This window comes from Bos indicus, chromosome X (genome assembly GCF_029378745.1).
Source record: "Bos indicus isolate NIAB-ARS_2022 breed Sahiwal x Tharparkar chromosome X, NIAB-ARS_B.indTharparkar_mat_pri_1.0, whole genome shotgun sequence".
NCBI classification, from domain to species: Eukaryota; Metazoa; Chordata; class Mammalia; order Artiodactyla; family Bovidae; genus Bos; species Bos indicus.
The window spans coordinates 107799672-107943850 of NC_091789.1; the positions used below are offsets into that span (position 1 = coordinate 107799672).

At 41.2% G+C, this 144179-nt stretch overlaps 1 protein-coding gene across 1 annotated transcript; it reads right to left on the reverse strand.

Annotated features, from left to right (window-relative positions):
• Positions 1 to 3290: 3290 nt before the first annotated feature.
• On the reverse strand, positions 3291 to 87212 carry MAOA (monoamine oxidase A). Its single transcript, XM_019956047.2, has 15 exons — positions 87062 to 87212; positions 69386 to 69480; positions 57195 to 57332; positions 34688 to 34792; positions 33416 to 33507; positions 29910 to 30051; positions 23702 to 23851; positions 22926 to 23085; positions 21952 to 22048; positions 16975 to 17028; positions 10774 to 10831; positions 9474 to 9571; positions 7242 to 7353; positions 6934 to 6996; positions 3291 to 6747 (listed from the first exon to the last, which is right to left on the reverse strand). The coding sequence occupies exons 1-15, from the start codon at positions 87132 to 87134 to the stop codon at positions 6601 to 6603; spliced, it is 1584 nt and encodes a 527-aa protein (XP_019811606.2). The 5' UTR covers positions 87135 to 87212; the 3' UTR covers positions 3291 to 6600.
• Positions 87213 to 144179: the final 56967 nt, after the last annotated feature.

A 144179-nucleotide genomic window follows, 5' to 3' on the forward strand; every position in this document is an offset into this window, starting at 1 on the left:
CACACACATAAATTTTTATTTTTTGGCTGTGTTGGGTCTTTGTTGCTGCACAGGCTTTCTCTAGTTGCCGTGAATAGGGGCTACTCTGTAGTTGTGGTGCTTGGGCTTCTCATTGTGGTAGCTTCTTGTTGCGGGGCACAGGCTCTAGACACATGGGTTCAGTAGTTGCGGCTCCCAGGGTCTAGAGCACAGGTTCAGTAGTTGATGCACGGGCTTAGCTGCTCTGCAGCATGTAGGATCCTCCCGGATCAGGGATGGAACCTGAGTCTCCTGCATTGGCAGGCGATTCTTCACCACTGAGCCATCAGGGAAGCCCCAGCCCTGTGTAGGGTTCTTACTGATGTGTCCCATAGTGATAATGCTTATAGAGGTTTGAGGACAGATCCTCAAAACCTCCCCTTAAATCTCATATCCTTCTGGAAACTCCCCCTAGTATCTCGTGAATGTGCTGGTGTCTGCAGTGCTATGCGCTCCATAAGGTAGGCTCTACCTGTCTTATTTGCTGAATACCAGGGAACAGAGCCTTAAGCTCTAACAGAGAAGAGATTCTTACTAGATACCCAGCATCTTCCTTTGTTTGGATCCTGTTCCTCCAACATATCAGCCAGTTTCTCCAGGCTAAGGGATGTGTCTTGCAGTTTTACCACCATGTCAGTGTAAAGTGGATAGTGTGGTTTTAAAAAGTTAATCCATTCAATATTGATATGCTGCTTACTAGAACTGTATCATAGAAAAAAAAAGAATTATAGTCAGCAGAAATTAAATGCTGACTGAAGAGCTATGACTTCTATCTTACAGAGAGGGTGCAGTTTTCCCAATAAATTTTGGCACTGCTCTTATCAATCATGACATGGACACAGCAGAAGATAAGAAGTGCCTTGGGATGGGCCACTGGAAGTGTTATTTCATGAGGGGGATTTTTGATCTAGGAGAGCTTTTTTTCTGTCTTTTCCGCCCCTCTCTTTTTGCCCTTAATCAGGCCTTTTTTGCCCATTCCTGAGAGTTTTACCAATTGGTTGCTGGTCTTGGTTCTCAGAACATCAAAGGCATCTGAGAAGAGTTTGGCATTCATGTGATGTAAAACCAAACCTAGCATTTATTTGAGACTTGAGAACAATCTGGACCTCTGAGAAAAGCCTTCATATGTTTTGGTTGGCTAGGAATCTTTTAAAGGAATTTTGATATAAATGTTCTTCTGAGGGGCAGATTCTTCCCAGGTCAGCTACAGTCCATCAGATCAGATCAGTCGCTCAGTCGTGTCCGACTCTTTGTGACCCCATGAATCGAAGCATGCCAGGCCTCCCTGTCCATCACCAACTCCCGGAGTTCACTCAGACTCACATCCATCGAGTCGGTGATGCCATCCAGCCATCTCATCCTCTGTCGTCCCCTTCTCCTCTTGCCCCCAATCCCTCCCAGCATCAGAGTCTTTTCCAATGAGTCAACTCTTCGCATGAGGTGGCCAAAGTACTGGAGTTTCAGCTTTAGCATCATTCCTTCCAAAGAAATCCCAGGGCTGATCTCCTTCAGAATGGACTGGTTGGATCTCCTTGCAGTCCAAGGGACTCTCAAGAGTCTTCTCCAACACCACAGTTCAAAAGCATCAACTCTTCGGCACTCAACCTTCTTCACAGTCCAACTCTCACATCCATACATGACCACAGGAAAAACCATAGCCTTGACTAGACGGACCTTTGTTGGCAAAGTAATGTCTCTGCTTTTGAATATGCTATCTAGGTTGGTCATAACTTTCCTTCCAAGGAGTAAGCGTCTTTTAATTTCATGGCTGCAGTCACCATCTGTAGTGATTTTGGAGCCCAGAAAAATAAAGTCTGACACTGTTTCTACTGTTTCCCCATCTATTTCCCATGAAGTGATGGGACCGGATGCCATGATCTTCGTTTTCTGAATGCTACAGTCCATACTACTCCCTAATGTCTCATGCCTGCTGCTGTTCATTTTAAGCTGCCTGACTCCTGAAGACATGGGATTTTGGACTCTTGCTTGTAAGTGCACATCCCTCCTCCACTTTAATCTATTAGTAACTTGTAGAGGGGGGTTCCTTTGTTGAGACAGAGTTTGAATCACTTCCAGGGTAACTTCCAGTTTTATTTTTCTTCCACATAAACAGTGCAGAATGCCATCTTTAAAGGCAATTTCCTTACCTAACAGGGATAGGTTCACATAGACAGCTCCATTCTATCTGTAAAACCAAAGCTCAAGTCCACAATGTCTTTTACCTGACAAAGGGCAACTCTGTTTTTGGATGGTGTAGAGTATCCATACTGTGAGTACCCCTGCCTGGACTCCCTTGGCTGCTGGGAATCTAGGCTGAGCTCGGTTCACAACAGCAGTTCCTCATCCAACATAACAACCCTTCCCAGCTCTGTTCTGCTTTTCAGTTGCTTATTAGTGTCCAACTCTCTGTGACCCCATGGACCACAGCCTGTCTGTGGGATTCTCCAGGCAAGACTACAGGAGTTGGTAGCCATTTCCTTCACCAGGGGATCTTCCTGACCCAGGGACTGAACCTGCGTCTCTTGCTTAGCAGGTGGATTCTTTACCGCTGAGTCACCTGGGAAGACTCCAGAGGGAAGCCAGTGAAGGGATACAGAAGCCAGACCCCCTTGCCTCAATGGGGGATGATTCTCAAGGGCCCTTTCAGCTCCCTCTTAAGATCTGCTGAGGCCCTGGCTGCAACTGCTTTGTGGGTCAACTCCTGCCCAATCCTGCCTTTCTCACCCCCTTATGTGTATTTCCTGAGAGTCATCCCCAATTAACTTTCTGCCCTGACTCTACATCTCAGAGTCTGTTTCTAGAAAACCTAACTTAAGTCAAGGAGTGAACTGAGATACAGAAAGGCTGAGTGACTCGTCCTGCCATATAGATAGGCAAGCACAGAATTCTGGCAACAAATGCATAAATGACATAATGCTGACACAAAAAGAATCCTTGAGAACCATCAAGGTCAACCCACCCTTTTCCAGATGGGGAGACTGAGGCAGAGAACCAAGGCATTTGTTCAAGGAATCATAAGCTAATTAAGTGAAAAAGCTCTGATCAAACTCCACATCTTTTGTGGCCCAGTTGGGCAGATAATATTCTTGTGTTTAATCAGCTTCCAGGAAACCTTGAAAAAATCCAACTCAAACTGAACTTTGAGAATTTGGAGTCCATACCAGGTGGCTTTTTAAGCTCATCCTTCATGGACAACACTTCACTGTAACCTCCTGCTATAAGAAGCCATTTAACGTTCAAGCCATCACCTAAATAGAGGAGCCAGGTCTGAATCAGAGGTGATAGTGCACTTTATTAACAAACAAAACAATACCAGACAGGCAAAACCGTACTGCAGTGTCAATACATACATGTGTACTCCCACGTATAGCACTGGGGCACATTTCAGACAGAACAGTAGGCACCAAGTTCACAGACTAAACATGGTTCACAATCCTTCAATACTGCGTCTTCAGGCTGATATACATCCTTATTTAAAAGCTGTGAAAAGAAGGTTAACTTTTCAAATCTCATTCTTAACCTTACTATTGAGTGAGGCTGACAGCCTTCCGAACTGTGAAGCAGGTGACTGAACAGGGCCAGGCTTGATCAGCTGCTTAAACTGACTTGAGAGCAGGTGGAAGAGAAGACCTGTTGCATCTCGGGATTGGATCACCTCATGTATGTGGGAAAGTTCTCAGCTGCCATTTCACCCATAGGCACCACCTGGGCTGGCATTCATTTTTAATAATCTGTAGCTTAACAGGGTTGATCTAATTCGGATGAATTAAAGGGTTCGCTAAAAAGTTTGAGAAGAGGGTAAATCCCATATTCTGGGAATCCTTCGACATGTGAGACATGTTAACTATGTTAACAACTTGATGACTGTTAAAACTGCTGTCAGTTAAATTTGTCAGCATTTCCCCAGAGGTGTGTCAGAACCAAGTTAATCAGTAAGCAAACAGAAATAACTGAAATAGATCAGGGATGTGATTTCTCAAAGCACTTTGGTATAAAATGCAGCAAGTTCTTACATATTAGGGCATATCCAAGACAATACCAAAACTCTCAACTTAGCTAAAATGCTTTTCAATTGCAAGGTATAGACTGGCAGAAAATCCTGCTCTTTGCTCTCAGGATGTAATTTTGGATTTACAATAAGGTTAATTATGTAATAAACTTGGGTTGGTTCCTCTGGCAATCTTTAATTCCCATTCAATAAAAAAATAGACAGCAGATTAGATTAAGAGTTACTGGGAGATAATAGAAATAAGGATGTGACATGAATACCGAATATGGGAGAAGATAGAAGCAGCAGTAGACTCTTCAGCTTTGAAACAACTGTGCGGCATTTAGTACAGGGGCAAAGACGATGGTATCACTCTATTAAAAATGGTATCACTCTATTACAAATGGCATACTCTATTATAAAAGTATAAAATAATCCAGAGACAGAACGGTTGACAGGATTAATTCTAAAAAAGGAATCTGAATCTAGCTTATGTACTAAATGTGTGGAAGTGACTCCATCAAAATTTTAGTTGATTTAAATATTTTTGCACACAAAGAACAAGCTTCAGCTAGCTAGAAACTTCATTTAAAATGAAATGCCTCATTCATCAATGATGCAGAATATTACTGGGTATCTACCACCTGGGTAGCTGAGTCCACAGAATCTTCTGAATCTTCTCGACTGCTTTATTTGATCACATCTGTGTTGATTTTCATATATGTGTGTGTGTGTGTGTGTATACACTTTATGGCTGAAACTTTTGGGTTTTTTTAAAAATCTGACAGTTTTTTTTTTTTGTTTGTTTTTTTGCCACATGGGGCAGCTTGCAGGATCTTAGTTCCCCAACCAGGGATCAAACCCTGGACCTGGTGGTGAAAGCACAGAGTCTTAACCTCTGGACCGCCAGGGAACTCCCCCGACAGTTTTTAAAATGGGAAAGATAAGAGGCGAGTACTGTTCTGAACTCACATTTCTCCTAAGATAAACTTAGTCTTCATATATAAAATCATTCAATTTCATGTCTTTTATAAATCTTAATAATGAAAACAAGTGAGGTTATAACAAGAGCCCTAATTTCCTTTCTGTGCTTGATTAGTCTCATGAAATAACAATCAGAAATTTGTCATGTGCATTTCAGTACTTATTTGAGAGAAACTGGCATGGTGGTATTACTCAAAGGTAACCATGTGGAAGTGCTTCCCTGGTGGCACAGTGGTAAAGAATCTGCCCGCAATGCAGGAGACAGAGGTTTGATCCCTGGGTCAGAAATATCCCCTGGAGAAGGAAACGGCAACCCACTCCAGTATTCTTGCCTGGAAAATCCCATGGACAGAGGAGCCTAGTGGGCTACAGTTCATGGGGTCACAAAGAGTCAGACACGACTGAGCCAGTAAACAACAATAACAAACCATGTAAAAACATAGTTAACAGATCTGCCTGATTTTATTATGGCTGTAGAAAAAAAGAAAAGAAAAAAATATCTGCCACTAGGGGCCTTCAGAAGGGTCTACCCGAAGAAAGGAAAATACTGCTTCCTTGGAATTGGCAGAATGTTATCAAGGACAATGGGCCAAGTAATGTCTAGCCACCTTCCAGGAGGATGCGAAGAAGCCTACTGTAGTTGGTCTCACGAGGAGCGAAACAGGGAGCTCTCCTGGGGAACAGTCTTGCTACTATTTTGCTCATCTAGGGAGCTACATACCAGTCACAGCAAATCAATTTAAACATCCCTTGGTAAACACTGTCCTCTTTAAGAAAAAGGGGAAAAATGCAAACAAACTATCACGAAGACTAGATGTCTAGAAGTTTAGTTTAGTTTTAGTGTTAGTAGCTCAGTTGTGTCCAACTCTTTATGACCCCATGGACTGTAGCCTGCCAGGCTCCTCTGTCCATGGAATTCTCCAGGCAAGAATACTAGAGTAGATTGCCATGCTCTCCTCAAGGGGATCTTCCTGACCCAGGGATCAAACCTGGGTCTCCCTCATTGCAGGCAGATTCTTTGTGGTCTGAGCTACCAGTGTCTAGAAACTTCACAGGAATTAGAAGTGGTCAGGAGATCCCTGAGACAGCAGCCCACAAGATGTTGTGGTCTGAGGGCCTGAACTCTACCTCCACTGCTTTCCCTTATCCAAAGTGGGGGCTGCTCACCCAGGAAGTTTCGAGTCTCTGGGCCTACACTTTATCCTTTGCTAAGAACTTCGAAGGACAGTCACAGGCTGGGCTTTAATCTACTCAACCTCTACAGAGAGAAAGTTAAATGCTTCATTCCTGTGATCATCAGGTATTTTATGTTAAAGGGGAGAAAAATAGGACACAGAAACTGTTTCTCATGAGCATGTCAACTTTAACTTCTTGATGTTAAGAAATTGATCACAGGTTATTTTTCTACCAATCAACACGAGCTGGTCTACAGACAAATCACAAGATGGAGCTTGATCTTCTGGAAATTAAGGAGGTCATACACTGAGATTAAACTGAGGGGTTAAATCAGTTCACTTAAAGATGATCTGATTGCACGGCTGTTCTATGGGTCAGCAATTTGCTTTTGATGATACCGGGGAAGGATAAGCAAAAAGCATGAAGCCAAAACTTCAGGATCGGCTTAGCAGCCTGAATCTGTACATCACAAACCACAGGGCAGTTATTGATGTGGAAAACCCAACAATCTTCAGCAGGCCTGATACGGAAGGCAGGTTTCTCTCCCAGAAGCTGGGGGTGATCTCTACAGCTGGAACATCCTGGATGAATGAACATAGATCGTTAGCAAAAAAAACTCTTGCAGGAATAAGGAGTGGTAAAATATATCTGTAAAATCAGTATCTGGATCTGCCCTGGAGAGTGGCATCTACAAAGACATCAGAGGCTAGAAGTTGAGATTTTTATATGCGATTCCTGGTCTATAGAGATGGAGCTACCAAACTTACTTCAGCTTCAGGTTCTTGGATCCAGATATCTTTGGCAGACAGCTTCCCCAAAGCATTCAAAACCTGAAAGAAACAAAAAAGAAAAAGAAAAGACCTGAAAGAAAGTGGCCATGGTATTATGAGGTTCTGTACTTTCGACAGATTCAAGGCCCTGCTGGCCACAGATGAGCCTCATGAGTGGAGTGAGGGGCAGAGAAGTGGACATCTATTAATAGATAGATGATCAGTGGCACGATCTGGAAAGACCAGATGACAACTACGTCAGTGGACTCAAGAGGGAGAGCCAGCCATTCGGCTTCCTGTCTTACCTCTCTAGCTGCCCGTTCACCAGCCTCTACTGCTCCTTCCATATAACCGCTCCATTGTGTGGCAGTCTCCGTGCCAGCAAAGTAAATCCTGCCTACAGGTTGGCGAATAACCCTTCAAGGGAACAGAGAGGTCACACAGTTACCTGGGAAGGTGCTGAGGGTAAATGAGCTAATCGTGGCCCTCACCTAAAACCCCACAGAAGACAAGGAAGCCCAAATTGTTTCCAAAACTCCTATGCAACTCAGCCAAAGGTGAAAGGCTCCTCCTTGTTTCCTGGGTCTGCACCAAAGGATCTGAGCTTTCAAGCCAGAGAGAATCAGGATATGAGATCATCAATCGCTAAAGATAATGAGACCTTTTTCTAGCTAGCTAGAATTAAAATGTAAGAACATACATTAAGTCCACACTCAGATTCATTTGCTGCATGTTCCCTATTTGCAGTCCATTCTGCTACCTACAGTAAGGGGTGTGTTCTTCATGAGATCTCATCTGACTGCCGGGAAGAACAATGGTGGTGAGTGGGAAGACAGGAAGAGGAACTCATTTCTAGCAAAGGAGAGATCCAAAGGATTATGTGTCTATCTTCTTCAAAAACAACCTCTGGGAGTTTGGGGTTAGTAGATGCAAACTGTTACATATAGAATGGATGGACAACAAGGCCCTATTGTATAGCTCAGGGAGCTATACTCAATGTCCTGGGATAAACCATACTGGAAACAAACATAAAAAAGAATATGTAAAATGCATAACTGAGTCACTTTCCTGTATGGAAGAAATTAACACAACACAGTAAATCAACTACAATTAAAAACAAACAAACAAACAAACAAACCTCTGTACAATTAGCTTCTATGGATGTATCCAGAGACTGGCTGAGGGTAGTGAAATGGGCTTTCTCTTACAGAGAGGTCTTGGTGAAAAGAACCACGGAAAGGCTGGGCTGAATGAGCCACTGTCCCCTCCTACCTTGTTGGCTTTGATTCTTACAGCCACTTGCATGAAATCTCCTAAACCGTGTACCTCCACCCCAAAGGACTTCACCTCAACCTGCCGTCACGCCTTTTTCCAACTCAGGAATCCTTGGCTTCATCTATCCCTGATCCTAGTCCCATCTCCTAGACTTCTACTTTGATTCCAGAACCACTCCAGTTCATCAATACTGTTATCACTAACAAAGGCTATTCATTCTCGGCTTGAGATTTGACAGAAATAGCCAACACTAACTGCCCTTTGGAAAAGGAATTGTAAAAAGCACCCAAGATCTAAATAGGGTTCCCCATGAACCGTTTAATCTTGCATCAGATATTGATGACTTTCACTGAAATACTACACATGTCTATTGAACTCAAATCATTGCGTAATTAATAATTCAATTAAGAAAAACAAATGAAAAGCTCATATAAGGAAAGGATTATTAACAAACCCTTATTCCTTCTCTGTGGACACACATGACCTTGAGTTAACATTTTAGGTCTGTTTCTCTAGAAACCTGATGAAGGCATGAGGCCATATATGTTACCAGGCAACTGCTGCTTATGGTAAAAATGGTTGTCCTCCACCCCCTCACTGGTAACTTGTATCTAGGCTGGGAAAACTCATAAATTGCAAATATCTGGAAAGAGTCTAAATATCTGGGAAATGTTTGGGCTTTCTTGAGCATGCTGCCTCTTGTAACTGGGCATATCCTTTGTGGAGATCCTAGATACTGCCTATGAGGCTGTTTTAAGACACAAAGGCTCCTGTGAGCTAAGGGGTTTCTAAGCTAAGGTGAATTTTCCCATCTTGTGCGCATGTCAACTGCTCACACCTTAGCCGTACACAGTGAGATGCTTCCCCATGATGTCTGATGCTGCTCTGCTGGCAAGACATCTTTAGCCCATGTCCTTTTCTGTAGATTGGTGCCCAGGAGCCTAGGGTAGTCGTGCAAGACTAAATGTTTAGTTGAGCTCAAGAAGGCTCCTTGGAGGACACTGCAGCTTGCAGGATTCTCACGTGTACCAGTGACTCCTGAATTCCTCACCAGTGCTCTGCAATTGTTCTATGTGCTGCCAGGCACTGTTCTACATATGGACATACTTCTTTTCCTATGGACACCTAGAGAATACAAACTATCTGGGACATTACATATAGGAATGCTGATTCCTGTTTCTAAAATCCCCACTGAGCTTGGCTTATCTAGCTTTAAGCTTGGCACACGTCTTGTATCCATTGGTACAGTGTTTGGGTAGTACCTTCCGTATTGAGTCATGATCCCCGGGGGGAAGTAGGCAGTGTAGCAGCCTCCGGAGTACTGCTCCTGACACCAGTTCTTCTCTTCATAGTGCACTGGCTGCAGTTCAGGGGGAGAAAATTTCAAAGGGAAGACAAAGCTGAAATGCTGCCAGTCAACAATTAAGGCTCTTATGTGCTTTACTGTAACAAAACGTTTAAAGTTTATTTTCTTAAAGTAGTCCTGTTTTTCTAACTTAAGGGGAAACATGACAGTACCAAGTAATGGCCTTTTGTGAGGTACCAACAGACAAAACACATACACTTTGACTTTCTCAACCTCTTGCCTAGGAGAGACAGGAAGTATCCCAATATCTGGAAAAGAGGGTATCTCTATGTGGATTTTGAAGTCTTTAAGACTCTATCAACAATCAGGTTCTGGAAGGGTTTGCTCAAATCTCTGCATTCTTTAAATAACAGACCTTACTTCCCTATCTACCAGGGCATTACTGCTAAAAAAGGGGTGGGGGGTAGAAGGGAGAAAGTAGAAGGAAAGCATAGTGTCTAAGAAAAAGGCTTTTTTCAGAACCACTTCTCTCAGCTGGAAATGTGAATGATGGGAATACTATTAAAAAGAGGACACTTAAAGATGAAAAATATTTCCCAAGGGACGTGAGAGGACCTTCTCTGATTTCCCTAACACATTCTGCAAGTTTAGTCTTCCAACAGTTCAGAGAAAATCCCCTGGAAGAGCCCCCCGCTCTCTGCTAGGGTCTTTAAAAATAATTTCATCCTCTTAATTGCTTTCAGTGGTAGATTGAGAGCACCGAAATTCCTAAATGAAGTATAAATTGAGTCTGCAGATGGAAAAACAAATTAGTATGACTTTGACCTGGGCAGAGAGTCCAGATTCAGTCTATCTTATCAAGTATATACTACTGTGTCTGCATCAACAAATAATGATATAGCTGGGATTTTATTTGGCAGTGATCAGTTGACGCTGACAAGAGGGCAGGGCCTCTGTTCCAGGGACTGATCTCAGTCACCCTGGAGATAATACCTGCAGCTTCTGCCTCTCATTACTCCTGGCTGCCAGTTATCCAGCGAGCATTTAAACAGTCCAAGGAACTGCTGCATCAGAAATTGCATGCACCGACAGCAGCATTTTAATGGCCCTTTGTGACTGCTGAAGTTAATCCTCCAGTAAGCATATCCCTTTATACTCTCTTCATAAGACTGTCAGGAAACCAGAATCTGCTTTGCTTTACCACTCAGAGCAAACAGAGCAGAACCTGCTAGGGATTAAAGATGGGGATTTCTTACATGTAAAGCTTCTTGAGATCCTAGCACTTTGGCGTACAGTTCACAGATTTTTCTTTTCCTATAAAAAAAAAAGAACCAAAGAATGTGAAGGAAGTAATGACTGATGAGTATGGAATAAACACAGTGAGTTCCAGGGTTCTTGCAATGAACCAGATTTATTAAGTGAAAAATTAAAATCAATGGCCTTCAGTCACTACACTGAATGACCAGTTCCTTGAATCTCTGCCCTCAAATTAACCCTCTTTTTCCTGACACAGTTATGTGCTTTGAAGATTCAACCAACTGTTCTCTTTTACATTTTTGCCTCTTCCACTACCTACTACCATATCTTTTCAAGATTAAAATGGAGAAAATGAGATTGAATTAAATTCAGTTTTAGGAATTGATTCTAAGTTACTATTTGGAAATATGCAAAATTCTAAATCCCTTTTATAAGTCTATAGTAAGTATGATGTGTCTTTTAACTATCCTATGTTTATGTTTTAAATATCTACCAACATATAAAGCTCATTTAATCTTTTAAATATAACATAACACATGCTATACTAGGAGAGGCCTATGGTCATTCCAGGGTAGTAATCTGTCACTTGTCAGAATGGTCTGTGGACACAGTACTGGGTCCTAAGGGCATGGAGGAGCAGTGGGCATGATGTGTTATGTGATATTACCTTAAAACAGTCTCTGACCACCCTCATAATTCATTGTGCAAATGACCAGCACAGAACATGGCACATACTGTATCTTAAAAATCAGTAGTTTTATTCATCTAAGCACTTCTTTTAAAAAAAGATTACCATTAATTTATTTTTATTTGGCCATGCCATTTGACCTGCAGGATCTTAGTTCCCCAACCAGGGACTGAACCAGAAGTTAAAGCATTGAGTCCTAACCACTGGACTGCCAGAGAATTCCCTATCTAAGCACTTCTTGAAACAGATACATTTTAAACTCACAATCACTCTTGGTAAAGTTTAAAAGCTCTAATTTACTAAAATTACCCATTTTAGAAATGAATAGGTCTGTTTTAGAAATTGTTTAAACAGGTTAACACTGATCCAGTTATACACGTTAGGTATTTATCTTTTTTAGTCTTTATATAGGTTAAATATTGAAAGTGCTTCAAGATACTTTCTTATACACTAATAAATGACTGGAAAAAATTGCTAAAAATGTCATAAAGGGTTTAATTCAAATCTGTAAGATAAGCATTAAAAGCTAAAGAGACAAATGGTAAAAAAAAAATATTGGGGGGAAGGAAGGAGGTAAGGGAAGGTTATAGTTATTAGAAATAAATTTTAAAAGATGCCAATTTCATGTTGCCAGTTACAATAGAAAACAAGTGTTCCCAATTTCACAGGTGTTCCCAATGTCTCTGAATAATGTTGGACAAAGTGTAACTTTATACATTTACCTGAAGGCTCACACTTACATGATTTATACAACTCCTAGAGTTTCCATCCCGTGGCTATAGTAGTAAATCAAGAGAAGGAGGCGGAATGATAGATGCTGTTTACCAATACCACTTTACCATGGAAGGTTTTAAGGGAGAGACAAATGCCACTTCTGAGGTGATGTCACACATCATGAGATAGCTATTTAAGTTCCAGTACAGGCAGGCAAGATTCACTGTCCTTCAAGGAGCTGTTCATACTACAGCTCAATAATGACAAAGGAAAGGCAGAACTGGAAGAAGTCTCAAGACTACTGTGTACCTGTCTGTCTCTCTCTGTGTAATCCAAGCCATTCATTTCAGACATGAAGAGACTGAGGCTCAGTGTGCTCAAGAGACTAGCTCAACATCACTCAGCTCATTAATGGCAGGGTCAAGGGTATACTCTCCTGAGCATCCCACCTGTAGTAAGTGCTCAATAAAAATTTACTGAATCAAAATCCATCCTCAGTCCAGTGTGGTACCCTCTTTTCTACTCTATGATATGACCAATTCTTACCTACTTCACAAGAGTGTTACAAGAAATAATTCTGATATTTTGAGTCAATAAGAAAACAAAAATATTGACAATTGTTATCCTGAAAACTTAACAATGCTTCATTTACTTTAGGTACATGTAATAACATCTTTGTTAAAACAGAGTGAACTCTAAAATGTAATCAAACTACTCTATAGTTAACTTTTCATTCAAGAACAGTAAACCAGTTATCATAGAAATTTGTCATTATTGACTGTATTTCACATTATTAAATGAGTCAATGATGAGTTCTAATGAACACATAGGAAATTATCTTCTCTATCCCTTCCTCCCATTAATATAAAAATTTTTAGAAAAGTTATATAAGATAAGGATGGTACAACAATGCACTGGTTGCTTAGCTAGGCTCTAAAAATAACAGAACATACTTTAAATGATGTACAAAAGAAGTCATTGTGCAAGTTGGATATACGTACTGGTTTCTAAACCTGGCTGCTCATCATAATTACTCAAAAGGCTTGTTAAAATATGCAAATACTCAGGCCCCACCCCTAACCTACCAAATCAAAATCTATCAGCCTCAGAAAAAATATATTTTCCAAACATCCTTTGGGAAATGTTGACGTAGTTTGTTCTGGGAACTATTACTTGAGTCAATGACATTCAGAATTCCAAGTGGTTTTGCCTTATAAAAACTTTTGAGAAGTTTAGCCACTATGTGGAATCAAAACCAAATGTCTACATCCAGGCTGGTATTTATTTTACTATTAATAAGGAGGGAAGGCAGGAAATCCAAAAGAAAATGTCAAGCTTAGTATGACATAATGAAAAAAAATACACATTAGATGCTATTCGTGACTTTGTCACAAGCTGGCTATGGAGCCTTGAACAAATCATTCCCCATCGCCAGACCCCCAACTTCTTCCTCTATTGAGTGAGTAGGCAGACACTAAAATAGTTCCCCTTTCCTGACATCAAATCTCATGGTTGCTCAAATAAACAAACCCATGTGCAATTGTGGGAACGTCTGCGGCCTTTCCCTAACTTGCAAAGTCATCAAAGTAACTCTCAAAGCAAGGTCTGCTAGTTGATTTGCTGCTTCATTTTTAAATCAAATGCAGAGAGAAGTATATATTTGCACGCACACCCTCTTCAAAAGCTAACAAAGGATTTAGGGTTATCCCTGTCGTAATGAAAGGGTTTGCATAACTCAATGAAGCTATGAGCCATATCATGCAGGGCCACCCAAGATGGAAGGGTCATAGTGAAGAGTTTTGAGACAATGTGGTCCACTGGAGGAGGGAATGGCAAACCACTCCAGTATTTTGACTGTGAGAACCCCATGAATATTATGAAAAGGCAGAAAGATATGACACCAGAAGATGAGCACCCCCAGGTTGGAAGGTGTCTAATATGCTACTGGGGAAGAGTAGAGGGCAGTTACTAGTATCTCCAGAAAGAATGAAAGAAGAAGCTGGGACAAAGCAGAAATGATGCTCAGTTGTGGATGTATCTGGTGGTGAAACTAAAGTCCAATGCTGTAAAGAACAATATTGCACAGGAACCTGGAATGTTAGGTCCATGAATCAAGGTAAATTGGATGTGGTCAAGCAGGAGATGGCAAGAGTGAACATCAACATCTTAGGAATCAGTGAACTAAAATGGACAGGAATGGGCGAATTTAATTCAGATGACCATCATATCAACTACTGTGGGCAAGAATCCCTTCAAAGAAATGGAGTAGCCCTCATAGTCAACAAAAGAGTCTGAAATGCAGTACTTGAGTGCAATCTCAAAAACGACAGAATGATCTTAGTTCGTTTCCAAGGCAAACCATTCAACATCACAGTAATCTAATCACAGTAAGTCTATGACCCAAGCAGTAATGCTGAAAGAGGAATAGTTCCATGAAGACCTACATGACCTTCTAGAACTAACACCAAAAAAGATGTCCTTTTCATCATGTGGGGGTTGGAATGCAAAAGTAGGAAGTCAAGAGATACCTGGAGTAACAGGCCTTTGGAGTACAAAATGAAGCAGGGCAAAGGCTAACAGTTTTGTCAAGAGAACACACTGGTTATAGAAAACACCCTTTTCCACCAATACAAGAGATGACTCTATGCATGGATATCACCAGATGTAATCAGATTGATTATATTCTTTGCAGCCAGAGATGGAGAAGCTCTATACAGTCAGCAAAAACAAGACCAGATCTGACTATGGCTCAGATCACGAGCTCTATAAGGGGCAAAATTCAGACTTAAATTGAATAAACTAGGAAAAACCACAAGGCCATTCAGGTATGATCTAAATCAAATCCCTTATGATTATACAATGGAGGTTATGAATAGATTCAAGGGATTAGATCTGGTAGAGAAAGTGCCTGAACAACTATGGAGAGAAGTTTGTTAACATTGGACAGGAGGCAGTAACCAAAGGCACCCCCAAGAAAAATAAATGCAAGAAGGCAAAGTGGTTGTCTCTGGAGGCTTTACAAATAGCTGAGGAAAAAGAAAAGTGAAAGGCAAGTGAGAAAGGGAAAGATATACCCAACTGAATGCAGAGTTCCAGAGAATAACAAGGAGAGATAAGGTCTTCTTAAACGAACAATGCAAAAATAGAGGAAAACAACAGAATGGGAAAGACTAGGTATCTCTTCAAGAAAACTGGAGACACCAAGGGAACATTTCATGCAAGGATGGGCATGATAAAGGACAGAAATGGTAAGGACCTAACTGAAGCAGAAGAGATTAAGAATAGGTGGTAAGAATACACAGAAGAATTATACAAAAAAGGCCTTAATGGCCCAGATAACCATGATGATGTGGTCACTCAACTAGAGCCAGACATCCTGGAGTGTGAAGTCAAGTGGGCCTTAGGAAGCATTGCTATGAACAAAGCTAGTGGAGGTGATGGAATTCCAGCTGAGCTATTTCAAATCCTAAAAGATGATGCTGTGAAAGTGCTGCACTCAATATGCCAGCAAATTTGGAAAACAGCAGTGACCACAGGCCTGGAAAAAGTCATTTTTCATTGCAATCCTAAAGAAGGGTAATGCCAAAGAATGTTCAAACTACCATACAATTACACTCATTTCACTTGCTACTAAGGTTATGCTCAAAATCCTTCAAGCTAGTCTTCAGCAGTACATGAACTGAGAATTTCCAGATGTACAAGCTGGATTTAGAAAAGGCAGGGCAAATTGCCAACATCTGCTAGATCATAGAGAAAGCAAGGGAATTCCAGAAGAACATCTGCTTCATTGACTCCACTAAAGCCTTTGACTGTGTGGATCACAACAAACTGTGGAAAATTCTTAAAGAGATGGGAATATCAGACCACCTTACCTGTCTCCTGAGAAACCTGTGTGTAGGACAAGAAGCAACAGTTAGAACCAGACATGGAACAATGGACTGGTTCCAAATTGGGAAAGGAGTATGATAAGGCTGTGTACTGTCACCCTGTTTATTTAACTTATATGCAGAGTACATCATGCGAAATGCTGGACTGGATGAATCCCAAGCTGGAACCAAAACTGCCAGGAGAAACATCAACAATCTGAGATATGCAGATGATACCACTCTAATGGCAGAAAATGAAGAGGAACTAAAGAGCCTCTTGGTGAGGGTGAAAGAGGAGAGTGAAACAGCTGACTTGAAACTCAACATTCAAAAAACTAAGACCATGGCATTTGGTCCCACCACTTCATGACAAATAGAAGGGGAAAAAGTGGAAGTAGTGACAGATTTTATTTTCTTGGACTCCAAAATCACTGTGGATGGTGACTGCAGCCATGAAATTAAAAGACGCTTGCACCTTGGAAGGGAAGTCATGACAAACCTAGATGGTATTTTAAAAAGCAGAGACATCACCTTGCTGACAAACATGCAATAGGTTTGAACACCTATGTATGGATCTGCTTTTCAGAAAAAGTACATGTTGGAGAACCTTGGAGATGGAATAAAGGTCATTGGGACTTGGCCTCTTAAGCTTTTTTCAGAGCTACCATTTTTAAATGATTTTTCTCCATCCATCTTACTGAGAAACCCTACCTCTCAACCCCTGTAAAACAAACAGAGGTGTAAAACTAAATTAATATATGCACGTGGGAGGCATGAGTCAAAAGGGGGCTAGCAAAATACAAAAAGGTTGATTTGTTGGGATTTTGAGATTAACAGATTATTGCATTTTTCATAATGTTATTATACTGTTGTTAGTGCATCAAGCACAATAAAAAGCTAACCTTTTACGTGTTTCAGATGTAAATTCTTACCTTATATCTTTATGCAGTTTAGCGAGGCGGTCAGCTTTTCGAGCGAGGATGAAGCTGGGGAGAGAAATTACGTTTGAATGATTAGGTGACGGTGGTTTATCTTAAGAGTTGTCTCTTCTTTTTAAAGTGTTCTTGCCTATATCTACAGTAATACCCTAAATACAAGCAAGTTCCATTCCAAGAACGCATCTGTAAATCCAATTTTTTCATAAGTCCAACATAGTTAGCCTAGGTACCCAACTAACACAATTGATTATATAGTACTATACTCTACTACTAATAATAAATCTAATAATAATAATAAGTAAGTAAGTGTTAGTCGCTCAGATGTGCCCAACTCTTTGCGACCCCATGGACTGCAGCCCACCAGGGTCCTCTGTCCATGAGATTTTCCAGGCAAGGATACTGGAGTGGGTTGCCATTTCCTTCTCCAGGAGATCTTCCCAACCCAGGGATTGAACCTGGGTCTCTCGCAATGCAGGCAGATTCTTTACCAACTGAGCTACAAGGGAAGCAGGCTTATAATATTTTTCACACAAATAATATATAAAAAACAAACACAGAAAAAAACACTTTTAGTCTTACAGTACAGTACCTAGAAAAGTGCAGGCGTATAGTACAACAGCTGGCATATGGGGCTGGCACCCACGTTTGTATCTTTGAAAGTTCACAACTTGAAGGTTTGTACGTAGGGGACTTACTGTACTCAGCACTAATACTACTCTCCCAACACTCTCCCATTATTTCCATATACTAGAGCAAATGCCAAGCTGTCCTCATCTGCTTCTGGGTCCAAAACCCCTGCCAGGGGTGGGCTCCTAAACAATATATCACTACCTACTCAATATTTTATAGCCAAAGTTCAGTACAGTTCTTGGCATACAGTAGGAAATTGACTATGTAGATGAATTAATGTTGCATTAAATGATGAGCCTGGTAATGACTGTTGCCATCTGTCAAGTTACTTGATAAAAGCTGGAAAAACAAATATCAAAAAGTGCTTGTTGGGAATTCCCGGGTGGTCCAGAAGTTAGGACTTCGAGCTTCCACTGCAGGGGGCACGGGTTCAATTCTTGGTCAGGGATTTAAGATCCCACATGCCAAAGGCATGGCCAAAAAAATAAATAAATGAAGTGCCTGAAGTGGATGCCATGGTGGGCCACCCAGATTCCTCTTCAGGACCAAACACTCATTACCCTCAGCTCACAGCCAAACCCCTCCCTAGCAATTATACTCTGCAGCAGAGAACTGCCTGGTGAAAGGTCCCATCCCTTCTCAGAATGAATGCCAGAGTGCGATGGGTACCAAAGCCTACCACACAATGCAGACACCCAGTGCAGATACCTCTGAAAGGCAATCCTTACTTCGAGGCCTCTGTTGGGACAACACTGGAGCCCAACCGTTCCCTCTGCCCAATCCTGATTCCTTCCCTCCCCCACAGGTAGTATGTGTCCATGTGCTCAGTCACTTCAGTCGTATCTGACTCTGTGAGACCCTATGAACTGTAGCCTGTCAGGCTCCTCTGTCCATGGAATTCTCCAGGCAAGAATACTGGAGTGGGTTGACATTCCCTTCTCCAGGGGATCTTCCCAACCCAGGAATAGAACCTGCATCTCTTGCATCTCCTGCATTGACAGGCTGGTTCTTTACCACTAGCGCCACCTGGGAAGCCCAGGCAGCACTCCACAGAGCAATTCCTGATGAACCTCCTAAACCCAAATCTCCACCTCCAAGTTGACTTCCTGGGAAACCAGCCTAGTACAGTTCTCAAATTCAGTGACTCAGTAAAACTCAGTTATGATCTGTCTGCTTCCCTTTGATCAAGTAGATTCTACTTATTATGCTATTATTAATTGCTTGTATATTTTAAAGAATGGAATTGTAACAAGAAATCCTTAGCTATACTATGATTAGAAAGCTTGCCAAAAAATCCAAATGAGCCAAAGGACAATGGAGTGATTTCTCCATTTAAGAAAAGTTTTAAAATTGTATTTTTTTGTTATTTTTCTAGACAAAGACAAATAGATCAGGACTGAAAATGCAAGGGATGAAGACAGAAATTTTGTCCTCTCCCTCAATTCCCTCTCCCCCAATTAAACTGTTCCTCAATTTGATTGGCCATTCCTTTAGAGTTGTTATTTGAGACCATTCTGGGAAGCAAAGATATAAAATGCATTTGTGTTTACCCAGAGAACAGTATTTCAGAGGAAGCTGTGGAATCTTTAAGAAATTTGAACCATTGAACTCTGGGAGATATAGTCATGATTTTGCTTGATTTAACTAACACTTTATGTTGTGGCTTGCTGGTAAGGTGAAAGTGAAAGGGAAGTCAGTGGTGTCCGACTCTTTGAGACCCCATGGACTGTAGCCTATCAGGCTTCTCAGTCCATGGGATTTTCCAGGCAATAGTAATGGAGTGAATTGCCATTTCCTTCTCCAGGGGATCTTCCCGACCCAGGCATTGAACCCAGGTCTCCCACATTGTACACAGACGCTTAACAGCTGGTAAGGTGCTAGGTGCTAAGTCACTTCAGTCATGTCTGACTCTTTGTAACCTGGTGGACTGTAGCTCACCTGGCTCCTCTGGAAAGAACACGAGTGGGTTGCATACCCTCCTCCAGGGGATCTTCCCGACCCAGGGATCAAACCCACATCTCTTGCATTGGCAGGCAGGTTCTTTACCACTGCACCACCTGGGAAGCCGTAGTACTAATGATTTTAGTTAAATTTTAGGTGTATGCAACAATTGTATGTGGTATTTCAGTGAAAATCACCAACAGCTGATAGAAGATTAAATGATCTATCTGAAAGCCTTTTAGATCCTGGGTGCTTTTCACAGTTCCTTTTCTAAAGGGCAGTGAGTGTTGGTTCTGTCTGTCAAATCTCAAGTCCTAAATGAAATAACCTCTTTGATCTAACTGTAAGAATGGACAATTATCATCCAACTTTCTTTGGTGTTTTATTGGGGAAATTACACACCCTGGCTTTGGGGTGGGAACATTTCACAGCTCTAAAGTACAAGGTCCTTTCTAGTTTCCAAAGGCAAGTAGTTATCACACACAGTGCTGGGCAATTACAGCATCCCTATCTTCAAGGCTTTCATTGCCTAGAGCAAAGAGCAGGGCAGAGGCAATATAGCTTCAATGCAAGAACAGGGTGGAAGCAATTTTCCAGATAAAACAGATTAGAATATCACTTTCTCAGTGTGTTAGTCGCTCAGTTGTGCCCAACTCTTTGGGACCCCATGGACTGTAGGAGCTGCATAAATAAACCCATTACCATCTAGAAGGCTTCTGCAATCCATGTCCTTGTTGCTGTGCTGTGCTTAGTCACTCAGTCGTGTCCAACTCCTTGCAACCCGTGGACTGTAGCCTGCCAGGCTTCGCTGTCTTTGGGGATTCTCCAGGCAAGAATACTGGAGTGGGTTGCCATGCCCTCTTCCAGGGGATCTTCCCTACCCAGGGATCGAACCCAGGTCTCCCGCACTGCAAGTGGAGACTTTTTACCGTCTGAGCCACCAGGGAAGCCCATATCCTTGTGAATAAAGCTAAAGAAAGCCCAGAACAGCGGATGCCACAGTATTTCATTCCCAGGGCAAGAAAAACATCAATATTCTTTCATCTTCAGTCAGATAGGTCTTGACCAGTAGTCTCTAGAAACCTCTGTCTCAACTTCTTGCTTTTCTTTGGCACATAAAAAGGGACAGCAAACCCCCCAATCTATGTATTTTCTTGCCCAGTGGGGTCGGAGATGAATAGGGTACAATGTTCCTATAATCTTTACATTGTGAGCACCTGCCCTTGCCAGGGAAGCTGGTGCTCTTTCTTACATCTGACAGTGAGAGAAGCAGTTACAAAATGTTTTGCTGAAAAAAAAAAAAAAGTTTTGCTGGCAGTCCAGTAGTAGAGTCTGCTTTCTAAGTCCCTAGGGTCCTGGGTGTGCTCCTTTGGATTTTGTAATTTCCCTTCAATGACACAATGCACATGAGCTTAACTCTCCTGGGGCACAGGGGGAAACCAATGGTCTCCAAAAGTCACTTGACTGCTAGAGAAGCTGTGCTCTTTTATTGCAATGTGCTAGAATAAATAACCCTTTTGTTGGCATTGCTTTGAGGAGGACTAAAAGGTATGACAACTGGGAGGCTACAGCACTCCTTGGAAATTTCTTTGTGGGAGCTCCGATTCCCTCTCTGGACCCCTAGTCTCCAGAGGGAAGAGTAGCTGTGTGAGGCAGGAGAGGAAAAGAGTTCCTCTTCCAGACACAGAACCTCGCCCTGGCACCATTCCTCATGGAAGACAGCCATGGAGTGACTTACTGGAAAAAGTGCCCTACATTCAAGGCCTGGCTGGCTCTCCTTCAAACTGCACTTCATTGGTCATTCATCTTATCTCCCAGGGTAACTGTGAACAAAATTTTCTTTTCTTTTGGCCATGCCACATGGCTTGTGGGATCTTAGTTTCCCGACCAGAGATTGGACCTGGGCCCTTGGCATTGAGCTATTGGAGTCCTAACCGCTGGACCAGCAGGGAATTCCAACAATTAAAATATTAACATTTGCTATGTAGTGCTGTCTAGAATGGAGAGAGGACTAGAGCCCAGAAAACATAACTTTGGAAGGTTGTACAGGACAAAATAGTTCTCGTTCCAGAATGGCTATAAACATTCTGTAGGCAAAGTGGTCTGCCATGCCATCTGTCTAGCTGTATTTTTCACTCTTGTCCTCCACATGTAAGTTTCATGGGGGAAAGTAATCAATGGACACAGGTTCAAAGTGGTGTTCACTTTAGTAAAGTTTCCCAGTGTTCTCGTGCCACTTACTCTATGACTCTAATATTACCAAACATGAAAACATGATATATTGTCTATAGGGTTACTTAGTGTTGCTTGAGCTTGAGTGCAAAACAACACGCTCTGCTAGTTCCCACACCAAGACACCAACATAGTTTGCAAAATGCAGAACATCCAGGTCTCACTTACCCCATGATAGCAGGCAGTGATCCATCTGGCTTGGTATCATCCAGTGTTATTGAAATTGGAGCTTCCTCATCTTCGATGATCATACAGCCACAGTAATCTTAACCAGAAGAAAAATAATAGGAGATTGAGAAACTTCGTCAGGGATTTAGGAAGGACATTTTAAAGTATATATATATAACTATTTTGCTAAAAGGAAGGCAAAACTTAAACTATTGGTCTTTGCCCTGATCCCAGAAGTTCTTTTCCATTAAATACACTCACTGATTAAACAAGGATGTTTGGTGACCCAGACATATTAGAAAATGACCCATCTCGATGACCTTTACATAAAGGTCAGGTATGATCAATGCATGAGTAAAATTGTAAGATGGCCTTGGAGTTGTGGAATACACAAGAAACAGTAGGGTGTGTTAGAAGGAATCGCCTCTGGGAAACCAGGGAAGAAGGGTCAAGAAGGAATCCTTTTAGGATGAGATGAAGGCTTAGCAACAACCAACACCACATCCGCCCAGACCTTGCCTCATGCCAACACCCGAACAGGAAGTCTCATTGTTACCATTTTATACAGAGGCTGAGGCTGAGAGGTGAAGTGCCACCTGAGGCAACACAGCTAGTAAGCAAGTGGGGCCCAGGAATGTGTGACTTCAAAGCAGCGCTCTTTCACAGTGGTCCTTTGTCTTACTCCGCTCATGAAGAGGAAGTGGTGAGACATATGCCAGGGGCCTGGACAATGTGGCCCTGCAACTGGAGGGCCTGCTGCCTTGCCTCTCACTGCCAGCAAGCACTCTTGGGGCCATTTTGTGTTGCTGGGGACTATGAAGAGATGGACAGACTAAGATCTCTGATCCTTTCTCTACCAACTGGAAACACATCTTTTTCTGTTCAATATGTTCCTACTGAACTGAACTGTATGTTCCTAAAAAAGAGTGCAGTCTTCTCTTAACACAATTTAAACATGAATAAACACAACCTACCCTTTTTCTTCCAAAAGGCCTCCTTGTAATACATCATGCACTTAATGACAGCCCCCATTGGAAGACGCTGTATCAGCTGGTTTCGCTCTGATGGAAGCTCTGGTCTAAAGTGTATCTTGGCAGTCAAAGTTGGTGGGATGGCACTAATGACATACCGGCACTGAAACAAACAGACACAAAATACCATCTCAAACGTGAGTCACAGTCTTTGCAGGGGACATGAAACATCACATTTATCATTTTGAGGGACACTAAGCAGTCACAATGTACAGTATGAGACCACTGTGAGGCAACAACACAGAACAAGGCACATCAACTAAGGCTAATAATTGGAAGACTGAGTCAGAAATATGCCAGCATCAATCATGCCACCGCTTGGACTATATTTGGTTAGAAGCTGCAGAAGACAGAAACATGTTAGTCGCTCAGTCGTGACTGACTCTTTGTGAGCCTGCCAGGCTTCTCTGTCCATGGAATTCTCCAGGTAAGAATATTGGAGTGGGTGGCCATTCCCTTCTCCAGGGGATCCTCCCCACCCAGGGATCGAACCCAGGTCTCTTGCATTGCAGGCAGATTCTTCACCATCTGAGCCACCAGGCTATTAGAGACCTACTTAATATAAGCTCTTTAAATTTTATTTATTTATGGGCCACACCGTGAGGCAGGCAGGATCTTAGTTCTCTAACCAGGGGATGGAACTTGTGTCCCCAGGTCCTAACCATGGGACTGTCAGGGAATTCCCATAATACACATTTCTTTTGACAAAACTGAATTACCTCATAAAGTTCACGATTCAGGGTCTCTACGGTGATGTTTTCACTTGACTGGTCAACATAGGTGACAGGGCTCCTCAGTTTCACCCTGTCCCCTAGGAGTTGCATTATCCGTTCGCTTACTTGACCAGATCCACCTACAAACTTCCGTTCCTACAGGAAAAGGCAGGCAGGGATGGAAATGTGACAAATGCCCCAGGAAGGAAAGCCATATTTACCACTGATTAGAAACCTGTGGAAAAATCACAGGCCATACCTCCACTCTCTACACTGTTAACTGTTAGAAGAACTCATTAGGACAGGGGCAGTCTACCAAGACACCTCAGTCACCATGCTCTATGCAGCTTCATGTGACAAAAAGCTGTTACCAGTTTATGGAATCACAGAATCAGTGGGAAGGGATGAATTGGGAGATTGGGATTGACATTATATATATAAAATAGATAACTAATAAGAACCTACTGTGTAGCACAGGGAACTCTACTCAATACTCTGTTAAAGGTCTATATGGGGAAACAATCTATTAAAAAAAGAGTGGATACATGTGCATGTATAACTGATTCACTTTGCTGTATACCTGAAACTAACATGACATTGGAAATCAACTATATCCCAATAAAAATTTAAAATCAAATCACAGAATCAGAAGGAAGGTTTCCCTAGACCACTGGCACCTTGACCAAATGCAAATATCAGCAAGCTTCAAATGCTCAAGAGTGCAGTGCATGGAGGGTGTCTGGCGACAGGGAGGATGCTGCGCTTCTCCCAGGGGGAGGCAGTTTCCTTTTTTTTTAAAAAAAGTTGATTATTTTTTTCTAGTTTCACTGAGATGCGGATGCAGTTTCTTAACTCCCCTCAGTTTTTTAAAGTCCCAGGCCAGGACTGTCTAGGCGCAACAGGCTCATGGTGCTCTCAAGGATCACCTGGTCATCACCAAAAGATGTTCTAAGAATCTAAATCTCAGCTGTTGAGAACTTTTTGCCAAAAGGCCTGGAAGTTTCCCTGGGAGGACAGAAGAATGAAGGCTCAGCATCTGCCTATTCCTCCAGACACTGTGGACTAGCTTCCTTGAGCAACTCTATAAGACCGTGAGTGCTGCATCCTAGTGCCATCTGCTACGCTCACCATGGAGATGCTTCCGGCTTAATCTAAGGTCGGTCCTTAATACAGTGCATTTTGTAAGAACCAGGGGAATATTTTTAGCCTGCTAGAGATTGATGATTCTTTGAATGATTAGAAATACAAGTAGGCAGACTGAAGCACAGCCCACCATTGTACAATTAGGTACCTTAATCATGTTCCTCCAGAAAGCCTATGCCAGCAACCTCACAATAATTTTTACACTTGGATAACTGGCTATTGTCTTAATGACACCACTATAGCTCCTTATAAAAACATTCCCAAAGTAGTTTAGTTTCATGATCCGTCCATCCTCACAAAACCAGAACCATTTCATTTATAATTTGACCTCTGTTTTCCAAGAGTTACTCTAAATGTTAGTATAGTGGAAAGACCAGGAACTCTTTTCCATCTTCATGTCTAGTATTTGTTGAACTAAACTATTAAAGGATAAATAACCATTAAACTATTAAAGGATAAATCTAAGTTCTTTGTAAAGGTATTGTGATAATGGTTTTACATTCATAATCTGAACTATGCCCTCCAAAAGGTCATGTGGAGTCTGCCCAGAAGTATCTTGGCTCCTCTGAATGAGGGATATAACACAGAACTGTAAAGAAATTATCTTTCAATTAAAAAATAAATTAACTAAATACATATATATATATATATATATATATATGAAAAAGAAGTGAAGCCGCTCAGTTGTGCCAACTCTTTGTGACCCCATGGATTGTAGCCTACAAGGCTCCTCTGTCCATGGAATTTTCCAGGCAAGAGTACTGGAGTGGGTTGCCATTTCCTTCTTTTTTATATATATATATATATATATATAAATTGAGTCAAGATATTTCCAAAGACAAATATAGATTAAAAGGAGTAATATGGGATTTCTAGATGTAAAGGCACTTAAAAAATGCGACTGCCTTATGTTTGCTAAAGCTGAAGGTCAAACTGGCAACCATAAGAACAACTTAGGGACTTCTGATGGTCTCCCAAGGAGAGGAATAATTCACTAAGTAGACAATGACTCTACACCTCATACTATGAAACAGAGCATAAGTTAGAACTAAATTGCTCTCAATTAAACCTTATTCCATTGAGGCATAACATTCTTAGAAAAGAGATACCCATTTTCTTTCACTAAGGGAGAGTCTTGAAATAAAGACTCACAGAGTTTGGAAAACCCGGGAATTAAAATTCTGGCTTTACTACTGGCTTGTTGTGTATCCAACCAGGGAGCCAGATGAGTTACATTCATTAGTAATGGCTGTGGTATCAGTTCAGTTCAGTCGCTCAGTTGTGTCCGACTCTTTGCAACTCCATGGACTGCAGCACATCAGGCCTCCCTGTCCATCACCAACTCCCGGAGTTTACTCAAATTCATGTCCATCAAGTCAGTGATGCCATTCAACCATCTCATCCTCTATTGTTCCCTTCTCCTCCTGCCTTCAATCTTTCCCAGCACAAGGGTCTTTTCAAATGAATCAGTTCTTCGCATCAGGTGGCCAAAGTATTAGAGTTTCAGCTTCAGCATCAGTCCTTCTAATGAATATTCAGGACTGATATCCTTTAGGATTGACTGGTTTGATCTCGTTGCACTCCCTGGGACTCTCAAAAGTCTTATCCAACACCACAGTTCAAAAGCATCAATTCACTGGGGCATCAGAGTCTTGCTGATCTTAATCTGCTTCTTGTTGGTTCAATATTTCTTATGAAGAAGAGCTTGAAGTATAGAGCTTGAATTATTTAAAATACTAAGTCATTCTACGTTTCCATTTTATTAATGGGATGTTGCAATCAGTTGTAAACTAATAAACTTATATAGTGATTTGCACAAAGACTCCATGAACAAAAACTGCACAGTTAAGTACAAAAAGTATCTAATTTGGAGACTTAAATGTTTTCCATAGTCATAGTAATGGCCTTTACATAAAGACTAATAGGAATTCTACATATATTAATTCTTTGATAAAATCTAGACTCAAATCAGTGTACTCTCCATTATACACTTACTTGAATCAGTCCTATTAGGTTGGTAATAGATTTTTTTTTATATACCCAAATTTGATTTAAAAGTAAACGCTAGTTATTAAGCTCTATTAAAAAGAAATCCAGAAGCGCATTTTATCTGCACAAATCAGTTACAAAGTTCAAAAGTGTTTCTTATGCTTTAAGACTCAGTTTTTAACTTTGTAAACCACATCTGAAAGACTTGGCACTTCTGCATTATTGTGTTTCATTTCTTTCTCTTTTTTTTTCTATTTTGATTAAGAGGATAGTAGAAAAAGATTTTCTGGCATTTTTATTCACTTGGTTAATTTGTATAAGCTTCTGATTGCCAGTTGCTCAGATAACAAGTGACAAGGCAGAATTCTTGAAAGCATTAAAGTTCCTTAAACCTAAGGCTAAATCTTGAATATATTGTTGAATTCTTTACTATGCTGATAGCTGGCAGATTGACAGCTGCACATTTGGCATGCTTTGATTTTTGGTTCTGGGGGTATTTTGGGACTTTATTTTTCATTGCAGATTTATTTGGCAATGTACAGTAAAATTTGTAAACTTGCTTCAAGTTTATGAATAAAGAACCACTTTTTTAAAAAAAGCATCGATTCATTGGTGCTCAGCTTTCTTTATAGTCCAACTCTCACATCCATACATGACTACTGGAAAAACCATAGCCTTAACTAGATGGACCTTTGTTGGAAAGTAATGTCTCTGCTTTTTAATATGCTGTCCAAGTTGGTCATAACTTTTCTTCCAAGGAGCAAGCGTCTTTCAATTTCATGACTGCAGTCACCATCTGCAGTGATTTTAGAGCCCCAAAAGATAAAGCGTGCCACTGTTTCCACTGTTTCCCCATCTATTTGCCATGAAGTGATGGGACTGGATGCCATGATCTTACTTTTCTGAATGTTGAGCTTTAAGCCAATTTTTTCACTCTCCTCTTTCACTTTCATTAAGAGCTCTTTACTTATAACTTCACTTTCTGCCATAAGGGTGGTGTCATCTGCATATCTGAGGTTATTGATATTTCTCCTGGCAATCTTGACTCCAGCTTGTGCTTCAGCCAGACCAGCATTTCTCATGATGTACTCTGCATATAAGTTCAATAAGCAAGGTAACAATATACAACCTTGACATACTCCTTTCCTGATTTGTAACCAGTCTGTTGTTCCATGTCCAGTTCTAACTGTTGCTTCCTGACCTGCATACAGATTTCTCAAGAGGCAGGTCAGGTGGTCTGGTATTCCCATCTCTTTCAGAATTTTCCATAGTTTGTTGTGATCTACACAGTCAAAGGCTTTGGCATAGTTAATAAAGCAGAAGTAGATGTTTTTCCGCAACTCTCTTGCTTTTTCGGTGATCCAACAGATACTGGCAGTTTGATCTCTGGCTCCTCTGACTTTTCTAAATCCATATTGACCATCTGAAAGTTCACTGTTCATGTACTGTTGAAGCCTGGCTTGGAGAAATTTGAGCATTACTTTACTAGCGTGTGAGATGAGTGCAATTGTGTGGTAGTTTGAGCATTCTTTGGCACTGCCTTTCTTTGGGATTGGAATGAAAACAGACCTTTTCCAGTCCTGTGGCCACTACTGAATTTTCCAAATTTGCTGGCATATTAAGTGCAACACTTTCACAGCATCATATTTTAGGATTTGAAATAGCTCAACTGGAATTCCATCACCTCCACTAGCTTTGTTTGTAGTGATGCTTCCTAAGGCCCACTCGACTTCACACTCCAGGGTGTCTGGCTCTAGGTCAGTGGTCACACCATCGTGATTATCTGGGTCATTAAGATCTTTTTTTGTATAGTTCTTCTATGTATTCTTGCCACCTCTTCTTAATATCTTCTACTTCTGTTAGGTCCATACCATTTCTGTCCTTTACTGTACCCATCTTTTCATGAGATGTTCCCTTGGTAACTCTAATTTTCTTGAAGAGATTTCTAGTCTTTCCCATTCTATTGTTTTCCTCTATTTCTTTGCATTGATCTCCGAGGTCGGCTTTCTTATCTCTCCTTGCTATTCTTTGGAACTCTGCATTCAAATGGGTATATCTTTTCTTTTCTCCTTTGCCTTTTGCTTCTCTTCTTTACACAGCTATTTGTAAGGCCTCCTCAGACAACCATTTTGCCTTTTTGCATTTCTTTTTCTTGGGGATGGGCTTGATCCCTGCCTCCTGTATAATGTCACAAACCTCCATCTGTAGTTCCTCAGGCACTCTGTCTATCAGATCTAATCCCTTGAATCTACTTGTTACTTCCACTGTAAAATCATAAGGGATTTGATTTAGGATGTGTTATGGAAGCAGGGCAAATGCTGCTGCTGCTAAGTCGCTTCAGTTGTGTCTGACTCTGTGTGACCCCATAGACCGCAGCCCACCAGGCTCCTCCGTCCCTGGGATTCCCCAGGCAAGAACACTGGAGTGGGTTGCCATTTACTTCTCCAATATGTGAAAATGAAGTTGCTCAGTCGCGTCCGACTTATAGCGACCCCATGGACTGCAGCCTACCAGGCTCCTCCATCCATGGGATTTTTTAGGCAAGAGCACTGGAGTGGCTTGCCATTGCCTTCTCCGAGGGCAAATGCTAGTAGGCAGCAAAATTTATCCCCCAAATGTCGAATTTACTATTGAAAGAGTAACCAGAAATCACTTGTATTAGAAGAATAGTCAGTTCCATTCTATAACAGGTAACATAAAATAATAACTCTGAGACACAGAATGGGACCAAAAGTCTCATGCCTGGAACAGAGATGACTTTAATGACAATTTTACAAGAACTAGATTTTTTTGCAAATTAGTTGATTTTAATAAGTGAGCTCCTCCTACATATTCTAATTTCACCTACTTCCAAAAGGAAGGAACTGAATTCCTCAAACCAAATTCAAAATGAAACATTCTTTAGTTGTGAACTTACTTTTGGAAATGAGAAAATTTTGTTTTCAGGAAACTTTTTTTTGAAATTGTTTCAAATTTAGAAATATGTTTCATGTTTCAAAATATAGAAGCAATTATTAAGATACTGCACTGGCTGAGGACAAAATCAGACATGAAGTTTAGTGTAAGAATGGACACTTCATACCTGGCCACCGTTGGTAATGGAGAATATCCGAGTTGTGCCCCCACATTGTTTCACGTACCACAAGAACCACAGGGCAGACACCTCATGGGGTTCAGAGGTCACATTGATATTCACAAAGAGAGATGCAAACTGCCGAGCAGTCCTGGTCATAGAACAAGAGTCAGGAGTAAACACATACATGCTTCACATGACATTATCTTTAGAAACATAATTTAGTATAGTTAGAAACCATTTCTATGCCTTTAAAAAATACTCATGGACTCAATCTCTGACAGAATGCAGATTTTTAACTCTCGGGGAAAATAATTTTTTCCTGACTTGTTGGAAATTATGGGTTAGCTCCAAACATGCTAATCCCAGTGCAGTCTAAAAGGTTAATATGCTTGTCAGGTTCATTGACGATACTGTTTTCACTTATTTGAACAAACCTCCTCTCCTCAACACCTCCACTGCCCCCACCCTGGTCCAGGCAACCACTGACCCTAACCTGGGTTAAAACAGTGATGGCTGCTCCTGGGTATCCCTACCTAGTCATATGACTACATCCCCTCATGTTCCTTCTCTACATTACAGCCAATTAAGTCTTTCCACAGTCCAAAACTAAAACAAACAAACAAAAAATAAACACTCTGCTTGGTGGTGGTGGTTTAGTCACTAAGTCGTGCCCAACTCTTGCGACACCATGGACGGTAGCCTGCCAGGCTCCTCTGTTCATGGGATTCTCCAGGCAAGAATACTGGAGTGGGCTGCCATTTCCTTCTCCAACCCTTCAATGATGTTAATGGCAAAAGGCAAAAAGTCTTGTATATGGTCAATAATGTGTCTTGCACCATCAGCCTCTCAAGTTCTGTAAACTCCCATTACATCATTTCCTCATGGCATCTTTATGGTCTAGGCATACATACTGTTCACTCATTGTTAAAAGATGTCAATCTCCCCATCTTGGGGGCCTTCATAAGCTGCTCCCTGTTCTCTATACTGGGCATGGGGGTGGGCATTTCCCACACTATACAACCTTCACATCTTCCACCATTATTTGTGGTCGATTACTGGAAAATACCATGCCTCAACCATTCATCCTTCCATCCATCCCATCCACTATGACTTATTCCTGAAAGAAACCATCCCTCCCCCTTTACTATTTTTCTCAATTACTATGGCTCGCTACTGCAACATCACCCCTCCTCACCAACCATATCTCCTGTCTCCTCCATCCACTATGGATCATTCCTGAAAGATACCATCCATTGCATCACCCACTTTTCCATCTCATTCCATCACTGTGGTTCACCTGTGAGATACCAACACCCCACACCATCCACTGTTTCTATTTCCAATTCATTGTGATTTATTCCTGGAATATATATCCTCCCCATACCCTGATCTCCACTCATCCACTGGGCTCATTCGTGGAAGACACATCATTCCCCAACACCATCCATCAGTCCTATATCCCCCATCAACTGACTCATTCCTTTAAGATACTTGGACAAAAACATCCTCCTCACCATCCATCCTTCCTGACAGCTTTCCACCATTAATTGCAGGTCATTATTGGAAGATTCCATCCTGCCACATCATCCACCTTTCTCCATCTACCCCTATCCACGGTGTCTCATTTCAGAAAGATGTCACCATTCATATCATCCATCCTTCCTTTCTCCACCATCCACTGCTGCTCATTCCTTGTTGATACCATCCCCTCGTACCATCCTCTTTTCCTCCCATCACTGTGGCTCACTCCTAGAAGATACATCCCACCAATCCATCCATCCATACTATCTCCCCCCATCCACTGTAGCTCATTTCTGGAAGATACCATCCCCTCATACCATACTCTTCCTGTCATCCATAAACTGACTTATTCTTGGAATATACCATCTCCCCACGTCATCCACTCTTCCTGTCTCCTCCATCAACTGACTTGTCCTTGGAAGATACCATCTACACATACTATCCCTCTTTCGTCTCTCCCCCATCCACTGTAATTCATTCCTGAAAAATACCAACATCTCACATAATATATCTTTTATATCCTCCACCAATTGGTGCATTTCTCAAGATACTATCTCCACAACCACACAACCTCCCCACTTTCCTCCATCCACTGTGGCTTATCCTGGAAGACACCATCCCACCATATCATCCATCCTTCCTGTCTCTACCCATGCACTATGGCTCATTCTTGGCACATACCTGCCTCCCACACCATCCATCTTTCCTGTTTCCCCTGTCAACAGAGGCTCATACCCAGAAGATACCATTCTTACACCATCCACTATTTCCTGTCCCGTGCACACAATATGGTTTATTCCTGAACATAGTAACCCCACATACCATCCACTCTTCCTTTCTCTCTCATCAACTGGGTCATTCTTAAAAGACACCATGTTCACGCACCATTTTTCATGTCTCCTTCCATCCCCTGTGGTTAATTCCTAAAAGATACCATCCCCTCACAGCATCCATTTTCTTGTCTCCCTCATCTACTGGCTCATTCCTGGAATATACCATCTCCTCACACCATCCCCTCTTCCTAACTTCCCCATCCCGTTACTCATCCTGCAAGATACCATTTACTCACACTAAACACCCTTCCTGTCTTCCCCCACCCACTATGGCGCCTTCAATGAAGATTCTTAATTCCCACAGCATCCACCCTTCCTGTCTCCCCCATCTATTATGGCTCATTCATGGAAGATGCCATTCTCTCATATCATCTATCTTTCCTCTTTCCCTCATCCATTAGGCACATTCCTGGAAGATAGCTTGCCCTCACACCATCCATCCTTCCCTGTCCCTTACCACCCTCTGTGGCTCATTCTTAGTTGATGTAGTTACAACTCCTTTATTTCAACAAGGAATCTCTCCTTCACCCTCAAGAGAGGTCAGGTTCCTCCATTTCAATCTCTCTTAGAATTATGTAACATGTGTATAATTACAGTCTCTCCTGCTAAAAATATATCAGCTCCATGAGGTTAGGGGCCACACATCATAAGTTCACCACCATTCCTCAGTGCTTCTTCGTATGGTGCCTTCACACAGCAGCCCCAAAATGCTGACAGAATGATCTGTAACTCAGTTAGTAACACAGATTCTCATTGAAAACATAATTTAGAGTTTTCATTAATATAGACTAGCTTCCCTCTAGTTCTTCTATATTTATATGAAATTACTTTAACACCTTTCCAAATTGCTTTTGCAGCTGACCTCTGTACTATCTGAAAACACAATTACTTCTTTTATGGTGAAGTGCACAATTCTTTCATTAAAAAAAAAAAAGTTCAACTTCCTTCACATACTTTTCTTCTTATGTTTTAGATTCACTTTATGTTGAATCCTGCTCTGAGTGTCTCAAGGGCCCTTAAAGTCACTATTAATGGAAAGGTCATTAAGTTTCCCCTTAACTTTTCCTATAACTTATGAAAAAAAACTCTGAAGTTCAAGATAGGATAGGGATGATATGAAGGGAAGATAAAAAATACATTTTAAATAGTCAAGATTACTTTGTCCAGCAGATTTTTTCGATGAGATCTTTCATAGTCATCTTATCCCATTCCACTGCATGTGGGGCCTCCCATGGTGCATCAGCTGGAATCTGCAAAGAAAGGAAGGCCGACATTTAGGTCTGATGGTTACTGCCCACTGGCCTGCCAAGAGGCCCTCAGGAGAAACTCTGAAAACTGGTTTCTCTATGTTGGATGTGTGATGTGCATAGAATCCTATGTGCATATAGACAGTGGTGTATACATACACTACATATGTACACTACATACCCAGTGGTGGGTTTGGGATGGATAGCTCTTTGGATTCTATGCCCTAATGCTGTTGCCAAAATAATACCTAAATATATGGCACCCCACTCCAGTACTCTTGCCTAGAAAATCCCATGGATGGAGGAGCCTGGTAGGCTGCAGTCCATGGCCGCTAAGAGTCGGACACGACTGAACGACTTCACTTTCACTTTTCACTTTCATGCATTGGAGGAGGAAATGGCAACCCACTCCAGTGTTCTTGCCTGGAGAATCCCAGGGACGGCAGGGCCTGGTGGGCTGCCGTCTCTGGGGTCACACAGAGTCGGACACGACTGAAGCGACTTAGCAGCATATGCATTAATATAAATTAATATGTAATTATGATGGTCATCATCATAATTATTATTGAAAGGTAATGGAAGAGGGTATGGTAACCCACTCCAGTATTCTTACCTGGAGAATCCCATGGACAGAGGAGCTTGGTGGGCTACCGTCCCGTCAATAGGGTCACAAAGAGTCAGACATGACTGGAGAGACTTAGCATGCACACATGCGCCCACAACAGCCATTTTCAATTTCCAAATTAAGTTTGAGAGATGGATGTTATAGTTATTGAGTTACTGATACTCAGTGAAAAAACACTTTGAGGAAACAAATCTTCCTCCCCCTTTATTATCTCAGGTGGCATAATATATGGATAAGATCACTCTAAATAGGATTCCCAATAAAAATATGTCATATAAAAACTCAGTGGCATAGAGTTGAAAACACACAGGTACACACATTAGTATCAGAGACATGTGGGTTTGAATCCTGGTTCCCTTGTTGTATGATCTTGGGGAAATTATGTAACCCCTTGGCACTGAATTTCTCCTCGCTAAAGCAGAAATACTACCAATGTGGCAGAGTTATTGGGTACATTGGAAATGATATACATCAATGTTCCCTGCACTGTGGAAGGATATTAAACATTTGCTATTGATTTCAGTCACAGGTTAAGGGCAAGCTGAATGCACACTTTACCTCTTTTCCCATGTTATCCATGGTCCGCCACAGGTTGTTGTAATCCAGATAAGCAATGGGATTCCATACTGGAGGGAAGGCACCCCGAAATGGATAAGTTTTTCCCTAAAAGCAAAGGATATTATGTTAAATTAGGATGACATTCTAAAAATCCCAACCAGTCAACCTCAGAGCCATTTTCAAAGAAACAGGATCCTCTATTGTGTCAAAAAGCAATGATGGACAGCACCTATACAAGACTCAAATTACAGTTAGATTGTCAAGAATTCCCTAGTGTCATTTTAGCTGGTTTTGACTGATTTTTTTTTTTTTTTTTTGGCTGCTTGGCTTGTGGGATCTCAGTTTCCTGACCACGGGTTGAACCTGGGCCCTGTCAATGAAAACCTAGAATCCTAACAACTTAGCCACCATTTACTTCATTTCAGTTGTGTGACAGGCACTGTGCTACTATGAGGGAAGGGTGAATCCTCAGGAAAAGAGAGCAGGTCTAGATTCTTCCTAAGCCTTTCTTTTCTTTTTTTTTTTTTGGTCACACCATACAGCTTATGGGATCTTAGTTCCCTGCCATGGATTGAACCCATGCCCTTTGCATTGGAAGCACCAGGGAATTCCCTTTATTTCCTAATTGAATTCCTTTTTCTTTAAAACATCTTGTAAATCTTCATAAGGTCAAAACACTGTCTATTAATACATTTTGCACACAATTTCAATTTTATTGAATAGAAACATATTCAGTATTTGTAGAAAGCCTACTGTGTGTACTGTGTGCACTGACCAATATTCAGAGCTGGATTTTTAAAAAGGGCTAAAGTAAGACTCCTGACCATCAAGGCAGGGACACAAGACAGAAGAGCATTAGCATTCATGGGCGCACACTCACACACACTCTCCAACTGAGTAAGACTACATGGCAGCCATTAAGTGACAAAGAAGTAATTTTCTTTCCAGAGTAGCAAATTCAAATAACCTTGGCAGATTATGTGATCTGATTTCTTATCTGAAAATGCTGTGTAGTAGTGCTGCAAGACAACTTTTTAAGACTCCAAATCCTTTATCATCATCACTACCACCATCACCACCATTATTACTAATAGTCATTAAGATCTTTTTCCATGCCTGGCACTGCCCTAAGCTCTTTCTATGCATTGTCTCCTGTAATGCTCACCCCAACCCTCTGGAGGAAAGAACTATTAATATTCCCATTTTACAAATGAGGAAACCGAAGCTTAGTGATATTAGCTAGAAAACGGTTTGGACAGAAATTTCCTGCTCCCACAGCCTTTTCTCATAAACAATAAGCTTTCCGGCCTCTTATATGATTGATGGAATGTTGAGATAGTTTTGTCCAAGAGACATCTTAAACTTCCTGACTAAAAGAAAGAGAACTCTGAAATGTGAACCTTATAAATCTCCCACACATCTTTTATGTTTCTAAGGAATAAAAAAGGAGACTAAGAAGCTCAAGGGTAACAGGGTCAACTTTGGAAAATGTGCAAGAATGTTCTGAGAGAAACTGGCAGACACAAAAATAACTCTGCACAGGAGAGAAACTGGGTTAAATAATAGTTCACCAGCAGCCTTCAGAACAGTTGGCTCTTGTTGCAATTCTTCCCTTAATTGAAACTGTAAAAAAATCTATATTTTATACTCAAGTAATAGTCTCATACCAAACTGATATTTGCTTTGAAAAAAACTGTTTAAGAAAATCCTTCAGTTCATTTCAGTTCAGTTGCTCAGTCATGTCTGACTCTTTGTGACCCCATGAGCTGCAGCACGCCAGGCCTCCCTGTCCAACATCAACTCCGGGAGTTTACCCAAACTCATGTCCATCGAGTCAGTGATGCCATCCAGCCATCTCATCCTCTGTCATCCCCTTCTCCTCCTGCCCCCAATCCCTCCCAGCATCAGGGTCTTTTCAAATGAGTCAACTCTTTGCATGAGGTGGCCAAAGTATTGAAGTTTCAGCTTTAGCATCAGTCCTTCCAATGAACACCCAGGACTGATCTCCTTTAGGATGGACTGGTTGGATCTCCTTGCAGTCCAAGGGACTTTAAAGAGTCTTCTCCAACACCACAGTTCAAAAGTATCAATTCTTCGGCGCTCAGTTTTCTTTATAGTCCAACTCTCACATCCATATGTGACTATTGGAAAAGCAATAGCCTAGACTAGATGGACCTTTGTTGGCAAAGTAATGTCTCTGCTTTTTAATATGCTGTCTAGGTTGGTCATAACTTTCCTTCCAAGGAGTAAGTGTCTTTTAATTTCATGGCTGCAATCACCATCTGCAGTGATTTTGGAGCCCCCCAGAATAAAGTCTCTCACTGTTTCCACTGTTTCCCCATCTATTTGCCATGAACTGATGGGACCAGATGCCATGAACTTAGTTTTATGAATCTTGAACTTTTTAAAGCCAACCTTTTCACTCTCCTCTTTCACTTTCATCAAGAGGCTCTTTAGTTCCTCTTCACTTTCTGCCCTAAGGGTGGTGTCATCTGCATATTTGAGGTTATTGATATTTTTCCCGGCAATCTTGATTCCAGCTTGGGCTTCTTCCAGTCCAGCATTTCTCATGATGTACTCTGCATATAAGTTAAGTAAGCAGGGAGACAATATATAGTACTCCTTTTCCTATTTGGAACCAGTCTGTTGTTCCATGTCCAGTTCTAACTGTTGCTTTCTGACCTGTATACAGATTTCTCAAGAGGCAGGTCAGGTGGTCTGGTATTCCCATCTCTTTCAGAATTTCCCACAGTTTGTTGTGATCCACACAGTCAAAGGCTTTGGCATAGTCAATAAAGCAGAAATAGATGTTTTTCTGGAACTCTCTTGCATTTTCGAAGATGCAGCAGATGTTGGCAATTTGATCTCTGGTTCCTCTGCCTTTTCTCAATCCAGCTTAAACATCTGGAAGTTCATGGTTCACGTATTGCTGAAGTCTGGCTTGGAGGATTTTGAGCATTACGTTACTAGCATGTGAGATGAATGCAATTGTGTGGTAGTTTGAGCATTCTTTGGCATTTCCTTTCTTTGGGATTGGAATGAAAACTGACCTTTTCCAGTCCTGTGGCCACTGCTGAGTTTTCCAAATTTGCTGGCATATTGAGTTCAGCACTTTCACAGCATCATCTTTTAGGATTTGAAATAGCTCAACTGGAATTCCATCACCTCCACTAGCTTTGTTTGTAGTGATGCTTCCTAAGGCCCACTTGACATCACATTCCAGGATTTTTAGCTCTAGGTGAATGATCACACCATCGTGATTATCTGGGTCATGAAGCTCTTTTTTGTACAGTTCTTCTGTGTATTCTTGCCACCTCTTCTTAATATCTTGTGCTTCTGTTAGGTCCATACCATTTCTGTCCTTTATCGAGCCCATCTTTGCATGAAGTGTTCCCTTGGTATCTCTAATTTTCTTGAAGAGATCTCTAGTCTCTCCCATTCTATTGTTTTCCTCTATTTCTTTGCATTGATCACTGATGAAGGCTTTCTTATCTCTTCTTGCTATTCTTTGAAAACTCTGCATTCAAATGGGTATATCTTTCCTTTTCTCCTTTGCTTTTCGCTTCTCTTCTTTTCACAGCTATTTGTAAGGCCTCCTCAGACAGCCATTTTGTTTTTTTGCATTTCTTTTTCCTAGGGATGGTTTTGATCCATCTCCTGGACAGTGTCACGAACCTCCATCCATAGTTCTTCAGGCACTCTGTCTACCAGATCTAGTCCCTTAAATCTATTTCTCACTTCCACTGTATAATCATAAGGGATTTGATTTAGGTCATACCTGAATGGTCTAGTGGTTTTCCCTACTTTCTTCAATTTAAGTCTAAATTTGGCAATAAGGCGTTCGTGATCTGAGCCACAGTCAGCTCCTGGTTGTGTTTTTGTTGACTGTATAGAGCTTCTCCATCTTCGGCTGCAAAGGATATAATCAATCTGATTTAGGTCTTGACCATCTGGTGATGTCCATGTGTAGAGTATTCTCTTGTGTTGTTGGAAAAGGGTGTTTGCTATGACCAGTGTATTCTCTTGGCATAACTCTATTAGCCTTTGCCTTGCTTCACTCTGTACTCCAAGGCCAAATTTGCCTGTTACTCCCAGTGTTTCCTGACTTTCTACTTTTGCATTCCAGTCCCCTATAATGAAAAGCACATCTTTTTTGGGTGTTAGTTCTAAAAGGTCTTGTAAAAAAAAAAATAAAATAAAAAAAATAAAAGGTCTTGTAGGTCTTCATAGAACCGTTCAACTTCAGCTTCTTCAGTGTTACTGGTCAGGGCATAGACTTGGATTACCGTGATATTGAATGGTTTGCCTTGGAAACAAACAGAAATCATTCTGTCGTTTTTGAGACTGCATCTAAGTACTGCGTTTCGGACTCTTTTGTTGACTATGATGGCTACTCCATTTCTTCTAAGGGATTCCTGCCCACAGTAGTAGATAAAATGGTCATCTGAGTTAAATTCACCCATTCCAGTCCATTTTAGTTCGCTGATTCCATTTGCCTTGATTCATGAACCTAACATTCCAGATTCCTATGCAATATTGCTCTTTACAGCATCGGAGCTTACTTCTATCACCAGTCACATCCACAGTCGGGTGTTGTTTTTGCTTTGGCTCCATCCTTTCATTCTTTCTTAAGTCATTTCTCCACTGATCTCCTGTATCATATTGGGCACATACCAACCTGGGGAGTTCATCTTTCAGTGTCCTATCTTTTTGCCTTTTCATACTGTTCATGGGGTTCTTAAGGCAAGAATACTGAAGTGGTTTGCCATTCCCTTCTCCAGTGAACCACATTCTGTCAGACCTCTCCACCATGATCCCTCTGTCTTGGGTGGCCCCACATGGCATGGCCTAGTTTCCTTGAAAATCCTTAAATATGCTTAATCATAGGGGGACATTAAGTATGATAAATAAATATGATAAGTATGATACCAACCAGAATAGTATTTTACCCAAGGTCCTAAAGACCCTGTAGTGTGAGCTTTGAACAACAAAGAGAGGTGGCAGGAGAGGTGAAACATTCAGCTAGTGAGAAGTGTCTAGCCTGCCCATCTTTTTTAGAAATGGGAGTCATGGAATATTTTAAAAGGAGATCTTAGAGGCCCGCCATGATGTTAATTTTTATCCTGCTGATAGAGGTACTAAGTTTATAAAAGGTGTTCATGAGTTTCTCTCTTAGCAGTGTTTGGCTTCTTTGTTCTTATTTCACAGAAAATCTCAGTGTGCTAAAGATATGCATTTATGTGGAAACAGTCACATACCTCTTCCTTTCTCACCAGTCCCTGAAGGCTTATTTCCTCCATGGCCTGCTTCTAAACTAGACAATTCAAGACTACTTTCTGCCTGGGTAAATCCCTGAAATAGGGCAGTGGGAGAGCCTGGAGATGGCTCTTAGCTGGGTGAAAATTGTTTGGGAATGCACCTTCACATTATCTTAAATGTGATTCTATGCATGTGTGCATGCTAAGTCACTTCAGTCATGTCTGACTCTTTGCGACCCCATGGACTGTAGCCCTCCAGGCTCCTCTGTCCATGGGGATTTGCCAGGCAAGAATACTGGAATGAGATGCCGTATCCTCCTCCAAGGGATCTTCCCAACCCAGGGATTGAATTCCCATCTCTTACATCTCCTGCATTGGCAGGTGATTCTATAGTTTTCTCCCCAAAGTGTCAGCTGTTTCTCAATCCTAAACCACTTCTCAGCAAGAAATGCCTTTATAACCTAAGAATGTGAGGCAGGATCTCCTAGAATACTACATTTTCCAAAGAGCATGGATAAAGTAAAAATTAAAAAAAAAAATCTTGGGTAAAAGTAAAGTTAATTTTGTGCCTATACTCTGAAATCTTTCTACCCTTTCTAAGTGGCTTGTAATCTCTGTGCCTTTGACACAGCCAGAGTTGTTGATGTCAAGTAGAACGCAATGTCCCTGGAATTGTGCCCCAAATACTTACGTCTCCTTGAGAAACCACATCTTCACTCTACCAATGTTCATAATAAAGGGAGACTGTTGCCAGGAGAGGATAGTTTGTTGTTGCTTTTTTTTTTTTAAGTTTTTGGATGCTTGCCCAATTAAGGCAAGGGGAAGGCGTTCTTAACACTTCAATGTTACTGAGCAAGCTATTTAATGCTATTAAATTTTTACTATGAAATATGCTATATATGATAAAAAATTGATAGTTTAAAGAGAAATAATAGAAATGAACAACCACATGTACCCCATCCAATTTGAGAAGCGTGATATCACCAGAAATTTAGACATACACCATGTTTCTCCCCAATCACATCCAGCCTCCTCTGCACAAGAGGGAGCCACTGTAGTGAATTTTGTGTCTAACATTCCTTTTCTTCCATCTCCTTCATATACATACCTGCATGATACATTGTTTGGTTTTGTCTATTTTTGAGCTTTAGATAGACAGACTAAGACACACATGAATGTCCATTCTGGAGCAGTGAAAATGAATAAACCATGAACAACACAAATCAACATGGATTTAACTTTAAAATATATCAGTGAGGGAATTCCCAGGTGATCCATTGGTTAGGACTTGGAGCTCTCAGTGCCAGGGCCCCGATTTGATCCCTAGCTGGGGAACTAAGATCCCACAAGTCATTGCAGCATGGCCATAAACAATTAAAAAAATATGCTGGTGAAAGAAGAAAGTCAAAGAATACATAGAGTTTGAGTCCATTTACATAAAGTTCAAAAATAAGAAAGGAGGACAGTTGATGCCTCCCACATCATTCTTTATTGTTGAAAGAAAAGTGAAAATGAAAGTTGCTCAGTAGTGTCCGACTATTCACAACTGCATGGACTACACAGTCCGTGGAATTCTCTAGGCCAGAATACTGGAATGGGTAGCCTTTCCCTTTTCCAGGGGATCTTCCCAACTCAGGGATTGAACCCAGGTCTCCCACACTGCAAGCTGATTCTTTACCAGCTGAGCCACTAGGGAAGCCCAAGAATACCGGAGTGAGTAGCCTATCCCTTCTCCAGGGGATCTTCCTGACCCAGGAATCAAACCAGGGTCTCCTGCATTGCAGGCGGATTCTTTACCAACTGAGCTATCAGGGAAGCCCACCAGCTTTATTGTTGGTCCCGTAAAATAAGCCAGAAAGTAGCATTTACCAATTGGCATGGTGGTGAGTTTCAGCTCTGTACTTTTAATATTTAGTTGAACAGAAGGGAATCAGTGTTATTAAAGAGTATCATAGGCCACTGAAGGAAGCTGACAAATATTTTTCTTTGATCATCTTGAAAATAAGCAGATATGTTCTGGATTGATTTAGGAACATGTCTGTGCAAGCCATATGAATTCCCTGGCACCTTTCTAGTCTCACTGTTTTGTGATTGGCCTGTATGAGAAATCTTTTGGTGGTTTAATTTTCTATAGTTCATAATGCTTTAAATAAAGAAATTATCTAAAAAGAGACCCATTAAATAGGATCGTGTTGTATTTTAAGTTTAAAAAATCATTTTTTACCTCTTCCAATATGCAGGTAGCCAAACTCTTTTTAAACATTATACATAGTGCTACTTTACCTAGAAAAAGCCATCATAATTTACAAGGAAACATCTATCCTATCTTTTTTTTTCCCCCTTTTTTTTGGCTATGGTTTAAGGTTTATGGGATCTTAATTCCCCAGGGACCAGGGACTGAACCCAGGCCTTCCCCAGTGAAAGTGTGGAATCCTATCCACCAGACTGCCAGGGAATTTCCATATCTTATCTTAATGTATTGGTTCTCCCAAGTGGCCATCTGGTTCATAAGACCCTCTCTTCTCTGATCTACTGACTCTCCCAGGGTCCAATCCTCAGCCTTCCTTGGCCCACCCATTTCCCTGGGGAACTCATTCATCATCTGGATTTGTTGTTATTTTATTTGCACAGCATTATGGCTTGCAATTTTCATGCCTCTTCTCCCTCTACCTCTTATACAACTTCAAGGGCTAGCAGCATATTCTTAAGTTCATGACCTCATTTTCACCTTATGCTCAGCCCCCTCTTTCAGGATTTGTACAGCTAACACAATGGGCACTTGAGTTGTGCAATCTCATCCCTTGAAAAAGAGAATCATTAAACTCAGGTATAAATTACACCATAACATTAAGAATAAAAGGTTTCAGATGCATAGTTATGCCATCTTTCCCAAGGGACTCTAGGTATATACAAACATTACAAATAAAGCAATTAATATAGAAATAATACGAGTTCTTCTGGAGGTTCTTGGGTAAGTAAAGATAACTGACAGGGCGTTGAAAAAAATATTTTTCCTCTTTCACAAATGCTATTAACTCAAGAGAACTAGGTAGTTAGAAAAAAGATGAAAATATTACAGTGTGAAGATAAGTGGCTGTTTTTCTTTCACAGTTTTACTAAGATATCAGTCACATACTCTATAATCCATCCATTCGAAGTGCACAATTCAATGCTTTTTAGTATATTCAGAGTTGTGAAACCATCACCACAGCTAATTTTAGAACACTTTCATCAGCCCAAGAAGAAACCTTTATTCATTAAAAGTCACTCTCAATTTTCTCCCACTCCATTTTGAAGAACTGTCAAAGTATTTCGCAAAGCAGCTGCCACCAACTTACATTCCCACCAGCAATATATGAAGATTCCAATATCTCCATATCCTTGCCAACACTTGTTATTGTCTGTCTCTCTGATTATAGTCACCCTGGTGGATGCAAAGTGGTATCTCATTGTGGTTTGGACTTACACTTCCTTAATGACTAACGATAGCCAAAATCAAATCTGTCTTGGTGAGTGGAAGGTCATATTGTTGAGACCATACATTGTCTCCATCCTTGATGCCATGGATGCCATTTTGTATGTGGGCTCACTGAGCAAGTGGTAGAGGGAAGAGATGATATAATGGCTTTGTACTCTGTCAACTTGTTCAGGCCGAACTGGATTTCTGAGTTTTCTTTCCTATGTATTTCTGGTTAGGATAGGTCACAAGAAAGATTCTTATGGGAAATCTAAAGAGTAAAAGTGAAGCAGCCACTCCTTTTGGGGGTCACACACATTGCTGCTGATTTTCATGGCATGAGGGCCTGCAACTATTCCACCCTTCTGGGATCCTCCTTCAGCTTCTCCAACTCTTAGGCCAGGTATATGTATTTAGCTCTATGATGAAGAATCCTGGCTTCTGCAAGACACCCACAGTGTCAAGATCAGAGGCAACAAAGGCTAATCTGGACTCCAGCTCACACTTGTGGGTTCCAGCTTGTTCTTGCTTTTCCCCATCATACATCTATCTTCCCTTCCTAACTGCCTGCCCTTCAAACTCCAGCATCAGATGCAAAGACTTATTTCCCCACAGTTGCTGCTGCTGCTGCTAAGTTGCTTCAGTCGTGTCCGACTCTGTGCGACCCCATAGACGGAAGCCCACCAGGCTCCCCTGCCCCTGGGATTCTCCAGGCAAGAACATTGGAGTGGGTTGCCATTTCCTTCTCCAATGCACGACAGTGAAAAGTGAAAAGGAAGTTGCTCAGTCGTGTCCGACTCTTCACGACCCCATGGACTGCAGCCTACCAGGCTCCTCCGTCCATGGGATTTTCCAGGCCAGAGTACTGGAGTGGGGTGCCATTGCCTTCTCCGTCCCCACAGTTAGGTAAGGCCAAGTCCCTATAATAAATCCTTTAGTCATTTTGCTTATCTCACTGAACCTTGACTGATGAGGCTGATATCCTAAGGACTGATCATCTTATACTTGATTATTGAAGCTTACTCTGCAACAGATGTTCAGTGGTCAACATCCACCATGGGACATAAGGGCAACCCCAGCCAATGAGGAACACGGACAAATTCTCTCAGCTTCTCTGTTCTTTTTTTTTTTTAAGCTTCTCTGCTCTTGGTGGGGCAATTCTTTGGCATAGTCCACACAATTTCTCAGGTAAAACTAAGGGGAACTGAGCCTCAGTTGCCCACAGCTGTAACAACTCATTAACCCTTTATTGGCATTTATTTCCTTCCCTTTTATAACCCAACCTACACTTCAGGTTCTATCTATGGAGGCTGGTAAAGTGCTATATTGAGATCTTTTGTATATTTTGAGTGATACACACTCCAGTAGAAAGTGTAAAGGGGAAATGTGTCTTATACCAAAGTCTACATAAGTTGATTATTAGTGTTTGGTGTGTCTAGTACTTGAGTGGGATAGCTGAGACATTAAGAGGACAGGTAGACAGACCCTTCTGAGAATGTTTTCTTTGGGGACCTCAAGTTTTTAGAGAAAGGTGCTCTTCACTGTTAACAGATTTGATCTAGAAAGATCAGTATCACTATCTCTAGTCTGACTCCTGGGGCTTTGGTCCCTGTTAAGGAGTGCTTCTCAACCAGGATTGACTATGCTCCCCAGATTATATGTGGCAATGTCTGGAGACAGTTTTAATTGTCATTATTGGTTGGGGGTTGCTGCTTGATAGCCTACAATGCACAGGACAGCCCCATTACAACAAAGAGTTATCCAGTTCCAAAAGTCAGTAGTGCCCTCGTTGAGAAACCCTGCTGTAGAGTAATATACATGTGAATGAATATCATAAACTTTTCCGGAATCCAACCCTTTCCATTTGCAGGATTCCTGGATTTATAGCAGAAGTTGCTCAGAATAACTCAGGGTACAGATTACAGGGATCCTGCCATCAGGCCTATTAATCAAGGGTGTGTGGGCAGGCAATCTATATTTTGAACAAATCCCACAGGTAATTCTAATATTCACTAAAACTTAGATCTTATCACATTATAGTGTTTGTGTAAAATTCTTCTTATTCATTTAGCCATGCATGCATGCATGCTAAGTTGCTTCAACTGTGACCAACTCTTTGCAACCCTATGGACTGTAGCCCACCAGACTCCTCTATCCATGGGATTCTCCAGGCAAGAATACTGGAGTGGGTTGCCATGCTGTCCTCCAGGGGATCTTCCCGACCCAGGGATCGAACCCAGGTCTTCTGCATTGCAGGCGGATTCTTTACCATCTGAGCCACCAGGGAAGTCCCATAACGCTCTTACACTCTTAATAGTATAGTGTAAATATAACTCTTATATATGTAATGAGAAACAAAGTTGTGTGGCTCACTTTATTGTGATATTTTTGCCTCATTGCAGTGGTTCTAGAACCGAAGCTATAGTATCTCTGAAGTATGCCTGTGGTGTGTGTGTGTGTGTGTCTAATTTGTTTAAACCCAGCTGGTACCTGGTAGTGGCAGAACCAGAGTTCATGTCTCCATGCTTTCAGTTCAGACTCCCCTGGCCCCCAACTCTGTGTCTCAGTCTCCATGTCTGAAAGATTGGACCTGCAAAGCCACTGAGATGGATCCCCCACTGAGAACCTATTAGGATGTACTTCCACCCCTGGAGGTTGTAGGCATGAGTGAATACTGATCTGAGAGGGACATGGTCCCAAAGATCTCACCTAGCTGCCTGGATCAGAAACCACTTTAGCTTCCTCTGAATGCACTAGAGCACTTTGTTCATTTGTTCAAAGCCCTTTGCCATTCCTTACAATGTTAAACTGAGTTAAGTACATGTCTTACCATCTGGACTAGTCTCAACACACCTGAGAAGAAGGATTATGCCTCATTTCCTACATTGCCTTGTATTATAAATACCAAGGTTCTAAGAAATGCTTGTTAAATGAAGGAATAAGAGGAAGACTGGAAATCTTGCTTTTTTATATCCCATCTCCTATCACACTTAGTTCCCCTAGTCCCCAGAAAGGATCCACTCTCTTTTTATGCAAATGACCCCCTCTTTTCCCAACTCAGACAAGAGCTTCAAATGAATGCCAATTTGGCACTGATTTTTCCTTATCAATTCACAGGCATAGCTTTTTAAAAATAAGCATAATCAATATTACCATTGGTAGTAATTACCAAAACTAGTAAATTACCATCCAAGTTATTAGAATTCACTATGTGTAAGGTGCTAAAGAGAAGAGAAAGATGAAAGACTCACTTTCTTAGGGAACCTAAATCTCTAAACACATATATATTAACATTTCTCACTCTGATCTTTCTGGATGCTATATGAAAATGAGTTCCATGGCCATAAATCTGGAGAATGCTGACTTATAGTTAAACAGCTTAAAAAAAAAAAAACTGCTAGCCCTCATAATACTTCTAATTTCCTAATGGATATCTTGGCTCTCAAAGACAGGCTTAGAATATGGAGAATTTCCAAAATTTATCCAACCAACAAACTCTCTCTTTTGCAAAGCATTTTTGGAAATAAAATTGCTTGGAAAATATTCCCTTAGGCATGCTTTCTTCATATGTTGGCTGTCACTGGTAGGGGCCTGAGATAACACAGGAAAACACAAACTAGAAAGAAAACCCAAAATAAACAATATTTATTTTCCAAATGCTACAAATGAGAATAAATTCTTATGCATACCTCTGCTGGACAAAAGGCACATAGTTCCACAACACTGAGTCAAACAGGAGAAGTCAGATGAAGTTGTTAGGGGAACCACTGACTGAAACCTCCTGCCCTGGTCAGGCCTGACACATTCAGGAGGCATCGGTCCTGGTAAGGAATGAGAAACTAAGAAGCTACCAACAACTGGAAGAATTGGGAAAGGTCAAAAGGAAGAAAGAGACTCTAGTCCATATGTCCTACCAACCTCCCAGAATCCTCCTCACTGGAATCCATCTTGGCTGAGCAATGTGTGTGCCACCAGGAAGGACCTTGAGCCAGAATGATTGGCCAGGGACAACCCAGAAACTAATCCCATCACCATAAAACCCAAGATTTCGAGCCATGTGGCAGAGAGGTTCTCCTGGATTCCCTGCCATTCTCTGCCTGGGCGCCCCTTCCCAATAGTCTCTCTCTTTGTCAGCATGTGTGTCCTCGGGCAATTCATTTCCAAGTGTGAGACAGGAGCCCATTCTCGGGCCCTGGAAGTGGTCCTCCTTCCTGCAACAAATTCACTTGTACATCTAGCTAAAACTGCAAGGGCTCTGTGTTGAGTCTCAGGTCTGGGTCTCTGCTCCCCTGGGAACAGGGCAGTATAGACAGAAAGTACAGCAGAGCAGGTTGAGAGGGTCAAGGGCAAAGCGGAACTTCTTGCCAGATAGGCTGTTAACTGAGAGCTTTCACTTTGTGTATCCCAGTGACCAGGCAGAGGCAGCCCTGTCCCTGTACTGGGTGGAGTTTCGTCTGTGATGGCTCCTGCACTCAGGCTGGTAGAGATGTGATGACGGCTTGCAGTGGGAGGGAGGGTGGACCAGAAACCATCAGATTCCTAGCACAATCTCTCCAACATCTGGACATCAGAAAAGTATTTTTAAAAATTCTACCAACCGGGGGAAAGTCACAGATATTCAGGACTTCTCGGGTGGGTGCCCAGACAATTATGTGGACTAGTGAGTGACTGCACCCACGGCTTGGAGAAGGAAATGGCAACCCACTCCAGTACTCCTGTCTGGAGAATCCCAGGGACAGAGGAGCCTGGTAGGCTGCCGTCTATGGGGTCCCAGAGTTGGACACGACTGAAGGGACTTAGCAACAGCAGCACCCACGGCTATGCCCCAGGGTCTACTTTATCACCTTCTGCTGGTCAGGAAGTGTGAGCTGATGGTGATTTCCTACCATGTCTCTAAAGCCTGATATTTTTTTCAGAGCCGTTTATCTGCTGGATATGACTGTGGAAACTAGGCCACTGGGTACTTTGGCAAACACACAAAATTAAATCTCAGCCTGAGGTTCACTGTGTATCATCTGAGTCTGACAAATTACATGAGAGCCATGGGAATGAAAGCAAATGTACTAATAGTTTGGTAATTGTTCTCTTAGTTTGAAAAACCTGACATAAGCAAAGTCTTTGAAATGAAGAGGACTCAGCTCAACAGCTTTTGCGAGCAAAGTATTCATTACATTTAACAATAATTAGCACTCAAATTTTCTGCGATCCCACCTAGAATTTTCTTCTTCCAGTTGCACCAAATCCAATCACAAGGCAAAAAATACAATAAAGTACTATGAAAACAATACTGGACCATTCAAATATAAAGTATCAACATTATTTTCATTATTTGGTTTTTTTCAGTTTCAAGTTCTCTGTTTACTAAGAGTAATTATCAACTAGGCTTTCACATCTGCCTATCTGTCTGTCTGTCTCTCTCATTCACTTCTTGTAGGACCTGGAACCAAATACTTACATTCCTATAACTGAACAAGACGCTATGGGGCCTTCCTGAGACGGGCCTTCCCCCATATTCTCTGCTTTAGCTCCTCTCTGAAGTACCTAGATAATAGTACTTGATGAACATTTCCTGAGTTGTTTTACAGATGCTATAAACTTCCCCCTTTCTTAGAGTGGGAAATGGCAATCCGCTACAGTATTCTTGCCTGGAAAATTCCATGGACAGAGGAGTCTGGCGGGCTACAGTCCATGGGGTTGGAAAGAATCAGACACAACTTAGTGACACACCCTCTCCAACAATGGAAGATGTTAACTACTTGAGCACCAGAAGCATATAGCCCCAGGCCTTCTGTAGCCTAAGGACTAATAATGTTAACCCCTGTGACACCACCTTGCTACTTCACCATCAGCCAGAGAACTGTGCACAAACTGGTCACAGACCCTGTGACTCCCCCTCCCTCACCTGGCTTTTAAAAGTGCTTTGCCAAAACCCTTCAGGGAGCTCAGGGCTTTTTAGGGCACGAGCCCACCCAGGTCATTACATGGCCTTGCAATAACCCTTTCTCTGCTCCAAACTCTGACCTTTCAGTTTGTTTGGCCTCATTGTACATGTGGCACACAAACTGACACTAACGTTCTTACAACTTTCTCCTATCTCTAAAGTGAGGATAACTGTCACTTACTGAGATCCACTAGGTTTTCAAAAGGTATTCGTTCACTGAGTTTGCTATACAAGTGAAAAGGCTTGGAGCCCACACCTGAGACAGAGGGCTACTGATCCTGTTAAGCGGCAAGACAGGGCAATGACAGAAAAGACTTTCTGGCTGGGCCAGTGGGACAAGTGAACTTTCCCTTTTTCGGGAGGCTCAGACTGGACAAGATTAAAAAAAAGTTAAAAAATTCAGGACCCTGGGGTTGCAAAGAGTTGGACACGCCTGAGCAACTGAGCTGAACTGAATGATTAAGTCTTCTGGTTGGGATACTTGGGTGTGTGCTCTGGGGTGGGAATAGGGGCTACTCAGGGAGGAAGTAGAAAGCAAGGAGTGGGGAGGCAGGGGGAGATCTCTAGCTGGAAACTACATTCTGTCCTGAAAGGTCAGAACCTCCCAGAGTTGGGTAATCATGGAGACTAGAACAGTCTCTCTTGAGGAAGCTGCTTTTGTAATGTTTCATTCTATTCACAAGTTCTTTTTTGCCATTAACCAAAATGCCAGAGTCCCACTTGAAGAGGTAATTGAAAAGTCCCACAGCCTCAGTGAGAGAAAAGCTTTGTGTGTGACCTATTGCCCTTTCTATGCTGCCAGTGAAGGCCAGTCCAAGGCGGGTGGGTGATTCTAGACTATTTCTCAATGAATGTCTAGAAAAATGATTTCTGTAGTGAATTACTTCCTATTAAAAATGAATGAAAGGAATATAAAAAGTGAATGTACTTAATGTCACTAAATTACATACCTAAGTAGGTTAAGATGGTGACTTTTAGGTTATGTCTGCTGCTGCTGCTGCTAAGTTGCTTCAGTCGTGTCTGACTCTGTGCGACCTCATAGACGGCAGCCCACCAGGCTCCCCTGTCCCTGTGATTCTCTAGGCAAGAACACTGGAGGGGGTTGCCATTTCCTTCTCCAATGTATGAAAGTGAAAACTAAAAGTTAAGTCACTGTGTCCAACTATTAGCGACCCCATGGACTGCACCCTACCTACCAGGCTCCTCCGTCCATGGAATTTTCCAGGCAAGAGTACTGGAGTGGGTTGCCACTGCCTTGTCTATTTTATCACAATTTTTTTTAATTAATAAAAAGGAAAAATCTAATAATTAATTGGACTTTGCTGTATATTGAGAAAATGGTTAACGCTGACCTAACTTTCTAAACAGCACAAGGCTTTAAGGGTAATTTGTCATTAAGCTTTCCTATGATCCACAAGAAGTATATGAAGCCTTTTAAAATACAGAAGAAAAAAAGAATGGAAACTACTAGCAACTATTTCTTACAAGCTATTTCTATATTTCTTTATACTGAATACTTGATAGAACAGAGTGAAAATATGTGAATATTTTTAGTCTTTCTGCTTTTAAAATCCTATGTATAATTGAATTTAGAGAAAAACATCCCTTTTGTATTACTTCATTTCTATGATCAAAACAATTTCTTATCATGAACACAAGCCCATTACCACTTGCCTGTCCTTACCTAATTGTCTTTTTTCATCTTCTACTCTGACTTATACAAATTACTTTAAATCCTCTTTTCTTCTTTTGTAAACCAGGCAGAGTACAATGGCATAAAATAAAATACTCTTATTGATGATACGTTGACTAATAAGTTTACATAAGTCACTTATAAAAAAGAATATATAGCCAACAATTCTAAGCCATGTCCCAGGCCTCTAGCTTTAGTATTTTATTTTATTTTTTTTAGCTTTAGTATTTTAACACAATAACAAAATCCATCCTCTTCAGCCTGCTGAGCCTAACTGGGGCAGCCTGGGGCTTTCTCAGGAGTCAAGTCGTCACCGAAGACCAGAAGGGGACCAGATCTATGGCTAAGAGTACAAGAGATGAGGCCACCCTGGTGAATGGCGCCACATGTGACTCCTAGGCATACCCACTCCACACCAACCCCTGGAATCCATAGGAGCCCTTACTGCCAAAGTGGCATCTGAGGACTCTAAAGCCTGTTGGGGTAAGATGATTCCTGTTGTATCTCGGAGCAGTTTATTAAAGGGGTTCACAAGTTAACTCTGCCCACAGAATAAGGAATGGTGTGATGTAACTCACAGAACCTGAGTTCAATACCTGGAAAGCCCCACTTTGGCTCCTAAACTCTCTAAGCCTCAATTTTCTCATGTGTAAGATGGGGTAAATAATGCACTTACCTCAAAGGATCAAGGAAGCTCAAATGAGGTAACACAGATATATGTATATTACAGATAGAAGGCAACACCAATGCGTGGAATCAGGAGGGATGAATTCAGGTGATTAAAAGAAATGAGGCAAAGACAGGACAATCGACATCCCTACAAGAGCCTAAAACTTTTGGCTCCTAGGGTTTCCTACTGAGAGGGGTGGAAAGTGAAAGCATAACTTTCTTTGAAGACAAAAGAAAAGACTTCTGTGAGTTGGTATGGAAAGGTGTTAAAAGCGGCTTAAAAATATATGTCCCCGATCCAAAAGAAACACCTTATTAGAAGCAAAGGGTCAAAGTCGCAGTTATATCTGGCAAGCATTAAGACAAACTAACAAAAAAAAAAACACATCCTCTGCTTTCAACACAGCCTACTGGCAAAAACAAAATTCACCTCTTAGCAACAACAAAGAAAATTACTTAGCATTCCAGAACACACACGTTCTGAAAAGCCTTTGATTTCAGTCGTTGGCACAGAAACATGGAGTAAATGTGTGGGAAGAACAGAACCAATACTCAGAAAGATTGCTTGGTGAACTGTTACTATCAGGAAACTAGACTGTTTCAAACAAATCTTTATCACATCATTCTCTAAAAGCAAATGTGTGGTCTATCTAGTCTGTATTTTTATTTAAGGAGGATTCAAAAAGCAGGCAGAAAGTGAGAATGCGTAAAAATATCAGTGTCTCCTTTAAAGCAGTCCCTGCAAAAAGCCTTGCTCCATCTCTGGCAGTGTTCACCCTCTTGATACCCTACCTGCATTGTTATGGTCTGGAGAAACCCATGGAAAGCAAAAGAAAAGAAAATGAAGTATTTCTTCCTCCTTTTCCAAGATGCGGCAATGCAAAACTTAACCCCAAAGTCTCCACAACTCAATGAAAGTAACTCATAAAACAACTGCAAAGATGGTGCATTTTCTTTACTAACACAAGTAATCAATCAATCAGTCCAAGAGATGTTCAAGTCCACCTGCTTCCTGTGCACATTCCAAAAGAAGAGATCCATAGAGTACATTTTAAACTAAAGTATCTAGCTGACACCACCTCAAAGCCACCTTTTAGGTTAAAGACGTGATTAATTTCCGATTTCACAAATCAGATACAGTCTCCCAAATAAAGCCATATCAAATTCACAACATATATAAAACCTGTTCACTGTAGGAATCAGTCAGGAAACTATGATATGAGAATCAGATTTACTAAACCAGAGTTAGAATAGCAACTCTATTCTCAAGATCCATGAAGAATACAGGCAGAAATGTTATTTAATATTACTTATTTACTGTTTGTTGTTTACTTATTTCCTCCCCTGAAATGGCAAGCTCTATGTGAGCAGGAACCTGAATTATGTATCCATCAGTCTATATCCAGCCTAGAACAATATCTGGTACACAGTTGATTGTCCAGTGACTACTTACTGAAACAACGAATGAATTTAGCATAACCATAAGAACCTTCTAAAAATGAAGTAGATAGGGACTTCCCTGTCAGTCCAATGGTTAAGACTCCATGCTTCCACTGCTGGGGGCCTGGGTTTGATCCCCAGTTGGGATCACAACAAACTGGAAAATTCTTCAAGAGATGGGAATACCAGACCACCTGACCTGCCTCCTGAGAAATCTGTATGCAGGTCAAGAAGCAACAGTTAGAACTGGACATAGAACAACAGACTGGTTCCAAATCGGAAAAGGAGTACATCAAGGCTTTATATTGTCACCCTGCTCATTTAACTTATATGCAGAGCATATCATTTCTATGATGAGCTGGATGGAGCACAAGCTGTAATCAAGATTGCTGGGAGAAATATCAATAACCTCAGATACACAGATGACACCACCCTTATGGCAGAAAGTGAAGAAGAACTAAAGAGCCTCTTGATGAAAGTGAAAAAGGAAAGTGAAAACGTTGGCTTAAAACTCAACATTCAGAAAACTAAGATCATGGCATCTGGTCCCATCATTTCGTGGCAAATAGATGCGGAAACAATGGAAACAATGACAGACTTATTTTTCTGGGCTCCAAAATCACTGCAGATGGTGACTGCAGCCATAAAATTAAAAGACACTTGCTCCTTGGAAGAAAAGTTATGACCAACCTAGAGAGCATATTAAAAAGCAGAGACATTACTTTGCCAACAAAGGTCCTTCTTGTCAAAGCTATGGTTTTTCCAGTAGTCATGTATGGATGTGAGAGTTGGATTATAAAGAAAGCTGAGTGCTGAAGAATTGATACTTTTGAACTGTGGTGTTGGAGAAGACTCTTGAGAGTCCCTTGGACTGCAAGGAGATCAAACCAGTCCATCCTAAAGGAAATCAGTCCTGAGTATTCATTGGAAGGACTGATGTTGAAACTGAAACTCCAATACTTTGGCCACCTGATGCGAAGAGCTGACTCATTTGAAAAGACCCTGATGCTGGGAAAGACTGAAGGCAGGAGGAGAAGGGGACAACAGAGGATGAGCTGGTTGGATGGCATCACCGACTCAATGGACATGAGCTTGAGTAAACTCCAGGATTTGGTGATGGCACACTGCAGTCCATGGGGTCGCAAAGAGTCAGACATGACTGAGCGACTGAAGTTAACTGAACTAAACTGGGGAACCAAGATCCCACTAAAGCAGGTAAACTTAGTCCTCTTGGGGAAGGGAGAGAGTGGAAAACACCACCCAGCATCTATCCCCAGTGCTTCAGAGGCTCAGGCTTGGGACCACACAATCAAAATTTGCCCCGTAAACACAATCTAGCTAAGGTCAAGAGTAGCTCTCTGGTGAATAGTGAAAATCATCCTAGAGTAGGTGGAAACTGAATGCACTACAGTCTGCTGACAGAAGAAACAATGGAGGTATTCTTGAAGGCTGCAGATTAGTAAAATTTAAGAGCTGGAGCAATCTGGATCATAAATAATATGGCTTGGTTTAACTAGACAGCCGCAATCGTCCAGTTATTTGCCCACTTCATTTCAGTGTTATTTACTGAAAAGAATATACTGTATTAGATTACAGAAGCTGAGCTTGTGAGGAGAGCTAATGTAGAGTGTCACATAAACAATTTGCATTATTGGCCCAATTCATGACCATGCTGGCAGGAAAAGTCCTTTCTTCTCCCTAGAAGCAAACATAACACTAAGAGTGGAGATAGTCTTAAATAAGTGGAATTATTTTTTGCTATACAATTAATTGGGCTTCCCTGGTGGCTCAGACGGTAAAGAATCCACCTGCAATGCGGGAGACCTGGGTTCAATCCCTGGGTCAGGAAGGTCCCCTGGAGGAGGGCATGGCAACCCACTCCAGTATTCTTGCCTGGAGAATCCCCATGGACAGAGAATCCTGGCGGGCTACAGTCCATGGGGTCGCAAAGTGTTGGACACGACTGAGTGACTAAGCACATACAGTTGATTATCATCTTATCTGGAATAGCTAAATATCTGCCTGCTCTTTCCCTAATCCGGCCTCCTCACTTTCTAGTTTCCTGGTCATTATAAAAACATCCACTACCTTGCGTATTTCTCATTGCAGAAATGATGTGATTTATCAGAAACACTAGCAGAAAGCCACTCATTCAGGTAAAATAAATTAACCTTTAACTGGTGCCCTAGTTTTTTGTTTTTTTTTTTTTTTTACCTTAACTTTGTAGTCTACCTTGGGTGAAAATAGGTGCTCCTTGGCAGGTTAAAGTATGTGAGAGGATGGTTTAATGGTAAGTGTTTATTTATTTATTGGCTGTGCCACATGGCTTGTAGAATCTTTGTTCCCCAACCAGGGATCTAACCCAGGCCATGGAAGTGAAAGTCCTGAGTCCTAACCACTGGACTGCTACGGAATTTCCTAACAGCATATCTATTCTCCACCTTTCCATTAGATGAGACCGTCTTAAATTAAAAGAACAGTCTTTAGCATCTTAAGAATATAAGTAAATCCTAAAATTCATAAAGAGCACGTATATTCAGGGGGTAGGTAGACCATTACTAGTTTTATACTTCTGTCAAGTCACTTGACCTCACTGAACCTCAGTGTTTTCCTCTATAAAGCGGAGTATAAATTTGCTCAGGTTCCAAGATAATTACCAGACTCATTTGAGTTCTAGATGGACTAGACAGTAAATTTAGATGACTGTTTAACTAGCAGTTGAGTAGTACAAAGGATTTGGTTTCTCTCCCTACATTAAATATGATAATACAGGTCAAAGTGCTCAATACATGTTATTTAACAGTTGCTATTACTCTTACCTTTGTTATTACTTACTAGTCCAGGTAAACATCATGCTGTGCAGAGAAGACAAAGTGGGAAAGCAAAGGAGTTTTTCCTTTTTGATCATGGCCTATTGAACCCAGTGTTCATAAATTTACTTTGTCTAAATTTTTTTTTATACTTTTCCATTTCTCCCTTGACCTCTGAAACCAGTTTTTCTAAAGGCTGCTGGTTTCTTTTCTCATTGGTCTGACTGCCAAACTTCCCCAAGCATCACAAACAAACCCAAAGCAGGTAATCAAAGTTTCCCAAGATTCCTGACCTCACCAACTGGGCATCAGTGTCCATATGTACATTCAAGGATCCTCAAATCTCTGCTCTGAAAGGCCCTGAAGATGGCACACCCACAAGATTGCTGGGGGTTGGGTGATGCATCTGTTGAGAAGTGATATGGTTAGTGGTGTGGGAATCCTGGCATTAGGAGTAACTGACCCCTGCTCTGGTGATACTAGTTCCAGGAAGTGGGCTGCAGTATCAGACCAGAAACTTGATTTCTCCAGGCTCTTTTTCAGACTCCATCTGCTCCATGTTTGGCTTCAGGAAGAAAGAATAACATGGGCAACAGCTGCTGTTCCTTGAGGGGATAGCAGCACTTTGAGTTTAGACAATCTCTTGTTTAAACAGTAGGAAATTGCACAACTGAGCTAGACTTCCCAATAGTCATGGCTAGGTGCAGAGAAAACGATCAAAGTGTGCAAAGAAATGTCAGGTAAGGATGAGGATGAATGACCCATTTAGAGTCTTAAGTGGCCTCAAACTGTTGTGTTCCTTGGGGCCTTAGAACTGCCTCATAGGTGCCTCAGGAGCTGCCTGGACTGTGTGTGTGTGTGTGTGTGTGTGTGTGTGTGTGTGTGTGTGTGTCTATTTCAGGTGCTTCCCTCAGCCCTAGAGGGATGGGAATAAAGGAAGCTGAGAGCCTTGCACCCCTATTCCAGCTGGACTAGAAGCAGGGTGTGGCCTTCTAGGGCCACAGTGGGTGAGGTGGAGGAGAACCAAGCTGAAGAATGCCCACTTTCAGTGACTGCAGGAGTCCACAAGGACTTTTTTTAAAAAGAAGGAAAGCAAGGCAGAATACTACTTTAAAGCTGAGAACCTACTTTTGTGCTTGCTTTGACAAAAAAAAAAAAAACTGAAAACAAAACCAAATGTTTTCCCAAATAAAATGCTTCCCCACTGAGTAAAACACTTGAGTAAAACATCAGGCTTACCTTGACATAATGAACAAGACGCTCGTTTACATTCACTTTGTAAGTTTCTAAACCCAGTTGCTTAGATAACCGTAAGATCCTATTCTGGGTCGGGCCTACATAAGCACCGCCAACATCTACGTAGTCAACATGTTCATTCTGTAGAAAGAGAAAAAGTGGCCAGAAGACTTTGGTTAGAACTCTAAGAAATATATATGTGTATATATATATATATATATATATATATATATATATATATATATATGTTGCTAAGTCTCATAAAAACAAAAAGGACCACTGAAAATAGCAATCCTTTCACCTCAAGAACTGACCCCCCAATCCCATATGACATCACTAAGCAATCCCATTTGTTTAGTTATTGATGAGGCCAATTCGCCAAGAACATGCACAAACAGTAAAGAGCACTATAGTACATCCTGCCCATCTAGGTCTTCTTCAAAGCATTTAGGTCATCTGTGCTTTTCTTTGGGATTGTTGCTGGGAGGGCCACCCAGAGATTTATGAAGCCTAATTATCACCCTGCTTATTTAACTTATATGCAGAGTACATCATGAGAAACGCTGGACTGGAAGAAACACAAGCTGGAATCAAGATTGCCGGGAGAAATATTAATAACCTCAGATATGCAGATGACACCACCCTTATGGCAGAAAGTGAAGAGGAACTAAAAAGCCTCTTGGTGAAAGTGAAAGTGGAGAGTGAAAAAGTTGGCTTAAAGCTCAACATTCAGAAAATGAAGATCATGGCATCCGGTCCCATCACTTCATGGGAAATAGATGGGGAAACAGTGGAAACAGTGTCAGACTTTATTTTTCTGGGCTCCAAAATCACTGCAGATGGTGACTGCAGCCATGAAATTAAAAGACGCTTACTCCTTGGAAGGAAAGTTATGACCAACCTAGACAGCATATTCAAAAGCAGAGACATTACTTTGCCAACAAAGGTCCATCTAGTCAAGGCTATGGTTTTTCCTGTGGTCATGTATGGATGTGAGAGTTGGACTGTGAAGAAGGCTGAGTGCCGAAGAATTGATGCTTTTGAACTGTGGTGTTGGAGAAGACTCTTGAGAATCCTTGGACTGCAAGGAGATCCAACCAGTCCATTCTGAAGGAGATCAGCCTTGGGATTTCTTTGGAGGGAATGATGCTGAAGCTGAAACTCCAGTACTTTGGCCACCTCATGCAAAGAGTTGACTCATTGGAAAAGACTCTGATGCTGGTAGGGATTGGGGGCAGGAGGAGAAGGGGACGATGGAGGATGGGATGGCTGGATGGCATCACTGACTCGATGGACGTGAGTCTGAGTGAACTCCGGGAGTTGGTGATGGACAGGGAGGTCTGGCGTGCTGCAATTCATGGGGCTGCGAAGAGTCGGACACGACTGAGCGACTAAACTGAACTGAACTGAACTGAACTTTCTGATTTCCAGCAGATAAACTCTTCAGTCAGCCCAAACTGGTGGCCTCTTGATCCTATTTTATTTATTTATTTATTGGTTAAAGCAACATGAAATTTGCCTTCCCCAGTTGTTTTTGTTTTTAATATTTATTTGGCTGAGCTCTCTAGTTGTGGCCCATGGACTTAGTTGCCCTGCACCGTGTGGGATCTTAGTTCCCAAACCAGGGATGGAATCTGAGTCTCCTGCATTGGAAGGCAGATTCTTAACCACTGGACTGCCAGGAAAGTCCTCTGCCTGATTATTTTTTATTGTGTGCCACTCATTGAACATAAGAAATGCAGAAATAATCTGAATCCTGGAAGGATTATATCTTTCTCAGAGAGGATTTATGTCTGCTTCTACCCAGCACTTGGGGATGCTAACATTACTAGATAATTCTATTGCATTTTCTGTGCCTGAGATGATTTGAAAGCAGGTTGAAATGCAACATGACCTAGTCATTTTACTGTTCTCCTTTAGTGCTAGGATGCAGTCCAACCCAAAGCACAAGGAGTTTACAAACACCTCTTTCCATAAACACACACTTTGGTGGGCCCCGCTGAAGAAGCAGAGTTGAATGGTTCTATGAAGACCTACAAGATCTTTTAGAACTAACACCCAAAAAAGATGTCCTTTTCATTATAGGGGACTGGAATGCAAAAGTAGGAAGTCAAGAAACACCGGGGGTAACAGGCAAATTTGGCCTTGGAATACGGAATGAAGCAGGGCAAAGGCTAATAGAGTTTTGCCAAGAAAATGCACTGGTCATAGCAAACACCCTCTTCCAACAACACAAGAGAAGACTCTACACATGGACATCAGCAGATGGTCAACACTGAAATCAGATTGATTATATTCTTTGCAGCCAAAGATGGAGAAGCTCTATACAGTCAGCAAAAAACAAGACCAGGAGCTGAATGTGGCTCAGATCACGAACTCCTTATTTCCAAATTCAGACTTAAATTGAAGAAAGTAGGGAAAACCACTAGACCATTTAAGTATGACCTAAATCAAATCCCTTATGATTATACAGTGGAACTGAGAAATAGATTTAAGGGACTAGATCTGATGAGTGCCTGATGAGCTACGGATGAAGGTTCGTGACATTGTACAGGAGACAGGGATCAAGACCATTCCCATGGAAAAGAAATGCAAAAATGCAAAATGGCTGTCTGGGGAGGCCTTACAAATAGTTGTGAAAAGAAGATAAGTGAAATGCAAAGGAGAAAAGGAAAGATATAAGCATCTGAATGCAGAGTTCCAAAGAATAGCAAGAAGAGATAAGAAAGCCTTCCTCAGCGATCAATGCAAAGAAATAGAGGAAAACAACAGAATGGGAAAGACTAGAGATTTCTTCAAGAAAATTAGAGATACCAAGGGAACATTTCATGCAGATGGGCTCGATAAAGGACAGAAATGGTATGGACCTAGTAGAAGCAGAAGATATTAAGAAGAGATGGCAAGAATACACAGAAGAACTGTACAAAAAAGCTCTTCACAACCAAGATAATCACAATGGTGTGATTACTGACCTAGAGCCAGACATCCTGGAATGTGATGTCAAGTGGGCCTTAGAAAGCATCACTATGAACAAAGCTAGTGGAGGTGATGGAATTCCAGTTGAGCTATTTCAAATCCTGGAAGATGATGCTGTGAAAGTGCTACATTCAATATGCCAGCAAATTTGGAAAATCAGCAGTGGCCACAGGACTGAAAAAGGTCAGTTTTCATTCCAATCCCAAAGAAAGGCAGTGCCAAAGAATCCTCAAACTACCACACAACTGCACTCATCTCACACACCAGTAAAGTAATGCTCAAAATTCTCCAAGCCAGGCTTCAGCAATATGTGAACCGTGAACTTCTAGATGTTCAAGCTGGTTTTAGAAAAGGCAGAAGAACCAGAGATCAAATTGCCAACATCCTCTGGATCATCAAAAAAGCAAGAGAGTTCCAGAAAAACATCTATTTCTGCTTTATTGACTATGCCAAAGCCTTTGACTGTGTGGATCACAATAAACTGTGGAAAATTCTGAAAGAGATGGGAATACCAGACCACCTGACCTGCCTCTTAAGAAACCTGTATGCAGGTCAGGAAGCAACAGTTAGAACTGGACATGGACCAACAGACTGGTTCCAAATAGGAAAACGAGTGCGTCAAGGCTGTATATTGTCACCCTGTTTATTTAACTTATATGCAGAGTACATCATGAGAAATGCTGGGCTGGAAGAAGCACAAGCTGGAATCAAGATTGCCGGGAGAAATATCAATAGCCTCAGATATGCAGATGACATCACCCTTATGGCAGAAAGTGAAGAGGAACTAAAAAGCCTCTTGATGAAAGTGAAAGAGGAGAGTGAAAAAGTTGGCTTAAAGCTCAACATTCAGAAAATGAAGATCATGGCATCTGGTCCCCTCACTTCATGGGAAATAGATGGGGAAACAGTGGAAACTGTCAGACTTTATTTTTTGGAGCTCCAAAATCACTGCAGATGGTGATTGCAGCCATGAAATTAAAATTTCCTTCCTTACTCCTTGGAAGGAAAGTTATGACCAACCTAGATAGCATATTCAAAAGCAGAGACATTACTTTGCCAACAAAGGTTTGTCTAGTCAAGGCTATCGTTTTTCCAGTGGTCATGTATGGATGTGAGAGTTGGACTGTGAAGAAAGCTGAGCACCAAAGAATTGATGCTTTTGAACTGTGGTGTTGGAGAAGACTCTTGAGAGTCCCTTGGACTGCAAGGAGATCCAGTCAGTCCATTCTAAAGGAGATTGGTCCTGGGTGTTCTTTGGAAGGAATGATGCTAAAGCTGAAACTCCAATACTTTGGCCACCTCATGCGAAAAGTTGACTCACTGGAAAAGACTCTGATGCTGGGAGGGATTGGGAGCAGTAGGAGAAGGGGACGACAGAGGATGAGATGGCTGGATGGCATCACTGACTCGATGGACGTGAGTCTGGGTGAACTCCAGGAGTTGGTGATGGACAGGGAGGCCTGGCGTGCTGCGATTCATGGGGTCGTGAAGAGTCGGACACGACTGAGCAACTGAACTGAACTAAACTGAACTGAACTTGCCCTTCAGTTGCCCTAGCTTTGTTAACATTTTGAAAGTACTACTCAGTCTCTCACTTGGCTTTTATAGTAATCAGCAAACTCCCACCTCCCCACCCCCAAGGGAAAAGCAAGTCAATGTTTTCTGGATGTTGGTCTAGTGATTCTTCACTACCTTGTCAGCTCTCTGGTGCTTTGAAGATGTGTGTGTGTGTGTGTGTGTGTGTGTGTGTGGTGTCTACGTGTAATTTGTCTAGTATCCTTGTATGTAGTAGGAGGGCTGGGACAATTTACCTTATCTGCTATTTCCACAAAATTGAATGCCTAGAACCTTGCCTTCCTGGGGTAATATAATCTGATATTATCTTTCTATGGCTGGATATGCTTTGCTAACCTTTTGCTTAGAATTTTTATATCTGTGTTTATAAGTGATACTGAGATTGCCCCAGGAGTCTCCTCTATTCTCCAGCCCTTGTCTGTTTTCCAGCATTACAGTATTGCTAATTTCATAAGTTAGTGATTATACTTTCTTCTGTTCTTTAGAAGGGCTCATATATATACAGAATAATCTCTTCTTTGAACAGTAGGTAGGACATGCCTGTAGAGCTATCTAGGCTTAGTGTTTTCTTTGTGGGAAAAACTTAAACTACAGATTTAGTTTATTTTGAGGCTAAAGCATTACTCATATTTTCTATTTCTAATTTTTATAAATTATATTTTCTCATAATATATACATTTCATATGTGTCAAAAATATTGCTGTAAAATTCAGGACCTCCTCTTCTCATTTACTGTTTATTGCATCAGTGGTTATATCTTCATTTTCATCCCTTTTATTTTTTTAGAGATCTCTCCTTTTCCTTTTTCTTAAAAAATCTTAGCAAACATGTCAGCTTTTAATAAGACTTAAAAAAAATCAACCTTTCTATTACTGATCATTTTTATTGAGTATTTATTTTATATATCATTGATTTATGCTCCTTTTTTTGGATTTTTTACACTCAATTTTCTATTTCTTGAACACTTAGCTTATTCATATTGAGCCTTCTATCGTTTTCTGACAGAAAAATTTAGGCTATGAATCTTCTTCTCATATGGTTTTAACTATACAACTTTATTTTAGTATTTACATTACTGTGCAGTTTTAAGTGTTTGCAAATTTCCATTACAATTTCTTCTAAATCAATGTTTCTAAAAGTTTTGCTGTGTTTTAATTTCTATAACTGGAATTCTTTTCAGCTATCTTTCTGTCATAACTGTATTGTGGTAAAAAAATGGATTATATGGTATCAATCCTTGAGGTTTACTTTATGACCTAGCACATGGTTGATCTTCAAAGATTTTTCATTTCAGAATGAAAAGAACATATAGTCTTCCGTTAAGTAATATGTTTTATATATGTCCATTAGAAAAAGATTAATTGTGCTCAGCCTTTGTTTGCTTCATTTATTATTAAGTTAGAAAAGTATGTTAAAAATCCCCTAGTCTATTGGGCATTTATGTTTGATTACTATCAATTTTTGCTTTATATTTTGAGGCTACATTATTCAGGATATACAAGTTTAGAACTGTTTGGTCTTCCAGGTCTCTTATCATTATTGTACTGATAATTAATTCAATGAAACATTTTTTTGTTTAAACCTTATTTTGTCTGGTATTAATCTAGTTAAAACAGCTTAGATTAGTATTTGTATACTATCTCTTTTTCTATCTTTCAGTTAAAGTTTTCTTTATTCTGACATTTCCTCCTTTTAACTTGAGTTTAACCCATTTATATTTTATTTCTTTTAAAATGTCTTAATTTTACTTATTATGGCTTTCCATTTATCCCACTGTTAACAGTTTCCTGCCTGATTTCTTTCCTTCTTTGGGATTAAGGGTTTTCTTTTGAAGTTTTTTCTTCTACTTGTTTGGAGATTATACACTCAGGCCTACTCTTTTACACATTTCTTTTAGTGCCTAGCTTCCTTGTATGTTCTGTCACTTTTTTTTTTGGCTCTGTTACTTTTGACTATAAGTCGTTTGTTTTCTTTAGAACCTTTTCTGTTTAAGTTATTTGTCCTAGGTGGACAGGAATTGAGTCTGTTTCTGCCAGCATCCTTGATACCTTATATATTCTAAGGTTTTTTTCATGCCACATAGTGTGAATTTAGATGGAAGCCACGGATGAAGGCAAGGTTTATTTTTATCCCTTTTTGAATGCTAAGATTTATTTTGCTTTCATGTACAGAGTATAGCACAGGGGATTCCAATTTGGAGTGTTTTCGTACCTTTGACAGAGTGAGGATTTTATCTCCTGTTCCCTGCATGCCATACATCCATCCTGGTGGAACTGCAAAGTCTTCAGGGTTCAGTAGGCATTCAAGGTGAAAGTCAAATTTTGAGCTCACTGCATTCCTAAGCTTCATGTTTTTACTTTGCTTTGGGGATTCATTAGTTCATTCAATAACTATATCTTGAGTTCCTACAAGGTTCCACATATAGATCAAGACGCTTCTGTTGTATCAGTGAACAAAATGAAGATCTCTGCTCTCAAGGAGCTTTCATTTAGTAGGAAGAGACAGAAATTGAACAAGAACCATAATAAGTAAATATCTTAGAAGTAGATAACATTTAAAAAGAAAAAACTAGAGAATGACAAGACAGATTGAAACTACAGAGGAGAGAAGGAAAGATTTCAGGTTCAAATACAAGCAACACGTAGGCCTCCAAAAAAAGGTGATCTTTTCATAAAGACTTGAAGGAGGTGAGGGAGTTATCCATTTGGCTATTTGGGACAAGAACATTCCTGGCAGAAGAGCCAGTGTAAAGATTCTAAGGCAGAAACGTGTCTGATGTGTTCACAAAACACAGACTAATCTGTCTAGAAAAGAGTGAGCAAAGGAAAGAGAACTGGAGATGAGATTAGAGAAGTCAAGGGCAGGGAGGGCACGTCATGGAACACCTCACAATGCATTGAAAGAACATCAGCTTTTACCCTGAATGAAAAGGGGAGCCTTTGGAAGGTTTCAAGCAGAGAAGTGCCAAGATCTGACTTAGGTTTGAGAGCTCATTCTGGCTGTCACTCTAATAGTAGATTTTAGGGGGCAAGGGTAAAAGCTGAGAAAGTAGTTAAGAGGCTATTGCAGTAATCTTCCCTGGTGGCTCAAACGGTAAAGAATCCACCTGCAATGCAGGAGATGTGGGTTCAATCCCTGGGTCAGGAAGATCCCCTGGAGAAGGAAATGGCAACCCACTCCAGTATTCTTGCCTGGAGAATCCCAGGGACAGAGGAGCCTGGTGGGCTACAGTCCACGGGATCCCAAAGAATTGAACACGACTGAGCGACTAACACTTTCACTTTCCCTAGAGATGATTGTGGCTGCTACCAGGTGGTAGCCCTGGAAGTGGAGGGTAAGGTTGAATTCTGGATATATTTTGAAGGCAGAGCCAAAAAAATTTCCTGACAGAATGAATGTAGGGCCTATGGGGTTAAACATGATTCCAGGTGTTTGGGGGAGTGGCCATCCTCCCTTATGGGGAAGGCTGCAGGAATAGTGTTCTTGATGAGGAACACAAGAAATTCAGTTTGGATGTGTTAGGTCTGAGATGTATGTTTAACATCCAGGAGATCTGCAATTTTCTCACTTCAAGGTAGCACAATATATTTTATTCAGCATTTTACTTATTTTAAGAGGGACAGTCAGTCATTCTGCTATAACAGCAGAAATTAAGTATTCCTCTGACTTCTGTCCCTCGCATAACCTAATCTTCCCTTTTACTAACTACTGGTGTTGTGCTCCAAACCTCCTCCAGTCTCCAACATCCTTATTAAACTGTGAAGAACAAAACTGAAGTCAGAAGTCCAATAAATTTAACTAAGACAGCAAGAGAACTCTTGGGAGTTTCTAAACAGGATGTCTTTAGAATGCTGACACTATTTAAAGTAAATAATCCTACGTGAAGCAGTAAAAAGAATGAGACGTTACAGAATCTTTCTTTACAAAGTGAAAACACTGGAAAGGAGATGCCCCAGCTTCAGCAGGAAGACAGTAGAACTGTAACACCGTGTTCTGCTATGCTGCCCTTCAGTCTTTAGGATCTCAGCTTGGATCTCATTACTCTGGGAAAGATTGAAGGCAGGAGGAGAAGGGGATGACAGAGGATGAGATGGTTGGATGGCATCATTGACTCAATGGGGACATGAGTTTGAGCAAGCTCTGGGAGATGGTGAAGGACAGGGAAGCCTGGTGTGCTGCAGTCCATGGGGCTGCAAAGAGTCGGACATGACTGAGTGACTGAACAACAACTCAGCCTTTGAAGAGGCCACCAACACAGGACCATATTAGGAAAACCAATACACCATCCCTGTGGTCCTTTGAAGAGGCCACCAACACACAACCATATTAGGAAAACTAATACACCATCCCTGTGGTAGCCCTGCATGCATTTCAACTTCATTCATTTGGTCCTGAAGAATTATGGGGGAATCATGCTAGCACAAACTGGGAAGTTTTGAATGAATAGAAGATGTAGCTGAACCACTGCCAAGGGACAATATCAAATTTGATATTTCAGTAGTTAAAGATTCAGAGTAATTTTTATGGCATCTCCTCTCCACACTCTAATTGATTATGCTAGTAGAAGCAACTGTAACAACGTTCGGTTCAGTTTCTGATTAAATACCATTTCTGTCCCTGCTTTGTAAAGCCCTTTTTACCCCTTCTATTCATTTGAATTCATTTGAAATCTTATAGATGTCAAGTCCTAGTTTCTCAGCATTTCAGAGTTAATTTCTCACATTCTGAAAGGGAATTTTAATATCATACTCAATACACAATACTTCATGTATGCCACTGATATATATAAATGATGCAGCATGAAAAAGCAGCCTGGGGCAATAACATAGATGGGGCTAAGCATGTTGGAATTCTCATTTCCCTTGCACAAAGAAACTTTTTCTAGACTCAAAGGTATAGAAAACAAACTGGTATCTACTAGAGGGAAGAGAGAAGGGAGGCGGGGCAAGTTAGGGGCATAGGAATAAGAGATACAAAGTACTGTGTATAAAATAGATAAGGAACAAGGATATATTGTGGAGCACAAGGAATTATAGCCATTATCTTATATTAACTTTTAATGGAGCATAATCTGTAAAAATACCGAATCACTATGCTATAACCTAAAACAATATAATATTATAAATGAACAATGTGTGTGTTAACCGCTCAGTCATGTCTGACTCTTTGCAACCCCATGAACTATAGCCCGCCAGGCTCCTCTGTCCATGGAATTCTCCAGGCAAGAATCCTGGAGTGGGTAGCCATTCCTTTCTCCAGGGGATCTTCTTGACCCAGGGATTGACCCCAGGTCTCCCACATTGCAGGCGGATTCTTTACCATCTGAGCCACCAGGGAAACTATACTTCAATTAAAAAAACAAAACTAAATTCTGCCAAAAGAGAACTGAAAAATCCACAATATGACTGATGCTCCTATTTGATAACAAAAAGGTTTTAGAGATAAGCAAAGTAGGGCAAAGGGACAACTTAATACCTATCTCCAAAATGAAGGAATATTCTTCAGAAAATGACAGATGAATCATATCTATTAAGATGGTACAGGCAGAATATGCAATCCTTCTTTTGCACTACAACACACTACCTTCAATTAGAACCTGAAGTTGGAGGGAGCTTCAAGCCCATTTATATCCCACTGCCCAGATGAGAAAACTGAGGTGTAAAGTGCTAATAGTATTTACCAAAGACAGGGTGTCAGGCCAGTACAATGGTCAGAGTCCCAGTCTCCTCACTCCCAGACTAATAGCCTTCTCTGAGGAGGTACTCAAATGCTTCAAATGCAGTTTATGTAGATTCACATTAATTTAAAGCAAGCGAGCCTACAGCAAAGAGCAGCACTTCTGTAGGGGCCCCTAAGGATCTTGTCAGAATGCAGAGTCAGCAGGTCTAGGACAGGGCCTGATACTCTGCATGTCTATCAAGCTCCAGGTCCCAGGCAGGTGGCTCACAGTATACTTTGAGTAGCAAGGCTGTAGGATACTCTTAGAGCTGAGCAAAGTAAAAATAGGCCTATGATACATCCTTGTACATCTGAAAAGGCAGAAAGTGACGGACAGAAGGGGAGCTTGGCTTGGTGTGACTGAAAAGAGCCGGTACAATATCCTTGTTTAGATATTGGTTGACTATTTTATACCCATGTATGTTCCTTTTCCCATGCCTGCTTCTATTATGCAGCCTGGAAATGTTAAATACTTGTTTTCCCAGGCTCCCTGGCAGCTGAGGGTAGCTGTGTGCCCCAAATCTAACCAATGAGACTAAAGCAAATGTCTCACGGGGTCTTCTGGAAAAAGAAAGGCTTTGTTGCAGATAAGACTTGGGCCGGCTCTTCACGCCCTTTCCTGCCTTGAGTGAGGGCCTGATGCTGCAAGATGCTGAAGCCATCTGCTTACCACTAGGCAAGAAGCCAACAGGAAAAGAATGGCTGGGCAGAAAGACAAAGAGATCGTAAAGATTTGCTGGCAAAGCTGAACCCCTGCACCAGCCTGGACTACCTACCACCAGACTTCTTATGTAAAAGGACTGAATGTTTGGATTGCCTAAATCATTGTTATTATCACTGCATAAGCCATTCTATTATAAGTCTGATACATCTTCTAATCAGATGCTTCCTCTCCTTCCAGTCACTTCAACAGTCTGGTTTTGTCCCTATTGTCAATCCTCAGCCTTTAATGCTCAATTTGTGTGCTCTAGCAAAGGGGCTCATTAATGACCTTCTAAAAGCCAAATACAAGGGCCTCTTAACAGCTTTCATCCTGTGTCAAATGCCCCTGGCATTTGATTCTATTCATCATCCCATCCTCTTTACTGATTTTCATGGCACTGCCCCAATCTGGTCTTCCTCCTCTGCCTCCACTGCTCCTCTCTGGCTTCTCTGCCTCTGGCCCCATGCTCAAATCTGCATGTTCTCCAACTTCCATCTTTGTCTTTATTTCTTTCCCACCCTAGATCCTTCCCTGTATACTTTCATCAGATCTCACAGATCCAACAACCTGCAACCATTTCTTTAAATAGCTATAAACACCAGTTAGCTTGCATATTCCCCAAAATGGTGATGTAAGCCTAAGTATTAAAAGGCTGTGATGTAGCAAGAACTGGGATTCTGTCTCATGTCTCACTGACCCCACCTGAGCAAAGAGTGCCTCTGTCAGCAGAGCACCTCTTGGAGAACAAGGACTACGGATAAAGTTGCACAGAAACATGCTACATTTGCCTCTGCTTTCTGTGGTCACACTTCTTTTAAGTTGTGTGTCCTTGGATAAATAAACAAGGAATCTCTATTGTGTGTGTGTGTGTGAGTGTGTGGTGAAGCTTTAGTCACTTCAAGTCCAGCTAAACCTTACCTCACCTGAGATACTATATCCTCTATTTAGGTCTCTGGTATGGAAATGATGATGCTGTATTGAAATTATTTGTCCAGGTTTGTTTTCTTCACTAGAATCCAAGCTACTGAAGGTCAGAGGCTGACACTCTTTGGTGGGTGTTTGTTGAAAAGAACAGATGCTTAATAAAGTAGTCTAGGACTACGGTCAATCAATGGCTTAACTGCATACACTCATGAGATTTCCCCCAGCTCTGGGACTTCCAATGACCCCACTTCTAGTTTGTGTGAGATTTTGTATTTATGTAGGTATCAAAATCATTTACCCTCACTGTGTATGTTCTTCCTCCAACTCTCTCCCGGGCTTCTAAAACCAAAACATTAACTTCATGTTCGGCTAAGAGTTTGGCAGCAGATAATCCTGGAAGGGGGAAAAAAAAAAAAGTTGAAGAACATATTAACATCTAAATGTGAAACACTGAAGATTTAAGCAGGTCTACATATAATATAAATGCAAAACATCATATACAATTCATTGATTGTCCTATCTAATAAATTTTGTGATTCTATCTAATCACCTCACCGTGATTACTGAGGTAATCACAGAAATTTTATAATCTAGAATATATTATGTTATGTATCATAATTTAATTTTATTATCTATCATAAGGTTGCTTAAAATGTAATAATTAAAAAAAATATATATATATGGGTTTGGTGATAATCAAATCATATGCAAAAGAATCTGTTGAACCCCTCAATCAACCCTTATCATCCCCCTCTTCTAGAAATCCTGACTGTATAAACAGAAGTGTTTTCCTGGAAACTCGCCCTACCTCACACCAGCCCACAGTATCTCTGTACTTTACTCAATTTAAACCCCCCTATAATGACCTCTGATTATTTATATCTGGATTACATGCTAGCTAGATCTTGTTTTCCCAACTAGATTAAAAATTACCAAAGGCAGGAACCACGTTTCATACTTTATGTATTTGCTCAAAGCTGTGTACAGGCTTTCACTCATAAATAAAAACGTTCATAAAAAGTAGATTTTTAAATGCAGTATAGTAAGGGAATTCTCTGGTGGTCCAGTGGTTAGGACTCATTGGTTGCACTGCCGTGGCTCAGTTTCAATCCCTGGTTGGGGAACTAAGATTCCACAAGCCAAGTGGTAAGAAACCAAATCAAACAAAATGAAAGAAACAAAAAAAACCCCAGTATAGTTAATACCAGAAAAGTAGAGGCAAATGTTGTAGATTAACGTTATATCAAGGGTGCATGAACATGACTTATCACTGATGTTAATCTCGATCACTGAGGCTGAGGTAGTGTTTGGCCAGGTTTCTCCACTGTAAAGCTACTCTTTTCTCTCCCCTCCCATGCTATACTCTTTGGAAGGAAGTCTATGTAAAGTCTGCACTTAAGAAGTAGAGAGTTATGTCCTACTTCCTCGAGGGTGGAGTGCTTAGTTGCTCAGTCGTGTCCAACTCTTCGTGACCCCATGGACTGTAGCCCGTCAGGCTCTTCTGTCCATGGGGATTCTCCAGGCATGAATACTGGAGTGGGTTGCCATGCCCTTTTCTGAGGGCATAAATTATTTGAAATTCATCTGCACAGGACATTTGTCTCTTCTCCCCCAATTATTTATTTATTTAACCATTTACTTAAATCCTTATGGATTCATAGACAGTTGCTTTGTAGTTTCGGTTATAATCCAATATTATGTTACTTATTTTGTTGCTCAAATTGTTTCAGCTTTGACCACTTAGCATTTTGTGTGTATGCATGTATTTGAGGACTTCGTTACTTTCTAGTATCACAAGATGCACCAGGCTCATCTTTCTCTGCCCGGCCCTACAATCAGCTATTTCTCCAGTGAGCACTGGTTCCTTTTATTAGAGAACAGTTTTAGAAACCAAGATCTGGGCTCTAAGCATGCCCACTGCTACTAGAGAATCATGTTTCTAAGACCTCTCAGCTCACAGAGTAAGGAAAAAAGGGCGTGTATACACATTTTTAAATCTACCTTTTTTGTACTTCAATTTCTGTCTTATACCTACTTATCTTTATACTCCTCTATTACAAAAAAAACATGAAGCAGACTACATAGATAAACATACTTCAAGGAGAAAAAAATGTCAGAATATTAGGGTGAAAGAGAAATAAGAATGACACCAGAGATAAGATTAATAAAATGATACCTAAATATGTGTACAAGTAGTTAAGAAGAGGAACTGTTCTTAGTGATTTTAAAGCCCAGTAACTTGACAGTTCATTTCTAATGGTATATATCCTAAAAACAGAAAAGAATTGCAAACATTTTAATCAGTAATCATTTTGTGGGTTTAGAATTGTTATTTTGAGGCCATTATGTATGTAATGTGAAACAAAGCAAATGAGTAATCAGGTTGCTATCACTGTGATCCAGGATTTGGGGCCTAGGAATAAGGAAATTCAGATGTAAGAACAATGAGACTAAGTAGAACTCTGGGGCAGGAAATGTATAAGATGGGTCTGGAACATCAAATCATAACAGAGAGCAAGGAGGCTAACAGAGACCACTAGGATCGTGACAAAACGGCTCAGAAACCTCTCTATAAGAACTCCCACTGGCCAAAGATGGAACAGTTTGAGTATCAAATAAAAACAACTGCAGGGAGTTCCCTGGTGGCCTAGTGTTTAGGAATCTGGGCGTTCACTGCAATGCCCCAGGTTTAATCCCTTATTGGGTAACTGAGATCCTAGCAAGCTGTGCAGCATGGCCAAAACAATAACAACAACAACCCCCCAGCTGTAATGGCTTAAATTCACTCATAATAATAATAAATAAATAAAAACTCTCATTGGTCACCTTTGGAAAATACTAAGGAATCAATTTATTAAAAAAAAAAAAAGAATTTGGCATTCATCCTATCTTCTCATTTTGCACTGAACCTCAGAGTAACCAGGTAGCTAACAAAGAGAGATTTCACTGTATAAAAGTATGCTAGCTAATAAGTGAAGACAGAAATAATTAGAATATCAACATTTTGCAACCTTTAAGGAATTAATAGATATAGTGCAATGATTGTCAACAGATGCTAACAGGACGCACACAAGAGACAGATAACCAGATATTAGCAGTCTTTTAAAGGAAGTGCATACCACCATGTATGAAGTAATTAGGAAGAAAGGAAGGAAGGAAGGGAGGGGAGAAAGGGAAAGAGCAACCAAACTAAATTCTAAGGTGATCTAGCCTCTAGCTATGACACTTAGGGGCCAGAAGGACATGTTAAATAATATCACTGGGATGCAATCAACAAAATCTAGATTGTAGGAAATCATACAGGAGTACCTGGTTTCTTTCATTTTTTAAAAAACAACTTGCCTGCTCCTGCTCTCTCTCCCCCTTTATCCTTCACCAGCTTTTCCTATAATAAACTTCTAAACATGGCTAGTTCTGTTTTGATGTCTGCTCTCAGAGGACCCAGACTGACATGGTATTTTGCTGATACAGAGAATGGTATAAAATACACATACCCAGAATCAGGGATGAGTTCGCGTCTATAAGATCTAAAATGCAGGAAGGCTAAACCATAATGTCCAGCGCTGCTCTCTGCTAATGTTTGTATGCACCTTTGACTCCTTCAAGTACAATGTACTGTTGCATTACTGACATCCATCCAAGATTTAAGTATGCAACAAATATTTGGAATCTACTCACAAAAAAAGGCATCCCGTGACAGTTTAAATAAATGTGAGCCAATGTCTGCAAACTTTGGTACAATGTGTTTTCTGGGACAGAGCCAAAGGCCTCTTCTGCTGACCATCACAAGAAAAGAAAAAGGATGAAGGTGTGATGAAAAACATATTTATGCATAAATCTTTGTTATGTTTATTTCTGTAGGATTACATCCTAGAAGGGAGATTACTAGGACAAAAGATATGAACATTTTTTAGGCTCAAAGCACTGCTCTATATTGAAAAGCAGAGAAACTCAGATGCAAAAAGTTTAATTTCTTCCCAGTTCCCCTTAATCAATCTAACCATAAACCAATTAGATTGATTAAAAACACCCATGGGTTTGCTAGAATTACTTGATTAGCTCCTCTTCTAAGGGAGGAGGAACTTGCCCTCTGCATGCTTCCTAAGGAGAAGCAGAGGTGGCTCTGAATTCCAGCAGCTGTTGGGACCTGTAGCAATCATGCCCCCAGAGGCAGCCTGACAGTTGGTTTAGTGCTTCACATCCTACAGATCAATTTCAGGTGCCTTTCCTGTTGCCTTTCAGTCTTTCTTCAGAATAGATTTTATTACCCCCATATTCCCGATAAGGAAACCAAGTGCCTGATATGCCCACAACAAAGTCTCCTAAAAAGTGAAAATTTTTATTTCTTACACCCTAACTTATAAAGCTGGAGCCTCAATAAAGTAGAATCTAATGTGTAATTCTAAACAAGCTTGATGAGTGGGGTTCAGTGACAGTAGTAAATAAACACTACTCCAGAGGCTAAAGGAGGTAGGGGAAGCAGAGCTAGCTGAGCCAGGACAAATGAGCACACCAGTAACAAAGGTCATTTTGCACTTTGGCATTTAAGGATATAAACAAAATTAAAAAGCTTGGGGGTGAGGGGAAGGTTTCTACATTACAGGAAAATGATTGGCCCTATCTCAGCAAGGGCCAAAAAAGTTTGAGCTCTTAGTTTGAGAAATAAGTAACATGTTTAAAACGTTTCAAAGAGATTCCAGAAAAAATGGTTTTCAAAAGGTCTGTTAGGGAAATTAAAATGGAAGCAGTCTTGTTCAGGCTTCAGAAGTAGGGGAGCAGGCCTCTGACCAACTTCTGATCCTGCTTGGACTACATGTCTGCCTATAAACACACCAATTGTTATCAGCAAGTCAAGCGGCACTTTATAGATAAGAAAGAGAGTAGGTCTTAGAATTCCTTAGGCCCCTGGGGACCTAGCCAGGCCCCCAGGATTTAAGGAATCTTGTGACTCACAAGATGAAATAAACAGCATTGTAAAAGTTAAAAAAAATAGAGCTGCATTTTTGCATGCAAACTGATGAAAATACCAGTTTGTGGCCTAGGGTTATAAGCAGGACCCCCAAAGCTGCAATCTAAAGTCTCGCCAGTGGGATGGAGGCACCGGCTTGGACCCTTTTCCCAACTGGGACTCCAGATTGCTGTTACTTGGAGCTGCCCAGAGCTGTTCAAGTCTAGATGCAGGTTTCAGCCCAATTTGGTGATGTATACGCTGTTATTTCTCTATATTGTTTCTATACCTTTCCTTTAAATGACTATATATTGAAATTAAGTTAAATAAACTTCTATTAAAAATTGAAATTCTTTATTCATGTATAACAAGTGGTTTCTTTTGTTACGAATCCATCAAACCCAAAATGAAAGTAAAACTTTAGGTAAAACAAGGCCTTGGAATTTTAAAGGGAAAGATTTAAGTCATTTTAAAAAATACACTTTCTGTATTGGTGTATGAAAAAAGTCGCCAGTCCAGGTTCGATGCACGGTACTGGATGCTTGGGGCTGGTGCACTGGGACGACCCAGAGGGAGGGTAGGGGAGGGAGGAGGGAGGAGGGTTCAGGATGGGGAACGCGGGTATACCTGTGGCAGATTCATTTCAATATTTGGCAAAACTAATACAATATTGTAAAGTTTAAAAATAAAATTAAAAAAAAAAAAAAAAAAGAAACGAATCGCCAGTCTGGGTTCCATGTGGGATACAGGAAGCTTGGGGCTGGTGCACTGGGATGACCCAGAGGGATGGTATGGGGAGGGAGGTGGGAGGGGGGTTCAGGATGGGGAACACCTGTATACCCGTGATGGATGCATGTTGATGTATGGCAAAACCAATACAATATTGTAAAGTAAAAAATAATAATAATAATTAAAAAAATACACTTTCTAAGATGCTGAATAAATTGGGGGTGGGGAGTGAATGTTTCAGTTTGCATATTTACTGTGAAGAAGACTCTGATAAAGAACTTCCATGGTAATTTAAAACTAGAAAATACAGAATATGAAAATACAGTCAAGATGCCATTAGAAAATTTACTTTTGAATAATAACTAATTTTGAATAAATAGCTCAGTTAAGTCATAAATAAAGCACAGGCAAACACTTGTGGTCCAAAAGGGTTTTTTCTAATATATCAACTACTGTCTGTTGATTTGAATGGGGAAAAAAAACACTAAAATAATGTCTGCTTCAAGGTATAAGTGTTCAGTTATATTTCTGAATTCTTTTCTTGTCCTTATTCTGTGTAATTACTATGCATTCTACCCTCCCCTCATCACTACAAAATTCAATAATCACCTATGGGAAAAAATCATCTCTCAAATGTCAACTCCACAGATTAGTTTAAGGGCTTTTGACATATATTTCAAAATCAATAAATAGAAGTTGGGTTTTTTTTTTTTTGATAAATGGGATAAAATTGTTAGAAAAGAAAAGATTTTTAAGTCTGAAGGTAAGTTATCAAATACAATGTAGCTAATAAAAATAAATTTTAAAATCAAATTTTTTATTTTCATATTTGTTAGAGAAAATGTCATATTAAACCTATTTCATTTTGTTCCAGAGATACACAGGTTTGCCAAAGCTAAGAGTATTGTGCATGATAGCTCTTCCTGTCATTCATTTTCTTTTTTTTTTTTTTAATGTTTCAAGTTTAGGTGACATCATTACCAATTTCCTAAAAGACTGATTACTGGACCTCCCTGTCTTTTAATGGGCTTCCTGGTGGCTAAGTGGTACCCTGTGTTTTAAAAAGACTGAGGTAAGGGTTCCTAAGATTTATCTTTCCTCAAATAACACAACACACCTACAGCCAGGTCAACACACAGGATAGAAAAGCTGTTTCATATCACTTACTTTCCTATCGCTGCTGCTGCTGCGTCACTTCAGTTTGTCCAACTCTGTGTGACCCCAGAGACGGCAGCCCACCAGTCTCCCCCGTCCCTGGGATTCTCCAGGCAAGAACACTGGAGTGGGTTGCCATTTCCTTCTCCTCATTTTCTATAGTTTAATGGCCACATGAAATCTAGGGCAATAAAAGAAGCCAGCTTCCCACCCACCTCTCCTGGCACCCCTCCCAACCTTCAAGATAGGGAAAAGGGTTTTAATAGTGGTAGGCTAGTAAATGGTTAACAACCATCCCTGGCCTCAGGCCATGGAGAGGACACTTGATTTGCAACATTTGTATCTCCATGATATATATACACTCTCATCATGGCTGATTTGGAATCACCAGTGTGATTACAAGCTACCAGTGTGATATCACTGAACGTGAAACTGGGAAGACATATGTTTGATCAGGCTCAGTCCTTTCAAGACAGTAGAAGCTGGCTCCAACACATGCTGTTAGATCTATAGATTCCTGGACTCCTGTCAGAGATGGGAAGGAAAAACAAGTCTTGCAGAGAGGCAGTCTATTGAACTTGCAAGTGTATGAGATTCATTGATATCCTAGACTCTTAAGTGTCCTAGTGTCTAGCCTGTGAACCTCCCATGGGCATGTCTGAAGAGAGAGATCTAAGGGGGGCACTGGTCAAATATTTATGCACCTGCACCAAGAGCTCTTCCTCTCCCAAATCGTGGCAAACCAAGTTCATTAGGAGGGAAAGAGCCCCAAACTCCCAAATTTCCAGTGGTCTTCTGTCACAGTGGTAGGTTTTCTGTGACAGTGGTCTTCTGTGGAGAAACTAAATGCACAGAATTTGTTAAAGCCCTATTATGTATATAAGGATCTGATCAGTTTCAAAATGCAAAAATCCCACAAAAGAGAAAACGGCAGAAGGGAATCTTTAATCACTTTGCAATTAAGTATTTTAAATAAGGATGATGAGCTTAAAACAATACAATTTCTTTTCTGGTTTCTCTCTCTTCAACCATTTGGGTTTTAGAGAAACCAAAATAAAATAGGTTAATGGATTTATTAGAGAGGCTTAAAAAAAACTCAAGTCTGCTAAAAGCACACCTCATATGAGAGTTCAGGCAATTGTTAATCCTGGTTATTAGATCAGGAAAGCCTGGGTGAGATGATGTATGCAGCCAGCATCAGTGTTGCCATAGCAACCTCAAACCAACCTCCAGCTTCTTACAGCCACTGCCCATGGAAACCGTGCTTCCATAGATTCAGCAGTGCCTCTGATGTCCTGAAATGGCTCCTCCCCATAGAAATGGAATAGGAAATGATTTAAGCCACACAGCACACCTGGAGAAGGAATTAATATCAGCAACGGAGCCTTTGAGGAAATGGCCCTTTGCTTCCTGGGCTATAAATCTGTAACTGTGGAACCCAGCTTCATACCTGCCTTCTCTACCTCCTCAGCAAGGGCCCTTTCTTTTACCTTACTTCTTCAAGTACATTCACATTAGGAAAAGATGAAATTTTTCCATTTGACTTGTGCTACCCTTTCCAGTTCAATTATTGATTTTCCTTCTACAACAAATGATTAGAATAAACCTTGAAATGTAGCATATTCCTCATGAAAAATGTCCAGTGACCCCACTTTCAGTATGGACAAGTGATCATCTCTCACAATCTGTTACCCTGCTGTATTTTTTTTCTTATCACACATCACCACCTGGTACTCTCTATACATCTGCTGCTTCCCACCACTGCAGTCATAGCCACTCTTGTCCAAACCATTGTGGCCCTTTGCCCTTGTCCAAGGAAACATAACCTCCTGCCCAGAGATCTGCCTCTTGACTAGTGTCTAATATGTGTTATACACCTTTGCATCCCTGGAATGGAGCCTGCTGTGTTGCAGGTGCTCAAACGCTTGTTGCAATGAACAGAGGAACTACATACCAAGAAAACAAAACCGTGCTCACCTGTATGAGGGCAACAGGCAAGTTTCCAAAGCTACTTAGATTATATTTATCTCAAGCAACTAAGAGATACTGACAAGGATAGAGTGCCTGGTCATTTAAACCTTTATGCCCAGGTAAGTTAAAAGATTCTTAATACTACTAGTACATTTTCTACATACATACACATGATAAAACCATTCTTGTTATCTATCTACCTACCTATCTATCTATATCTACCTGCATTTTGTGCTTCCTTTCAGAGAAATAATTATCTGCTTTTGAAAATGCCAAATCTTCTAATCCCTTTGATAAGCTAAAAAAGACAGAACTGTCTCAAATGATAAACAGATAAAAACTAGCAATTAACTTTAATTTGCCCTCAATTCGACAGACTGGTTGTCTAGACAGTCCTAATTTATTTGATTATTGTTCAGCATTCATCTTCACTTTAGATAAATGGATCTCACCCAACTTAGGGAATGCAATTACCCTTTAATTCATTATTTGCCCCATTCTTTCACTGAAACTGAAAATACACTCAGGGGCACCCCATAGTGCTGTACTCAGATTCTGCATACTAGGATGCACTGTGGTTAGGCAGCAATTTCCAAAATGTTTTACAGAATACTAGTCTTCAAGATGCTCTGGGGTAAAGTATCAATGGTCATGGAAGTTGGGACATAGGCTGTTTATCCTTCTGGGAAATGTATGGTGCATGCTAGCATACTAAAGGCTCTGATAAGTCCTGCATTGAAGAGACTCATTTAACTTAGCATTTCTCCACCTTTTGCCTAAAAAAAAAAAAATCACATCTAAAAAAATACACTTTGGGAAATCTTGGTTTCATTTCTTAAAATATTCGCAAATATTTAGTAATAAACTCACCTAAGCAGGGTCCCAAGTGAACAATGCCTAGAGCACAAGCTAAGGGTTGAAGCAAAGCTTTAGTGTAGCTATTGTTTATGTTCTGCTGGCTCTCCTAGTTCTTCCTGTTTATTTATTAAAGTGGGATTTTTCTTCAACTTTGACGTTCATCACCACCTATGAATGTGTATAGTGTACATCACATATTAAATATTTTATTAATTTTCTATTATTCAGTGAAGTGTTCTCTGACCAATGAATTCTTATATAATGGCACTTTTGGATTCTTGGATCAAATACTACAAGGAAAAAAGTACAATCAAACATCAGTTCATACTGAAGTTCTAGAAGCAATGTTTCCAAAGAAAGAAAAAAGCTAAAACCATAAATTTCGTTCAAAGCACATATTGAGCATTCAATCAATATTTACTGAATAAATAAATAAATAAATGAGTGAAGAATACATGCAGGACATGCAAGAAAAAGGTTTTTAACTTAGGCCACAGCTAACAATTAATTTAATCTGAAAAAAAAGTCACCTGAAAGGTCATTCTTGTTACATTTCAGAATTCATCCAAGATCCACAGCACTTCTGTCAAGCATTATTTCCACCATGAAACACTTCCCTGCCTGTCATTTCCTTCTCCTTTTTGTGTCACCACTGAACTAGCCTCAAACATCAAGGGCACTTCAGGATCATAGTTGTAATCCCTGCTACATAGAGGGGTCCTAAGCCTCACATGGTCACTGGATAGATAAATGGACTAACATAACTTAACTCTTCCATTTGGGTCTGAATTTTGTCAGATGTCTTCAATGACCAATGACCTTATTTGTTATTACAAATGCATATTAAATTGAAATGTATATTTAACACTGATGGCTTCAATTCAATACATAAAATCTGTAAATACCAATATTAGTATTTAAAAATCACATTGACCACCACAGCCTTCCATTTTCTTCACCAATGTTCTCTCCCCAAGTTCTTTCTTTTCAAAATAGGCAGGTTCACTGTTCTATTTGGATGAACCACAAGCTGGAATCAAGATTGCCAGGAGAAATGGCAATAACCTCAGATATGCAGATGACACCACCCTTATGGCAGAAAGTGAAGAAGATCTAAAGAGCCTCTTAATGAAAGTGAAAGAGGAGAGTGAAAAAGTTGGCTTAAACCTCAACATTCAGAAAAGTAAGATCATGGCATTCAGTCCCATCACTTCATGGCAAATAGATGGAGAAACAATGGAAACAGTGACAGACTTTATTTTCTTGGGCTCCAAAATCTCTGAAGATGGTGACTGCAGCCATGAAATTAAAAGATGCTTGCTCTTTGGGAGAAAAGCTATGACCAACCTAGGCAGCATATTAAAAAGCAGAGACATTACTTTGCCAACAAAGGTCTGTATAGTCAAAGCTATGGTTTTTCCAGTGTTATGTATGGATGTGAGAATTGGACCATAAAGAAAGCTGTGTGCCGAAGAATTGATGCTTTTGAACTGTGGCGTTGGAGAAGACTCTTGAGAGTCCCTTGGACTGCAAGGAAATCAAACCAGCTAATCCTAAGAAAATCAGTCCTGAATATTCATTGGAAGGACTGATGCTGAAGCTGAAACTCCAATACTCTGGCCACCTGATGCAAAGAACTGACTCATTGGAAAAGACCCTAATGCTGGGAAAGACTGAAGGCAAGAGAAAAAGCGGGTATTAGAGGATAAGATGGTTGGATGGCATCACTGACTCCATGGACATGAGTTTGGGCAAGCTCTGGGAGTTGGTGATGGACAGTGTGAATGAGTATCTGGAAGAAAGACCCAAATACTGATTTAAGTTAGAGTAGGATATCAATATGAAGGATGATGAAAACCATTTCCAAAATACAACATGGAAGGAAAAAAAAAAAAAGCTTTGAAGAAGGGGTCCAAAAGAGAAAGCTGAAGACAGACCCTTGAACCAACTATATTGAAAAAGATACTGGAAGATAGATCATGCATAACTTAATCCAACCTTTAATTTTACAGATGACAGAACTGTGATTCAAAGATGTTAAGCTGCCTTAATTCATAAGGCTAGATGACAAGAGAACAAAAAACAGATCATCCAAAGGAAAACACAAATTGCTGGTAAAACTGCAAAACATTTTTCAAATAAAAGGATAAAGCAGTCCTAGTAATCAACTTGTCTCAAACACTTACAGCATTTAAAATGTAACTTGACTTCTTTTGATTCATTTTATGCAGTTCTAAACACTTGAATTTAAAATGAAAAGTAACTGATATTATGAAATCCATCTATCTCATACATGCAAGGAATTCCCTGGTGGCTCAGACGGTAAAGAGTCTGCCTGCAATGCAGGATAACCAGGTTCGACCCCCGGGTCAGGAAGATCCTCTGGAGAAGGAGATGGCAACCTACTCTAGTACCTCGCCTAGAAAATTCCATGGATGGAGGAGCCTGGCAGGCTATAGTCCATGGGGTCACAGAGTCAGACACAACTAAAGCAACTTCACTTCACTTCATACATGCAAGTGTCGTTTTCAAACCAGTGCCAATTGGATGTCTATACTCTTGCAAACCCCTGTTTGTGATATGAAACTGCAATATTATCTCAGTTTTGGGGAGTATACCTGCATTTAAATACTGGCCAGATTTATCATATATAAAATATGTGTATGTCACACCTGCACAAAGGCTGCATGACCCGATATTTGCCAATAACAGACTTCCACATTTCCTTTTCTCAACTACTGGTCTCTGTGATCCAATTATACTATAGTTATACTATACTTCTATAATTATATTATATTTAGATCTATTGTTTTATGTTTGTTTGGGTTTTTTGCTTGTTTGTTTTTCCCTTTTGGCAATGCCACAGCATGTGGGATCTTAGTTCCCCAACCAGGGATCAAACCCATGCCCCCTGCAGTGGAAGCGCAGTCTTAACCACTAAACCACCAGGGAAGTCCTTAGATCTATTGCTAAATAGCCAAGAATTATGTATAGATTCATATAAATTAGTATTGGACAAATGCTAAAACTGCCTATTAAATGTCAGATAAACCCCAAAGCTCATTCAACCATGAAGACCTCAAAAAATCAGAATCAAATAAATTTAATTCTTGTATTCTTTGTTGACCATCAAAAGTTAATAAAGTCAAAGAATTCTAGCTTAGAGAAAAAAAAAAATAGGGGCCAAGAAGTGGTCCTGAGAGGCAGAAAATGAATGCTTAAGTTGCAATAAACCACAGAGTATCTAAATAACCAAGGCACGGAAACTTAGTGACATATCTTTTACTGTAAGCTTTTCTTAATCACTACAAAACCATACAGTATGTGCTGCCAAGTTCTGGGTTAAAATGCCTAAAACACTGCTAGCAGAAATGATTCTTCATGGTGGTGTAGTTCAACAAAAAGGGAAACTGTGGTATGTTGTGGACTTGCTGGCAGGATTTAGAACATTAGTCAATCTTCTTGCGAAACGACTTTCTGTCTCCAGTGATAAGAAAGATTTCATCCTTGCTGCTCTTACACAGCACAACGTTCTGAGTGGCTAGTGCTCTCAAGTCTTTTAGTAGAGCTCAGTCTGTGGATATAAATATAGGGAGGTTCTGTTGCTTAGTCACTATTTAGAAATACCTCTCTCTACAAGACACTTGAAATTTAATCTAACAAAACAAAACATGGAAAGACTCTAATCACCCAGGACTATCCAGTGTTATGGTGAAAGTGCTTTCACTGTGTCCTGGCTAACCAAGGGGGCAGACGTGACACACTAGGGTGACCTCAGCGACTACCAGGATCACATCACTAGAGGCACAGCAGGCAACAGTTTTCCTTCCCTGGAACTCTTAGCATGCGTTTAAATTAAACATTGCTCATATGCGGCTTAGGGCTTCCCGACTCTGTACTCCTTTGGACTCTCTGGTATGTCTTTTTTCTATCCTCTTATCTCTACCTGTTAAAAATCCTACTTATCTCTCAAGGTCCTGGCATTTTGTTCAGATTCATAATATTAATATTTCTCTTATTGTACGAATGTCAATTATTTTCTCACTTGGTTACTGCTCACAAGAGGGTGGGGCACTGTGTGAGCTGGGATACTTGTTATTCCTCTTTATCTACCTCTAGCCTTGTGGTCTGGTAGGCATATGGCAGCAGCTCCCAAAATGCTTGAACGAGTTTCCAGGTCCCACAGCCACCCCTGCTCATAATGAGCTGCTTTCAGGGGTACAGCATTCTCTTTCCCTAGATGTGTTTGTTCAAAGCTATAGCCAGGAGATACTGTGGAGATGATTAAAATCTTAGGGGACTGAACTAGATTGTCTTTTAAAAACTCCTTTAGCCCAAAGACTCTGAAGTATTCACTGTTCCCTGGAGGTGGGATTTTTTTTTTCTCTCTTTCCCTTTTATTCTCTCTTCCTAAAGAGAGCTAATTCAGAAATTCCCAGGGGCAGATTTTAAAATCTTACACCACCGGATTTCTGTCATTTGCTTTATCTGTGTTGGTTCGTAAGAACTAGCATGTAAAGTCAGTGACTCAACTGCTATCCTTAAAATAACATCAAGACATAGGACAGAAAGTTCAAATGGTCAGATATAGATTACAAGCTCCACAAGAGAGAAAAGTCAAGGAGAGGCAAAAGGACCAAGCAAAAGGGCTTTAATCGGGTATTGAAGAATGGATAGAATGCAAATGTTCAGAGAGAAGCACTTCTGTGTTAAGAAAAACAAAAAACAGGGAAGGACCAGAGGAACAAAATAAACATGGTGTAGCACTGAAGACAAGACAGCAGTGTGCCTAAAGCCATGTTAGGGATGGTGGGAAATGCTACTTGTCCAACAAGGTGAGACTAGACACGTGTGGGGTGGGGAGGGGAGCTTGAGAGGCTGGCAATAGACCACTGAATGTCTTGAGCAGAACAAGCTGATGAAAGAAGTATTTTTAAAAAATCAAGTCTTAAAAAAACTTAAAAAAAAACCAAGGGATGGACATGAAGGGAGACCCCAAAGGGTGGTCATTAGGAAGATGGTTAAAACCTGGTTAGCCGAAGGGGTTAAGGGTCCTTCCTGGGGATGGCAGACATACAAGAGAGGAAAGAGCTCCAAGGAGGAGTTAGAAGAATTTGTTGACTGGCTATAGAAGATAAAACAGAAGGGGTGCCCAAAATGATGGAAAGGATAGTGGTGCCAAGAACAGAGTCGAGGAAGTGAGTAAGAGAAGCTGGGTTGGAGGACAAGGAGGCTTTGGAACACATTGAATATGAAGTAAGAATAAGACAGTCAACTCTGAAATATAAATATCCAAGAGCAGACAAGCTATGGTACAGGAGTTGGGACAAAGCAAAGGATTTAAACTAGACACTTCAGAGCTTTGTGTAGATAAAGCAAAAGGTGAGGTCCTAGAATGAAAAGAGAGGGGGAGAATGCATATGAGCGCCAAAGTGATAAATAACTTCCTGGAGGCCATTTCAAAACCAGAAGGTTGCAAGAATATGGGCCCAATGAAAGGACTAGAAAAGGAGCAATCAGTGTAGGATAAAAACTCAGGATCTGATGATGTCACAGAAAACACGAAAGAAGTTCCAGAAAGGACTTGGTGATGGATGACAGATGATGGATGAAGGGCCAGAGCATATTGAAGATACCATAACACTACTTACAAATGAGTAGGAAGGGTTGCCCCTTCTCAATTAAATACATAAAATTTAATTGGTGAGTGGGAGGAAAAAGGGATCTTGTGGCTGTAAGACATGGTCTGTTCTATGATTTTTAATGACAAAGGGGAGATACATTAAGATGTTGCTGTTCTTTGTGCAGAGATAGTTACAAAAAATGAAAGATAATTCCGTGCATATGGATTGCTTTTGAGGAATTTAGGATTTGTATGCTTTGGAGAACTATTTTGTTATAAAACAGGAATAACACAGCAGATGCAAAGTATTGGCCATATATTATAAGTATGTATATATGTGGCACACTAAAATGTGCCAGTTCTGACGAGTTTTAAGAAAGCATTTAAAACTGATATGGGGACTATTAAGTAACTCATGGGATACTCCTAAGAAAACACAAAGATGAGTGTTTCAGAGCTCAAGAACCATTGCAAAGTAACGCCTCTCACCTGCTTGGGAAACACCCCGTTCGTGTGCAGGATTTATCCTGAGCTAGACTTACATCTACTTTCATTTTAGCTGTGAAGCATCTGGCAAGACACCGCAGCCAGAAAGCAATGTTTCTGGTCACTTTTGGTGTTAAAATAAAATCATACTGATAAGAGATGATATTAAAGGAATCCCAGTGCCTTTTCCACTGTCACTGATGAAGTGGAAGTTGGGTTCTGGAATAGGAGTGTGAACTACAATGCAAGAAATACTCTCTTCTTCCTGAATGTGGAAATGAACAAAGTAATAATTCTTAGTGACCATGGAAAGATCCAGATTTTGAGGAACCTAAAGCTTACATAATTTGGTTGCCTCTTCAAGAAAAAAAAAAAAAAAGAATGCAAAATTACAAATACAAGATTCAGTATGAAACTGGTTATTTTTTTTTTTTGGATGAGAACCAGAAGGGACCTGCAGTTCTAAGGCTGTAGAACCTTACATCAGCTACATGGTAAATCCAATTCTGTTCATGACCAACTACTTCGAGTAAAGTATGGAAAGGGAGAAGAGCCAGTCATCAGGCAGAGAAAAAGTAAAAGACAAAATGCTCCTTAAGGGATACTAGAACAAGAAGACAGGCATAAAATCACAGTAAGAACCCTAAACTGTGAAATATGAATGATATGGAGATGGGGAACGGAGACGGAACTCCTAGTCAATTTACACAACACATTATCATCATCTTTATTTTCCAGTGATGAACAATCACAGTGCTTATCTAGGAGGCTTGCATACAAGAATCAGGCTTTTAGAAACACCAGTCCACTTCATTGCAGGCACTCAACAAGTGTTTGCTGAATGAATAAATAAGCTAATAAATGAATGAAGGGAAACAAGAGAAATACTTTTTCATACTCTCAACCAAGATCTGCTTTCCTAATGCTCTGACATACATGTGTGTTTTTGCTGGCCCTGACTGGAGTTGTTAGAGCAATAGCTCAAGTCGGTCTCTTCCCTGGTGGTTAAGAATGTTACCTGAAACAGGCCAAGTCAAAAGCTATCTCCAAGCAAAATTCATCTGTAAGCATGTTCAGAGTCTCTTCAAAAGGATTATAGATAAAAATGGCTACTTGGAGGCACCCTACTTACTCCCTCCCACCTCATTTCTCCCTCCTTCTAAATTAGATCCTGCAGGTATATTTCAGAAATGATTAACATCCTCCCAGGTCGTGGACAGACTAGTGTGGGGCTCTATCTAGATGTGAAACACAATTCTTAAATTTCAAACATTTTACCAAATATGACATCATAAGTGACAATTTGATGTGTCAATCATGATGAGGTTTCCAGGAAGATCCGAGGAAACTTCCTACACCACTCAGTTGGTCAGCTACAAACCCAAACTGAGACTAGAGGAACATAGGCTTGCCAGCTGCTTCGTAACAGGGCAAGATTCAGGCGGTGAAGAAAGACACAAACAGGGCATTCCCTTATCTGCCCGCAGCCCCTGCTTCACAGAGGGATTCCCTTTGAGCAATAAATGCCCTACACTTTCTGCGAGTTCTGAAAAAAAAAAGAGGGGGGGGGGGGTGGAGTAGGTTAAAACTAAGAGCCCACCTTTCTCCCCCTGCCCCCACCTTAAAAAAAAAAAAAAAAAAAGAATAGCAGGACTGGAACAACACTATTACTACCTCGATACGACAAAAATCCATAAACTGATCTTCTGTTTGGGGCAAAGGGCGTGAAATCAGTAAGGCAGAACAACCACCGCCGGAATTAGTAGTAAGGGTCTCACGTGAGAGAAAACCATTGTCACTTTCCCAGCTGGGTGAGGTGACTTCGCAGAGTTACCTCCGTTTCTAGGTTTTGTAAAATAGGGACGAATAGAGTACCCACCTCACAGGACCGCTGAGGACTGAGAAAATCCACGTAAACTACTAAATGCAACTGCACCGCAAGAGCTAATTATTTCGTAGTAGTAGTAAAAATTATTGTGCCTGCCTCCCCCAGGTCACACCACCGGCTCAATCCCATTCCCTCCTCGCAGGATCGGGGGCCCGGCAGCTGTAGCAATCTCGCATGCACAAGGGGGAGGCCCCCAGGGGGACCCCCCCCCCGGGGACCCCTCCCACCCCCGCCCCCAAACGCCACTTTCAGACTGCAAGTCCCCCACACTGGGCCGCCCAGGGTCCCTCAGGCTAGTGCTACGGTCCACACTGACCTGAGATGCCGCCTCCTATCACGACTACGTCGAACATCTGGCCCGCGTCACTCGTCTTCTGCAGACTCTCCATGCTCTGGTTGCGGTTCTCCCGGGGCGTGGGTACAGGAGTGGGTCTGGCCGAGGGCGGAGCGGACTTTTCTACCGAGTCTCGGGGGGAGCCCGAGGGCGGAGCCGATTCCTCCACCGATTCCTGGGCGGAGCCGGGCGCCGAGGGCGGAGCGACCCCTGGTACTGGTACCCCGGGGGAATCCGGGGGTGGAGCCGATCCTTCCACTAATCTTTGGGGGTAACTTTGCTCTGAGAGCTGAGTGGACTCTTGTGTGGACACTTGAGAGTTCACGGGACTAAGAGGTCCCGGTATCGAACTCCGAGGGGTGCTAAGATCTGAGGGTGGGGAGGACCCTCGAATTGACACTCGGGAGAAGTCCGAAATCGCGATAGATCCTCGCGCCAAACTCTCAGGAAAGCTGACCACCGAGGGCGGGGCAGACCCTTGTACGGACTCTCGGGACAAGGCTGAGAGCGGGGCAGATCTTTTTGCAGATAACTGCTGGAAGTCGGACATGGAGACACGGCTGGACTCTTGTCCTGATAGTGGGGGGGAGTTACTGGGTGTAGGTGGTCCTTGCACCGAACCCAAGGGGGAGCCGGATACTGAGGGCGAGGTTAATCCAAGTAGTGACACTGGGGGTGTGTTATTGGGTGGTGGAGGTGCTGGTGCCGATATTTTGATAAAGGCGGGCTTCACGGGTGAGATGGACCCCTGCACCGACCCTCTGAAGGTGTTAGTGGGTCTAGGAGTTTCTCCTATTGATATCCGGGTGGAGCCCGGTGCTGAGTGCAAGGTGGTGTGTAGGGGCAATCGGGGAGACCTTGAGGGCTGGACAGATCCTTGTACGGATACCCGGGGGGAGCTGGGGCCCGGGTTAGAGGCCGAGGCGGCCTCGTCTGTGGTGGTCGGGTGGAGGGCAGACATACGGACCCTGTCGTTCAGGCCGCGGGTGCCAAAGCCCCAGATGTCAACCCTGAGACCTGTGTCAGTTCTTAAGCCAAAACCCGGGATGAGTTGGGAGGGCGCGCTGAAGCCTCGGGTGTATCTGGCGTCCGCCGCTGTGGACGTGTTCGACAGGCGGCTGGAATGCTGGTGGGAGGTCAACCACTCTGAACTGGTGTTCCAGGAAGAGGACGAGGCTACGCCCGCGATGTTGGCAGCCTCCGGGATCTGGGCCGGGAGGTTTCCGACTCCTGGCGAGCGTTGTAACTCGCGCTCATTCCCGCCGCGGCGGCCGCTGCTGAAGGGGGCAGCCGAGTTGGGTGCGCTCATTGATCCGGAGCGGGGGGCCGGGGAGGAGGAGCGGGGCTGGGGGCGATGTTCTACTCTCTTTCGCCCCTCACTCAGGGGCGCGCGCCTCTCCCGCCCAAGCTGGCCAGGATCGGCACTCTTAGAGCCTAGCCCCGGGAGCCAGGCCCGCTATGGGGCTGAAAAACTAGGCGCTGGAGAGGCCTGGCTCCGCCTTCCCCGCCTGAACGCGCCGCGCGTGGGAGCCCTCCTGCCGTTGGTGCCTGGGAGACACCACCCAAGTAGGGGGTGTGGCCTGAAGAGAGTATGGGCGTGGCCACGTGGAGATTCAACCTGGTGCTTTTATTCTTAACGATTTAACTAAAAGGGGAGTACTGGGCGGGGGTAGTGGGGTGGTCTTAGGGAAGGAAGCAGACCTGAAAGGCTGGTCGCAGGGCTGCCCCCCCCCCCCCCACAACTCCCCGCCACCTGGTTTGGCTCTTTTGTGACATCACAGGGAGGTCTGCGCAGTCGCGGTCCCTCCCTCGAGAGGGGGCGGGGCGCAGTGGGAGGTGTCCCTAGGGGAAGATTTGGCAGTTATTGGTGGTCTATAGGGTTTTTCAAGCTGAAGTTCTTAAACTGAAGCAAGTAGGCAAAAAAGTTAAGAACTCAATATCACAGATTAAGTGGGACACACAGTTTAAAAGCGAAGGTCAATGAATGGCTAAAGTGCAGAATCAACTTAAAAAAAGAAAGCTTGTTTCCAGTTCAACTGTAAAGAATATTAAGTGCATATATTTTATTGTGCAATCAGTCTCTTGTTTTGTTAGTTTTATCCCTTAAATTTCCACCTTATCCTCCTAGAGCTGGATTTGTCATCACTAGAGCCCTCAAAAAGATGTAATTTTGACATGAATTCAGAGTAAATGTTGAGAACTCTAAGAAATTAATGAAAATCTGTTGGCACTTACAAACATTTCTCTTGCATGCCCACCTGCCCTGATACCTCCATTCGTATCAAATAGTATCTTCTTGAAGAAACTAAAATACAGATTTAATTTTTTTCTTTATCCAGTTTTAATAGCTTTTACTTTCTAGTAAAGGAGTTGAAGCATGACTAAATTGGTATCATTTTTAGACTTGGAAGCAAAGAAACAGGAAATAATAAAGAATTCAGCACTTTCTAATATGATTCTGTCCAACTTTCTCATTAGTCCCACTGCATTATTTTCATTCAAATATTTGATTTCATACTATGGGCTAGGCATGGAACAAGGTACTTGGGATACACAGGTAACACAAGACAGTTGGAGACCTTCATTGACATACAGCTTACTAGAGGATCTGTGGAGGAAATAAACCACATGCTTGGTGTGTCAATTCAAACTCTGATAAATATTATTTTGGAAAGGTCCATAGGGATAAAGTGTCAGAGTGTCTACACCATTCTGGAAGTTAACATTGCCAGGTGGGGGGGCAGTTTATGTAAAAATGTTCCAGAAAGAGAGAACAAGGAGGCCCCATAGTAGAAAGAAGCATAGTTCACTGGAGCAGCTGAAAGCCAACCCATGGAGCTTTGGCAAGGAGAGAAGTGCAGGAGGCAGAGCAGCTGAGGTCAGCTGGGCCAAAATAAGATCCTTGATCTATATTCTAAACCAGTGGAAGCCACTTTCTGGTTTTAAGCAAGGGGCACTATGACTAGACTGAATTTTGAAAAGGTCTCTCTGACTGCCGTGTGAATAATAGATTGAAGTGGACAAGAGTAGATGGATAGAGACAGGGAGACCAAGGTTTGGAGTTCTCCAAAGAAAGAGATGGTGGTGTCTTGGACTAAGATGGGTGGTGGCAGTGGAGCTGGAGACATATGGACATACTAGAGACATTTACATGTAAAATTGTGGCTAGGATTTGGAAGATCATGAAAGAACTTGTTTTTGGACATGTTGAGTTTCAAGTGCCTTTGAGACATCCAAATGAAGCATATATAATAAGAAACTGAATATAAAGCCTGAGGCTCAATGTAGGAATTTGGAGATAAAAATGTGGGAATCTTATTAAATATATAATGGATGGAATAGATGAGCAGAAATGTATTTTCTCTCTTCATTTTGCTTATTTGTACAGAATATTATGCTTACCTTTTCTAATAAAAAAAATGTAAGTTAGTTTAAGATAGATACATAAATAATTGTCACATATCCTACAAGTATCGTTTCCTCCCTTTGGGACCTTGGGCAAATTACTTAATTTCTCTCTGCCTATCTCAGCCATAGTATCTCTTAAGTTGTTGTATCTGTCAAGGTTTCTGCAGAAAACAGCAAACCTCATTTGGAGAGAGTTTCAAAAAGGAAATATTTTAAAAGATATGGGAAGGGACTTCTCCGGTAGTCCAGTGATTAAGACTCCGACTTCTGATGCAGGAGCGGGGAGGGTTCAAGCCCTGGTTGGGGAATTAAGATCCCACAGTGGGGAAAGATATACCCATTTGAATGCAGAGTTCCAAAGAATAGCAAGGAGAGATAAGGAAGCCTTTGTCAATGATCATTGCAAAGAAATAGAGAAAAACAATAGAAAGGCAAAGACTAGAGATCTCTTCAAGAAAATTAGAGATACCAAGGGGACATTTCATGCAAAGATGGGCACAATAAAGGACAGAAATGGTATTGACCTAACAGAAGCAGAAGATATTAAGAGGAGGTGGCAAGCATACACAGAAGAACTGTACAAAAAAGATCTTCATGACCCAGATAACCACATGGTGTGATCACTCACCTAGAGCCAGACATCCTGGAATGCGAAGTCAAGTGGGCCTTAGGAAGCATCACTATGAACAAAAGCTAGTGGAGATGATGGAATTCCAGTTGAGCTATTTCAAATCCTAAAAGATGATGCTGTGAAAGTGCTACATTCAATATGCCAGCAAATTTGGAAAACTCAGCAGTGGCTACAGGACTGAAAAAGGTCAGTTTTCATTCCAGTCCCAAAGAAGGGCAATGCCAAAGAATGTTCAAACTACCACACGATTGCACTCATTTCACATTCTGGCAAAGTAATGCTCAAAATCCTTCAAGCTAGGCTTCAACAGTATGTGAACTGAGAACTTCCAGATGTACAAGCTGGATTTAGAAACGGCAGAGGAACCAGGGATCAAGTTGCTAGAACCCTCTGGATCATAGAAAAACTAGAGAATTCCAGAAAAACGTCTACTTCTGCTTCATTGACTAGGCTAAAGCCTTTGACTGTGTAGATTACAACAAACTGTGGAAAATTCTTAAAGACATGGGAATACCAGACCACCTTACCTGCCTCCTGAGAAATCTATACACAGGTCAAGAAGCAATAGTTATAACTGGACATAGAACAACAGACTGGTTCCAAATTGGGAAAGGAGTATGTCAAGGCTGTTTAACTTATTTGCAGAGTGCATCATGTGAAATGCCGAGCTGGATGAAGCACAAGCTGGAATCAAGAATGCTGGGAGAAATATCAGTAACTTCAGATATGCAGATGACACCACCCTTATGGCAGAAAGCGAAGAAGAACTAAAGAGCCTCTTGATGAAAGTGAAAGAGGAGCGTGAAAAGGCTGGCTTAAAACTCAACACTCAAAAAACTAAGATCATGGCATCTAGTCCCATCACTTCATGGCAAATAAATGGGGAAACAATGGAAACAGTGAGAGACATTATTTTGGGGGCTCCAAAATCACTGCAGATAGTGACTGCAGCCATGAAATTAAAAGATGTTTGCTCCTTGGAAAAAAGCTCTAACTAACCTAGACAGCACTTTAAAAAGCAGAGACCTTACTTTGCTGACAAGGGTCCATCTAGTCAAGGCCATGGTTTTTCCAGTATTGATGTATGGGTATGAAAGTTGGACTATCAAGAAAGCTGAGTGCCGAAGAACTGATGCTTTTGAACTGTGGTGTTGGAGAAGACTCTTGAGAGTCCCTTGGACTGCAAGGAGATCAAACCAGCCAATCCTAAAGGAAATCAGTCCTGAATATTCATTGGAAGGACTTATGCTGAAGCTGAAGCTCCAATACTTTGGCCACCTGATGAGAAGAACTGACTCATTGGAAAAAACCCCTATGCTGGGAAAGATTGAAGGCAGAAGAAGGGGACAGTAGAGGATGAGATGGTTGAATAGCATCACCAACTCAATGGACATGAGTTTGGGCAAGCTCTGGGAGTTGATGATAGACAGGGAAGCCTGGCGTGCTGCAGTCCATGGGGTCGCAAAGAGTCGGGCACGTCTGAGCAACTGAACTGACTGACTGATGCCTTGCAGTGCAGCCCCAAAAAAGTAGTACAGATGACTTTATTTTAAAAATAAAAAATATGGGAAGATGGAGAAAAACCACAAGGAATTGCACAGTACCTCCAGCCTGGTGACATCACTATAAAGGGGTAGGAGTAGACAGCAGTAATCAGAACCTGGTGAAAGAGGTGTTTGGGAAGGGTTGCCTGATACCAGCTGTGATCTTTAGTTCTGAAAGGCAGTCAGCCCACAGGAAGCCCAGAGAGAGTGATCCAGGACACATAAACCCCCTACCTCTCACCCTCCAACAATCTCCTGCTGATTCTCTCCATTGACCTAAGACAACCAGAAGCTAGAAGGCAAGGAAACCTGTTGATGCAGTTCATACAGGTCAGCCTTCAAGGGATATAATAGGCTAGAGAAAAATGGTGAGTACACCTCGAAGGCCAGGAGAAGATATCCAGTACCCTTATAGTGAGATTTCAATGAGCAAATGACTAAAAATACTTGAATAATTACTCATACATGCCCACATTTTAATTTCTAAAAACTACATTAATGTCATGGACTGTAATTTACTTAATCATTACATTAAACATTTAGTACCTTCCATTTTTGTATAATACATAACATGGGGTTGAACATTTTTGTGCATAAGATATGGTATATATTTTTTAGAATTTCCTTGAGAAAGAATCCTAAAAATAGAATTATTGGGCAAGAGAATAGCAGCATCTTTAAAGCTCTTTGAAATTACCCAGTTTCTTGTCCAAAAAATTGTCCAGATTTGTACCTCATCAGCAATATCTAAGAATGGCTATCTTCTTACTACCCGAACTGTAACATTAAGCAAGTTAACTTTTTAACCACTAACTTGAAAAATCAACATGTTACTGGAATTCTAAAAATCAGTGTTTCTTTGGTTATTAATGAAACAGTTTTTTCACATATTTAATAGCCAGTTCAATTTCTTCTGTAGTGGATGATCAATGCCTGTCTTTTGAAGTTGATTCTATGAGTGCTTTATAAAATAACATTAACCACTTACTAGGTATTTTCACTGCAGGTAGCTTTTACAATTCATATTTTAGTATTGTTTATAGCATTGTTTTGGACTTCCCTGGTAGCTCAGGCAGTAAAGAGTCTGCCTGCAATGTGGGAGACCTGGATTTGATCCCTGGGTCAGGAAGATACCTTGGAGAAAGAAATGGCAACCCACTCCAGTGTTCTTGCCTGGAAAATCCCATGGACAGAGGAGCCTGGTGGGCTACAGTCCATGGGGTCATGGAGAGTCAGACACAACTGAGCGAAGGAACTAAGGATCCCACCCAGGTGGGATGGTAACTTCAAGCTGAGCACAAGATTCCTGGAACACTGCCCAGTTATCTCACCACCCACCAATCAGAACAAAGTCACACAGCCTGAAGTCCTCACCCTAAATCTGTGGTAGTATTGGTAGCTCAGCTGGTAAAGAATCTACCTGCAATACAGGAGACCTCAGTTTGATTCCTGGGTCAGGAAGATCTCCTGGAGAAGGGATAGGCTACTCACTCCAGTATTTATGGGCTTCCCTGGTGGCTCAGACAGTAAAGAATCCACCTGCAATACAGGAGACCTGGGTTCAATCCTGGGTTGGGAAGATCCCCCGGAGGAGGGCATGACAACCCCTTCCAGTATTCTTGCCTGGAGAATCCCCATGGACAGAGAAGCCTGGCAGTCTACAGTCCGTGAGGACACAGAGTCAAATACGACTGAGCGACCAAGCACACACATGGCATTTTAGATATGCAGAAAATTTAAATGTATGTGATCCTATCTATTCTCTAGTGACTTCTTTCCTTGCTTTCAAACAAATTTTATTTATTTATTTATTTGGCCACACCACTTGGCTCGTGGGATCTTAGTTCTCTACCCAGGGACTGAACCCAGGCCATGACAGTGAAAGCGCTGGTCTACACTAGGGAACTCCCTTCCATTGCATTTAAACTTAGAGACCAGAGGGGATTAAAATCTATATTTTCTTTTTTTTTGATGGTTTGATATTTTAAACATGAATTATTTAATCCTAATCTATTGGTATGGATTTTGTCATGTGCTGTAGAATGAGGTTCTAAATAACACCCCTCCACACATACACACACACAAATAGTTAATCAATCATAACAAAATTATCTGTTGAAAAATCCTTCCATTTCCCATTGATTTGTTTTATATCATATAATAAATACCAGATCTGGTTTTGAACTGTTTCTTCTGTTTTATTGACCTGCTTATTTTTGCCACATTGCCATCAACGCCACATTGATTTACTTGTTGTCACTTTTTAGTAGGTTTTACTAGAAGGAAAGATGAATCCCTTCTCAATATTCTTTCTTACAAATTATTTACTATCTTCTCACATATTCTTTCTGTTAATATATTCCTATAGAGTTAAGTGAATTTTAGAATCATTTCATCAGTTAAAAACTCTGGTGATTAATTTAATTGGGATGATGATGATACCTAAACATGGATCTAGGAAGCTTATATTTGGCATTTTCATTTAATATCTTTTTTTAGGGATTTTCTGGTGGCTAAGATGGTAAAGAATCCGCCTACAGTGTGGGAGACCCAGGTTCGATCCCTGGGTCAGAAAGATGCCCTGGAGAAGGAAATGGCAACCCACTCCAGTATTCTTGCCTGGAGAATCCCCATGGACAGAAGAGCCTGGTGGGCTACACAGTCCATGGGATTGCAAAGAGTCGGATATGACTGAGCAACGTCATTTCACTTTAATATCTTTTTAAAATATGTCTTTATTTTCAGAATACTTATAGGAAATTGTTTTATTTACCTCTGAAATTAAACAATTTTGTGAGAATAATATGACTGTATGTGTGTTATCATAAATCCTTTCAATCTGTGGATTTTAAATTTAATTAATTTCAAATTAATTAAATTTTGGGTTAAAATTAGACTCTAACTTGGATTATTGCATCTTTTTAAAGTGATTTCTTCCTAAGAAACACCTATAATTATGTTATTAGTGCATTGTCAAAACCAGGAAATGTACTTACAAAGGTTAATACATGCTCACAGCAGCGCTGAAGTTATTTCTGAATGATAAGTCACATAGACCCTTAGCAATCATACTTGATTTACATATGTATTACTATTGAAGTGCTAACACTTTAATTTTTAAAATATCATTATTAGGTAAAGTCTGAGTAAAAGATGTAGTCTAGCTGTATGTCAATGTCAATTTCCTGGTGTGGCCCTCCACGCTCCTCTCCGTTCTGCTTCCCTGCCTCCTACTCCCAACAGAGCAACACAGTGGTTCATAATTTTCTGTTAATGTGCTCCATCCGGGGCTTCATTCTCCCTCTACATGATTTTTTTGCCTGGATGTTCTATATCCATTATTGTATTTATTTATGGTTGCAATGGGTTTTTGTTGCTGCATGGGCTTTCTCTAGTTTCCGTAAGCAGGTACTCCCCTTCATTGCAGTGCAAGGGCTTCTCATTGTGGTGGCTTTTCTTGTTTTGGAGCACAGGCTCTAAGCACATGGGCTTCCGTAGCTGTGGCTCTGGGGCTCCAGAGCATTGACCTAGTAGTTGTAGTGCATGAGCTTAGTTGCTCCTCAGCTTGTAGAATATTCCCAGCCCAGGGATTGAGCCCATGTCCCCAGCATTGGCAGGCAGATTCTTATCCACTGTACCACCAGGGAAGTGCTCTGTATCCATTATTCTAGACCTAATTTCCAAATGAGGGTGCCACAGATTAAGGATTCTTTGGGTAGCAGATATTGAGTTGAAACTAGTTATGCAAAAGCTTTAGTAAAAAAGGAAAAGGGCAGAAGTGGAATTGGTCAGGAGCCAGCATGCAGCATTGCAGATCTAACTGCTTTCCGCTCAGCAGGAGCTCCAAGCAAAAAGTACCATCAGAGGAGCCCCAAGTTGGGTGGAAATGGCCAGTCTGGAGTACCAGAGCTTTGCTCAGTCATTACTGGGAGTTGCCCTGAGAAGGCTGTGCATGTGTGCTTAGTTGCTTCAGTCGTGTCTGGCTTTTTGCAACCCTATGGATTGTAGCTCACCAGGCTCTTCTGTCCATGGGATTTTCCAGGCAAGAATACTGGAGTGAGTTGCCAAGCTCTCCTCCAGGGGATCTTCCCGAACTAAGGATCAAACCCACGTCTCTTGCCTTATAGACAGATTCTTTACCATTGAGTCACCAGGGAAGCCCCCTAACAAGACTGCTTTTGCTTATTTCTTGGATTGTGCTTCCCCAAGAATATTGCCAAGCAGGCTCTAAAGTTGAGGCAGATTCTGAAGAAAATCACATCTAGAGCCCATGAGCTAACCACACTCCTCGCTTCTGGGCAGAGGGTCCCTTTTTTTCTTTTTTTTTTCCCCCTTTCTGTCAAATTTTTAAATCTTTTTTATTGATGTAGTTAATTTTCAATGTTGTGTTTGTTTCAATTGTATAGCCAAGTGATTCTGTTATATACATATTCATATACATGTACATATACGGGCTTCCCTGGTGGCTCAGACAGTACAGAATCTGCCTTCAGTGCAGGAGACTCAGGTTTGATCCCTGGGTGGGAAGATCCTCTGGTGATGGGAATGGCAACCCACTCCAGTATTCTTGTCTGGAGAATCCCATGGACAGTGGGGCCTGGTGGGTTACAATCCATAGGGTCGCAATTGGACACAACTGAGTGTTGGACACAACTGAGCAACACACACACACACACGTACATATGTATATTCTTTTTCAAATTCTTTTCTATTACAGGTTATTACAGTATGGTTCCCTGTGCTATATAGCAGTTCCTGTCTGTTATTTACAGAGGGTCCTTTCTTGAAGAGGGAAATGAGTGGCACATGTCTACGACAGCACCTGGGGCTGGCTTGCTGGGCATGTGACCTGTGCAGTCCCACAGGGCTCCATGTTCAGGAGGGTCCTGCCATTATTTTAATGCCCTGAAGTCACTGTCTTGAAACAATAATTTTATCTTTGAACTTGTGTTTTGTAAGTGAAGCTCAAGGAGACAGTGACACATGCATGGGAACGGAGGAGGTAAACACAAAATGCATGTTCTCTGTTTATCGCCTCACTTGCCTGTAGCATTAGTGATGCCCTTTTTGAACAAGGGGCTTTGTCTTTTCATTTTTCATGGGGCCATACGAATTATGAAACTGGCCCTGACAATGGCCCTCTTTGACCAGGCTCCAATCTTGAATAAATGTATGTCTTCTGATCCTACTGTATAACATCTTCTACTGCATATAGTATAAATATATTAAAATTGGCTGTTCATATATCTGTTGCCACATTACAGGTTCAGATTTTTTTTTTTAACCATACTTCACTCTTATAAAGGATAAATGCCAAGAATTTATGCATTTTTTCTGTTATTTTATCTCTGTCTCTGATTTTCTGTTAATTCCCATCTTTTATTCCATTATAAATTGTTATAAAACAAAATTCAACTGAGTAAAATTTTAAGATCTTATTGGCTTTATTCAATGATTCAAGAATCAGGCAGCACTCAATCTAGCAAAATGAAAGGAGCTCCAAGGCACTGTACAAAATGAAAGATTTTTATAGGCAGAGGAGAGCAGGAAAAAGAAAGTTACACTAGGCAAAAAATATATTGGTGATTACATAGTTACTTTCCCTTCGGAGATGACAGAGCTCTATCTTGCTAACCTAACTAGTGTTATCAGGCAATTCCTGATTGTCTGGTTTAAAATTCCATTTCTAGGAGAGCTGAAAGTGTAATTAAGCCTCAGTATGATGATGTGGGGGGCTTCCTTGGTGGCTTAGCTGGTAAAGAATCTGCCTGAAATGCAGGAGACCCCGGTTAGATTCCCAGGTTGGGAAGATCCCCTGGAGGAGAGCATGGCAACCCACTCCAGTATTCTTGCCTGGAGGATCCCCATGGACAGAGGAGCTTGGCGAGCTCAAAGAGTTGGACACGACTGAGCAACTAAGCACAGCACAGCACAGCATGATGACGTGGGGCTTAGCATAAGTGACCCCATTTGGGGCCTGTTGTCTTGTTTTTAACAAAATGAAAGAAGATCACTGTGATTATCTTCATGGAAGACACAGTTAGTTATACCCCAATATCTGTTTTCCCTTTTCTCCTTAGAAATAGAACCCACAGATTTTGCTGCTCAAAATAAAGGCTATAATTTTCCAGCCTTCCTTTGGTGACTAAGTTCTGGCAAATAGATATAATTGGAAATATCACGTGACACTCCCAAAAAGTTTTCTTAAAGGAGAGATTGTCCCCTCATTTTCCCTTCCTGTTACCTGGAATATGGACATGAAGGCTGGAATTCCCATTGCTATCCCATTCCCTGAGACTATGAGATGAAAGGAGGCTGGCAGAGTCATACGATGCAACAAGTATGTATGTTTGTAGCCTTCTTTTACATGAGAGCTATGCTTCCTTTTATTTAAGCCATTATTATTTGGAGTTTTGAGTCACAAGCAGGGAGCTTAATGCTTCCGATATAACTCATTAAATGAATGTGAAACAGTAAATTGTATCTATCTACTGTTTCCCTGCTCAAAAAGGATACTCCCAAATGTTTCTATTTAGGTCCAGCTTACCAGGGGCAAAGATTCTCCTTTCTTACCTGCCATCCCCATCTTGTGGTCAAAGGTGGGGTGGGAAAGGAGACTTATACATGTCCAGTATTTTCAAAAGGTGTTTGGAGATTATCAGTTGGCTAGGAGAGGGGGAGGGGATTCCTTTTACTCAGAACTCTGGTTGCTGTGACAGAAAATTCATTCCTCCCACTATTCAGTGCTTCTTCCACTTGGACTTCTGTTTTGCCATCTCTTTCCACTTTGCCTAAACTCTGTCTCAACTAATTTCTGGGAGAGGGAAAACTGGTATACATATTTCTGAGACTCTTCATTTGACACAAAAGTTAGAAGATTCTTTGAATATCTTTAAGATATCTTTATTTTATCTACAAAGTAGACTGGAGGAGAGTGAAATTGACCCTCTGTGTATCCGTGAATAGGGGTGGGTAGGGAAAATCATAGAACACTAACAGAATAATACTTTTCCATAAAACCCCACTGTGGGAAGGAACCACATTGATTATCATGGTGATGACCAGAGATAGGGCGTATGTGGACTGAATGAAATTCTCAGAAGAGTGTACCACATCCAAGAAGTAGAAATGTTTGTGGTTGAGTTTCTGAAACAGTGACAGGTGAAAGGTGACTTAAGCGCAGAGCAAGGCACTGAATGTAGAGCAGTAAGATAGAAACTAACTTTGTTGTCTCAGCTGCTGGCCCCTTTAAAGAGGTTCTTGTGTGCGGTGACATTGATCGGGGATAGGTAAGACTTTCCAAGCACATCAACATCCGTTCTTTCCCAGACTTCTGGTCAGCAATGATATTGAATCAAGCCCTTTAGATAATTTTTTTAATGCCGTCTCTGGCTGTCTGCATCAATAGCCCCTAGAGGGGCTGTGTCTGACATTTATAAACGTGTTTACTTTTTCCTTCAACTCAACAGTCGAAGAGTCAGAGAACCCTCTGTATTATGTTGCTCTAGGCAATTTGAAGTCCAGTTTCTTTGAACCATCCCTTTAACTTTTAATATTTCAAGACAGAATTTGAACAACAAGAATGATTCAACAACAACAATGATTAAACAACAACAACAACAACAACAAACAGGCGGTGCTTTCCTTGGAGCGGATAAAAAAATTAAGCTCAAATCCATCTCACTTTAGAGATAAGCTCCAGGCATTCCCACTGACTGGGACCGGGAAGGCAATGTCAGATGGTAAGGTAAACAAACAATTATCTCCACAATTTGATCAATAAGGGACTGGAACGACAGGCAAACAAGATGTTCCTTAAAAGCATCATCTTCTGAGGGACTTGAATTATAAACCAGATAACCGTTTTCAATTTCCCCAACTTGTTCTTTTGTATAAATACTGTTCAAAAAGCTGAGGCCGTGTGCTGGTTATTCCCCATTTCTCCCTTCTGCACATTGATTTTCCACCCTTTTCTACCCTGCTCTGACACCCACGGAATACATGGCCTGGGCACCCCTGCCCTTTAACTTCTTGTTGGGCTAGGCCATAGGAGTAGGAGTTGTCAAGAGAGTGAAGGGCATGGGAGAAAGGTCAGGGTGTTTATTCCATTAATTTCAACATCTCTGCCCCCCTTCCCCCACCCCCACACCCTCTCCCCAGTTGTATGAGGTCATGGCCCTGGTTGTCTTCCTCTAACTCCTTCATTTATTCCCCATGCCCAGTTAGGCCAAGTAATGGCTCTCCAACATGGCTAATCCCTGCAAGTTTCAGCATCTCTTATTGGTTCCCTCAATGCAGTTCATACTTTTGTAACTGTTCCCTTCTTTAAAAACCTATTTTTAAAAACCCCATCTGGGATACATGTACACGGATGGCTGAGTCCCTTCTCTGTTCATCTGAAGTATCACAGCATTGCTAATCAGCTATACCCCAATAGTAAATAAAAAGTTTTAAAAAATGCCCAAGGGAGTCCCTGAAAGGTAAACTCTAGTTACTTAAAAAAAAAAAAAAAAAACAACAGGATACAATAGTCAATGCTTAATATGGAATGTAAATTCAGCCCAGGTGGCACTAGTGGTAAAGAACCTGCCTGCCAATACAGGAGACATAAGATATGTGGGTTTGATCCCTGGGTTGGGAAGATCCCCTGGAGGAGGGCATGGCAACCCACTCCAGTATTCTTGCCTGCAGAATTCCATGGACAGAGGAGCTTGGCAGGCTACAGTCAATGGGGTCACAAAGAGTCAGACACAACTGAGCAACTAACACTTTCAATATGGAATATAATCAATCTTTATTTCTTAAAAAAACTCATTGTCTTGTATTTCTGATCAGGCTCCTGATTACCAGTCAACTGCATCAATGTGACCCTCTGAGAAGCAGGAATTTGGAGCTATGTTTACTTTCTATGTTCTATTTTTGAATGAGTCCCTTAAACTATTTCAGAAATGAAGTTGTAATCCCAGTGTATACGCATGGTTGAGTATACCATTCTAAATTTGCTGAGCTGGGAAAGAATGTTTAAAAAGAGAAAGTGTGACCTGATATCTATTATCATCACCATGATCCTTTGCATGGAGGTGAAAGTTCTTTACAACAGTTTGGATTGATAAGTATGAGCCTGAGTCAGCTTCATTATTTTCAATTGCTTCATATTCCATATTAAAAAAAAATTGGATCTAACAGCTCTTGCTACAAGTACAGAGTAACTGTGTTCATGGAGATCCTTTCAGTGTACATCTGTGGTATATTAAGATGAAAAATTTTTAAATGTCCTGAGAGGACTAAAATTTGAAATCATGATTATGACAAATTTTTTCAAAAGATGAGTTACATAAGGCCATCAGATACAGGGCAAGCTGAGAGTTATAGGTAAAAAGTTATGAACAGATACTATGCAAATAGCAGAGTTGCCAGACACTGCCCAGTCTTCTGACCACTTTTATATGGTTCAAAAAGGGGGTGGGGGTCTGGAAAACCTTGGGTATTGTCTCTGAGCATGTAGCTTGGTATATAATGGGGATTTTCTGAGGACACACTAGCAGAGCCTGTTTTGGGGGATGGACCACAGATTATGGGGGGTTCTTATCTAAGGGTTAACAAATAGAATTCAGGAAGATCTGTAATCTTGAGAAGGAAAAATCTTACATCTTCATTTTTGATGCTAAAAACTCATCCTGTGTACAACAGTGCTGAATTGAATTTTGGAGATAGAGTTCTGTGAAGTAGACAAGAATAGCTTTATTGCTTTGCCAGGCAAAGGGGAACACAGTGGGATTTTGCTCTCAAAACTGTGTGTCCCAACCCGGGAGGATTTGATGAGGAGTTTTATAGCAATGTTTCATGTATGGGGTTGCTGATAAAGATAAGGGTATGTGTAGGGCTTACACTTCTTTAATGTGGTTTCAGGTTGTCTCTTGATGAGTTTCTCAAGTTTCTTTAATCTGGCCTCAGGTAGTCCTTTCTGGAAAGAAGAATGCTGACATCTTCCATCCCTTCGGGGTGTCAATCCTGTAAAGAGCTCAGAGATATTGTTAAATGCATCCCCTGAGGTGGAACCAGGGCCCTGACTCAAGATTGTACTATTGTTTCTTGGCTTCTCCTCCCTTGTCTCTGCATTCCCTCCCTTCCCTTATTCATGTTCAGGCTCAGTCCTGTCTGACTCTTTGTAACCACATGGGCTGTAGCCCACCAGGCTCCTCTGTCCATGGAATTTTCCAGGCAAGAATACTGGAAGTGGGTGACATTTCCTCCTCCAGGGTATCTTCCCAACCCAGGGATTGAACCCACATCTCCTGAATCTCCTTCATTGGCAGACAGAATCTTTACCACTGAGCCACCTCGGAAGCCCAAGGTGTCAGTCGCTCAGTCATGTCCAACTCCTGTAGCCTGCCAGGCTCCTCTGTCCATGGGATTTCCCAAGCAATAATACTGGAGTGGGTTGCTGTTTCCTTCTCCAGGGGCTCTTCCCAAGCCAGGGATCAAACCTGGGTCCCTTGCATTGTAGGCAGATTCTTTACCATTTGAGCCACAGGAAAGCCTCTTCCCTAACAGATTAGCAACTATTTGAAAGGCTTCTGTGCCCAAGAGTCTCACAGGGTCCTGCTGGGTTACACTTTCACCAACCTCTAACTGAAATTAGCATTTTTTCAATTTCAGATGTGGGTAACAAACCCCAGTAATATTAGCAGTACCTGTGACTTTGTCACCAACAAGAATCACAAGCATTGTTATATAGTAGTTTTTGCAACAATCTTGAAAATCGTTTATACTTCTTACAGTACTTCAAACTAGTCACAAAGTCCACTGCTACACCTTCCTATTTAATGCACTAATTAAAAAATCACATGTATACTGTGTTACAAACTTCCCAGATGGCTCAGCAGGTAAAAAATCTGCCTGCAATGCAGGAGACAGAGGAGATGTGGGTTCAATCCCTGGGTTGAGGAGATCCCCTGGAGAAGGCAATGGCAACGCACTCCAGTACTCTTGCCTGGAAAATCCCATGGATGGAGGAGCCTGGTAGGCTGCAGTCAGTCCATGGGGTCGCGAAGAGTCGGACACAACTGAGTGGCTTCACTTTCACTTTTCACTTTCATGCATTGGAGAAGGAAATGGCAACCCACTCCAGTGTTCTTGCCTAGAGAATCCCAGGGACGGGGGGAGCCTGGTGGGCTGCCGTCTATGGGGTCGCACAGAGTTGGACACAACTGAAGTGACTTAGCAGCAGCAGCAGCAGCAGCAGAGTGACTAAGCGCAATACTGTACCATAAAAATTTTAATACTTTGATAACTGTGTTTTGATGTAATTGGTTTCCTTTGTAATCTTAGATCATTTGCTTTATTTAGAAAAATTGTTATCCGTACTGCCAAAAGGTCCATGCCACAAAAATCTTTACGATCATCTGCCTTAGTCAACCAGCTATAACTTAGAAAGTTACAGCTAGTCTCTATTTTAGAAAGTTTTCTAGTCTTTATTGAGTCTTAGGTCCCAATGATCACTTCAGTCATTACTTTTTCAACGATCAGAACAAATATTTCTCTTCTGCTGTGTTTAGGAGGAAGTAAATTCCTTGGATAACGCTCCCAGAAACACTGTCCCTAGGGACAGAGAAATCCATTTTCTTTTACTTTTACTGTTCCCATCAAAGGATAACAGAATATGCCATACCAAAATGTCACTTTGCCATAAAGATAATTTTGAACTGGAGGCAAATGGGAATCAACAGAAGCAAAATGAAGCCTTCCAGAGCTTTCCTTATCTATATAAAAGGAGACAGTTCTGAGAAATGAGGACTGCCATAAATCCCCTCTCCCAGGCAAGTTTTATGACCATGAAGAAGATGGAAAGTCAGCACCAAAATGGGCCTGAAAAAGTAACCTTTACCTGTCATTAGTTTCTGCCCTGTATTTACCTTCCCACAGTTTGCTACCCTCGGAAGCCTAAAACCCTGGTTCTTGGCCTTGTCAAATTTCTGCAAATTTATTGTTCTGTTCTTAAGATGTTAATACTATATAAGCCCAAGTTTTGACCACTCCTTTGAGTTACTCACCAAGTGCTTCCATGTGCACACATCATACAGATGTTAAAAATTCTGCTTGTTTTTTCTTGTTCATCTGTCTTTTGTCAGTCTAGTCTTTCCCCTCCTACACCATTTTGAAAACTTCACAATTGAGGAGCAAAGGACAAAACTACCACGTCTGATAGGTCAAAGTCATAGTTTGCTTATAAATACCTGATGTCTCAGCAAAAACAGCAAACAACCCTTTGAACACTTAGACTGAAACTTTTGTCAGCCCTATTATCTTTGGGCTACATGGGATTACCACTGCAGCAAGTTTCCAGCTGTTCCAACAGAACTGCTTGCATTTTGAACTCTTAAGAATTTAGTGTATTCATTTCTATTTGCATTGTTCAGCTTCCTAGCTGGATTGCATGCTTCCATATGACAGAGGCTGTCTGCATTTCATGCCAGTGATTGTGATAATGATAGTGAAAAGTCACTCAGTTGTGTCTGACTCTGTGACCCCATGGACTATACAGTCCATGGAACTCTCTAGGCCAGAATACTAGAGTGAGGAGCCTTTCCCTTCTCCAGGGGATCTTCCCAACCCAGGGATCGAACCCATGTCTCCTGCATTGCAGGCAGATTCTTTACCAGCTGAGTCACCAGGGAAGCCCAAGAATACTGGAGTGGGTAGCCTATCTCTTCTCCAGCAGATCTTCCCAACCCAGGAATTGAACTGGGGTCTCCTGCATTGCAGGCAAATTCTTTACCAACTGAGGTATCAGGGAAGTCCTTAAATATACTTAAATTGGTTGATGCATGCTCACCATCATCAATGAAGTTATTTCTTTCTCTTTTTTTATGTGATCTTTTTAAACAAAATATTTATTTATTTATTTATTTATTTATTTATTTATTAGCTGTGCTGGGTCTTTGTTGTGGTACATGGGTTAACTCTAGTTGTGTACACAGGTTTCTCTTGCTGTGGCACAAGGGCTTCTTGTTGTGGTATGTGGACTTGGTTGCCCCACATCATGTGGGATCTTAGTTCCCTGACCAGGTATTGAATCCATGTCCTCTGCATTGGAAGATAAATTCTTAACCATTGGACCACCAGGGAAGTCCCATCACTGAAGTAATTTCTACATAATAGTCCACACAAACCATTAGCAATCATCCTTTACTTATATACATATTACTATTGGAATGCTAACACTTTAATTTTTAAAATATTGTTATTTGGTAAATTCCAAGCAAGATCAGTAGTCTAGCTAATCATAGCGCCAATGTCAATTTCCTGTTTGGCCCCCCACTCTCCTGCCCCAATCTCCACCTCCTAGGTACCAGCAAGAGCAGCACAATGTTTTATAATGTCACTTCTTTATTTGTGCTGCTTCCTGGGCTTCATTCTCCCTCTGTATGAATTTCTGCCTGGATAATTTTTATTTGTTCTTTTAGGCTAATTTAATCATTATCTAAATGAAACTAAAGAGCCTCTTGAAAAAAGTGAAAAAGGAGAGTGAAAAATCTGGTTTAAAACTCAACATTTAAAGAGCTGAGATCTTGGCATTCACTCCCATCACTTCATGGCAAATAGATGTGGAAACAATGGAAATAGTGACAGACTTTATTTTCTTGGGCTCCAAAATCTCTGCAGATGGTGACTACAGCCGTGAAATTAAAAGACACTTGCTCCTTGGAAGAAAAGCTATGACTAACCTAGGCAGCATATTAAAAAGCAGAGACATTACTTTGCCAACAAAGGTCCGTCTAGTCAAATCTATGGTTTTTCCAGTAGTCATGTATGGATGTGAGAGTTGGATTATAGAGAAGGCTGAGCACTGAAGAATTGATGCTTTTAAACTGTGATGTTGGAGAAGACTCTTGAGAGTCCCTTGGACTGCAAGGAGATCCAACCAGTCCATCCTAAAGGAGATCAGTCCTGAATATTCATTGGAAGGACTGATGCTGAAGCTGAAACTCCATACATTTGCCACCGGTTACAAAGAACTGATTCATTGGAAAAGACCCTGATGCTGGGAATGATTGAAGGCAGGAGGAGAAGGGGATGACAGAGGATGAGATGGTTGGATGGTATCACCGACCCAATGGATATGAGTTTGAGCAAGCTCTGGGAGCTGGTGATGGACAGGGAAGCTGGGTGTGCTGCAGTCCATCGGGTCACAAAGAGTTGGACACTACTGGGTGACTGAACTGTACTGAACTGAATTATTATCTACTTATGAAGCTGTGAAAGTCAAAGTGAAGTTGCTCAGTCATGTCTGACTCTTTGTGACCCCGTGGACTATAGCCTGCCAGGTTCCTCTGTCCATGGGATTCTCCAGGCAATAATACTGGAGAAGGTTGCCATTTGTACCTATCAGTAAATGTTGTGGAGTCTCATTTGCTTCAAGGGTCTACCTTTCTAGGCAACCCAGTTTTCTTTTCCCCTAGAGCCTCTTGATGAAGGTGAAAGAGGAGAGTGAAAAAGCTGGCTTCAAACTCAACATTCAAAAAACTAAAATCATGGCATCCAGTCCCATCACTTCATGGCAAATAGATTGAAAAACAATGAAAACAGTGACAGACTTTATTTTCTTAGACTCCAAAAATCCCTGTGGATGGTGACTACAGCCATGAAATTAAAAGACGCTTGTTCCTTGGAAGAAAAGCTATGACAAACCTGCTCCTGCTGCTGCTTAGTCGCTTCAGTCATGTCCTAGACAATGTATTAAAAAGCACAGATGTCACTCTGCCAACAAAAGTCCATCTAGTCAAAGCTTTGGTTTTTCTAGTAGTCATGCATGGATGTGAGACTTGGACCATAAAGAAAGCTGAGCACTGAAGAATTGATGCTTTCGAACTGTGGTGCTGGAGAAGACTCATGAGAGTCCCTTGGACAGCAAGGAGATCAAATCAATCAATCCTAAAGGAAATCAGTCCTGAATATTCATTGGAAGGACTGATGCTGAAGCTGAAGTTCCAATACTTTGACCACCTGATGTGAAGAGCTAACTCACTGGAAAAGACCCTGATCGTGGGAAAGATTGAAGGCAGGAGCCGAAGGGAGTGACAGAGGATGAGATGGCTGGATGGCATCACTGACTCAATGGACATAAGTTTTAGCAAACTCCAGGAGATAGTGAAGGACAGGAAAGCCTGGTGTGCTGCAATCCATGGGGTCACAAAGAGTCAAACATGACTGAGTGAGTGAACAAAAACAACAACCCCAAAGTAATCAGACTTAGGGTGTGTCTTTCCCTCTTCTCATCTATTTTTTGTATTCTTCGGCTTTCTCATCATTTTCTTGTCGGTTTCACCCTTGTGTTACCCCAGAAATTGCCCTGTTCATGTCAGAACTTTTAGATGTGAACCTATTCTTTCTGTTCATGAAGGTATTTAAAAACAAGATCCAAAGCTCATTTTCGTATTGTTATCTCAAAGCCCTATGCCAAAAGGATCCAGAGATTTAAGGTTAAACAAGTTCCAAAGCAGCCTTAGAGGGAAGATATATTCAACAGGATTAATCCTTTGCTTCAAGGAAGACAGATCCAATATTCCTAACTTGTTTAGGATATCTGCTTCCGTGGCTGACACATCAAATCAGAGATAGCAGACCCCCAGGCTTCTGGCCTTCCTTTGCTATCTCTCTCTCTACTTTGCTTACCCAGATGAAGTGTAAAATCTTTCAACTGGGTTTGACTTTTAAATACTAACTGATACTTGGGGAAATTGTCCATGGGTGGAGTTTTACTAAAAGAAGAGATTCTGCAGGATGATATATGTCTTCACATGCACTTCCTAGACACCTTTCCTTGCCTACAGAATAGGCTGCAATCTGTCAGGTGAGTGCCTGCTTTGTATTCTAAGGGTTTTTAATGTTTTATATCCTTCTCTCTTGGATGGAGAAATTTTAGATTATATTTGGGTCAGGATTTTATGTGCTCAGGATTCTACTTTGCTTTCCCCGAATCTCTGATGGAGAGATTGCATTATTGTTGATATTTAAATAAAATATCTCTATCTCTCCCAGGGGTATTATTACATAGCTGAAGACCTGGTGAATAGAAAGTCACTAAGTAACTATCCCCTCTATAAGATTCTTCCAGCTCTGTTGCTTGTCCTTATGTAACTTCCCAAGCAATTCCTTGACCAGGGATGGAAACTGGGCCCCCTTCAGTGGAAGCACGGAGTCTTAACCACCGGACCACCAGGGAAGTCCCCTAAGCAATTCTTTAAAAGACAAGATGTATAAATTTTATATCCTCTTTTAAAGAAATTCATTCATCACATATTATTTTTTCTTACAACATTTTTCTGTTGAACATTATTCCTTCTATTATTTATTTATTTTTAAAGACCTCATGATATTAATATTTATTAATTTATTATTCATTTGGCTACCTCAGGTCTTAGTTACAGCATATGGGTCTTAGTTCCCCGACCAGGGATTAAACCCACGTCCACTGCATTGTAAGTGAGTGAAGTCGCTCAGTCGTGTCCTACTCTTTGCAATCCTATGTACTGTAGCCTACCAGGTTCCTCTGTCCATGGAATTTTCCAGGCAAGAATACTGAAGTGGGTTGCCATTTCCTTCTCCAGGAGATCTTCCAGACCCAGGGATCGAACCCAGGTCTCTTGCATTGTATGCAGACACTTTACTGTCTGAGACACCAGGGAAGTCCACTGCATTGGAAAGTGGATTCTTAATCCCTGGACCACCAAGGAAGTCCCCCTTTATTTTTATTTATTTATTTTTTGGCTGCACTAGATGGCTTGTGGGATCTGGGGCCATGGCAGTGAAAATGCCAAGTCCTAAGCACTGGACCACCAGGGGACTTCCAATATTTAAGGGCTTTATTGAGGTATAATTGACATACAGCAAACTGCCCAGATTTAGAGTATAATTTCATACATTTTGACTTGTGTATACACACCTGAAACCATGACCACACTTTAGAAAATGAACATATTCATCAGCCCTCAAAGTTTCCTTGAGCTACTTCGCCATCCTACTCTCCTACCCCTGCAGACTCCTAATTCCTAAGCAACCATCAATCAGCTTTCTATGACTTTAGATGAGCTTGCATTTTCTATAATGTTGGCTACAAGGACTCAAAACAGAATGTATTCTTTTTTATCTGATTTTATTCAGCATATTATTTTGAAATCCATCCATGATACTATGTATATCAGCAGTTCTTTTTTATTGCCGATATGAGATATCTGTAGATGATGGACAACTTTAGATATGTTAGAGGGAAGAACTGACTCCACGTTGGATCTGTTTCTTTTACTTTAACCTTTGCTTCTCATTGCTTTTGTTCATTAAAAAGATACTGTCCATATATAATGGCCAGCCTTGGGGAACCCTGCCCCTCTGCCTGAATATTAAACCAAAGTGCCTTTGTTCAGGACCCTGTCCACCTGTGGATGGCTACAGGAAGGAAGAAATTAACACATCCTCTTCCCAAGACTGGCCATTCCAGGAGATATTTGCAAGATTAATGGCCTTTTTACTTTACTTCCTTATCTTCCCCCACCTCTGTTCTATAAAAGAACCTGTCATCCAGACCCTAATAGGAAAGCTATTTTGAGATATCAGTCTGCCATCTTCTTGGTCAGCTGACTTTCCAAATGAAGTCATATTCCTTTCCTCAACACCTTGTCTCTAGGTTGATTGGTCTGTCATACGGCGAGCAGAGTGAGTTTGGACTTGGTAACAAATACATCACATTTGTTTATTCCCTCACCTTTGAATGGACATTTAGGTTGATTTCAGTTTTTCTTTATTACAATGGAACTGCTATGAACATTTATGTGCAAGTATTTGTATAGATGTATACTTTCATTTCTCTTGGATAAAACCTTTAGTTGGAATGGTTGGATTGTACAGTGAGAGTGTGTTCAACCTTTTAAGAAACTGCCAAACTGTTTGCCAAGTGGTTGTACTATTTTACATCCCTATTAGCAATGTACAAGTGTTCCAGTTCCTCGATATCTTTGCTACACTCTGTTGAATATTGACTGTTCTCTTAACAAAATTGATTTGCTCTAATTACACCTGAGGAGAAAGATTTTTGTTTCTTTTATTTGTTTGTTTGTTTTTGGTTTTGGCCACACTGTGAGACTTGTGGGATCCCAGTTCCCCAACCAAGGATGGAACCTGGGCCCTCCTCAGCAGTGAAAATCCATGTTAGGACACGGAGTCCTAACTACTGAACTGCCAGGGAATTCCCTTTGTTTTTGGTATAGGAATGTATGTAAATCTGTGGTTGAGACAAATAATCATACTGTTACAACAAATGTTAAATGCTCTTAAAATTCATGTTGTTATTACCTTCTTATAGAAAATCATATCCCACTGAGAAGAAATAAGACAATAAAAGTCAAGTATAAAAAAATGAGAAAACCATTGATTTTATATTTCATAGCCAAGATAACACATATTACAAATAACTTTTGAAAATTTATTCCCAGGTGGCACAGTGGTAAAGACTCTGCCTGCCAATGCAGGAGAAACAAGAGACGCAGGTTCAATCCCTGGGTTGGAAAGATCCCCTGGAGGTGGAAATGGCAACCTACCCCAGTATTCTTGGCTGGAAAATTCCATGGACAGAGGAGCTTGGCTGGCTACAGTCCAGGGGGTTGCAAAGAGTTACATATGACTGAGCACACACGCACACGTGACAAGAGGATAAATTATACATTTCTCATCATTTTTAAATTTGAAATGCAAATTTAAACATTTAAATTATGTTATATGAACACATTTTTTTTTGGTAATATGTAAATGATTTCCCAAGTACTGCTCTGGTAACAAAACAGACTTTTATATGTATCAAACTCATCCAGGGCAGTGATGCTAAGGAATTAAGTCACAGATCAAGCTATCTGATTAGCATTTCTTCCCTCAAGAAGTATTGTTTGAAAAATGCAGAGAAATGCAGAAGAAGTTTGCCTGTGTTTCTAGTACCTAACTGTAGATTTTACTCTGGAACACTTATATAAAACATAAAGCCATTACCATTTCTTCTGGCTGTACACCACTCATTACATGGAGACTAACTGGTTAATGATGAAGCAGCTCTTCCTGCAGGAGCTAACACCAGCAGGATGCAGTCTTCCTGCTAGGAAGTCCTTGGGTTTTACTGTTGATGGCTTTATGGGTTGAGTCACCTTGAGGTAAATTTCCTTCGGTAGTTCAGTAAATAAAGTCTTTTTTACTGCATTTGCCAGAGCAAATAGAGTTAGGGCGATGATCCAGGGCTTTGAACTACTTAAAAACCCTAAAGTTCTTGAAGTCATCCCACAGTGGGACCGTGTTTTAACCTGCTACTGTACTGTGTTCCAATCAAAAGTTTCAGCGAACCATTTTGTCTGATTGCTGGAGGCAATGGATGTGAAAGAAACGTGTCCAACACAACAGGGATCATCTTAAAATGAAATAAAACTGAGATACACAATATCTTTTCAGTATCTTAAATTGTTGAGAAAAAGTATTTTAAATGTGGGATATAGTTGTCCAAAAGCGATATCAGGTGGAAGAGAAATTTTCCACTCAATAGAAGAGGGGAAATGCACAATGTATCTTTTAAAATTTCACTTAGCATTAAGTTATGAGCATTTCCCAAATTTTTATAAACTCTTTGTAATCACTTATGATTGTATAACAGTCCATCAAATGCATATATAGGCTTAATGTCTCACATTTGTTTTCACAGTTTTGCAAACTGAATTAATGCTGTGATGAAAAGAAATGTAGAACAAAACTTTTACCATATTTGGAATTGTTCCTTGAGGATTAGTTACTTGGTTAGTTCAGTTGCTCAGTTGTGTCCGACTCTTTGTGACCCCATGAACTGCAGCACGCCGGGCCTCCCTGTCCATCACCAACTCCCGGAGTCCACCCAAACCCATGTCCATTGAGTTGGTGATGCCATCCAACCATCTCGTCCTCTGTCGTCCCCTTCTCCTCCTGCCTTCAATCTTTCCCAGCATCAGGGTCTTTTCAAATGAGTCAGCTCTTCGCATCAGGTGGCCAAAGTATTGGAGTTTCAGCTTCAACATCAGTCCTTCCAATGAACACCCAGGACTGATCTCCTTTAGGATGGACTGGTTGGATCTCCTTGCAGTCCAAGGGGCTCTCAAGAGTCTTCTCCAACACCACAGTGCAAAAGCATCAATTCTTCGGCACTGAGCTTTCTTCACAGTCCAACTCTAACTGGAAAAACCATACATTACTACTGGAAAAACCATACATGACTATTGGAAAAACCATAGCCTTGACTAGACGTAACTTTGTTGGCAAAGTAATGTCTCTGCTTTTTAATATGCTGTCTAGGTTGGTCATAACTTTCCTTCCAAGGAGTAGTCTTTTAATTTCATGGCTGCAATCACCATCTGCAGTGATTTTAGAGCCCCTCAAAATAAAGTCTGACACTGTTTCCACTGTTTCCCCATCTATTTGCCATGAAGTGATGGGACCAGATGCCATGATAGGTTCCAAGAAATGGAATTAGTTTGACCAAGGATGTTAATCTCTTAGTTTTACTATCAAACTTTAAAGTATTTCCCCCCAAAGACTGCCAATTTGCACCCCACTGGCAGTAAGTAAGAACTTGTTTTATTGAAACCTCACCAGCGTTAGGAATTTTATAATTTTTTAATGTATTCTAATTTAATAGGGAAAATATTGCTTTAATTGCAGTTTAAATTACTGGAGATTTTTCTTAATATATGCTTGCTTTTGAGTTATCTACTCACACCATTAAATATTTATATCTTTTGAAGTATTCATGCTTTTATTTATTGATATAGATGAGCTTTTTAGATATTAAAAGTATCAACCCTTGGTCTCTTCAGGCACAGTTTACCACAGACAAAAACTCAGCACTTCTGCCTGCGTCTCCAGTTCTAAAATAGCTGTAGGCTGAAACATCCCTAAAATTAAAATGAAGTCTAAGCTAAATCTATTTTTTTTAATTGCAGTTTTGTTATGGACCCTCCAGAGTTGGTCCCCAACAAAGGTCCTTCTGCCTGGCGTCCTTGGAACCAGTGGAAGGAAATCAAGTTCAGTTCAGAAACAAAAGGAAGCTTTTAATCTTCATCAAAGAAAGACAAGAGGTGTGAGCACTTGCTCTTCACCACTGGTCAGGTTGTGGGCGGGGCTGCTTTGTAGATATCTCTGGTTCAGGGGGAGGGGTGCAGAGTTCTTTCCAGCTGTGCAGACATGTTAATCACGGCCAGGATTTCAGGGTGAAGCCCAGCATCTCCGCACACTCCTTGCCGCCATCATCTTGAATCGAGGTGTGGTTGCTGCCGTTTTGCACCTGGAACTCCAGTCCTAAGTGCTGCGTGCAAGACCTCTGCAGGCGGCAGCCTCTGAGCAAGTGAAACTTGACTAAGCACAAAGGAAAAGCAAGAGGTTAGACTTTGTTTTATTGCCCAAATTCTATTTGTATTTCCTGGGCATTGTTTATGGGCAACGTGACAGTTTCACGTTGTCCTCCTTTCAAAGTGTCTCAATCTACTGCTTCTAAAATAACATTCCAAGGAAGATATTTTCTGCTGCATTCATATTGTAGCTATTTACATTCATGACCTTTACGTTTCCCAAACTTACAATAACTTCTATATTTTATAACGGTTTGTTTGAGGTCAGGTTCCCTGTTCCCAGAAAACGGACTCAGCTGGAGCTTGTGAGCTTGTTCTCAGTCGCACAGTTGTGTTCGACTCTTTGCCACCCCATGGACTGTAGCCCACCAGGCTCCTCTGTCTGTGGGATTCTCTAGGCAAGAATACTGGAGTGGGTTGCCATTTCCTCCTCCAGGGGATCTTCACCACCAGGGGATCAAACCCGGGTCTCTTAGGACTCCTGCATTGGCAGGTGGGTTCTTTACCACTAGGGCCAGCTGGGAAGCCCCTGAAAGTGAAAGTGAAGTTGCTGAGTCAGGTCCGACTCTTTGCGACTCCATGGACTGTAGCCTACCAGGTTCCACCATCCATGGGATTTTCCAGGCAAGAATACTGGAGTGGGTTGCCATTTCCTTCTCCAGGAGATCTTCTTTCCCCAGGGATTGAACCCCTGTCTCCTGCATTGTAGGTGGATGCTTTACTGTCTGAGCCACCAGGGAAGCCCCTAGGCTTTGTTAAATCTAATCTGGTCTCAAGTCCAATCAATTCTGGGTCTTATCTAATGCTTTATCTTAGAACTTTGGATCAAGTTCAGGTTCCTCCTGGGATACAGAACTGTCATTTCTGATGCTCACATGGGGGCTTTGTGGCTATGTTGGTTTATGTGAATTACACATATTAATCTTATTGGCCCAAGAAGAGGCCTGCACCAAGCCCTCAAGATCTGATAGAATTCTGGGAAAACTGGTCTTCCTGAGACCACTTTATGCCAAAGTGCATCTCACTTCTTTTCCTCTAATAGCCTACATTCTCATTCAATCAGGATTTGATAATCCTTGATTGGTTCATAAATCAATGTCTTGAACTTAGATGTTGGAGAAGTGGTTACCCAGGCATTGCCTTAAATGATTCCATCAGCTTTGAGGTGAAATATCTAGGCCTCAACAGAGGATAGTAATTTTTCAGGGTGATTTCTGTTTATTACTATTTATAACCAGAGAATAGCTGTACAGAGGATCCTAGAAATAAAACATGGCTGCACTCAGAGCCTAGCTATATCTGTGGTTAGACTTGGTGAATGCTTAATGAAGATTCATAGTTTCCGTGCTCATAAAAAAAAAAGCCAAGTGCCACTCAAAGCAGGTGGAGAGGAGTCATGGGAGATGTTAAAGGGAGTCTTGAAGATGGTCATCACTCACAGAGGATCTTCTTATCAGACCGTTCTTCCTGAGATGGCCCAAGCCCAACCCCATTGGCTCTGTCTCTTCTCTTCCAGATTGCCATGTACTCATACAGGAAGTAGTAAGAGGCATACTGTGCTGCTCCTAGAGTCAGAGGAACTTGACTCCAGCCTTTCTGTATGTGCAACTATAAAAAAATTGGATAACTTCTCTGGGTCTCAATGTTCTCTTCTGTAAAATGGGGCAGTGGTTCTGGCCTGGATATTATGGTTGTTCTAATGGCATTAATGTATTAATATTTTATTTCTTGAGCATCAAGGAAGCACAAGGTACTCCACTTAAGTCAAATTTGCAGATAATGGACCCAACTCAGTGGCATGATTTAACTATTTTTAGTGGAAATCTTTTAAAAAATACATTACACACTTAAAGTTTTAGAAAGTAGTTCACAATAAACATAATCTTATTGATCACTTAGGCCACCATTATGAACATTTGTTATTGTACCTTGATGTCACATGGTCCATATAAAGTATGTTTTTCCTCAATTTTCACTTTTTTTAGAAATATACATCCAGAAAAGTGCACAAACTGAACACAGTTGGGTAGTCAGCACCCAAATAAAGAAACAGAACCCACACCCCTCCAAGAGAAAGCATCATTCTGACCTCTAGTAGCATAGATTAGTTTTGCCTTAAACACTCTTATTGTCATTATATTTATTAGACAAGGAGAATTTATCATCTCTTCTTATGTGCTCTCACAAATTTTATCTTATGTGTAATTCAGTATACTTTCATTCTGCTTTGTTTATTGGTTAGTTTTTTTTTTTTTTTACTTTACAATATTGTATTGGTTTTGCCTTGAGCAATTCATTTATTCAAGCTACGTTTTTGAATGTCTTTCATATGCCAGGCCTTATTCTAGGAACTGGGACAAGACACACATTGTCCCTGCCCTCATGGAATTTACATTCTAGTGGGAAATACAAACAGCAAAAGCAAACCCATAAAATGACTACAAATTGTCTTTGGTGTTATGATGGGAATCATTAAAGTGCTATCATAGGTAGTAAACTGAGACACTTTTAATGAAATTATCAAGCAAGAGTGACATTAGGGTTGAATAAGAGCCAGTCATGGAAAAAGCCAGAAGCATGCTTTAGGCAGAGGAACAGCAAGTTCAAAGCCCCCAAGTTGAACAGGAGTTCAGCAAATTCTAGGAACTAAGATGGGGCCTATGTCCCCGTGTGGAAGAGATGATTTGCTTTTTTTTTTTTTTTTTTTTTCGGTTATGATAACATTTTTGGGGGGAGGTGTTTTGAGTGAGGGAAGTGTGGACAAGTGGTCAGGAAAAAATGTAGGGTCTTTCAGGGTATAGTGACAATTTTATTTTCTGAGCAGTTGGAAACTGTTAGAAGGTTTTATGTAGGTGACTATAATGATCTGATCTATGTTATTGCTGTTGGTTATCAGGAAGAAACAAGTTAAAAGGTGTTAAAGACAAAAGACTCAAAATGGAGTGGTTTATGCTAAGCCTCACTACCAAACTGAGCTGTAATTTAATTATACTCTCAGCTCTCTCACTAATGGAATCTTAAACCAGCCAATCAGCAATCTGATCAGCGCTAGTCAGGTAATCTGACCAATAAGCCCTTACCATCCCCTAAAGGAAAGTAATCTTGCAGTAATTGATCTGCTTTGTTACCTTGTCCAACGTCCTGGTTTCTGCTTCTTTCTGTCTATAAAATTCTTACCTTGTATGGCTCCTCAGAGTTCCTTTGTATCTGCTAGATTGGATGCTGCCCAACTCATAAATCACTGAATAAAGCCAATAAGGTTTGTAAATTGTATTCAGTTGAATTTTTATTCTTTAACAGAGGCTACTATAATAGTCCAGATGAAAAATGTTAGTGGTTTGGATCAAGATTGAGGCAGTGGAGATGCAAATACCAGTCAAATTCCAGACTTGTTTTAGAAATAGAATTGACAGGGCTTCCCAATGTTGGATACGGGATGTGTGTGTGTGTTGTGTGTGCATGCATGGAGGGTAGATGAAGGAAAGGAAGGAGTTAATGTTGACTCCTGGGTTCTCCTCCAAGCAACTAGATGAATGGCAGAATGGTAGGGGTTACCATTTACTAAAAGAGGGAAGATTTTTTTTTCCCATTGGTTTGTAAAATTAAGACAATTTTTTTCATCAAAAATATAATATTCTCATAAAACCTATTATAGTACTTTACCATCTGAGCCACTGCTGCTGCTGCTGCTGCTAAGTCACTTCAGTCATGTCCGACTCTGTGCGACTCCATAGACGGCAGCCCACCAGGCTCCCCCGTCCCTGGGATTCTCCAGGCAAGAACACTGGAGTGGGTTGCCATTTCCTTCTTCAATGCATGAAAGGGAAAAGTGAAAGTGAAGTCACTCAGTCGTGTCCAACTCTTCGAGACCCCGTGGACTGCAGCCCACCAGGCTCTTCCGTCCATGGGATTTTCCAGGCAAGAGTACTGGAGTGGGGTGCCATTGCCTTCTCCTATCTGAGCCAGTAGGGAAGCCCTATTATAGTACTAGGTGAGTGTTTGTTAAATAAATGAATTTCATGTCCTTTAAGATCAACTATTACTTTTATAACAGTTGGACCCTAACAGGTCCACTCCTTTTATTTATTTATTTTTTTTTAGGAGTTTTATTTTTATTTATTTATTTATTTATTTATTTTTTTAATTGGAGGCTAATTACTTTACAGTATTGTATTGGATTTGTAATACATCAACATGAATCTGCCATGGGTGCACATGTGTTCCCCATCCTGAAACCCCCTCCCACCTCCCTCCCCATCCCATCCCTCTGGGTCATCCCAGTGCACCAGCCTCAAGCATCCTGTGTCATGCATGGAACCTGGACTGGCAATTTGCTTCACATATGATAATATACATGTTTCAATGCCATTGTCCCAAATTGTCCCACCCTGGCCCTCTCCCACAGAGTCCAAAAGACTGTTCTATATATCTGTGTCTCTTTTGCTGTCTTGCATACAGGACTATTGTTACCATCTTTCTCAATTCCATATATATGCGTTAGTATACTGTATTGGTGTTTTTCTTTCTGGCTTACTTCACTCTGTATAATAGGCTCCAGTTTCATCCACCTCATTAGAACTGATTCAAATGTATTCTTTTTAATGGCTGAGTAATACTCCATTGTGTATATGTACCACAGCTTTCTTATCCATTCATTTGCTGATGAACATCTAGCTTGCTTCCATGTCCTGGCTATTATAAACAGTGCTGCGATGAACTAACTCCTTTTCATTTCTTGTTTTTTATCTTATGTGGCCTGGAAAACTCAATAACAAAATCCTCTCAACTTTCTGCAATTACCTCTACCAACCTTTATCAGCATTCACAGTAGTCTTTTCCTTCATTCCTGCCAGTTGCGGTAGGAACTGTGCTCTGAATTCTTGCTCCTTCAGTATTTATATTTCTGGCCATTTTCATTCCCTTTCTTGCTCTTCATCTCCATCTTCCTCTCTGACGTTTATTTTTTCCCTTTCTTTTCTACACTCTCTTTCCCATCAAAGTGCGAATCTGCAAATATCTCCCATTCAAAAGACAAAGAGAAAAAAGTCTCTCTTTTTAAAAATTGAAGTACAGTTGATTTACAATATCATGTTAGTTTACCAGACCATAGAAAACAAACTAAGGTTACCAAAGGCAAAGGTGAGGGGGATGGACAAAAAAACCCTCTTTTTGTCCCATCCTGCTTCACCTATTGCTTAGTCAATTCATCTTCCTTTTCTTGCCCACTCCCTGTCCAAGCTCTCTCAAGTCCCTTGCACAGCCAAACTTCTAGAAAAAATTGTCTACACTTGATGTTTCTCCTAATTCAGCTCCCACTCTAGCAATCTGTATTCTGTCTCTTCCACTATTCTCAAACTGGTTTTGCCAAGTTTATCCTAGTGTTTTGTCACTAATTTAATTAACATTCCCCAGTTGTCATTTTACTTGGCTTTCCACAGCATTCAACATTCCCTCTCTTCCTGAGGCACTCTTTCTTTTCTTTCTGGAGCCCTACAGTCTTGGAATTCTATTTACTTATCTGGTAGCTCTCTCTCTGACTCTTTTTCCTCTACCTTCAGATGTTTTTGTCTTTCATTGTATTGCCCTAGGCATCCTCTCTTCCATTTCCTGTCTTCTGACTGGGTGAGCTCATTTACCCGCTCTGGCTTCCTTTACCCAGCTTCCTAGGCGGTGCTAGTGATAAAGAACCCGCCTGCCAATATAGGAGGTACAGGAGATGCAGGTTCGATCCCTGGGTGGTGAAAGATCCCCTGGAGTAGGAAATGTCAGGTTACCCCAGTATTCTTGCCTGGAGAATCCTGTTGGAGAGAGGAGCCTGGTGGGCTACAGTCATGGGGTTGCAGAGAGTCAGGCACGACTGAACACACACACACACTTCCTTTACCAGCCACACTGTGAAGACTTCCAAGTTAGAGGTCTCTTGTGAGCTCCAGACAAGATTCATCTGACTGCCACCAAAATATAACTTGTGTTTAGGCACCATAAGCTCACTCAACAGACCTAGAATAAAATTCTTCATTTCCTTTGCTGTAACTACCCGTCTCCTCTATGACCTTAATGAATGACATCATCTTTCACCTGGCTGGAAAGTCCGCTTTCCCTGACTGCCTTCACTAGTTTAGGTCTCTGTGACACATGTTCCCTCAGTTCTCCTCCAGTAATGACACTGCTGCTGCTGCTGCTGCTGCTGCTAAGTCGCTTCAGTCTTATCCGACTCTGTGCGACCCCATAGATGGAAGCCCACCAGGCTCCCCCGTCCCTAGGATTCTCCAGGCAAGAACACTGGAGTGGGTTGCCATTTCCTTCTGCAATGCATGAAAGGGAAAAGTGAAAGTGAAGTCGCTCAGTCATGCCCGACTCTTTTCGACCCCATGGACTGCAGCCCACCAGGCTCCTCTGTCCATGGGATTTTCCAGGCAAGAGTACTGGAGTGGGGTGCCATTGCCTTCTCCGAGTAATGACACTACATTTAAAAATTTATTTTATTAATACTACATATTTTATTATCGTCCTTTGTTTCATTATCTACATCTGCCTCCCCCAGCCCCACTATACAATGTGAGATTCATTAAAGCAGGAACTATTTCTATTTTCTTATAATTCCAATAACTAGCATAAGGAGCTGACCTAGAATAGGTGTTCAGTATTTGTTTAATGAAGGAATGAAATATGTTAGAATTGTAAATTAACTCAGAATGATAGATTAGGGCTCTCTAGTAGGAAAACGGAGAAGGCAATGGCACCCCACTCCAGTACTCTTGCCTGGAAAATCCCATGGACGGAGGAGCCTGGTAGGCTGCAGTCCATGGGGTTGCGAAGAGTCGGGCACGACTGAGCGACTTCCCTTTCACTTTTCACTTTCACACATTGGAGAAGGAAATGGCAACCCACTCCAGAGTTCTTGTCTAGAGAATCCCAGGGACGGGGGAGCCTGGTGGGCTACCGTCTGTGGGGTCACACAGAGTCAGACACGACTGAAGCGACTTAGCAGCAGCAGCAGTAGGAAAAAGTTACATGGGATTTAGTGTGTGAACTTTCTTTTAGGTGGTTAAAGAGAAGGTGAGGGAAAGGCATAGATGTTTCCTGTGCATTGTTAGGTATTCAGCCATCTCCCTCTCTTACTCATTGAAAAAAGTTCCAGACCTGAAGTCAAGTAAATGCTTTCCTGATTTCAACCACTGCTGCCTACCAGAGTAGTTAAGCCTTAAGTAGACCACCTGAAGTTCAGGAAAAATATGCTGTTCAAGCAGTTCTGCTAATTGTTCTAGCCAGTTCTTCCATTTTAAAAGCTAGTCTCATAATCAAAAATGAATTTGATAGTCCCCCTGTGTTTAGAGAGTTTTAAGCTTATTAAAGTTAATTTTTATTATGATATTTTCCTGTAATTGTTCACAGGCAATTTTATTTGCTGATTTGCTTCTGGGGCGGGGGGCTTCCCTGGTGGCTCCGTGGTAAAGAATCCACTTACCTATGCAGGAGACACGAGTTGATCTCTGGGTCAGGAAGATTCCCTGGAGAAGGAAACGGCAACCCACTCCAGTATTCTTGCCTGGGAAATCCCATGGACAGGGGAGCCTAGCAGGCTACAGTCACTAAACAACAGCAACAACTTAGTGTGAAGCCACAGGAAAAGTAGACCTTGGCCTCTGCCCCTGGTTCCTGGCACAGAGCTCTTAAAACCCTTGTCATTTCCTAAGTGATGAGAATTAGAACATCTCTTGTTCTAATGAAGCAGTGCTTTGTGGGTTCCTGGATGGGGACGAGTTACCAGGAAGACCAAGCTATGACAAGAAGTTACTTTCAGCCCCATCCTCATCTTCCAGGAACGGGGGGTGGGCTGGAACCTGCCTTCATGATGAATCTTGCATAAGTGATGAAGCCCCCATAAAAATTCCAGTGGTATGGGGTTTGGGGAGCTTCTAGATTGATGAACACATGGAGGTGCTGGGAGAATGATGCTCCTGGAGAGGTCCTGGAAGCTCTGTGTTCTTTCCCATGTACTTTGCCCTCTGTGTCTCTTCTATCTGGATGTACCCTTTATCTTATCCTTTATATAATAAACTAGTAAATCGTGTGTCCCTGAGTTCTGTGTTTTCTAGGAAATTATCCAACCCAAGGAAGGGATCCTGGGAACTTGATTTATAGCCATTTAGTCAAAAGTACAAGTGATAACCTGGGCTTGCAATTGGTATCTGAAGTGGGGCTGGGGCAGTCTTATGGACCTGAACTCTTACCTTGTAGGAGCTGATGCTAACTCTTGGTAGATAGTATCAGAATTAAATTAAATTGAATTATAGGACACTCAGCTAGTGTCGCAGAGAATTGCTTGGTGGGGGAAACCCTATCCCCCAAACATTGGGTGGCTAGAGTGTTGGAAGTGAAACGTTCTGTGTGAGTCATAAAAAGACACACCAGACAGGTGAGTTTTTCCTACTCACTTAGCAAGTCACAGAGTTGAAGTGAGAAAATAAATACGAAAAAAAGTACACCTATGGTTAATTCATGTTGATGTATGACAGAAATCAAACCACTATTGTAAACCAATCATCAATCAATTAAAAATAAATAAATATTTAAAAAGTCAGTACTAAGTGAGCATTGCATGATGGTGGTGGAATATCACATGAGAAGCTTGTACTAATGCCTTTCGAATTCAACAAGGTAGGCTTCATTTCATCCTCTTCATTGTCTATATTCTTAACATCCTTAAACCTGTGTGAAGGATTCATTGCAATATGAAATCTGTTTAAAAACTACAAAAGCAAAAAAATAAAAAATAAAAATAAAAACTACAAAAGCAGCTCTAGGTGACATAGTTTTTCACACAGAAATCCTCAAACCATTATCTAAATATCACAGCTGTCACTGCTTTCATGAATTATATTTGCTAAATATAGAACAATTGTTAATCATGGTATGGGTGCACTCACTGTGCAAATGTCTGGAAAAGGAAAACGAGACCAACACACTCATTTGACAGTAGAAATATGTTGCAAGTTGGCATGTCAGCATATTCCCCTAAAAACATAGAGCCAAGAAAGAATCTCAGGATTAAGACCAATCCTGAAGTTGCATAACCTCGGTTCTTCTCAGTGATTTGTAACTTACAGTAAAGCAGTTTTGCATATACCTGTACACGACACAAACTTAATAAGTGCACATTTCACCTAGGGATAGGTATCTTGGAATATCAAGATATGAGTTATTCACTTCTGAAAGCTTCCTAGGAAAGCCTAATCACTGACAAACAAATGCATCTTTTGTTTTCCTTAGAAGTCAGGATTTTGCTTTCTTCAGAAATTCTTGCCAAATTCTGGGGTTAGTCCTAGACTAACCTGTTTTTCTCTTCTGAGAACGCCTTGTTTGCTGCCAAGTTTAATCCATGCTACTATTAGTCAGGGAGAGAGACTAGAACAAAGTTTATACCATTTAACACTCCAAAATTGTAATGTTTTCCACCTAGCTTGAACGTGATTGCATTAAGATATGTCTGTAATAAGTGCTTACGCTTTACTTATAACTTCTGAACACAGATAAATTTATTTTAGGTTAATGATCATCTACCATTAGTATAGTGTTAGTCTCTCAGTCGTGTCTGACACTTTAAGACCCTGTAGACTGTAGCCCGCCAGGCTCCTGTCCATGGGGATTCTCCAGGCAAGAATACTGGAGTGGTTGCCACTTCCTTCTCCAGGGGATCTTCCCAACCCAGGGATCAAACCTCCTGCATTGGCAGGGGCATTCTTTTCCACTACACCACTGGGGAAGCCCTTCTAGCTATGTAATGTTGCACTACAAATCACGCTGAAAAGTTAGTAGCTTAAAGCAACAAATGTTTATTATGGGTCAGGAATCTGGGTACACCTTGGCTGGGTCCTCTGATTCAGGGTCTCTCATTAGGCTGCAGTCAAGGCCTTGGATGGGGTCACAGTCACCTTGAAGCTCGAGTAGAGGACAACACACTTCCCATCTCATTCATGTGATTGTTGGCAGGATTCAGTTCCATGTGTTGGGCTGGGGGCTTCAGTTCCTCCCTAGCTATTGGCTGAAGGCCATTCTCAGTTTCCTGTCCCATGAACCTCTCCATAGGGTGGATCACAACATGGCAGCTGGCTTTATCAGAGCAAGCAAGTCAGAAGAATCAGAAAGTGAGCAAGGCAGAAGTTACAATCTTTTTGCTCTAATTTCTGGGAGATTATCTCATCTATATTTTCCAAACCATCTACTGAAGTTTAAAATTTTTGCTGTCTTATTTTTGAGTTCTGATAACTTCTTTGGGTTGTTTTCTAAATGTCCCTTTTGTTATAGTATCCTAGTCTTTTTTCACAGATGCAATATTTTCTCATAACTCTCTAGGTACATTAATAATTAATATATATATGTGTGTGTGTGTATGTATATATATATATATATATATATATCCATTACGGTTCAACTAGGCTCTAGAGGCAGAGCCACGCGTGTGTGTGTAAATCTTTGTGTCTGACGCTAGAAGGTGAAGCCTTCAGGGCAGGCAATCAGGAAGGAAAGACAGCTGTAAAGTAGAAAGAGAAAAGGCAGCCTGGAACCCCCAAGGACAGACTGAGATCCATGTTAGTTCTTGTTGCCCTTGACCTTAGTGGGTGTGACTGTGATGCATTGTTAAAGAGCTGATGACACACACCTGCCTCAGGAATTGGAGATGCTGCAGGGGAATCCAGGCAAAGGTAGAATGGTCTCAGATCTAGCCTTACACTAGTGAGTGAGTCAGCAGATCAGCATCGATATGTCTGAGCTACAAAACACCTGCTGCTTCCTTCTGGGTTCCACATTTCCCAAGAATCTCCCCACTGACCCTCACTGGAAACATACAAGAAAGGGAATTCTGGAAAATGTAGTTCTGTCTAGCCAAGCTGACACATTATAAAGCCACCACTGTTACCAAGCCACTGCTATAGATTGCTGGCTAATCAATTCAGTCACAACACTTGAAAAGGCATCTTAGAGAGATTTATTTAGTCATCCTACATTTATTGAATCCCCATAGTTACAGTTGCTGCCTCCAAGGAATTCACAGTTCAATGGGAAAAGCAGAAAAATCAATGGAGAGCAGGAGCTTTCCAGAACTCTACAGTCTCTCCAGTAATCTATTCCTCAGTCTTCACCTCACCATTGACAGGAATGAGAAGGAAACCAGAACACTACATGTATCTGGCAAAACCTCCATACCCAATACCCAAGTCTCCTTTTCCTGCTACTATCTGCCTTGAGAGCACCAGGAACCAGCTCACAATGACCCAAAGCCCATAACAACTCCCATCTCAGCTCCCAATTGTCTTCCTTGCTTTGTTTTTCCCTGTAGCACTTACAAGCTTTTGACACACTATTTATCTCACTGAATCATTTATTTGTCTATCTGTATCCAGATCCAGAATGAAAGCTTTAAATGGGTAGAGAATTTCTCTGTATGGCCACTGTTTCATCTTCAGAGAAATCTGCCTCACACTTAATATATGTTCAGTGCATATTTGTAGAGAGAAAGTAAACCATTTACTCATCTCAAGGAGGTAGCCTGTGATACCAGTCTATCATGGTTTTGTTGAACTGAGAAAGAGATGGAATGAATAAAAGATACTCAGACACCATATTTGTCTGTGAGTTTAGATGGCATGCATGTTCTGGAAATATTCTGTTTATTCATATATTTAGAAGAAATGAGACACAGAAACAACTTCAGTGAGCTATCTTATCTTGCCGTCTGAGGAAAAATGTGGAAAAATGCGTATTTGGCTCCTTGGTGTTTTGACAGACCACCAGTCCTCTCTTGATTCTGGGTTTCTTAAAATTGTGAAGATTTTTTTTCTAAAATAGTATTTGAACTTGAACATATATTAATATAGCTTTTCAGTTCTACTCATCATTTTTATACCCCAGTAGTTTCAAGGTGTATAGATAAGCAAAGACAATGGTCCTTGGGTACCAAGTTGTCTCAAAATTTAGTTTAATGTCTTCTTCCCCAAAGCAGTTGTTTGGCATTGCTGATATACAGTGCAAAATCTGGGATTATTTAACCCAAATAAAAGTAAGAGTAACTGAGAAGTGGGTTTGAAGGTGCACCAGGATTTTTTACAGAACCAAACTGCCATCTATCCCTCATTGTGTAAAAGGCAATGCCATGTGCTCACCAAATCCACTCCGTTTTCTACTATCTTGATACACAGGAAGGTTACAGTTTCCAACTTCTATTGTCTTGAAGTTGTAGCCATGGCACTGGATTCTGGTTAATGAGCTGACATGTAGAAGTGAGTGGTGAACATGTTTTCTGAATGGCATGGCTTCAAGATGGTGGGCCTTTACACCTTGGGTGATTGAGTGTATATAGCACAGTGTCCCCTTGACTGTATAATGTGAGTGAGAATGAATCTTTTGTCATGTGAAGCCACTGAGATTTTAGGGTTTATTTGTTACTGTTTCCTGACTAATACACCCACCATTTATGGGAACCTGTGACTGAACCAAAAAATTCAGAATATATATGAGAATTATATTCTGGTTCCTAGGCAAACATTGGAGTACATAAGAGTACAAAACGAAGCAGGGTAAAGGCTAACAGAGTTTTGCCAAGAGAATGCACTGGTCATAGCAAACACCCTCTTCCAACAACACAAGAGAAGACTCTACACATGGACATCACCAGATGGTCAATACTGAAATCAGATTGATTATGTTCTTTGCAGCCAAAGATGGAGCAGCTCTATACAGTCAGCAAACACAAGACCAGGAGCTGACTGTGGCTCAGATAGTGAACTCCTTATTGCCAAATTTAGATGTAAATTGAAGAAAGTAGGGAAAACCACTAGACTATTCAGGTATGACCTACATCAAATCTCTTACAGTTATACAGTGGAAGTGACAAATACATTCAAGAGATTAGATCTGATAGACAGAGTGCCTGAAGAATGATGGACAGAGATTCATGACATTGCACAAGAGGCAGTGATCGAAGTCATCCCCATGAAAAAGAAATGCAAAAAGGCAAAATGATTGTCTGAGGAGGCCTTACAATAGGTGAGAAAAGAAGAGAAGCTAAAGGCAAAGGAGAAAAGGAAAGATATACCCATTTGAATATAGAGTTGCAAAGAATAGCAAGGAGAGATAAGAAGGCCTTCCTCAGAAATCAATGCAAAGAAATAGAGGAAAACAATAGAATGGGAAAAGACTAGAGATCTCTTCAAGAAAATTAGAGATACCAAGGGAACGTTGATGGGCTCAATAAAAGACAGAAATGGTATGGACCTAACAGAAGCAGAAGATATTAAGAAGAGGTGGCAAGAATACACAGAACAACCATACAAAAAAGATCTTCAGGAACCAGATAACCATGATGGTGTGATCATTCACCTAGAGCCAGACATCCTGGAATGTGAAGTCAAGTGGACCTTAGGAAGCATCACTACGAACAAAGCTAGTGGAAATGATGGAATTCCAGCTGAGCTATTTCAAACCCTAAAAGATGATGCTGTGAAAGTGCTGCACTCAATATGTCAGCAAATTTGAAAAACTCAGCAGTGGCCACAGGACTGGAAAAGGTCTGTTTTCATTCCAATTCCAAAGAAAGGCAATGCCAAAGAATGCTCAAAGTACCGTACAACTGCACTCATCTCACACATTAGCGAAGTAATGCTCAAAAGTCTCCAAGCCAGGCTTCAATAGTACACGCACCATGAACTTCCAGATGTTCAAGCTGGATTTAGAAAAGGCAGAGGAACCAGAGATCAAATTGAAAACATCTGTTGGATCATCAAAAAAGCAAGAGAGTTCCAGAAATACATCTACTTCTGCTTTATTGACTATGCCAAAGTCTTTGTGTGGATCACAACAGACTGCGGAAAATTCTGAAAGAGATGGGAATACCAGATCACCTGACCTGCCTCCTGAGGAATCTGTATGCAGGTCAAGAAGCAACGGTTAGAAATGGACATGGAAAAGACTGGTTCCAAATTGGGAAAGGAGTATGTCAAGGCTGTATATTGTCACCCTGCTTATGTAACTTATATGCAGAGTACATCATGAGAAACGCTGGGCAGGATAAAGCACAAGCTTGAATCAAGAGTGCTGGGAGAAATATCAATAACCTCAGATATGCAGATGACACCATCCTTATGCCAGAAAGTGAAGAACTAAAGAATCTCCTGATGAAAATGAAAGAGGAGAGTGAAAAAGTTGGCTTAAAACGCAACATTCAGAAAACTAAGATCATGGCATCTAGTCCCAGCACTTCACAGCAAATAGATGGGGAAACAATGGAAACAGTGACATTATTTTTTGGTCTCCAAAATCATTGCAGATGGTGACTGCAGCCATGAAATTAAAAGATGCTTGCTCCTTGGAAGAAAATCTATGACCAACCTAGACAGTGTATTAAAAAGCAGAGACATTACTTTGCTATCAAAGGTCTGTCTAGTCAAAGCTATGGTTTTTCCAGTAGTGATCTATGGATGTGAGAGTTGGACGATAAAGAAAGCTGAGCACTGAAGAACTGACGCTTTTGTACTGTGGTGTTGGAGAAGACTCTTGAGAGTCCCTTGGACTGCAAGGAGATCCAACCAGTCCATCGTAAAGGAAATCAGTCCTGAATATTCATTGGAAGGACTGATGCTGAAGCTGAAACTCCAATACTCTGGCCACTTGATGTGAAGAACTGACTCATTGGAAATGACCCTGATGCTGGGAAAGACTGAAAGCAGGAGAAGGTGACGACAGAGGATGAGATGGTTGGATGGCATCACTGACTCAATGGACTTGAGTTTGAGGAAGCTCCAGTAGTTGGTGATGGACAGGGAAGACTGGCGTGTTGCAGTCCATGGGGTTGCAAAGAGTGAGACACGACTGAGCAACTGAACTGAGGCAAACATTTCAGAAAAAGCTACTTCACAATGTGGGAAGATTGAAAGTAAACTAGGAGTTTTCTGGGTCCCTCCCTTCTTTCTTAAAAGTGAAAATGTTTGTCGCTCAGTTGTGTCTAACTCTGTGACCCCATGGCCTGTAGCCAGCCAGGCTTCTCTGTCCATGGGATTCTTCAGGCCAGAATACTTTCCTTCTCCAGGGGATCTTCTCAACCCAGGGACTGAACCCAGGTATCCTACATTGCAGGCAGATTCTTTACCATCTTGGCCACCAGGAAAGGCCCCCTTTGTTCTTAAGAGCTGTCATTTTCCTTATCTATAGCCATAGCCTAAAGGTTTGGTCTTATTTTCTGCATATGTTCTGTCCAGAACATTTCTCTTAGGGGCTTGGTGCTTTATGCTACCTCTGGCTTAACTGTGGGAAACTTCCCAGGGCCAGAAATCACCATGGTGTTCTCTCTCAGAGATATGGGAGACACCCTCTGGCTATCCTGTCCCTAAAGAGATAAAGTTTTTATAGAAAAGAGGAACAGAAGGTAGAGATAGAAATCAAAGTTTTTGCTTCATTTGAATTTCCAGTCCATCTCTCAAGGGATGTGCCCAGAGACACAGGCCTTCCCTTCTCCAGCTTTCCCTAACTCTTAGTGGGCTTTTCTCTCCTGAGTTTTGGTCTCTGCTTCCCAAGAACACTTTCTTTCAAATATTCCAGTCTGAATATTCTCTCCTCCCTATCAGGAAAACCACATCCCATCCCACAGAAAAAGACTGATGTGGCTCTGTGTTCAGCACAGAGATGCACCACCCAACTCTTCTTCAAGGATTTGATACCTGGCTGTGAGGAGTGGAGTCAGCAGGCAGCCTCCAGCTGTCAGTGCCTTCAGGGTCTCTTCCTTTGCATAAAGCAGCCTTGTGAAAGGTCATGCTCTTCCAGGGGAGCCCACATCCAATGACTAAGGGACACAGTGGGGTAAAGGCCTTGCTATTTTATCTGGTTGGGAGACACCTCTGATGGACGATCCCATCTTCACAGATTCTCACTGGATTGAACTAACCTGTATTGGGCCTGCACCATAGTTCAGCTTCTCCCTCTGCTCCCCTTTCTTTCAAACATTTCGATCTCTAATAGTCATCTTGTGGCCTTCCCAGATGGTGCTAGTGGTAAAGAACCTGCCTGTCAATGTAGGAGATGTAAGAGACGCGAGTTCGATTCCAGTGTTGGGAAGATCCCCTGGAAGGGCATGGTAACCCGTTCCAGTATTCTTGCCTAGAAAAATCCCATGGACAGAGGACTCTGGTGGGCTATTGTCCATAGGGACTCAAAGAGCTGGACATGATGATGAAGCAATTTAGCACGCAGTCATATTGTACCCCAGATTCTATCACAGCATCTGCTTCCAGAGAACTGAATCTGTAAGAGGTTCTTTGGATGCCATCTGGCTCCTGAAGTCATCACTAAATCTGCGCCATTTTGCTGAATAGATCTTGATGTTTGTTACTGGTTGTTCTGCATGCAGTGGCAGGGTGGGGTATGTGTATGGGGGGCAGTCCACTATTGTCTGGGAGAGCAGTCGGCTATGCAGGTCCATTGTTTGGTGACCTTCACCTCTTTTAAGTGCTATCACTCATTTCTTTTAGAGCTCATATAATCCAAATACATAATGAGAAAAACTATTCCCTCAATCAGCAATGAGCTGTCTCTGCTTTTATAGACCGTGTAAAATGTCTCTTTTTGCTATTATTTGAGAATAATACAACTGCTATCATTCATATTTCCGCTAGAATTCAATAATTTGTTTCTGCTATGGAAAAGAAAATTAAGTGGGACAGATGAAAACCATAAGAAGTGTTAAGCATAAATAGTAATAAGCTAGATGCTCATAAGATATATGCAAAATTCATAGGATGTGTTAAGTATAGACAATGAGTAAGCATGTAGCTTGTGAGATAGGCAGAACTTTTAAGAGGTTTTGAATTTAGATAAGTTAGTAACCTAACAGATATGTTAAGGTTAAATAGAACAAATGAAGGCTAGAATAGAATAGACAAGTGTTCTTATGGATATAAAGTAATGGAAAAAACAAAACCAAATCATGATCATGCTACCTCTGGTTGACAGTCATGTCACCTCTAAACTGGCCACACATTAGTGATATCCTGCAGGGTTCAATTATGGCTTCACATGTGCTCTTCCCAAGAGAAACAAATTAATCTCATAGCTGTTCAGCAGGCTTATTGACAGCCTACATCTGTGTCCAGGAATGCCTGTCCCTGAAACCCACAATGCAGTTTCCTAACTCCATCATCAGTGGACAAAGGCTGATGTTGCCCAGAAGGGGAGAGAAGGAGAGAGGGAAAGAGAGAGAGAGAGAGGAAAAGAGAGAGAGAAACTATTCTAAAGACTTAGGTGTTCAGTTCTTCTGTTCTACCTATCTTAAGGGTATTAAACTATCCCATCTTTTCCTTCTTGTTTCTCATTGTGTTTCAGATAGATTTAATAAACTATATGTTTATTATTTACATAATACTTTGGTCTGTGAACTTTTCTATTCTGTAACCTCTGGGATTCTGGGATAGCTTGCTTAATATTAATGATTGCATCAAAATGATTTCCTATGTGACACAGCAGGTCACCATCACTCTTAACAGATAATCACAACAGAGCACTGCTAATGTATGGTAGGAACTTTTTCTGTTTCATGGGGAAGCATTTTAGTTTTTTTTTTTTTTTTCACTAAAATGATTATAGTGATTTTTTTTAAAAAGTTCACAAATTCTTTGATGCTTCTCCTTTCAAGACAAGATGCGGCGTTTACTTCTCTTTAAGTGTGGACTGTGTAGTCCCTGGTGGCTTAGACAGTAAAGTGTCTGCCTGCAATGCAGGAGACCTGGGTTTGATCCCTAGGTCGGGAAGATCCTCTGGAGAAGGAAGTGGCAACCCACTCCAGTACTCTTGCCTGGAAAACCCCATGGACAGAGTATCCTGGTAGGCTCCTGTCTATGGGGTCACAACGAGTTGGACACAACTGAGTGACTTCACTTCACTTTTCACTTTAAGTGTGGGCTAGACTTAAGAGACTCACTTCTAATGGATAGCATATTGTCATAAATAGTGATGCTATTTAATTTCAAAGACTAAGTCATAATCCTATTGTGGCTTCCCCCTTGTTTTCTTCTGTCTTGATCATTTCCTCTTAGGGAAACCACCTGCCACGTTGGGAGGACACTCAAGCAGCCCTACGGTATGACCCATCTGATGAGGAACTAAGGCCTCTGGCCAGAAGCCACATGAGTAAGCTTAGAGTTAGATCCCCAGCCCCAGGCTTACATTCTCTTTGAGTGTAGGGTGACTTCAGTCCTGGCCAACATTTTGATTATGCCCTCACAGCAGACCCTGAATCAGAACGACCCACTAAACCACTCTCAAATTTTTGACCACAGAAAGTGTTCAATAAATACTTGTTTTAGGCCACCAAATCTTGAGGTAAATTGTTACTCAGCCATGGGTAACTAGTACAACAATGCACTATGATGGGTAGCTGAGGGGGAGGGATTTTTACCTATGAATATTCTTGGGAAAGAGGTCTTTTATTTACTTCCAAAAGTTTGACTTTATCTTATGACACACAGAGAGCAAGTAAACCAGAAATTTGTAGTGTTAAAAAAAATCTCTAGGTTTTGTTGGAAAGACATGCAGGAAACTCTGCATTTGAAATTGTTTAATTTTCACAAGGCTGTGCCACCTTCACGATATTAAAAAAGCTTGGAATGATTTTCTTTGCCCTTTCTGTGTTTGAGTGATGAATGATATCTCCAAGAGAGTCAGTGCCTCATTGGAGGCAAAAACCTCATGTGAATTTCATGCCTTATCATTGCTTCTCAAATTTGTATTTAACCTAAAGTTGTATTTAATGTATCAAAACCCAAAATCTACCCCATGGGAAAAATATATTTACTTAATTTAATATTAGACTTAAGTCAAGCTTCAGGGAACCTCAAAAATACAATACTTGCAGCAAAACTGATTAGCAGTCCTGCAACAGATTTACTTCCCAGCACAATCAAGCTTATGCGCTTCTTGTTACCATGGTCTGTCTATCTTGTGATCATGCCAAAGTCATATATTTTTTTCAGTGGACTTGATAAATGGTTCAAAATGTTGGAAGACAGAGGTATTTTGGCTTTCAGCAGCTCTTTTATGGGCCTGCCTTTCCAGCTTGAATTAGCTGAAAAATCTTTTTGTTTTAAACTGAGCAAACATTTTATTCATAGAGTACTGATAAGAACTCAAAAGGGATTCTTTACACAAATGAAGATCTTCATTGAAAAGGTAGACTATGAAAACTATAAGATCATTTTAGAAAAGTTTTGTCTAATTAATCTTTATGTCTATGACTGCCAAATATCAGATATATAGGATTCTTCAAAGTGTCTTTCTTCTCTCTCTTTTCCCAGATGACTTGATGTCAAGAACCAAAGTTCATAGACATAGTTGATTCTAGCTGAAAATCTAGAGAGATGACTGTGTGCCTTGATTTTCTAAACCAGTACACCCACACAACTGGAAGTGTTTTAGACATTTGTTTCTATGTTTTGTAGCACTTGCAAAACTTGGTGGCATAAATATCAATATACAGTTTTGTCCTAAGCTTTAAATACCATCACTGGTTTGTAAATTCTTTGTCAGCTGTGAAGAACAAAGAAGAAAGCATAGACAGGCTTTCAATTCAGTTCAGTCGCTTAGTCGTGTCCGACTCTTTGCGACCCCATGAATCGCAGCACACCAGGCCTCCCTGTCCATCACCAACTCCTAAAGTTTACTCAAACTCATGTCCATCGAGTCGGTGATGCCATCCAGCCATCTCATCCTCTGTCGTCCCCTTCTCCTCCTGCCCCCAATCCCTCCCAGCATCAGGGTCTTTTCCAATGAGTCAACTCTTCCCATGAGGTGGCCAAAGTATTGGAGTTTCAGCTTTAGCATCAGTCCTTCCAATGAACACCCAGGACTGATCTCCTTTAGGATGGACTGGTTGGATCTCCTTGCAGTCCAAGGGACTCTCAAGAGTCTTCTCCAACACCACAGTTCAAAACCATCAATTCTTCAGTGCTCAGCTTTCTTCACAGTCCAACTCTCACATCCATACATGACCACTGGAAAAACCATAGCCTTGACTAGACGGACCTTTGTTGGCAAAGTAATGTCTCTGCTTTTTAATATGCTGTCTAGGTTGGTCATAACTTTCCTTCCAAGGAGTAAGCGTCTTTTAATTTCATGGCTGCAATCACAATCTGCAGTGATTTTGGAGCCCAAAAAAATAAAGTCTGACACTGTTTCCACTGTTTCCCTATCTATTTGCCATGAAGTGATGGGACCAGATGCCATGATCTTAGTTTTCTGAATGTTGAGCTTTAAGCCAACTTTTTCACTCTCCTCTTTCACTTTCATCAAGAGGCTCTTTAATTCTTCTTCACTTTCTGCCATAAGGGTGGTGTCATCTGCATATCTGAGATTATTGATATTTCTCCTGGCAAGCTTGATTCCAGCTTCTGTTTCTTCCAGCCCAGCGTTTCTCATGATGTACACTGCATATAAGTTAAATAAGCAGGGTGACAATACACAGCCTTGACATACTCTTTTTCCTATTTGGAACCAGTGTGTTGTTCCATGTCCAGTTCTACCTGTTGCTTCCTGACCTGCATACAGGTTTCTCAAGAGGCAGATCAGGTGGTCTGATATTCCCATCTCTTTCAGAATTTTCCACAGTTTATTGTGATCCACACAGTCAAAGGCTTTGGCATAGTCAATAAAGCAGAGATAGATGTTTTTCTGGAACTCTGTTGCTTTTTCGATGATCCAGCAGATGTTGGCAATTTGATCTCTGGTTCCTCTGCCTTTTCTAAAACCAGCTTGAACATCTGGAAGTTCACAGTTCATGTATTGCTGAAGCCTGGCTTGGAGAATTTTGAGCATTACTTTACTAGCATGTGAGATGAGTACAGTTGTGTGGTAGTTTGAGCATTCTTTGGCATTGCCTTTCTTTGGGATTCCATGAAGGCAGGGTACTTGTCTCATTCAGCATTATTTTCCTGGCACTCCTAGCATCTTATGGTGAATGATACAAAACATTTGCTAGCCGCACCCTCCCCTCCACCCCCCACCCCGCTTTACTATTCAACAATCTTCATATTACCTTCCTTTTGTCTATATATATATCTGATGGATAGGATATCCAAAGAAGGCTATGAAAGTGAAAGTGAAGTCACTCAGTCATGTCTGACTCTTTGCGACCCCGTGGACTGTAGCCCACCAGGCTCCTCCGTCCATGGGATTCTCCAGGCAAGAATACTGGAGTGGGTTTCCATCTCCTTCTCCAGGGGATCTTCCTGACCCAGGGATCGAACCCAGGTCTCCTGCATTGCAGGCAGATGCTTTAACTTCTGAGCCACCAGGGAAGCCCAAAAAGAAGGCTATAAAGTTGTTAAAAATTGAGGACAAACAGTTGATTGATTTAGTCTGAGTGATTTTCCTTTCCAGTGAAAAACTCTCACTGTGCAGCTGTACAGCTCAGTAATGGAGCTGGCAAATAGTACAGCTTAACCAAGAGGCTTTAAAACTCCTTTAACTATTAAGAAAATTGGCAGAATATATTGAGGAAGGGGAGCAGAGAATCTTAGCTTTAATACATCCCAAACTTGCATCAAGAACCCTACAACAAAGAGAAGGTAAATAATCTGCTGTCTTAAGGGAGTAATTAGCTTTAAAAACCATCTAGCAGATGATACTCCCATGTAATAAAATACCTGGTAAGGTCTTTTATAGGATTCCTCTTGTTAGACTATGAATCCTCAGCAGGAGTGCTTCAACACAAGGTTGCCAAGGATATTGCTAATCATCCCCCTGCAGGTCCTGTTCAGGGCTTTCCAGGTGGCACTAGTGGTAAAGAATCCACGTGCCAATGTGGGAGATGTGAAAGACTCGGGTTCGATCCCTGGGTTGGGAAAATCCCTGAGTTGGACACAACTCAGTGACTGAGCACACACCATGAATCAAAATAGACAGCGAATGGTGGTTAGTTTTCTAGGAAATGTTTGCTCAATACGCACCAGGGCAAGACTCCTTCTGAAGGAAAGAGAGCTGAGCCTGTCAGATTTTTGGCTGTTTGGAATGGTTTTGCAAGTTGACAATGGCCAAAATTTTGGCAAAAATGTGGCTTAGCAGGGGCTCAGTGTCCTTTGCAAACAGTTTTTCCCCTGGTGTGCAGCCAATCCTCTCTCCCCTATGTCCCGCGTATAACCAGCTCAATTTTACAGTTGAGAATAAGGAAGGAACCTGCATACTTTCATGCTGGTTTCTAGATAGAGGTTTCTCTTGGAGAATGGCGTTCTTCAGCAAATATCTGTCTTTGCTACAACCTAATGAGACGCTTCAGTAATCCAAGGAGTTAATCTCTGTAGGAACAACTTCTCTTGTGACACAGAGCACTTACTAAAGCAGCCTGGCCTGATTTGAGAACAAACAACCTTTCCTTGGCCAGACATCACTTGTGTCCTGTGCCTGTGAATGTTAAAAAGCTAAAGTTCATGGTTGGTAAATCCCCTTAGTTTTCTCTCTGTGTTCTACCTGATTTCTCATCTTAGGTCTGCAAGTCAGGAAAATAAACTGGAAAATTTAACAACTTTTCTTATTCTTCATGAAGTCTCTCTAATTCAGACTTTGCTTTTTACCCACAAGTGACTTTACCTCTTAAACTCAGACATATTGTTCTAAAATTGTTCTAAGCAGTTAGCTGTGGAGAAAATTGACTAAAGTCATTAAGTCAAGTCATATCCTTTGAGGTGTAAGGGTCTTGACTTGCAAAGACTTTGACTCTGCCTCTTTCTTTCTTTATCATGTGCATCTCTTTTTCCTCCTCAGTTTCCCAGTCTGTGAAAGGACAAGTGAGTTTCATTCCATGTCCATAAAGTCTGCTGGACTCCAAAATTTTGCAGAATTTCCTGTTTTGTTGTCAGAAGCCCCTGGGGCTCTGAGTTGGGGTTTGCTTTGCAGAGGTTTGCCCAGTTGCACGACTGCTCTTTACCATGTGAGGGTGCTGAGTGGCTGCAGTTGCCTTTGAATCTCGTCATGCACGACTCTTTTGCGACTCCATGGACTTGTAGCCTGCCAGGCTTCTCTGTCTGTGAGATTCTCCAGGCAAGAATGCTGGAGTGGATTGCCATGCCCTCCTTCAGGAGATCATCCCCACCCAGGGATCGAACCTGCATTTTTTAGGTCTCCTGCATCGGCAGGCAGATTCTCTACTACTGGGCCAGATGGGAAGACATCACATAGACTACAATAAGTCCCCTACATATGAATGAGTTACATTCTGAGAGCATGTTTGTAAGTCCAGTTTGTTCTTAGGTCCAGCAGAGTTAGCTGAGGTACCCAACTAACATAGTGGGCTCTATACTACTGTACTGTAATAAGACAAAGGCTCAGTTCACTGTGGCCATGTTGTGACAGCCCTTGGGGGGTAAAACCAGTGGGGGACCCCAGGAAGAGAAAAAACCTATTGGATAGAATAACAGTGCAGGTGTGGACAGGCTGGTTATATATGGACCTGAAAGTGGCTGAGAGGTCAGAGTGGCTCCAAAAGAGGGCCATGTGCTATTTGGAAACAGAGAGAGGGCCTTGGACTAGTAAGTAGCAGTGCCTCGTGCTGTATCAAACATGGATGGTTTCAGGTACACAGCAAAACAACTCAGCCATACATCTACATGCATCGATTGCTCCAAAGTCCCTTCCCATCTAGGCTACCATGTAACATGAGCAGAATTCTATGTGCTACAGTAAGACCTTGTTGGTTATCCATTTTAAATATAGTACAGTGTATATAACACAACATTACTAATTGGCTACTAATTGGCTCTACTCCAATATAAGATAAAAAATTTTTAAAAATGGTTGAAGAAATCTTAAAGGGAAGTAGTCAGTTAAAAAGTCAAGTTGCCAAATCAGATATAGGATACTCCACTCTGTTTACAAGAGTGATTAGTCCAAAAAAAAAAAAAAAAACAACAAAAAAAAAACAAAACAGGAAGTCCTGAACAATAGAACCCATTGAGATAAGTTAAATGACTGGTGGCAGCTGGGGACTTCTAGGATATTGGGGAGGAGTGATATACCCCAAGTGTTGTTTGGTAAGCATTCAGGAATAGACGCCAGAGGTGTAGAAGCTGTAGTTTGTGTGGAATGGTTTTGGGGGTGATCCATGGCAACCTACTCCAGTATTCTTGCCTGGGAAATCCAATCGACAGAGGAGCCTGGTAGGCTACAGTCCAAGGGGTAACAAAAGAGCTGGATTCAGTTTAACAACTAAATAGCAACAACAAAAATTGCTGACTACAGTATAGGTGCAACATTGATGTTGTTCATGGGATATGAAATAGCATATATATCTCTTAAACACCACTGATGTACCTTAGATGCCTGGGAGTGATGGGAAAGGAGCTGGGGGTACAGACTTGAGACTGGAGCTTATCCTCAAAAATGTGACTTGGGCTAAAAATAAAGTGGTTTAGTCCACACGTCATAGAGTTTCACTAAGCAAGGTGGTAGTGGATAGAGTAAATGTGGTACCTGAGTTAAGTCTGACATATACCATTTGTTTGAAGATGTCCACTAGTGTAGACACAACAGGCACTGGGAAAATTCATACAAAATCCAGAGATGTTCAGAGCTTGGAAGGGTGAAAGATCTTCAAGTTCCCATGCCTGGTTCTAAGCCAAATTCAGGTGTTACAAAGAGTTTCTCAAAGGTTGTCAATTATGTCACTAGGTATCTCTATATTACAAGTGTGGTGAAAGGAAGAGGTGAATACAGGCTTCTTGGAGCTATTGAGTCTACCTGAAGCAGATTCTCAAGGAGACAACGCCCAGGTGAACTGCCCGAATTCCATTCATAGTCTTGGGTTTTGTCCTTACTGTTGGTGGGCATCCAGCCATTGTCCAGACCAAATTGTTTTCTCCTGCTTCAGTAACAGCTAGAAGTCCTTGCTGAAGGCTGGCAAGACTGGGGGTATCCCAGAGGTATAGTTTGATAAAGACCTGTGACCTTCACATGTGAAGAATCAAAAACAAAGGGTGAGTGGGCTATGCTCTGATCTTGGTGACACGATAGAGGTTGAACTCTCCATTAGCCAAACCACGGATTAACAACCCCTGCTGCAAGTTAGCGTTAGCAAACCTCATCTGGCTTCTAGAAGGGAATCTCCTTTTGCTATGGACTGGGTCCTGGGAACTAAGTCAGCTCTGCAGGAATATAAAACATAGAGGCAACTCCCTTGTCTCTGTATTTGAAATATTTGTAGAGATGGAGCACTTAAAATATGAATATAAGGAGCAAGATGTTGTGGAATACATAAATAGGTCTGGTGGCACAGCTGAAAAAATAGTGGCTGGATCTTGTGGTCACGCTGATGAAGCTTGTTGCTTAAAGGATCCTAGTGCCAAAGGCTCGGTAAAGTCAGTAAGGTAAGACACTAGTCTGTTTCACAGGGTGGTCTTGTGAAATATCACCCCATCCCTGGCAGGAGTTACCCATCAACAGGTGCCTTTCTTTCATTTTCTACTGGACTGTTGAACCAAGGCTTGGTTCACAAATCTGTGGATTCTCTTTGATAGACCATCATGTTGGACAGGAGATGGGTGTATTCAGCAACACTGCTCAGAGGGATGAAATGAGCATGGGAAATGGGAGATACAATATAAGGGCCTGCTTGTCAGTGTCTACTATTGGCCCAGGGTACTTCTTAGCAGAAGGGGCAAAGGCTTTCTGAGCCTGGGGCATCACACTGTAGCAGCCCACCTGTAGGGCACACCTCCTCTGTGGGAGCTAGTGTGAATACGGCTGGCTGCAGGATGCCATATCCTGTTCAGTGGAGGTAAGCAGGGAATGTGGTGGGGAGGAGGTGAATAGAATTGATCTCCAGCCATTCTCAAATCTACTCATTTAGAGGCTGGGCAGCCCACTGGGCTGGATCATTGCCTCCCTCACCTCCATGTTCCTCTTCCTGGGCTTAACAATGGGACTAATGCCATCGATAATGGATGTATGTGCATGGAGCACATGTCTTGTGATGAAAATGTCATGATTTCTCTATGGATTACCAAATGTCATGATTACAGTTGTGGCTGTACCCCATGTCCCACCTCCTTAGTAAGCTGGGGCCTAAAGAACGTTGCTGTTCTGTCCCCTGTGAATTTTGGATTCTGTAGCTCCATATTCAGTTACAGCTGAGCAGAACAGCTGGACAAGTGGGTGAGCTTGATGCAATTAGACTTGGATGGTAGCAACACAGGCACTGCAGCATCAGAGCAGTTACTACTTGAGATTACAGGGCTAGAATTTCTGACTCAGTGGTTTCTTGGCAATCCTTCTCTTTTCAGTGACATCTGAGTTGCAGAGCTGCTCCTCAGTAGCTTTGGGAGCCCTAGAATCTGAGAGGTTGGTTTAATCTGATTCAACTGATCAGTGAATGGGTCCTGCAATGAGAGAGGAAACTCTGGTTCCGAAAGCTATAGGCTTTGATCAACTCTGATTTGCTCACCTACTAGATGACCCCAATTTGGAAAGGAACAGACACTCCAGTGTCCATCTCTAGAACAAATTGGGGTCATAGTTTTGTTCCTTATGTCAGGTATCCCAGAGGTCTGTTAGACTTCTGTCATATATGAAAGGCTTCCTAGTGTATTCATTATAAACCCTAAAAGATGCTTGCCCCTTGGAAGAAAAGCTGTGACAAATCTAGACAGCATATTCAAAAGCAGAGACATCATTTCACCAACAAAGTTCCAAATACTCAAAGCTATGCTTTTTCCAGGAGTCATGTATAGATGTGAGAGTTGGACCATAAAGAAGGCTGAACACTGAAGAATTGATGCTTTCGAACTGTGGTGCTGGAGAAGACTCTGTGAGAGTCCCTTGGACTGCAAGGAACTCAAAGCAGTCAATCCTAAGGGAAATCAATTCTGAATACTCGTTGGAAGGACTGATGCTGAAGCTCCAATACTTTGGCCACCTGATGTGAAGAACTGACTCATTGGAAAAGACCCTGATGCTAGGAAAGATTGAAGGCAGGAAGAGAAGGGGACAACAGAGGATGAGATGGTTTGATGGCATCACCAACTCAATGAACACGAGTTTGAGCACACTCCAGGAGATGGTGAAGGGCAGGGAAGCCTGGTGTGTTGCAGTCCAAAGAACTGGACATGACTTAGCAACTGAACAAAACCAACAACAACTGTTGGAGGGACCTACTGTTAGGACAGCAAATAGGCAAAGTTTGCATTGAGAAGGAGATGCTTATATTTGTATGGGAAGCATCAGGTAAATGTCTGCTTACATCTAATTCTGAGAATAGAGCACATAGAGGGAAAAAGAGCAGGTACAGTGGAGAGAAAGATGTCTCAAGCTGAGTAAGAGAGGTAAGTGAATACATTTAAGAAACAGAATAAGCAGATATTAGACAGAAATTAAATAACTGTACTTATAGGCAACTTTAGCTAACAGAAAGAACAGTCAGGAATGGGTGTCGCTAAGTCAGGCAGTCATAAGACCCAGCAGACTATTGATACTTTATCCCCAGAATCTAGAATGAGGACTAGTGGTACTAGTGAAATGGCACGTATATATCAGAATGTTTAAAACCAAGTGCCATAAAGACAAAACAGGGTTATGTGGTTGGGGTAGCTACAGCAAGGGTAGCTATTTTAGTTAAGGTTATAAGGGAGGCCTCTGTAGTGTAGAGACCTGAATGGGAAGGAGGCAGTAGAATGAATGCCTGGAGGGATGGAGGGAGTTTCTTTTTACCAGTAAGTGCAGGAGGACAGAAATGTGACCAGTGTGGCTGAAGAGTACTGAATAAGGAGGAAAGCAGAAAGATATAAGGCAGACAGGGACAGGATTGTGTAGTCTTGCAGACTATGGTAAAGAGTTAGCAGTTGGGATTTTTTTGTTAAGTATCACTATATTGTCACCTCATTGGGGCTGCGTGGCTTGTGGGATATCAGTTCCCTGACCAGGAATCGAACCTGGGCTCCTGGCAGTGGAAGCACAGAGTCTTGATCACTGGACTGCCCGGGAAGTCCCTCTTTGGGAGGTTTTAAGCAGGGGCATGATACTTGACATACATGGTCGATAGGTCACCCTGACTTGTGCAGGGGTGAGAATGGAGCAGGATCAGTTAAGAGGACCTGGCAGTAGAGTCAAGTAGGTGGTGGTGGTGCAGGTGGGTTTGAGGAAGGTCATGAGAAGTGGGTCTAGTTTTGAAAACTTTGAAGCTTTAACTTCCATGACTGTTGACAAATTGGCTGTGGGATGTGAGATAAATCAAGGGTAGCACAGAATTTTCTCCCAGACTATTGGGTGGATGGTGACATTAGCTGAGATGAGTAAGACTTGGGGTGTGGTGGGATACTGCATGGGGATCCTGAAGTGTTCTGTTTTGAACGTATCAAGGCTGATATGCCTAAATATGCAAAATGATGAACTACAAACTCATTGAGGTCAAGAACAGTCATTTACCTTTGGATCTCCATTGTCTAGCCCTTGACACATGGCAGGTGCTAAAATGATTGAAATGGATAGAAATATTTCCATTAAAAATTATAATATTAGAATCAGGGAATTTAGTAAGGAATTCATCTTCCTCTCAGCAGGAAGCCTCTCCTATTCCATCTTTTGTTTCCTGATTATCTTAAACTTTCATTCTTCACTGATTGATTCTCTTTGTGTCCGAGACCACGGAACGGGAACTTTGTTGATTCGATCATGAGCCTTTTCTTCAGTGTATTGAGGTATTTATATGTATCTTGTGTGTGAGTCCAGATTCTGGTTCTTCCTCAAAGAACCCACCTATAAGTCCTAGCTGACCTAGGCACAGGGCAGTTGACCCAAGAGTCGCCATGCTTTGCACTATAAGGTTGTTTGTTTTTTAAAAACTGGAACAAGAATATACAGTTAGATGCCTTTGATCCCAGGGAATTTGGTTTATATTTCTACTATCTGACTTAGTTGAAAAAAGCCATCTTTCTTACATCCATAATATAGCAGTGAAGATTTACAAACTAGTATCAAATCTACTACCCACAGTGATAATTCTATATAGAAAGCTGGGAAGTTTTCCTAAAAAGATCAAATGTAACTCTGAAGACAATGCCATTTTGGGCTGATATAAGAATCTGCTTTAGGTGCAAACTATTCTATATAGAATAGATAAAAAATAAGGTACTGCTGTGGAGCACAGGGGACTATATTCAATATCCTGTGATAAACCATAATAGAAAAGGATAAACACAACATTGTAAGTCAACTATATTTCAATAACAATTTTTAAAAGACATATATTTGGAATTCCTTGGAGGTCTAGTGATTAAGACAGTGCTTTCATTGCCAGGGCCTGGGTTTGATCCCTGGTTGGGAAACTAAGATCCCAACAAGCCACTTGGTGTGGACAAAATGAAAAGAAAAGAAAAAAAAAAGACACACTGAAAAAAAAGTGTGCTTTACAAATTTGCTTGTAATAATTGCAAACAAGCAATCTCGGAAATATCTATTTGCTGGCCTCTTTTAAGGGTTAAAGACTTTTCATATAGAAAAGTCAGAGGCTTCATCTTTCTTGTTACTCCCAATCAAATTGACAGTATGCAATTTGGAACTTTAGATTGAGGTAGAAAAGAGCCAGAGGCTCATTGTTATTCACTATTGATATATTTCAGTACAGCATTTTAAAAAATGCTGCAGTGATTTTTCTTGTCCTTTGGAAGACGTGTTCTTCTCTGCAGTTGCTGCAAGGCCTTTGTGCTTTTCCCCGTGATCTACTTTTGTAGTTTGAACTCTGTGGGCAATTCAGAATAATGTGTATAAAAGTCTAAAATAAAACACATGGGATTTCAAAGTAAAAAATTTGCAAGGTATCAATTTGAAAGCAAACTTGTATAATAAAAATATATATCTTAATGCATTAAATAATAAGACAATCCATTTTAAACATGAATAAGTTAAAGTTTAAAGACATCAGTGTGAAGGCTGCTTAGCTTGTGTCACAGTGTTGAATCTAGGTGGTCTTTGAGTCAGACAGTATGCATGTCATATCGGACATCCATTCAATTCTTATTTTCCAGTTTGTTTAGTGGATGCAAGTGATGAAAACTCTCAGTTTCACAATGTGTTGTTTCAGAAGGAACTAAAAC

Coding starts and splice junctions, on each gene's coding strand:
- MAOA (XM_019956047.2), bottom strand. CDS start 87,134: ATGGAGAGTCTGCAGAAGACGAGTGACGCGGGCCAGATGTTCGACGTA. Junction 23,852..29,909: donor CCATTACCAACGGTGGCCAG/GTATGAAGTGTC, acceptor CTTTTCCTGTAG/GAACGGAAGTTTGTAGGTGG. Junction 22,049..22,925: donor GGCCTTTTGGAAGAAAAAGG/GTAGGTTGTGTT, acceptor CTTCTGGTTAAG/ATTACTGTGGCTGTATGATC.